The 112,079-nt window shown below is 41.3% G+C and overlaps 6 protein-coding genes and 1 non-coding gene across 9 annotated transcripts; 3 read left to right on the top strand and 4 right to left on the bottom strand.

Moving 5' to 3' along the window:
- Positions 1-12,791: 12,791 nt before the first annotated feature.
- On the bottom strand, positions 12,792-21,212 carry lonrf4 (LON peptidase N-terminal domain and ring finger 4). 2 transcript variants are annotated; one of them, XM_028416970.1, is made up of 13 exons: positions 20,949-21,212; positions 20,464-20,823; positions 18,822-18,940; positions 18,241-18,363; positions 17,607-17,795; positions 17,367-17,484; positions 17,096-17,171; positions 16,767-16,881; positions 16,396-16,517; positions 16,148-16,306; positions 15,632-15,794; positions 15,404-15,553; positions 12,792-15,026 (listed from the first exon to the last, which is right to left on the bottom strand). In XM_028416970.1, the coding sequence occupies exons 2-13, from the start codon at positions 20,759-20,761 to the stop codon at positions 14,877-14,879; spliced, it is 1,782 nt and encodes a 593-aa protein (XP_028272771.1). In that variant the 5' UTR covers positions 20,762-20,823; positions 20,949-21,212; the 3' UTR covers positions 12,792-14,876. The 2 variants fall into 2 exon arrangements, with proteins under 2 accessions (XP_028272771.1, XP_028272770.1); XM_028416969.1 differs by having other exon boundaries at positions 20,464-21,212.
- A 905-nt stretch (positions 21,213-22,117) lies between these two features.
- Positions 22,118-23,640, bottom strand: med7 (mediator complex subunit 7). Its single transcript, XM_028416499.1, has 2 exons — positions 23,507-23,640; positions 22,118-23,095 (listed from the first exon to the last, which is right to left on the bottom strand). The coding sequence occupies exon 2, from the start codon at positions 23,084-23,086 to the stop codon at positions 22,322-22,324; it is 765 nt and encodes a 254-aa protein (XP_028272300.1). The 5' UTR covers positions 23,087-23,095; positions 23,507-23,640; the 3' UTR covers positions 22,118-22,321.
- A 1,053-nt stretch (positions 23,641-24,693) lies between these two features.
- On the top strand, positions 24,694-31,199 carry itk (IL2 inducible T cell kinase). The gene is made up of 17 exons (XM_028416676.1): positions 24,694-25,053; positions 25,178-25,282; positions 25,360-25,441; positions 25,524-25,649; positions 25,825-25,862; positions 26,657-26,808; positions 26,892-26,957; positions 27,080-27,134; positions 27,571-27,650; positions 28,105-28,247; positions 28,403-28,477; positions 28,659-28,827; positions 28,915-29,131; positions 29,223-29,287; positions 29,400-29,518; positions 30,559-30,716; positions 30,830-31,199. Exons 1-17 carry the CDS (start codon positions 24,772-24,774, stop codon positions 30,893-30,895), a joined length of 1,998 nt encoding a protein of 665 aa, XP_028272477.1. The 5' UTR covers positions 24,694-24,771; the 3' UTR covers positions 30,896-31,199.
- Positions 31,200-32,178: 979 nt separating this feature from the next.
- cyfip2 (cytoplasmic FMR1 interacting protein 2) lies at positions 32,179-51,589 on the top strand. 2 transcript variants are annotated; one of them, XM_028416022.1, is made up of 30 exons: positions 32,179-32,333; positions 37,656-37,805; positions 37,903-37,992; positions 38,661-38,738; positions 39,382-39,483; positions 39,584-39,765; positions 39,844-39,940; positions 40,482-40,610; positions 40,703-40,807; positions 40,911-40,999; positions 41,106-41,343; positions 41,500-41,652; positions 42,151-42,290; positions 42,382-42,529; positions 42,614-42,767; positions 42,962-43,118; positions 43,197-43,293; positions 43,381-43,457; positions 43,546-43,654; positions 43,748-43,867; positions 43,953-44,152; positions 44,226-44,313; positions 44,423-44,566; positions 44,713-44,803; positions 46,773-46,903; positions 48,351-48,423; positions 48,506-48,600; positions 48,758-48,996; positions 49,559-49,706; positions 49,812-49,979. In XM_028416022.1, exons 2-30 carry the CDS (start codon positions 37,689-37,691, stop codon positions 49,977-49,979), a joined length of 3,759 nt encoding a protein of 1,252 aa, XP_028271823.1. In that variant the 5' UTR covers positions 32,179-32,333; positions 37,656-37,688. The 2 variants fall into 2 exon arrangements, with proteins under 2 accessions (XP_028271823.1, XP_028271822.1); XM_028416021.1 differs by having other exon boundaries at positions 42,382-42,767; positions 49,812-51,589.
- On the bottom strand, positions 41,727-41,820 carry trnai-uau (transfer RNA isoleucine (anticodon UAU)). Its single transcript has 2 exons — positions 41,783-41,820; positions 41,727-41,762 (listed from the first exon to the last, which is right to left on the bottom strand). It is a non-coding gene; the product is annotated as a tRNA-Ile (tRNA).
- Positions 51,590-52,452: 863 nt separating the features above from the next.
- On the top strand, positions 52,453-58,542 carry hmmr (hyaluronan-mediated motility receptor (RHAMM)). Its single transcript, XM_028416077.1, has 19 exons — positions 52,453-52,498; positions 52,748-52,846; positions 52,934-53,019; positions 53,130-53,207; positions 53,341-53,529; positions 53,615-53,701; positions 53,822-53,933; positions 54,017-54,082; positions 54,253-54,326; positions 54,421-54,491; positions 54,571-54,938; positions 55,025-55,173; positions 55,264-55,499; positions 56,093-56,185; positions 56,281-56,481; positions 56,564-57,295; positions 57,383-57,455; positions 57,655-57,831; positions 57,958-58,542. The coding sequence occupies exons 1-19, from the start codon at positions 52,453-52,455 to the stop codon at positions 58,105-58,107; spliced, it is 3,087 nt and encodes a 1,028-aa protein (XP_028271878.1). The 3' UTR covers positions 58,108-58,542.
- A 380-nt stretch (positions 58,543-58,922) lies between these two features.
- Positions 58,923-61,115, bottom strand: insb (preproinsulin b). Its single transcript, XM_028416925.1, has 4 exons — positions 61,019-61,115; positions 60,343-60,348; positions 59,741-59,941; positions 58,923-59,068 (listed from the first exon to the last, which is right to left on the bottom strand). The coding sequence occupies exons 1-4, from the start codon at positions 61,113-61,115 to the stop codon at positions 58,923-58,925; spliced, it is 450 nt and encodes a 149-aa protein (XP_028272726.1).
- Positions 61,116-112,079: the final 50,964 nt, after the last annotated feature.

The following is a 112,079-nucleotide window of genomic DNA, read 5'->3' as shown; positions in this document are numbered from 1 at the left end:
TTTTGTTGTGGGGGCTTTGCTTTTTTGTTCCCAAAGTCTCTCCTTCTCTTCCTTTTGCATTTCAGTAATGCTGTTATGAAGAGAACTGGTCCAACTTTGTTGTAGTGTCTCTTCCTAGCATGTGAGCCATGTTTTTCCAAATAGAGGAGGAAAGGAAATCAATAGTGGTGAAGACGCTGCTGTCAGCTTGTGTTGGAGGGACGGAGTAAAGTCTCGCAGCCATCTGGGAGGATGCGCTCGCTCCTCTTCCGAGCAGCTTGAATAAACTGCCTTAGCTTCTAATAAAAGGACAGAGCACACATGGCTGCATGGATGTTGACTCTTCCTCATTATTTTTATCTTCCAGGTCACTTGTAATTCACCTGTATCTCCGTTTCTCCTCTCTGGTGCATGTCCATTGTGTGTGTGTGTGTGTGTCGCCTGTACACCCACAAACAGCTGCAGGCTGTGGCTGCATACATTTCTGTGTGGGAGTTTTTTTTCCCTGTATAGGCTACATGTGCAAAGACATATACACACACAGACTTGGACATAGGTGCACATAAACCCAAGACACACATAATCCGCCCACAGGGATGCTGCGAGACTGAAGCCCCGTTATAGCCTGTAGCACCTCGCGTCTCTCATCCATCCAGCCCCGGGGCCATTTCTTTCAGGCACTCGCAGCAGCATGGAATCTGAAGACTGCATCAAACACTGCTTTTATAACATGCAGAACTGCCTCAGGACAATCCTAGCCATCACCTGATCAAACACATAAATAGTACATATGGATGAGTTTTTACCACACATGCACATATAGGGGCATCAGGAAAAATACCCAACAGTGCAGCACAGTGCATGAATAACACAACAATGTGTTGATTCCAGTGTGTATGTCTATCCAGAACCACATTTTGTGTGATTGTTGGGTAGAGGGTTGCAATGTTTACATTTTCACACATTTTCGATTGTTTCCAGCAGTATGATTTTTTTTTCTGTAAAATCAAGTAGCTCCTAGAGTAAAAAAAAAGTGGTTGTAACATGTTTCACACTTGTACTGCATTTTCTTTGTGCTTAAACTGTTAAAACAAATAAAAGCATCAAATTAAACCAGAGCCAGCACAGATAGTGCGGCCTGAGAGAGGAGAGCAGTGTTAAATATTACTTTGGCACTTCAGTGGTCAGTACACACATCAAGGCTCACTGTTTGAAGCTCCACTTATCCTATTAGCTGTTGATTTATAACTGGTAATGCAGTTATATTGCTCTGTAAATGAAAACGTATGAGGTTGTGATGAGTTATTATCCAGCTTTATTGGTCCTCTCACGTCTCTGTGGCTTTGAGGGTCACTCGAGGGCTGGCTGGGAGGGACAGTCAATCAGGAGAGAGAGCCTGTTAGTCTGATGCTCTCGAGATTAACTGTCCCTGTGTGAGATATGCGCTTCCTCATTGTTGTCAGAACAGAAAAAGTTGCTGTGCTGCCAGCCCTCTTGAAAGTTAGTGGGGGAAAACTGGCGCCCTGAACCTCGCCCCCCCTCCCCCCCTGTCCTCTGTTTCCCAAGTGTCCATCTTAGTGGACGACGGCCTTGTGGGGAAGATGGATGGTGGTAGTAAACAGGAGCTGGAGACAGAAGGAACAAGAGAGCAGGAGAGGGAGTGAGGGAGAGATGTATGGCAGCTCACATCGCCTCAGACAGAATGACAGATGAGGGGATTATGGAGCAGGGCTACTTTCCACAGTGATCAAAGTTAGCGAGCCTCCCTTCACAACACAGGTAGACTCCCAGCCAATCACTCAGGTGGAAAGGGTCAAAAACTAAAGAGCGAGAAATAGCCTCCATTTCAATGTAATATTATACTCAATAGTCCAGAATTCTATACTTAAATCTCCTCACTGCAAAGCAATACTTTGATTCCTGTTTCCTATTTCTTGAAAGAGAACTGTGCTTTGAAATAGGAGACATTTGTCATTCTACCAGTCAGTGCATGGCGGAGCTGCAAGTGGGCAATCTCTTCTCCTTTCATTCTCAATGTCAGAGTTCACTTGAAAGATACTCACATCACTATAGAAACATCCTTAACGCCGAATTTCAGCTTTCTCCTTTCCACAAGCTCCAATGCATGTCTAGCAGGCGCACAAATCAAACCTGCCAGAAAGACACATTACCTAAATGCATCACTGCAGTAATGGCAAGTGTAGTCTAATGCATGTGAAACCTCATGCATAAATGCACATACGATGTGCAGGTGAATATGCATCAGTGTGTAAAGTGTGCACATGTGGTACTGGTTTTTGGTAAACACTGTGGTGTGGAGTAAACCTTGAATAATGGATTCAGTGAACCCTGAGCTCTGCCTATTGAAGTTTAATAACGTTCTGAATGTCAGAACACATGACAGCAGAGAAACATAATCCCCTTTCCCTGTAGAGAGAGGCCTTAAACTAACTCTACCTCTCTCCCTCTCTCTCTCTCTGTCACAAACTGTATACACACACATCAACACCGCTAAAGCCTTTCAGATTAGCTGGTGTGATTTAAACAGCATTTAAAGAGAAGTAAATAAGAGAGTTGCAGCTGAATGGAGTTCACGTGTCCCTTCAGGCTTTTATGACCTTATCACACTCAGGCTCACTCTGATAACTGGAGTGAAAGTTAAGCAGTGTCCTCTGTGCCATTGTTTTAGGTCTGTGTGACTATTTCTCTGTATAGCAACAACAATTTTTACATACTTCTCAGATTGTGATGAAGATCTCAAGCTGAATTAAAAGGAATGTGAATGTGAATGTGTGTTATTTAACTGAAAAATATAACTTATGTCTCATAACGTGTAAGCAGCTGTTCAATCTAAAATAAGATCTAAAGTATTAGCATTGCGTCTGACTACTTTTGTTTTTATTTTTAAAAGGTCTTTTTTCTTTTGCGTCACGATTTCTTTTACTCTTTGTTCTTTTCTGTGTTCGCCCGTCTCGCCCTCATTAATTTCACCTGAGTTCAATTAGTCCTGTATTCCTTACCTCTGTGCGCTCTCAGCCTGTTTCCTGCCTGTGTTCTTTGTGTCGCTGAAGTCTTTCTCATTAACAGAAGGCTTTTCTCCTTTTATTTGAACATCTTTACTCTGGCTTTTCTTTGCTTTGCTAGCTGCTTAACATACAACAGAGAGGTGACCAAAAAACAGGAAAAAGGGTTTTTTTTTTTACAAAAAGTGTAAAAACACAAAATGTAATTGATGATGGCACCTGGAGAGTGAATAAAACCTTGAACTATGTGATGATTCATGACCGCTGATACATACCAATTGCTAAAAAAAAAAAAAAAAAGAACCCTTATATTCCTTTTGCTGCTGCTGCCATAGGCTACAATTCAGGTGCATATTCTGAATTTCAAAAACACCTTTGAACCACTTTTGGTAATGTGTAATGTCACAAATCAGGCAGAACCATAAAATCTCATTTATTTTCAATAACACTGTACAGCGTTATTGCCTGCCCTCTATGCATATCAAGCCCTAATGTTTTATTAGCATGTGACATTTATAGAAAAACCTATATCAAAAGTAGTGTGATATTTATCCCACCCACACTGCTGATTTCCATAACTGAACCAAAGCGAGAAGCTCGTTACAAGGAGCATCCAAATCAAGTTTAAGCATGAAGAAAGGAACAGTGGAATCATGGTGGCTAATGATGCTGCCTCATCCTGAATGCCTCATTAACATTACTTTGCATGAATTCTGTGCTTGAATGCCTCTTTTAACTCTCTCATCTTTCTCTCTGTCTATGCCCCCTCACTCTCTCACATCTATCACATCACTCCACACTACCCCCCCCCCCCCATCTTCACATTTTCTCACTCTCCCTCCATAATCTGTGAAAAAAAAACCCACATTTGGCTCAGCACACACAATGATGAGAGGAAATGTCACATTCCACTGCAAGCAGCGGACCATCACACTGGAATGTCAATTGGCCGACTGGTGTCGAGGTGTAGGGACGGGGAAGAGATGGAGGGATGAATGGGTGGAGGAGTGGAGGATGACAGGAGCAGCCCTGTTCCATTGTGTGTTTTTTAAAGACATGGCGTTTTTTTGATGATTATTCTAATCCCACCAAGGACCTCTCAGCCCGAGCTGGGCGTCTTATCTGCCCTCCGCAGTCATTCTCTCATTAAAACACAATCACAGGCCACCAACTCTAATAAACCTTCAAGTTCTACTCTGAAAAGGGGAGTGGGTGGGTGGCTGGGAGAGAGGGGAGAGGGGGGGTGAAAATACAGATTACAGTAGGCCTGACTGCCAGTCCCTCTGTATGTGACACGATGAACAGGAATCCTGCTTCTAATCACTTCTAGTGCAAAAAGGCCATTTAAAACATCATTGGATTTGGTGATTTTTTTTAAAGCTACAGTGAAAAAGGTCACTCTTTAATAAAGGCAGTGGGGATTATAAAGTGCCTAGTGGGATTTGGTCTGTATGTACCTTGATTGTTTTTTTGGGTCCTTGGAGGAGTGACTTGGAACACACTTCTGAAGTCTCAGCTCTTGGGGCAAGTTGTCCAAAGTTAACATCAAGGCAAACACTCGCAGGCGTTGATGCTGCAGCCTGCAATCCTTTTTGACTACCATGTCCCACCGCTTTCACTGTGACACACACACACACACACACACACACACACACATACACAAACATACACACTCCAGACAGGGTTTTAAACCCTCTTTAATCATCAGCTCAAGTGAATATATCAACCCCTGCAGCTTGGCTTAAATTCAAACATGATGCAGTGAAGTGGGCCAGTTTGTCGCCTGAGTAACAACTTCACCATATATTATGTGTGTGTGTGTGTGTGTTCATAGGACTGGATAATGGAGCAGAATTCCTGACTGTGTGAATCAGTAATTGATCTAAATTTACACAGCTCTCAGTAAATAATTAGTTGCTACATAGAAACATTATTCATTACCGTACCTTACAGACCAGGAATAACATGAAAATAAAATAAATAATAAAAACTCAGAATAAAGTAAAATAATAATCACTTGTAATTACAGCTAAATGTGAAACGCTATCACTAAGCGATATGACCCCTGCAGAGCCTCTATCTCGACTTCATACACATAAACACATTAGCATGCCTTTTGGGGTGTTTTTGTTGCCTCTCATCAATTTTATTTATCATCTATTTTGAAAATATTCATTTTTTCCTGTTGATTCCTGTCAGTGTTTACTTCCTGTCTTTGTTTCCTTTTTTAAATATCGGCTCCATCCTCATTAGTTACGTCTGTGTGTTGTTCCCCCCAAACAAACTTTTTGATAAGTTGGACTCAAATGTAATCACAGTGAGGAACAAAATGCATCCAAACAAACCAAAAAGAGATGTTTGACAATTTTGTGTGATTTATATTCTAACAAAGCACAATGCGGAGAGGGTGAACATGCAAAAATACCACATAGAGATCTGGTTTGTGAGCATAAAAATCATCTCTGTTTGTAGCATGTTACAAGCTTTTCTCATCAGCCTTCCCTCTTGTTCTACACCTACCTTTTCTAGAATGTGTTAAATTTTCAGTCCTAAAAGTAGACAGAAAGATAGATAGATAGATATTAACTTTATTAATGCTTTAGTCCGAGTTAGTGCTTTAGTCCGAGTTAGTGAGCACAGCTCTGACAGTCACAGAGGAGTTATACAGTGTGATGGCGGACGGCAGGAATGACTTCCTGTACCGTTCCTTAGAGCAGCGGGGCAGCAGGAGTCTGTTGCTGAAGCTGCTTCTCAGTCTGTCCACAGTGTTGTGGAGAGTGTGGGAGGGATTGTCCATGATTGACAGCACGTTGGCAAGCTTAAAGCCAACAGACCCCGCCTTTTTAGTTTGTCCAGTCTGTTGGCATCCTTTGCTTTAATGCATGATCCCCACCACACCACAGCAAAGAAGATGGTGCTCGCCATGACAGACTGGTAGAACATGTGGAGCCTCCTGCTGCAGACATTGAAGGACCTGAGTCTCCTCAGGACGTACAGTCTGCTCATGCCCTTTTTGTGCACAGCCTCAGTGTGAAGAACTCTTTTAAACAATGACACAGAAATATATTTCACTTTGTCATTTGTTTATATAAGAAAATGATCAACATGATCTGATCTCCAGGCAAAAAAGTCAAAGTCAAAAAAATAAAACACGGTACAGAGCTTGGACAGAGTTTCAGAGTAGCATCTGCTGGCTAAATAATGATAAACAGAGCTGTTGTTGCCCATTTGTTTTATGCTGCAAATACAATTAATGATTCAGCATTAGGGACGAAATATATTATACATTATTCAATATTACACAATCGTCTGAAGTTAAAGCAGTGAAAGCTGAAACACTCCCTCCTTTGGCTGCACTTTTTATTTCCTCTTTCTGAAACTAAATGGTCTTCAAATCACTGTTCCTTAATTATACCTGACTAGAAAACTGCAAATCAATAGAGACCATCTGACACCATTTTCCGAATACTGATGATCTAAGTGTGAATCTCTTCTGAAATATCCCATTTATCATCTACACAAATGATATTTATCACCAGTGCAGCTACTCCACATGATAAATTTCCTCAAGGAGGTAAAATGGCTTTTATTGCACCAAGGGAACTTTTCAGGGCGGCCTTGTTGCCCTGTGGTCTCTGCCTGCATGCCAGTAATGCAGCACTATGCCCTTTACATCCGGACACAGCTTAGAGATGTAAGGAGAGGAATTTATGGAAATAATATGCATTAAAAATGATGAGAGAAGAGCCAAAGTCAGAGCAGGCAGCTGTCATTGGTAGTGATTCAGAGGTCTATGAGGCCTCTCACTTTGTTCCTAAATTATTCATGCAATCTGTCAATGCTGCCGTCTAGGCAGACTCCTCTCTCCATGTGTTCGGCGATGACAGAAATCCTGTGCAATGTTCACCGCTATCTCCTGCAAATCCCCCACCAAAAGACACACAGCTCGCTCACAAAGCTCCAGCACATGCTTTTTGTGTAGAGAGTATACGCCTGTGGATGTCATTTCATTACCAGGCTGTAATGAAACGGTTACATGTGCGCTCTGCAGTGTGGTTCTTTTTTTCGCTTTTTTCTTTCTTTTTGATTTTGAGTGTTGAAGCGTGTCTCTGTAAGTGTTCCCTTATGCAAAACAGATACAAAACACACAGTGGCATATGAATATTCAGATACAAATGTGCACAAGTACACTGGATGGTTCCTCTTTCTCTCTCACCCCAGTGAGCAGTAGCTTTGCAGCAGTTCCACATCTCCTCATCCTACTGATGCTTTAAAGAATGTGTTGTTGAAGCTCTCCCTCAAACATCTTTCTAAAGTTCCCTCCATCACAATATAAAGGGCAGGGTGACTAAAAGATGAACTCCCCCCTCCAATAATTACTCACACTGAGCGCCTGGCGGTCACCTGTCAGGGTGCGTAGATGTAGTGGGGGATGTGCAGCGCTCTAACTTTGTGCCTGCTGTTTTGTGAGTGGGACCACGCTGCTCAAACTGAGACAGATGTGACCAGGTGTCAGAGTGATCTAGGCCACTGTCGCTCAGCACTACAATGGACCATGTTTTATCTATTAAACGATGACCACCAGGACTTTTGTCTCTTGCTAAACCCACAGTGGTTTAGGAGGGACTGAAGGACTGTTTGTTTCTACGCTGACGTCAAGTGATTCGTGCATCAGCCTCAGGGAGGCTTAGGGAAGATGTAGGTTGAGTACACACACTCTAACAGAAGGATATGTGCGGATAGAGAGACAGACAGTAATTTATTTGCAAGCACACACTTTAAATATTGTCCCTGAACACACAGGATGTCAGAGAACTAACAGAGATCTAATTAAAAAACGCCCAGTGAGCAGATCATCAGCGGAATGGCCACCCCGGCTGACCACTTTGCTTCCATGGCAACCAAACATTACAATCTGAGAAACTCCCAGTGTTCAGTGATGCCACGTCAGTGCAGTTAGTCACTGCCTCCGTGTTGCCAGCGCTCCATACTGAAGCCCTTACTTCTCTTTCTTTCATTCATGTCACACATGATGCATGTTTCCCACGGCTCAGCATCACACCTTTTGTTGTCAAGGCTCGGATGTCTCTCCCCGCTGGCTAAATTATGACCGCTGTGTGATGAGATCAAACAAACTGATTCCACTGTATTTACTGGAATGTATAAATCAAACATCCCTCTGAATCATCCTGTCGTCTTATCTCCGTTTCCTCCTTGAATGCCTTCTTCCTGGTTGCTCTCACTTTTCTCCAGTTACTTAATTCCTTCTTTTATCATGATCATCATCCTCTCCATTGTCTTGGAACTTGTTGTAGATATGATCTTTTACACTGTTTTTCATTATTCAGAGGGCCGTTATTCAAAAGTTATCTCTCCCACATGCCTCCAAACTTCCTGTCATCCTTTCTTTAAGCTGAAATATTTGTCTTTTGTCTTTTCACAGTGCAGAGCTTTGTGACCCTGGTCTGATTCGTTCTCTCCATTCTTTATGCCAGAGTAGTCAAAAACTAATTCTTAATTATTAAGCTTCTTTTTCCTTCCATCTTTGTTGAACGTGAGTTTCTGTATTTTTTTCTTTGTGTTCATCCTGGATACAAAACTCTTCTCTGCATTTCCTGTATAGTTTAGTTTCCTCGAGAATATTCAGTTATGTGCTGCACAGCATCATTTTACATTGGTACAGGTTTTAAAGGACTGGTATGGATGATATAGTGACATCTAGTGGTGAAGTTACAGATTGCAAGCAGCTGAATATTCTCACCTTTACAGCATGTAGATGCCTGTCATTTGGACATAAACATAGAAAAGGTCCTTAGAAACAATGCAGCACAACATAAAAACCCTTATATGTAGAAGTAAAGCTCATTCTAAGCTAACAAAAACAATCACTTAGCTAATGAATGCTAACACATTTATCTAAATCCTACTTGCTGTCAAGGATCACACACATTGGAGGATAAAATCTCAATCTATTGAGTGTTCTATGTCACTGTCTATATGTGTGATGATGTTGCTGTTTAAATGTATTTGTCACATGTACATAATACATATGTTGTTTCAGTATGATGATCTTGCTTTTAGTGTGTAAATAGTCGTAGTGGCAATATGTAGTGTGTGTATATACATATGTGGATTTCCTTTGACCTCATGATCCTCATGTGCTCTAACATGCACTGTGAGCTGTGAGGTCTTATACAGACAGGAGTGTGTCTTTCCCAAACAAGTCTAATCAGCATCATCAAAGACAGCTGGACTCAGATGAAGGTGTAGAACCATCTGAAGGATGATCAGGAGAAATGGACGCACCTGAGGCAAAGGCTCTGAATATTTTGGACCATGTCATATCTAAGTTTTTCTTTTTTTAATAAACCTGCAAATATGTCAACAATTCTATGTTTCTCTGTCAATATGGGGTGCTGTGTGTACATTAATGGGGAAAAAATGAACCTAAATGATTTTAGCAAATGGCAAAATGTCTGAGGTCTGAATACTTTCAGTATTCACTGTATATATGTCCATATTGTTTTATTGTTGTTTGTTTCTTAGCCCCCTGCCAGGGGCCACAGATGCAAATGAACTGTGTAGCTAACTGGTATAGGACTTGTTCTGTACATGGCCATAGTCACCCTGCTTGTGCAAACACACTGAATTAAACCAGGCTCAGAGAGCATGCAGCTTGCCTCAGACACACACGCTTCAAAACATCTATTCACATAATGCAGATGGAGAATCAACCATGCACATGCTCATCACGTTGCTGCTTTCCAAATGTCCCCTTGGAATGACTTCCTGTTATTACATTTGGCCCTCTGTCTGTCCTTGTACAACATACCATGCACACAGACTGTGAGGACCAAACACAGGCAGCTCCACAGCCAGGTGTGTGTCTCTGCAGGTGGTAACTCTATGAATCAGTGAGCCAGTTGCATGATGTCTCTGCACGCCTCCTGCAGCGCCCCCCTGCTTCCTGTTTCTCCTGTCCTTCATCTGTCAGCAGGGGATCCTGATCTGCTTCAATTATTTTTGTACTTTTCCTCTATGAGGAATCACCAGAAAAAGAATACCTATACCTTTTTTTCTTACCCTCTAACCCGCTCAGTGTGCGTCAGTGTTACCTTAGAGACGTTAGGTGAGGTCAGGGGAGAGCTAATCTATCTTTTCTGACATGTTCAACTGTCAATCATGCAACCCCTCAGAAATCAAAGAGTTTTGTTGCTTAATCTGGTGACACTATGCTACTTTCTGAACATCCTTGTTGTCTTTGTTTTTTTTTGGAGAGACGATCTGTTGTGTTTCTTAATATCAAAGTATTTAGCATGTGTCCCATGGTGCTAACAGAGGCAGGTGGCCAATATGTTTACCTTGGCTCTCAGAGGCACTGACACACGAGAGCATACTCATGGGTTTATCATCGTGTTGACACTCAAGGGGATTATACAAAGACAGAAACAAGCAAGGTTTATCAGCTTCAGACCCACAAGAGAACATGCACACACACATACACGCACTAATACTGACACACACACACACACTGGAAAAAAACTAATCTCTTGAAAGAAAGAGGAGCATTGAGCACTGCAGAAAACAAACACACTGATATGGTGACTTGAGCTCTTTCCTGCTATCATCCTTTTCTGCTTCATTTCACCACACTTATATTTGCAAGAATTAGCCCCCTGCGTGTTGTCTTTCATGCAGGTAAACAAAAAGCCCTTCAAAGACAAAGTTTCTAAATTTCCTAATTGATAATCCCACTCTTGACATTTTCCAAGCTGGATTTAGTTCCTATGACAACAGAGCCGCATCCATCTCCTGGTGCTCTCTGCGTCTCTTTTTTGCTGTTGTTCTATATTAAACAGAGAGCAGACTATTTGAATGGAAGCCCCAGTGAGTTGTTCCATAATTATGGTGGGTAGTTACTAAGAATTCACTCACACATGTACACACACTCCTCTGCTTTACAGAAACTTTCAGCTGCAATGCACCTTGCCCTCACCTCACATAAATTCCAACATGTATCCTAAACCTAAATTCTCTCCAAAGCAACCAAAAATATCTGCTATGTGGAGGATTTTCTTCATCTCTTCTGTCCCTCTGAGTTAAAAATTGTTGGTCCTCTTAACAGCAAGAACACACGCATACACACACACAGCCACAGCCGGTTCCCCCCTTTTGCGATAACTCCTACAAAACGCCTGTCATCCTTACTCAGTCATACACAAGCAGGGAGTCAGCGAGAGCCGATGGATCAATTTAGTACAGAAAAGCTGTGGCATTCTTCAAATGTAATGGGCTTTGATGTAGACGCTGAGCTGCATTACAGGACCTCACTAAAGCCAGTGAAACCTCTTTTTATCTGCCTGCTTCCTATGCAAGAGGACGTTGGCAGGAAATATACCTCACTTCTGCTACACTGATTTTTCCCCCCTCCATTCTTCTTCAAAGAGAAATACAGCTCATGAACACCCACCTCCTCTTTTTTTTACTTTGAGCTAATTATTTATTTAGCTAGTGGTTCTCCCTGCCAGCAAAAATCTCACTATTGACCCTATTTTGAGATATGATCACTTTGAGCCTGAATACACTGGAGGAAAATCACATGTTCCTGATTCAATCTGTTATTATGCTCCACAGCTACAGACTGCCCCCTGGTGGAAGGTTTCTCGACAGCATGTATGTACAACAGGCTTGTTCACGTGTTGTTTGATTGTGCTGAAGTGAGGATCACACATTGCTGTGGTTTCCTCTCAGATCATACGTGAGTCTGAATGCATCAGATGTAGTAACGGTTTTAATAATGCCTCTAAAATATTCTGATTTTGGAAATGTAAAGGTTACGGGTCATAACTTGTGCCATTTCTTAAAAGCTCGGTCCAGAAAAAAATATGATCTAATTGGGCATTCACTTGGAATATCCACCGTTTCTATTTTAATTTGATATTCTAAACACATGAGCAATAGGGAGGCTTTTTTTCACTCTGCTGCAGCTGCACCACTTCACAGTTCTCTCAGTAATTATAACTGTTTCCATGCCAAAGTGTTTTGTTATCAGTATGTGAGGCATGTTTCTCCCCTCTAAAGTAGCAGTTTCTGTCATGCTGTGAATTGTGAGGGATTTCTGGCACTTTCACTTGGCGTGTAATCTCACCTTAACAGCCAAAAAAATTGGCAGTACTAACATTTAAATCACTCAGACGCAAAAATATGAATGCTAAATGAAAGTAATGGAAAATCCTCATTTGTAATAACATTTAAAAAGTCATCCAGAGGGCAAGCAAATGAGCAATAATCTGATCAAGATAATTTACTGATCTTGGCGTGGAGCTGGAAGGGGAGAATACAAATTTGTCAGATGGAAACTGCTTCACTGTCTGTGGCACTGTGCAAAAGAATATGACATGTCTTCAGTTCACACAAGACCACCGACCACCAAACTACAGCCGCCAACATTTCCTGCAAAGCTGCAGCACATTAGCAGGAACATGTCACCATGACACTTCTCACAGCCTTCCCCAAGTAGACAAGTGTAAGACTCGTTCTCAGAGGGAATTATCTGCCAAGAATGGGTCTTATTATGATGATTATGATGATTTTACTGTGATAAAATGTATTTTCTGGACACCCATTGCTATATTCAAATGAATGGACATCTTCTATGATGTAAAGGTTGGAACAGCTAGACTAAAAATGAAGCTTGGCATCACTACACCATGCAATTTAATGAAGTAAAAAATACATGTTTTTTCAATAGCATTTTATTTTATTGCAAACCAAATCACACAATGGGGGCAGAAACGATGTTCTCTATTAACCAAGTAGTAAACTAACATGCAACTGATGGCTGTGATTAGCTTATATCATTCCATCGTGAGAGAAGACATAACAGAAAAATGTCTATGATAGAGCCGAGCATCACAAAAGTTAATGCATAAACTGATTTCGCTGTGTGTCAGAGTGGGCGAGGGAAGTGAAAATCATCTTGGAGGACATGAAGAATCTCATTCCCTTTTAACTTCACACCGGGTGGCAGAAAATTACCTTCATGTTACATGTCATTTTTTCGGTTAAATCAACACTCTTAGCTTTGGAGACATGCTGAGATAACTGGCACATTACAACCATCATCTTTGATTCCAACTTCATCCTTGGATGGCTTCAAAAATTCCATCAATGCATGATCAAAAATAGTGCTTCCTCCCCTAAGGACACAGATGAATTTGATAACCCTTTTTTATTGAAAGCTGTATCTGCATTGTTATACCTTTCTCTGTGCGTGTGTGTGCGTTGTTGGGAACTGATATGTTGGCCATGAAAAAAATCTCGCTGCCGAACATACAAAAGGCATCAGAATCAAGGCCAAACGTCAGAGTCTTTGATGCAGACGAACATAAACACAACACTTTGACACTTTCCTATAAAGCATTTAACATGGACATAGCTATGGCACATTTTTTCAAAGTAAAAAAAAAAAAACAACAACAAATAAAACCAGTTTAGCCCATAGTTTTTTTGTTTTTTTAACTTTGCAGGTTCAACATTCCATGGAATGTAGCACTATCTTAATAAAAATCACGCAGTCCATCATGTAGAAACTCTAAGACTTGTAGGTCTCCTTATGAGCTGGCCCAGGCACTCAAAGGCACTATGGCTGGTGGTAGGAGGGCTAGATGGACACAGGAGACAGAGTAGCGGCCGGAGGTAGGTGGTATGGCCTATACAGGAGCCCTATAGGGGGACTTAGTCCTCATCAGACCACAACCAAAGTTTTACACCTAAATTATTTTACAGCTGTCCCTCCAGAGGAGATGTGAGTGCGGTGTCTTGCAAATATTACAGTAATGTTTTTTTTTCTCAGTGCTAACAATTTAAAAAAAAAACAATGTGAAGATAGTGACAAAAGGACTTGTTATTTACAGTTGACACACATACATACAGTGCTGTATTCATACTTGACCATCAACACTTAAGTTATTAAATTAATTAAAGGTTCATAGTGTGAAAAAGACCTGTTTCCATTCATCAGCCTCATCGTCTCACTGCCTTATTTTACATGTTGTTTACCTCTGAAAGATTAAAAACAGCATCCAGAGAGAGTTTTAATTCACTATCAAGAGTTTCTGTACTGCTGCCACATCAAACTACAAATGATTATTATTGCATTCACTAACAGGGAGCCTTTATGATTATTCAATAATATAAAATGAGCCATGTAGTCAATGGCTGCCAAGGCCAATACATACAATCTAAAATGCTTTACAGGTAATGTTCCGTGGCAAAAGGCAATTACTCAGATTACCTGGAACACATAATCTGTAACTCTCCAAGAAGCATATTGTTAAAAAATCTTATCAAAATATTTGTGCTATTCTCACTCCAAATATGTGAATGCAAGGACTTAAAGACTTATCAACACATGGCATAACAGTAGAGTCCTGTGCTAGCTTGACGGATGTTTGTAATGACTGGAAAAAAACAGTGACACCTAGTGTCAATTTCTAGCAGTATTATTTGATAATGAAGTGCTTCTCTGTTTCCAGAAATATAATCAATCACCCAAAATGAGAAGCACCTTTGGTTACTACTGTAGTTCTTATTGGTGCTGTCGATATTCCACTAACTAATCAGAAAGAGAACAAACAGCAAAACCCCCCAATTCTGTACAGCTGCATTATGTTCTGTAATATAATCACCGGCTACTCTGCTGATGATTTGGCCTGAAGCTGCGACTTTAAGACGGTCCTTCTGAGATTCAGAGTACTCCCAAAACCGACCTCAGACTCTGTGCGGTGAGTGCATTTATTGGTTTCACTCCATTTGTCTGTGTGTGCGTAGGTGTAATGTGACTGTGGCCACTATACCACTGAGCTGTGGGCTCTAGCTCTGAGAAAAGTACTCAAGGACGAGGCGGAGGTGTCCCAAGCGGTCTTTGAGTGAGGTCAGGGACAGGACAGTGGTCTGGTAGGCAGGGTCCAGCTGGAGGACAGAGAGCAGCCACCAGCACCACGCTGGGCCATTGGACGAGGCCTAGAAGAAGATAATAAGGTTAGAAAGGAGCTTTTTCACCAGCATCCTAATATTCTCTCTCAGTGATCTGCTTTTATGGTACGAGGTTGATGTTCTAACTGTGCATTAATGGAGGTCTATGTCCACCGTGACTGTACAAATCTACACTATACTATACTAGAACTGAAATAAATGCATCTGTGATTCATGTTATTTGGATATGAATTGACAACTGCAGCAAGAGATAGGGGAAATATTTGTTTACATTGTTGTGGTAAAACAAAAAGAATGATGGGTTACTATCTGATGCAAACTGGTTTCTGGGCACAGCAGCAGAAATGTGTTGTCACAAAGTTGCATGGTCTGAGTTACTGTCACAGTTATGTTAAGACCCAAACCTGAATGTCTTCATCCTTGTCTGGCATGGTGCCGTACTGTCTGTTGATCTGCTCACGGATGCGGCTGCCAAGGCGCTGGTACCAGTCCCATGCCTGCTGGTACACACTGTCATGGAGACGCTGCAAGAGCTCCAGCTCGCTACCCTCAACCTGAGAGAGAGACGGTGCTCAGACGAATTTCAGAGACTGAGATCCAGTGAAATAATGTGTGATCTGTGAGAGTCTGACCTTGAGGTCTTCTAGGTACTCGATATCTGCGGTGTGGTACCCATCCCTCTGTCCTCTCTTCAGCACCCTGAATCTGCTGCCACCCACTGTTTCCACATAAGACCGGCCATCAGGTAGCAGTTCCAGGCCGAGGATCTCCAGCATACAGCCATAGTCTGCAAATCTGTGACACACAAGACAAAAAAATTAAATTGAAAAAAGTGGAAGAATACACAGCAGATTCCATGGCACACTGATAACCATGCTCCTCCTTTCTACTGCTTCGCAGTCACATATGACCGATTTAAACTTTGCCCTCAGTGCTGTGTGATGCCGCTGCACTGCTGACAATCCCATCAGGCTCCACCTTGCATGCTGTGAGATTCACAGTTAAAGAAATGTCACACACGGTCTCTCCACACCCTGTCAAAAAAACTGCCTTATTATTATATCACTATTTTCTGGTTAAACAAAAAAAGAAATCAACCAAAATAACTATGAGTGCTACTGGATCAGTTATGAAGAATGTGTATATACCCTTTGCCATGCTCATAGCTACACATGCCAAACTTCTTTGTGCCCGTCTCCATGCAGCGACGCATCATGAGACGATATCGAGGCTCAAAGATGTGCAGTGGGCAGGGGACTCCAGGGTAGGCCACGGTGCAGACAAATATAGGGATGTCCTTAGTGAGACTAGACAGAAAAAATGATGAGAAGAAATAAGCATTATTACAGTTTAATACAATACATAGGGGTAGACTGTGTGAGGTGTGGGTGCTTACTTAGACAGTTCAGCCATCTCAGCATCATGAATCTGTTTCCTCTCGGCCAACTGAGAGGGAAAGAGTTGGGTCATGATGTCCTGAAGCAGAGCTGTGGGGTTGTACTTCCTGCTTCTGAAGTACTGGGAAGAGGAAAGGGAGAGAGCAATCAGCAAAACCAAAACAATTCTCAGAAAGCGTTTAAATCCCAGGCACTAATGAAAATGTAAAAAATACTGAAAAAATAATGAACCTGTTTTTTTAAAGACTCACACATTTATGCAAACTGTTACTAAACTAATGCCTGAGCTAAATTTGATGGCATAAAGCACTTACAGTGTAGATGTTAGATAAAACACATGTATTATATGTATGTGTGTGTAGGTGGGCACCTCTTGTAGCGGCTGCTTGCACAGTGGACAGCGGAGGTTGTGGTCCAGACTCCTTTCTATGCAGTTTTTGCAGAAGGTATGACCACACGGAGTTGTGATTGGGTCATAAAACAACCTAGAGGACAAAAGAGAGACAGAGGGAGAGTCAATCTTCAGCCTCGCAGATGAGGAATGCTATAGTACTGTTTCTGCTAAGCCTGTTTGTATACACACTGTGTGTGCTAAACATTAACCAGAGTGAGAAGAGAGTGAGGACAAAACCAGCCAGATATTTGAGCCTACTACAGGCAATGCATTATGGATTACAGAGAGTAATCCAGGACACTGACCTAATGCAGAGAGGGCACTCAAAGTCTGACACAGTGAGAACACCCAGAGTCTTCTCTCGGCGGTGATTACTTTCACCTGAAAGAGAAAGAGAAACTCTCAGTCATTTGAATGAATGATGATCCGTTTCCCCTTCTGTGGAAGAAGTTGTAATTATTATGCAATTTAAAACCATCTTGTGAGAATACTTGTATTGACAATGAGAAGATTCATAATATTGATGAAGATGACATTCAGACCACAATAGATATGTGTACTGTTGTGTCTGCCTACCCCTGCTATGCCCATATTCTTTCTTCATCATCATCTCCTCATCTTCTTCAGCAGCAGGAAGGAAGGAAACAGCTTGGCAGAGGCTGAGGCAGCACTCAGTACCTGTGTCATGCTTCACCTTGGAGCAAAAAGAAGTTTCAGGATTTCGAGTGCCTTTTTTTTTTTTTTTTTTTTTTTTTTAAACCTCCATCCAGAACTTAAGTGCATTTTCCTAACGTCTAACCTATGTGCAGAGCTTACCTGATGTGCCTCTCTCCTCCCTTTTCCCTCTTCCTTATCTCCAGTTGGATGTTTCAGGCCTTCAGCATGTGCTGGCCCCTGGGAGCCACTGAGGGTGGTGATAGGGCAGGGCTCTTTCAGGTACTCGGACACTACCTGCAAAATACAGGGAACCTCTTCTGGTACTGCTATCCCCTCGGCCTCCAGGATCTGCCACATCAAAAGACAAGTTAGTCACGAAAATCCATCCTGATAAATGTGTTTGTTTTCACCAGTGCCATCAAGTCAATATTTTTAAAACTATATTTTCTCATGTAAAATTGCTAATTTTACTACCACAGTACTGCAAAGTCTACACAAGCTAAATCTAAACTAAAAACACAGCAACATGACAACTCTCAGAATAATACCAAGAGTGCAGTCACACATACTGTAAACAATCTTTAATCAGATGGTCATGAAAGATAAGTTTGTCCTCTGAATATATGAACCATGATGTGGTAATAAGAAATCACACATTCATTCAGTGGTCTGTGCAGCTCTGCATAAAACCAGAATGTATCTGTGGTTAAAATGCTAATGCTATGTTATAAATGACACTAAATGAAAATGACCTTTTTCTCTTCTTCTCTTATGATCAGAAAAATAAACAAACCTTCTTGATCTGGCTCTTTGCAGGGGTAAAGTCAGCTTGAAGTTTTAGGCAACGGTGGAACTGGAAGAGTGCATCTTTCTGCTGACCCATTTCCAGGAGTACATTCCCTTTGCGAAAAAAGCCCTGCACAAACAGATGAGTGCCATCAACACAGCACTGCGGGTATAAGCAAAGACTTTCACCCTTTTTTTCACTCTCATGTTCACTCTCACGCTTATTAAACAATATATTTTCTATTTTTGTGAAGAGGTATCCTCTGACACAGAATGATTAAATGACATAATGACATAAGCGGCTGTTTGCATAACATTATGAATGACATAACATCAATAAAAGCAAGGAAAACAGCCAGGTTAGTGCACTAGGGCAAAACATAAAAAAAGGCAGCTCTAGTTACGTATGTGTTATTACACGGCTGTTACAAAAGCAACTGGTGGAGTGCATGTGGGGTTAAACTAAACAGATACTTGATGAGAACTGAACTGAAATGTGGTAAGGCTAATGACTGAGTGCAACAGATCTGCCTGTGCTGTGCAGACAGAAAAACACTGTGACACAGTCACTGCTGTTCTGTGTCTCACCTCGGTCCAGTTGGGACGAAGGCAGCAGAGGTAGTCGAGGTCTGTCAGAGCGTCAGAGAAACGCATCAGGCCCCAGTTGGCGTCGGCTCTGTACAACTTTAAACTCTGATCATCAGGGACTAAAGGTGCAAACAAAACAGCAGGGAGAGAGAATAAGAAAAAAAAAGAGAAAATCCTTAGAGCAGTTTGCTACATCTCAAAAGGTGCGGCCCTACTGCTTACACACACCTCTTCTGCAGCATGTAAGGGCTTATGAAAAGGGCTGCGTAACAATTTGACAACTATCACTGACTTGTGGACAAAATTAGACATTAAAAGGTAATGATCATCAGGATGCCATTTTTTGACCAAACAATTAATGGAACAACCAAGTAAATAATCAATCATAGAAATAACTTGGTTGCAGCCCTCTTAACAAATCTGCGGATCTTAACGGATCTGCTGGTGATCCAGCATGACAGATGAGGACAGTAGGTAGCTAGGCAATTGGGTGAAAAAAGACAGGAGTTTGGACGATGCAGACATGTGTCATGGACAATGTTAAGGTTTTAGGAGATTTATTGCCACTTATAAATCTTATTGATCTATTTTTCATGTGGTGATGATAGGTTTTTCCTAAACATTTTCTGTAATGATTGCCTTGTAGGCAAAAGGTCAGATTAAAAATGATTTAAACTGACATTTTTGATCATTTACAAAGTGCACATGTGCACACTGACTCAGAAAGTCATTATTACACCAGTTACACCAGTCAGGCATGTGTTTATTTATTCATTTATTTATGTATACAGGCCTTTGCAAGATAAGCGGACCACGCCCTTGTCGAAACCCTTAAATCCTGCAGCTTTACAAACCAGCCTGGACATCATTTCAGGCCACTGTGCTGGTGCAAAAAAAGCAGCAGTATTTAATTTGATTGGAGTTGGCACTTCACCAGTACGCTGATTCACTGTATCGCAAACACTCCTACGATCACCAGGACGCCTACTACCCTACATAAACTGACTAAACTCATCTAGGGCAGAAGTCGTCCCTGTACTTCCTCACCGCTGTGTAACAAATAATAAAGTTCAACTGCAAATTCAAAAAGGCACGGGAGGAAAAGAAAGTCCACAACAAGGTAATAAAAACATGTTGAGTTTGCAAGGTTGTCTGGGCATGACATTTTAAACTGTGGAAATATTGCACAAGTACTTTAGATTCCCCTCCATGTAGTCTACATGAAGCATAGTTTTAACATAATTTCAATCAGTGTTCAGCCAGGCCGATGCTTCTTCTGCTGCACAAATGACTTCAAAATAAGAGGAACTGGCCTAACACGACAGAAACAGCATCTGCAGACTGTGATACTGGCCCAGTAATGTATTCAGGTCATCAATAGTCTTAGACACTGGTAGCCAGTTATGTGACTGTGTGTCTTGTCATCACACCTCCTGTGCCTCACTGCTGCACACACTCTGACTGTTCTCCAGGACAGAATGGGATGCACCATCACTGGCCACCAGCCAAGCTTTGTGTGCAGTGCGTAAAACGTACAACTTCCTGATTAATGGCACAGAATTTTTTTTACCCAATCATCTTTGCAGGCCTATTTTACCAACTTCTCAAACCTCTGTAGGGTTGTCTTCCGCTGATATCTTACCTAAGTTCAGCCCCTCGTTGGCGATACGTAAAGCTTCCATGAACTCATTGGCTTTGAGCTTCTCCTGAATATGACATTTACTCCGTGTCTCCTCGGGGTAGCACTTTTCTGCGACACTGATGAGCAGGACGTTGTTCTTCATGCCTTTCACCTCCTTCTGTTTTAGCCTTTCTTTACAAGAAGGGCATCTGTTCGGGAGGTAGCCCGACACGCACCTCCGGCAGAACGTGTGTCCGCAAGACATGGTCACCGGCTCGCACATCAGAAAGAGACAGAGCGGACAGTCCAGCAGATCCATTGTGAATGGGTTATGTCACCAGCACAATGTCCCTCGGGAAGCTTTGTTCGTCAAAGGCGTCTCTGTGTGTTATTGTAGCACAGACCATTTAAAAACCATACTGACTGCTAGCGATACAGCAACTGTGCCCCACATCTGCTCGAACCAGCTATGCTAACTTTCAACTTTCATACGTTCATATACTTACACGGAGCTAAAGAAAATTTCCTTTTCTTGTAAACGCCGTTAACTGACATTATTATTATGGCGTTTTGCAGTCTTAACTTTAATGCAGGGCTGATAACATAAAGGTTAAATGAAGACACGTCCAGTCCAGTCCAGTGCGCCGCTACGCTCGACGCTGCAAACACTCAGCACCTGCACATTAGTATTTTGTTTCTTTTTCAGAATTCCGTCCGCTTTTAACCCCAGTAGGGACGAGTCCACAGCCGTGAAGCTAGGTTACTGTGTAACATCATTACATTACATAAATAAAGATCACGTGACGCGCCAGCGTGCATTCCGATTGGACGAGAGACTGCCTTTCCGCCCTGTTGTGAAACGCAAGGATGCAGAGTTTCATAACATAATTCCTGCGACAAAAGTCCTTATAGGTTTTTGCGATTTATATAAAACTTCGCAACGGTATTAATTATGTTAGTAAGAGTGAGCGACGTGGAAATGAACTAGACACATAGTGATGGGAATTCCCACATTAGAAGGGAAATCCCAGCTGAGGATAGCAGGCAGGCAGGCAGGGGGGGCGGGGTGGAGGCAGCGTGACATAAACCTGGTTATCTTCATCCTCATGTTCATCCTCAATACAGAATAGAATACCTCTGGTGCTTTGTGAGTACATGTGCTGCAGAGCATGTCACTGTAAATGTATTCTGCCTCTGCCTTATTATACACTTATACAGAATGGTACTAGTGGACCCCGCTGCCTCAAAGAAAGATACCAGAATTGCATTTAACAAATCTGTTTTATAAGGCAATGCCAAATAAAATATTTTAAATAAATAAAGCCAGGAAAGCTAACTGCAAAGACCCTGCTTGTTCCTCAGACCCATTTACTGGTGTAATGTACATCTACAGTTTGTGAATAAGACACATGCATTTGCAAAAGCTTGACAGGCAATTAAGCATTACATTACATGCTCTGGGGTATAACCGCTTACAGGACTGCACAACACTTGTGATGCTGTTCTTTCTATGAAGATCTAAAGGAAGGCTTGAAGTACAGACTGTGTAACTAAATTTCAATATATTGACCTTTTCCATGACCCTTCTTACTAGATTATACAACCTGCATGTTGTGCGACAACATCTGAATTCTTTGCAAAAATACGTTTAAGAGTTGTGACACTGCACGCCAACTGCAAGTAGAAATGTCTTTATTGGCTTTGTTACAAAAACAGAAAGCTTGACAATCCAATGGATTCCTGCAATGATTCAATGCTTTGAATATCTGAGGAAATGGTAACAATATTTACATAATAGCTGTTAAATAAAATCTTTTCAATCCCAGCAAACATATTTATACCTACAACATTACATGAGTACAAATATAGAAACAATGACTCAGGCTATTTCATCAATAATACTGCACATGGCAGCATCTTTGTCCCATATTTTGTCCCTCTTTGAAGGAGGCGTGTTTTTGTCTTGGTGACTCGCTGCCATGCAGCTTGCACCAGCTTCCTCTACATCCATAGGTTCAGTTTTCAACCTGGGGGCCTGCACAGAGGAACAACCAACACTAGATGCTGCTGACACATTCTTAGTCCCATCACAAGCTCCATCTTGACCCTCCATCTGAGGCAAGTCATCAGGTAGGGAGGCAAGGCACCCCTGGATCATCTCCACCACCCTCTCCAGATGTTTCTGGAATCTCTCTGCTGTCTCCAACCTCTGTCTCTTCTGCACCTCCATCATCACTCTTAGGGTCTCCCTTGCTTGATGTGGCCTGTACTCATTTATCAGATGGTGCATATGAACAAACAAAAGTTTTATGTCCTCCAGCTTCTCCTCACGTTTTATACTACCAGGACTCTTGATAAGGATGTCCAGCAGGTCCAGAAAGTTAACAAGAATTGACATGTTGAGTTTCTTGAGCTCCCGTTTGTGGTCAAACTGCATAGGATGAAGCCTCTCGATGCCTTGGCTCTCAAGAGGCCGGATGATAAGGTCATCACACTGGAACTGGTTGCCAAACATCATATAACTATCTCTGATGGGTGGTGGTGGCTTAGGGATCAGACCCTTGCGGATGTTTTCATCTGTGTACTCCTTTATGTACTGCATAGGCGGAAGAGGCAGGGCACTGACCTGCTGTGGTTCACCCATGATGCAGACCTGAACAGAACATACAAATAATATATAAACAAAGAGTAAAAATACAATAGCTGTTATTAAACTTAATACATTCACTTGAGTTTTATGGGGGGAAATCCTACTACAGGTACAAAATCACTCCGCTAGTTGCCTAAACAGATAAGAACGGGGAGTCATGCTAGCTACGTTATTTTGCTAACTACGTTTGCTAAGTACTGCTTTGCCAGGACATAGCTTTTTTTGCAACGTAAAACCTGTATTATGTGTATAATTTGTTCTTAATCTCCTGGCATTCACTTTACCCGTTGCGTTTTAGCAAGTAACTTAGCTAACTAGCTACGGCGCAGCTAACACTCGCTAAACGAAAAAGGACAATTAACGCGAACAAATACTACAAGTAAGTAAACAGCCAGTGATGATGCTTCTACACACCTCTTAAATGACTTTCTAGTTGCTGAACGTAGACTTCAGATGTGAAATATACAGGGTTTTCCCTCGATGTTAGCTCATGAATAGGTTAGCAGAACCTTCTCCCACAGACAAGAATGGTCCTTCCCTTCCCAATGCTATTGGCTCAACTGTGCACGTGACCTGTTTGTGGTTGCGGATTGGACAGTATCGAAACCACTCACTGAACCCTGATTGGCTGCAATTTATGGACGTATGTCTACTTGTTTGATCCACAAAATCTATGGTTTATTCATGGGTTTGAGAATGTTTTGTAGTAATAGAATGTTGACTGAATAAACGTTTTGTTTACAACCTAGTATTAAGCTGGATTGCAGAGAAAAAATAAATTATAAAAGCAGAACGGTCCCTCTACCTTAAAACGCGTTGACCTATTTGAAAAACACACAAATCTCATTTCTTATTCCATTGCACACTATTTTTTTTTAATTTCTTGCTAAATTGTTTTAATAAAAAGTGTTTTCAGTTGGAGCAGGTGGTGTTCAAAGGCCTTAATTCAGCCAAACATTTTGCCTGATGGTGGTGCTATTGTGTCAAGTCATTTGTTCATGTGCTCATGAGTTCAGATTTTAACCAACACTCTCACTTTCGTATCTGAAGAACTATTAAAGGTTAGATCCTTTCTTTTTTCTTTATGATTGTACGTGGTCTAGTATTGTATAAGCAGCTAGCATTGTGTGTCACGGGTGCTGTCATATGCTGGATGAACATAATATCTCTCTTTGTATGTGATTATATCATGGAAGAGAGAGAGAGAATAAATAGACAAAAAATCTTCCATGTAAAGCAGACACAAGCTTAGTGACAGGGTGGATTAATTAAAGAAACAACACTGGAAAACATAAAAAGTAAAATATAAAAGTATAAAACCTAAAACCCAAATTCGGATTATAGCAAAGAATTACTTAATATATAAAAAGGCAGATATGGCTTTGCATTCTGTGCAGCCCAAGTTCTTACATATTCATTTTGTCAAGTAAGTGAAAGCATTCATTGTTTTGATTTGACTCACAAAATCAGAATATTCTCAAAATTAACAACTCCACTTAATGTTTACATCATTTACAAACATTGCATCATTACCAGGATGTAGTCGTTAAAGCCTGTAAGATGTTTTAAAATGCCAACATACTGCACACCCCACATGCCACCTATTGCATTGCTTGAAGTGAAAGTATGTGTGAGCATATGTGTGTGTTTGTGCTTGCACAACCAAGGTTGCTGTAAGGATGTGGTTTATTGTGTGCAGCAAGTTCATGCCGGAAGCATCTACTTATCATCCACCGCTTTTTTTTTTTTTCGCAGAGAGGTGTCGTTCTACGTATGACAAAACCATACTGTGTTTGTTCTTTGCACCGTTTGCTCCTGTCACTATGTTCCCCAGGGTGATTTTGAAGGGAACTATGATCAAAAAATCTCAACAAAAGAAAAGAACATCACCATGTAACTATAAGGAGAGATTTTTTGTATTGGACACACAAGACCTGAAGTACTCTGAACGCCGTCCTGGGGTGAGTAAGGTCTTGCTCTTAGTATGAAATCAGGAGTTCTGGTTTGGAAGTGTAGTCTGTTGGGTGCCAGGTGTAATTGCATTGATTGACACTGTTAAACTAACATAACATAACATTCTTTCAGAAAAAGCCTATGCTGAAAGGTTGCATCACGCTGACCAGAATTAAGTGTGTGGAGGTTGTGTGTAGTGATGTCCCTATACCATGCACCTACAAATATCCTTTTCAGGTAAGATACACACTTACTTGTGTATATTAAACATTGTATTGTGTAGTCAGCTGTGACATTTTATTTTTCACATGCAGGTTTTTCATGAAAACCATTACCTCTACATCTTTGCCCCAGACAATGATTGCCGTCAGAGATGGGTCAGAGCTCTCAAAGAGGGTACAAACACAACAATAGCTGTATGGCACATTAAACACTGATCACAAATGCATTCAGCCAAACTTTACTTTGTCTGCCACAGAGACAAAGAACAACAATTTGGTTGCAAAATACCACCCAAACTTCTGGATGGAGGGAAAATGGAGATGTTGCCAACAAACAGAGAAACTGGCAGCAGGTTGTCATGTATATGACCCAGTGGGCTATGGTTTGTGTTACTCGACTTTTAAAATCTTCTTCTTGTTTGACTGAATGATTCAGTCTGTGATTATCTCAATGAATCTTTATCTGAATTTTGTATCATTGTGCAACTTTGCCATCTATAAAATCCAGTTTGATCTGCCAGACATGTCTCCAATTTGATATCTCTGATTTCTCCACAGCATCTAAAAAACCGCTGCCACAGCTCCCAGGTCCAGAGGTATTTTTTTCTGAACATTAAATAACATACGCTTTCAGATTTTTGACAACAATGTGTCAATTTTTTTGCCGCAATTACTTTTCAAAATGGCTTCTCTTTATAAATGAATAAGTAGACCAAGGCCAATAACCACTGAGTCTGTGGTTTGGACTCAGATGGTTTTGTGTGTTTGCTGCTGTCAGTTATCATATACTGCTGCAGCATCATGGTATTATCATGTAGCTACACTCTTGTATATGAACTTATGCTTTGCCACTAATGTAGCCTTCAAAGTGAAATATGGGTTTTTGTTTTCTTTAGAATTTTATATATATATTTCAAGTAGAGACTTCTTAAATCTGTTGTGGATGGTTGTGCACATTGTCGTCAGTTTATATTTAGGCACGAAAACTCTCAACACAGCCTGATAATAAAATACGCTGGAAGTGGTGATATCGGTTGGCGGGGAGTTTTGAAATTCCTGCCAACTTTGCTTTTTTTATATTAGTGGTGTGAAAGAAAATGTAAATTTATGGTCATAATATACCTTAACTTGGCCAGAGGGAATATATTGCTCATGTGTGCCTATTTATTATTAGCCGTCATCTCATGGTAGCACATTTAGGGGTCCTCTGAAATCATTGCTGTTGTTGTTAACTGTCAACATTTCATTATTTGGTTATATTGTGAGTATGAGCAGCACACTTTGTGACTTGGTTGTGCTGTAATATGGCCACAAATAATTTTGCTTATTTCCTAATAACATAAGAAATTGCATGTGAAATGTCCAGTGATGGAGAAATCTATCTTTGTAGATGGGGATACAAGATGGAGAAGGGCAGACAGTCATCGCTCTGCAGGACTACACACCACAGGGAGACCATGACCTGCCTCTTCAGAAAGATCAGGTGTACATCCTGATCAGCAGCGCCAACCGAGACTGGTGGAACGTACAGGACGACAAAGGGTGCGGCACCTTTTCAGGTTTACATTCATTTTTTTTTATATGTATGTTTATTTGATTATTTATTTATTTTGGCTTCTCACTAGGAACACAGGTTTTGTGCCCAGTACGTATGTAGCTGAAAAAACTGGTAACAACTTTGAGAGATTTGAGTGAGTTTATTTAATTTTATTTCTAAATTTCTCTTCTCATTGCACCCAATTATTAAATGGATGATTTTTTTTTATTGTCTGTATAGATTTAATTTAGTCACTGTTAATTTGTTCTCTCGCAGATGGTACAACAAAAACATCACCAGAGGGGAAGCCGAGAATTTGCTAATGAGAGAGGTAAAAACAATGACAGTGTTTAAGAATCCGCTGATTGTTTAATTTGTATTTGTTTATGCTTCCAGCCAGAAAAGAAAGCATGTTTCAAATAATAATAATGATAATAATAAGCAAGTACAGTTTCTCCCACTGTGCGCTTTTTCTTTCTTTGAGTGTACCACCTACAGCAATCTTGCATTTGCAAAACTAATGCACCTGCACGATGACAGTGTGACATGGGAGCCAACAACTTTTCATAACCACAGTGTTTCCTCCAGTGTTGAATTTCCTGCTGTGAAGTGCACTGCTATGGCATTGCAAGCAGAAGGAAAAACAATCCATCATCATTCGTAATTTAAATTGACTGCCGGGCCAGATGAAAGGAACAAGTAATACAAGCTAATACACCACCCTATTATGAAATAATAGAAATGTTTTTGATGCTGGTTACCTTTAGGGAAAAGAAGGTGCGTTCATGGTGCGTGACTCCAGACAGGCGGGTGTCTACACAGTGTCTGTTTTCACCAAAGCACCAGGGTAATGTACCTGCTTATTTGTATTTCACACACATGTATTTGATTAGTGGATAATAAGTCTCATTTCACGAGACTGGGCTCTTCTTTGTAAGTCTATGTGATGCCCACATCAGTGTTTTGAAAAAAGAGTCACTCTGATGATTCTGTTTAAACTGAATAAGATGAGATATGTATTCTCACAATATGTTACAGTTCAAGATAATGTTCCAAATAAGAGATATAATAACAATAATGCAGAGAAGATATTACACATCATGCTGGATTTGTATTTAGTTTCGGTTAGAGCTGCTTAGCTGGTCAATCGACAATACTGATCTGCAATCATTTAGGAATTCGGGTGTGTCTTCCTGGATAAATCTTGAATTTATTTAGGTTTTTTTTATAGTTTATAGTTACTTTTTTAAGTGCAGGTGAACTGCAGGTGTTACATTAAAGCATTTCTCTATCATCTTTAGTTCAAATGGAGAGAAGAACCCACGGGTGAAACATTACCAAATCAGACAGACAGAGACAGAGCAGCCTGTGTTTTATTTGGCAGAGAAGTACCTGTTCAGCACCATTCCTGAACTCATCCATTACCATCAACACAATGCTGCCGGTAAGTGTGCAGGCTTTCCGCATGCTACAGAATTTCAAGAATATAAAAAAAAGATAAAAGAAGGCTTGCCTGATTAAAACAGCTTAGATTTCAACCAGTAAGAATTTGCGTCATTGATATGTGGGCCTATGTGGGCCTATGTGTTGTGTGTGCAGGTCTCATAACACGCCTGAGACACCCTGTGTCTTCGGATGGCAGCTGCTCTCAGGAATCTACTGATCCCTCAAAAGGTTACATGTATTTACTGTTTGCTCTAGCAGTTCAGCTGGATAAGTGGAACTGAAAACAAGCTAATGCTTTTGTTTTTACTGACCTCTTGTGTTTTTTTACAGAATGGCACTAAAGATATATCTGTGCTGTACAAGTTTAAAACTTTGTTTTATAATGAAACTGTAACCTGCTGTTCTGCAGATCAGTGGGAGGTGGACCCCGAGGAGCTGATACTGGGTGAGGAGATAGGCAGCGGCCAGTTTGGGCTGGTTCTAGAGGGGAGGTGGAGGGACAAGAAGGTGGCAGTGAAGACAATAAGAGAAGAATGCATGTCTAATGAGGACTTTAAAGAAGAAGCAAGGATCATGATGTATGTGTCATTCATGGTGAACATTTGTGTTGTTACTGATTAAAATAACAGGAACCACTTAGCTAATGTGTATGTGTTTTTTCACAGGAGGCTGTCTCACTGTAAGCTCGTGCAGCTGTATGGTGTGTGCACGCAGCGTGCACCCATGTACCTGCTGTTTGAGTTCATGGACAATGGCTGTCTGTCAGACTACCTGCGAGCCAGGAAAGGCCGTTTGTCTCAGGATACACTGTTGGGGATGTGTCTGGATGTCAGTGAAGGGATGGCTTACCTCGAGAGCTCCAACTTCATCCACAGAGACCTGGTAAATAGACAGATGAATGCTTATTTTTATATTACACATATGCATGTCTGCTCTGTTAGAAGACTTGATCCTTCCTCTGTTTCCACCCCAGGCTGCCAGGAATTGCCTTGTTTCAAAAAACAATGAGGTGAAAGTGTCAGATTTTGGCATGACCAGGTATGCTTTTCTTCTAAAAACGTTTGCTAGTGCGTGTTCCAAAATGTATGGAATAAATCCAAGGAGCCTGCAGCTACATTGTGTAATGTTTTGTGGTTTATGTTCACTGTAGATTTGTTCTAGATGATCAGTACACAAGCTCACAGTGTTCCAAGTTCCCTGTCAAGTGGTCGGCCCCTGAGGTCATCAAATACTGCAAGTTCAGCAGCAAGTCGGACGTCTGGTCGTTTGGTATGTTTTGTCGTTGGTGAATTTTGCTGATGAAACCATGTTTTCTTTTTAAAGAAAGGGGAACAAAGCAAGTGTATTTTAATTCAAACTGTGGCTATTGGCTGTTGTTTTGAAGATGCCAGACAACTTGTCTACAGTAAGCTTCATTTTGGGACCATGGCCAAAACATGCGATTAAACAGGCAGCGACTTTTAACTTAACATGGACAGTTTCCAGGGATGAGGTCATAAGTTTTAACATACTTTCCTGCAGATGGAGAATAGTTAAGGCAAAAATCAGCTTCAATCAACTTCCATTACACATATGTTAGAAAAACATCAGTATTATTACCTGTGTTGTTATTGTCTTATATTCACCAAAAAGCTCCAATCATGGCCTGCTCATTATCTTCAGTTAGTATCGTTTGTATTTATAATCTTACATAGAGGAAACAAAACTAGGGAGGAGATATGGCAGAAAATAGCACAATCACATTTAGGTCTACCAGATCATCTCCTAGCAGCTTGAAGTTCTTAAACAGCACAGCTGCTAATACCATTAGGAGGCTGGGATTACAGCCAGCCTCCCTGGAGGAGGCCGCAGGAGGAAAACTGACTCCAGATTGACCAGAAGGATATTTTGAATGGTGGAAAATGAATCAAGGGAACTGCCAGAACAGACCTCAAAAATACAGATACAACAGCACCATATGTCACTCCAACTGAACATCTATTGAAATCAAATAAACTCATTTGGAACAATGGGCCCATCAAAGCTGACTGTCAAATACCCAGATGAGAAGTCTCACTAGCTCTGTGCTGTATAAACTTCACAGACAGATGTGATTTCCTGCTGCAGCTACGTAAAGAGATGCAGATATTTCAGTTTGTATGATGTAAGTGATATTAAATGTAAGTCATCTGCTCTTTTACAAATGGAAAATAAAGAACAGTGGGTGTTGGGGTGTATGTAAAGGAGCTATTATGGAACAACCACATATGCAACTTATTAACCATGCTTAAACCAACAGATCTGCATGTCTTGTTACATTTTGTGTTCAGGTGTGCTTATGTGGGAGGTGTATAACGAGGGTCGTCTTCCTTACGAGAACCGCTCTAACACAGAAGTGGTGGAGTCCCTGAACGCAGGCCTAAGGCTCCTGAAGCCACGCTTGGCTCCGGACTCCGTCCACCTGCTCATGGAGTGGTGCTGGAAGGAGGTGGGTTAGAAGAATTTCACACATTTTTAGAAGATGAATGCTGAATTACTGTTAAGTGAGCAGACTGCGAGCTGTTCTGTAATAATGCATTTGTGCTGCGTTGTCGTTCCCAGAAACCAGAAGATCGGCCGTCCTTTGCTCTCCTCCTTCATGAGCTGGCCTCCCTATCGGACCTGTGAACCAACACAAGATTTAAGAATGATATCTAGTACATTATATTTATTTTATTTATTTATTCAATCGCATGTTGATTGTCAAATACTTTTCAAATGTGAAATTAATGAACTAACACGTGACAATATCCCTGGATTTGCACTTTATCTGCTCTGTAAATGCAAAGGGTCATACAATCCATTCACACGGCTGCCTACTGCAGGATTATGTAAAAGTTTCTGTTATATAAAGTGTGTGTTCATTAAACCGGTGGTATGATTATGTTGTTGGATCAGTTGTTAATGAAATAAATCTATTGAATATGTGAAATCTTCTTCAGCCTTTCTTAATATTTCAGCACTTCAGTGACAGAAATATACTAATGCTATAGAATAGGCAATCGAAATTGCCAAGAGAAGATCATTCTGATTTAAAATACCAGTAGCCTACATCTTGAGCCATATTGACAATAAGTCAGCCCTGGTAGCTTGTAAGGCTAAGTGTAAAGGGTTTGCTTCTTTTATGGTGAACAGTGATTGTTGTGTGTTTTCAGGTTTACTGTGTAAATGAATGAATGTGGGGGAGAAGAAGTATAAAGTAACAGAAAATGGAAATACTCCAGTTGTTATAGTTCTTTAAAATAAACTGCACTTATTGGCACAGAAATGTTCACAGATGATGATTCATTATTCTCTTCTCTCACCATGTCTGACAGGAAATTAGTCAGCTAACCAAACTGTGCACTGCAAGTGTAGTGGCTGAGGCTGGAACTGCAGGTTCTGCTGCAGCATGCTGAGAAAGATTTTTTTTTCTACCCAAAAAGCAAAAAAAAAATCAAAAGAAACTTTTACATTTTACCTTAAATTACCTTTGAAAAGCTTTAATACTAAGGGGTTTAACTACAACGTATTTTCTTTATATGATAAAAGCAACTTTAATTTTATAAGTTATAAAATAAGAGAAGATCAGACCTGCTAATGTTGAGGACGTTGTACCCTGTTTAATTTTTCATATATTGTTTAAGACGATGTAGAAAACTGAAAATCTAGAGTGAGAATCATTTTTGATATTGCACATATTATCCTATTTCATCCAAAGATCAGCACTCCGCACACTATGTTTAATGTCACAAATTAAATAAGGCCTAAATTCGCACATGTAACTTAAAAAAAAGTTTAAAAGAAAAGAAGATAAAAGCATGAAGAGAATCAACACGTCGCCCCCCCTCAGCAGCAGCCATCTCTCCTCTGTGCCTGTCCCTTTAAGAAAATGCACTTGCAGCCATTTTCTGCTCTTTGTGTGGGGTGGATTAGCACTGGGTAGGTACTGGGCGAAACTAGAGCATCAGTCGGAACAGAAGACGAGGGGGGAAAAAAAACCCAGGAAACATCGGGACCGCCGTCGCAGAACTGCGACACAGTCCGCCCGCCTCTGTTTGTCGCCGGACGGACATGCAATTTTCAGGTATGTAGCGATGGATGCAGCCGCAGCGCTGAAGATGCACGGGGCTGCCGGGGGATGTGCGCTGGGTAGTGATGATGGCTGGAGACTGGAGCGCTGTTTTTTTCCTTCTTCTTTTCCTTTTTTAAACCTCCCCTCTTCTTGCATGCATCTTTTTCTTTAATATATGTGTCAGTAAAGAAACACTATGATGGATCGATGGGTGAAAAAATGGGCGGATTGAGAGCGCCTGGTTGTCGCGGATTAATTCTGACACATGAATGGGATCCCCGTTAGCTCACATCGGCATCGTAGCTCACACTGAGATGGGTGGGGTGAGGAGAGGGTTCCTGTGTAGCAAGTGCACTGATGAATGATGGAGCACGTAAAAAGCTAAACGATTTTCCGACCCGGTAACGAGTCCGTCGCTGCAGAGAGAGAGAGAGAGGGAGAGACAAAGATGTACGCTCAGGTAGTAAGAGGAGCGAGTTTGATCTATTTTTAAGGCTCGATGTCACTTTCTTTCAAATCGTTTTTGATCCATCCGGCCAGCAGGCCACAGCAGGCGGCATGCACAGCGTTTACAGAGACGCTCTCACAGCCAGGCCTGCTGCTCATGCACTAAATGACAGGTTCACCTACTTCCGTTTCAAACCCACATAAATGCTTTACTTTAATACATCCTGGTGAAGAGTTCGAGGCGAGTGTTTGCAGACTCACCGAGTTGTACATCTGTATGCTCACCAACGAGCAGTGATGTAATGATGCCTGTGGATGCTTTGCAGCTGCTAAATAGTGATCCATGCAAAATGAATGCCACACACATATAGTGCACCCATTACTACTCAGTTTTACCTCCACACCACAGATTGGTTTCACAAGTCCTCATAAATAATAATGAAAACAGGCAAACATGCTGTAGATGTGGTGCTTTTTAGATAAATCCATATAGACTGCTCAATCTCCATATTGATAATTGATCAGTCAGTCAGTCAATAAGCTAATCAGGTGCTTTAAAAAAAAATAATAATAATACCACAGATCCATTAGCAGCTCCTACATAAATACATAATTATTATTATATAAGTTTTTTAACATTGGTCGGGTAAAACAAGCAGGTTTCATCTTTGCCTTTAAAATGATCATTTGTTCATGTTTTTGTGCCACTAAACTATTCAGCATTTGTTCAAAAAAGCTCTTTAATTCAAATATTGGTTGTGATATTCCGCTTGCTGTTAACCAGAGAACCAAAAGAGGTAGAGCTGAGTTAAAACCACCACTTGTGTTTTGACTTTTACACCCATATAGTATGAAATCCTTGCCACACCCTGTTATGTAGTTGTTTTTGACATGCTGTAGATTTGAATCTGTTTTATTGTGGTATCTGCTAACCTTGTTGTTATATATGTTCTGTTAACTTGACATCTTGACCAGGAGCAGATGCCTGTACTGCAGGTTTCATTGTTCACAGTTGAATAACTGGAGAGACAAAGAGAGAGACACACTGACAGATGTATGTAGGCATAAATAACCATCCAAAGAAAAGAGAAGTAAAACAATACTGATAAACAAAAGCCATAATCACTGCCATCAGTGAACTGTGTTGTGTTGCCTAGCAGAAATGACCACACACATATGTTGTTGTTAGTTGTTGTTAGTTTAACAGTTGTGTTTACCCAGTTCAGTGAAGCCATGTTTTCCCCCTCCACGTTCATGTGACATTCTTTGTTGTTGGTCTAAAAAGGGGATGTATGACATCATAGAGGATCATGAGACGACAGCAGTTTTGTGCATGTTGGTCTTTGACATGACAATCGGCCTGTGAAATACCTCAGGCAACCAGCGCCCTGCTCATGATGACACTGTAAACCGTGCAGATGCTGCTGGAACGCACACCTCTGTGTGTCAGTGAATATTAACCGTGTGTGTGTGTGTGTGTAAATCTTTAAGATCTACTTTCTTCCATGCTGATCAGATCACATCTTATTGTGTGATGGGGTGAATATATATTACAAAGCTAGCCTTGGGTGGGGGTGGGGGTGGGGTGTATCCCATTGAGTGGTGTGACACACTTTCTCTCACTGTCTGTCATCCTCTCAGGCACAAATGGCTAGTAGCACATACTGGTGATGTTTCATCTGTGTTCCTGCTCTCCCTGCCTCATTCCTTTCCTTTTTAGTACGATTTGGAGTACTTCTCAACACCATGTATCCTCATGGTTTATTGCCGTCATGAGGATATATGACCCAAGTACAGAAGCCTTAGTTACGATGTCGTTTTGGCTAGAGGCCATTTTGCTACAGCAAACATCCAGCTACAGTCTGAGATTTCTGAGGAGAATTGTTGTCTTGTTTGGCCTCCTTTGAGTTGTTCCGGTGTAATACAGGCCTACAGCTATGTTACCAAGAGCCCAGAAGGGAATGAAGGGGCCCTTTGCTTTGTAAAGATGCACATACACACACTCTCTCATACACACCAACTGTTGGAGTGAGTCTGGTACGGGTGGGAAAGTTTATTCAGCCAACCCAGGCTTTAGATTGCATCTGTAGTTCCAAGCGCAGATGGGAGTATAGTGGCACTGAGAATGTCTGTCTGCCTGACAGAACCCTTGTTGCAAGCTGCATGTTTCATTCTCTGTAAGCCGAACAGTTAAAAATACCATCCGAGTCTTCAAAGATTCAAACAGTGTGTGCATGTAGGTTGTAAAGCAGCCGAAAATTGCATGCAAATCTGTCATGCAGACAGCTAAATCCTAAAATGCACACACGTATACTGCACCGCAGAGCCTAAACAGGTGGTTTGATCAGAGGAAATGACGTGGTGTAGACATATCTAGAGGATAACTGATGCATTTCTTTGTCACTAAGAAGCATATAGCTCTGTATAATGAATGTTTGACTAGCCTGTATCTTCTCAAAGAGTAGTTCCCCAATCAGTTCTGTCACACAATACATACCATTATAAGGATTCAGCAGAATGCTAGAGTCAAAGTCGGTAGAGACTGACTCTGCTTAACTCCTGGATAATCCAAAACAGGGCAAAGAGTGCTGATATGTGAAGGAACCTGTCAATCAAAAGTGGCCGCTCTCATAATAATACATAACTTTAACTGCAACATCAACAATCCTACTTATTCTTACTTAAGTGAGAGTCTTAGGTTCTTACTTTTAAATGTACTTAAAGTATTAAAAGTAAATGTAATGAGTTGTCTCAGAATATGTAGGTGGTGCCATGTCGATAAAGAATGCAGATATAGCTCCTAGTTACACACATAATAGCAGTAAGGGGGTTTATCTGTATAGATTTGTCATTCAGTAAACCTTTCTTATCTGTTCTGGTGTATCTGTGTAAACTCAGTTAAATGTGACCCACTCTGCTGACTCAGTCTTATTTCTGATCTTTGAGACTGGTTTGCTTTGTGAGCCCTTTAACTTCACAGCCTACTCGTACAGTATGCTCAGTGAGACTGTTTGATATGACAGGAAACCCCACCCATTCATTTGTGGTCATCAGTACTCATCTGATCAACTACTTACGGTACGATATTAACAACTCATTGGTTCCCCCCTCTTCATGTCTTACCTGTGAGTATGAGTGTGAGAGGGTTACCTGTCTATTTTCTCAGTACTGTGTGGCCCCTGGCCTTTTGAGCTTCACTGGTTCAGTGTCTGGCTGTGAATATTAAGCTGATTATCGCAGCTGTCAGCCCTGTCTGCCAGGTCAGACGTAAAAACACACAGTTCTGAGAGGCACATGATATATGGGCGGGCGGACTGCTTTGGCTGAGCTTATAAAGAGAGAGGAGCACAAAGCCAGCACAGTTTAAATGACATGAGTCCATTTATTCCAAAGATTGGTCAAGTGGACTACAATTATTGAGACATATTTGTGTGTCCGTATGTTTTTATACCACCAATATTTGCTTTGATTAATAGAAAACAAACAAAAAGAATGTCATGACATTTTGGCATTTCAAGAATTCAAATATGCCTGTATTCAAACAAAAAGCTGAAACGGAAACATGAGGGGCCTGTGCTCCTTTACTTCCCCTGAGGGTTACTCTGATGTTGTCATGTACCGTAGTCAAAGGGGGGGAGGGGGGCACAGGGGATACAAGTGCAGGGTATACACACACACACACACACACACACACACACACACACACACACACACACTGTGCTGTAGAGCATGGAGGGGCGGTTTCATAAGAGGAAATGAAGTTGTCTAGACATACCTAGAGGATAACTGGTATGTTGGTTTATGACTGAAAATCAAATAGAGTGTATGTGTTACTATCCTGTCTTCTAAAAGAGCAATTTCCCAAACTGTACTGTTCATACCCCTCCAGCCCTGTTGGATAGTTAGCTCAAAGTCCTCATAGGCAATTCTCGCCACTCAGCAGCCATCTAGGTAACAGCCCTGGGCAGTCATTTCAGGCTAATCCTTGTTTTTTTACTCTTCGTATGTACTGTGGCTGTCTTCACAAAGTCTGCAGAGTTGAATACACACAGGATTTCTACATATAATTTGTTACAATATTGAACTCTCTCAGTAAGTCTAAACTTAAATATTGTTGATGAAATGCTAATAATTTATCAACAATAAAAAAAGATACGATAATCCTTTATTAGTCCCCCACAGGAGAAATTCACAAAAAAACAGCACTGCTCCAGGTGAGGCTCGAACTCACAACCTCGGCATTGCTCTGCAGGTCACTGTCTTATAAGTACCGCGCGCTGACCGATTGCACTGGAGCTTGTTGATTGGTAGTATGTTTCTTCTTTTACAATACCACCACCTACCAGGCTTACCAGAGACATACATTGTTGTTAAGCTCTGTGGACAGCTTGTAATGTTTGCTTGTTGTCATGATGATGATGATGTGACTTCCACTGGGTGAGAACAGCCAGAGAAGCATCCTGGTTAGCACGCTGCAAAATGCACTTTGATGTAGTAGAACATTCTGGTACTCTGACATATTGTATCTTTCGAAGTCCGTGCACACCTGTTCCTACCACCTCACAGTTGAAACTATTGTGAACCTCAGCTGTGAAGTTGCGTCACCACAGCAACACGATTGGCACATCAGGTTCGGCTTCTTATGTGGAGCGGTAAGATGTGTCATACAAACACCATCTGTGGCGCTGCAGACTTTACTCAGACAATTTTTGTTTGGGGGGTTTCTTTAATGGTTTTCCTCTGTCTTGTATTTTTGCACATTAGTTTGAACAGCAGAATATTTCAGCTATACTTCTCTGGTGCCTTGCAGTTCCCTCGGGCATCATGTATATTTGGTAATGCCTGCTTATCTCATTCCCACACTCTTTCCTTCTCTCTGTCCACCAGACTGGGGTGCTGTTTGAGTGACACTTTGTTACCATGACGACCCATGTAACTCTGGAGGATGCTCTGTCCAATGTGGACCTGCTGGAGGAGCTGCCCCTCCCGGACCAGCAACCATGCATCGAGCCCCCTCCCTCTTCTATCATGTACCAGGTATGTGCACTCACATACACACATGGTCACCGCCATCCACATTTATCTGCATATCTTCAGACCTTTTCAATCAACCTTTTTGTCTCACTTTCTGCAGGCTAATTTTGACACCAACTTTGAAGACAGGAATGCATTCGTGACCGGCATCGCTCGTTATATAGAGCAGGCCACAGTCCACTCCAGCATGGTAAGAGCAGTGTTCTGTTTTCAACAGCCACTTGCCACGGCTGGCCTTTTACATCTAACCAGTTGAATGATATTTATTGTGGTCTAGCTTTGGTAGTCACTGTTCCTCTTTTCCAAAACCAACTGTAGGAAGTGTTCTCAAGCCCATAAAGAGTGCCTTGTTTTATGTGCATTGATTATAATTTGGCTCTTTTGTGCCTATGGTAGAACACAGCCTTATATAGACACACATTCCACTCACACACTGCTGAATCAGGCAGGCAGCAGTGCACTAAACCTCTTTCTCCTGATGGTGAATGAATGCAGAGTGTGATTTGACTGTCAAAAAAAGAGGGAAGTAGTGCTTTATTTAACTTTATTTTATCAGGAAGTGCCATTGAGGTTAAAGCCACTCTATTTGGGGACACTCTTCCTTTAGTCAGAGTGATGGCGGAATCTGTCTCACTTACTTGTGAGTGGAAGAAATGTTCCCCTTGTAAAATATTTATCAGGTTCAGGAATGTGTGACTCATCTAAGATGTTTTGTTTTGTTAAGTGGCTTGGCAAAATTTCCATTAGTAGCCTTCACATAAACTTAAACAAGTGAGATATACAAGGAATGAAGGCAAGGTTTTTTTAATCAGTAGAAAGAAGAGTGCATTAACAATTCATAATGTCTTTGTTGGGCAGAATGAGATGCTGGAGGAAGGACATGAGTACGCTGTGATGCTTTACACATGGAGGAGCTGCTCTCGAGCCATTCCCCAGGTGAGGAAGATGATCACCTCTTCTTTTTCCTGGTCTGATTTAGTGCAGCAGACTCAGCTAAGGAGAGATGAAGGGAAAACTCATACATGCAAACGAATATTAACAAAATTCTACTTTTGCAGTCGCAGGCAGTTGCCATTGAACTGTTTTATAATACATCTAGAAAAATATGTCGTTTTTTAATCTAAAATATTAAATAACGACAAAAATCTTTAAAATGAAATGTATTAAGGTGACGGAAATGTTTGTTGCAAAATGAGATATGTGGTTTCACACAAAGCCAATTGAAACTTTCAATCAAACTTTCCTGACTTGTAAAAGTAGCCTTTAATTTAACAAACATCTGAATTTAAATTTGTGGTCCGATGTTAAACAGTATAAGACAAATTATAAAAACTTCTCTGTAATGCAAACTGTCTGATTAGACTTCATAACATTAACCTGATGAAGTCTGTGTCGTTACTTGAGTCATTATTTACGATATATTCTGTACACATCTCCAAATTGGACAGTTATTACAGTTCAAACTTGCATGAAAATGATGAAATCACAATAAATCATTTGTTGGAACACAAAGTGAAATGTTGCATGAGCTGCTGCTGAGAGACCAGGCTGTGTGATAGCACCCTCTTGTGTTTTCTAGGTTAAATGCAACGAGCAGCCCAACAGAGTGGAGATCTATGAGAAAACAGTGGAGGTGTTGGAGCCTGAAGTGACCAAGCTCATGAAGTTCATGTACTTCCAGGTATGTTTCTTCCCAATATGATTCAAGCTAAGTTTCTTCTAGGTTTCTATGGTTTTAAGGTAGTCCTTACTGATGAATAATCTGTTTTTTTTTTTTACAGAGAAAAGCCATTGAACGCTTCTGCAGTGAAGTGAAGCGTCTGTGTCATGCTGAGAGAAGGAAAGACTTTGTGTCAGAGGCCTATCTGCTGACTCTGGGCAAATTTATCAACATGTTTGCAGTGCTGGATGAACTAAAGAACATGAAGTGCAGCGTTAAGAATGATCACTCTGCATACAAACGGTAGTGAGCCGTAAGTCTACATCGGTCGTCCTCTTCCTCTGCAGACATGTTAACGTTTCTTTCCTGCTCTGCCTTTAGGGCTGCTCAGTTCTTGAGAAAGATGGCAGACCCCCAGTCCATCCAGGAGTCCCAGAATCTTTCCATGTTTTTAGCTAATCACAACAGGATCACTCAGGTTAGTGTGGTAATTCCTCATTGTCTTCTTTAAAGTAGGTTAGATATATTAAGCAGCAGAGCAGTGGGTGGGTTTGTAAGTTGTTAAATCACCATTGGATCAGTGTGAAACAAAATCTATTGTGTACTCACAATACACAGAAACTCTGGCATGACTCATGACATTTTTACTGTGCTGTTCCACGGTGCCATGTCACAGTTCCAGCTGCTTGAAAATGTTATGCAGCCTGAGAAATTATATAATTAACTTACTAGCCTGAGCTAACATGTGACCGGCTGAGACAAGCTCAATGATTTTTGCAGTGCGGAGATTGTGGTGATTTATTTCCCATGTAGCACCGGTTTAATTGTCTGAACAGACTTGTCTTTTGGCCCCATTGAAATGTGTTGGTCAGTAGCAATAGTCAAAGCATCTTGGGTTGTGGTCTTTGTGTCATTGTTCTGTTGTGTGAATGGCATAAAAAGCACTTTAAAAACACCTTTTTTATCCCCACACACACTCTGAATTATGGTTAATGTGTCCGCTCTCTGCCTCTTTGTAGTGCCTGCACCAACAGTTGGAGGTGATTCCTGGCTATGAGGAACTTTTGGCAGACATTGTCAACATCTGTGTAGATTATTATGAGAACAAAATGTACTTGACACCCAGTGAGAAACACATGCTGCTTAAGGTAAACACATCTTTATGTGCTGCCAACTTCTGTAAAATCATTCATTTGTCTTCACACACATTTTAAACACATCTCCTCTCTCCATGTGCCAGGTCATGGGTTTTGGTCTGTACCTGATGGATGGGAATGTGAGTAATATATACAAACTAGATGCCAAAAAGAGGATCAACCTGAGCAAGATCGACAAGTTTTTCAAAGTAAGGCTTTGCCTTTTTAGCATCTCTTTTATCCAGCAGTGTATTTGTGTTCATAGGCAGAAGGGGAAGGCAGTCATTCCTTTGGGTTTTTTTTTTTTTTCAGCTTCAAGTGGTGCCACTATTCGGAGACATGCAGATAGAGTTGTCCCGCTACATTGAGACAAGTGCTCACTATGAAGAAAACAAGTCCAAGTAAGTAAAGTACTTATGTGATTTATACAAATGGAAAAAATACATTCTTGACCGCGATGCCATCTGCTCCCGCCCGCGCCCAACTCTCCATCTTTTCTGTGCCCAGGTGGACGTGCACCCAGAGCAGCATCTCGCCGCAGTACAACCTGTGCGAGCAGATGGTGCAGATCAGGGAGGACCACATCCGTTTCATCTCAGAGCTAGCGCGCTACAGCAACAGCGAGGTGGTGACTGGCTCGGGCTTGGACAGCCAGAAGTCGGACGAGGAGTACAGAGAGTTGTTTGATCTGGCTCTGAGGGGTCTGCAGCTGCTGTCCAAATGGAGCACGCACGTCATGGAAGTTGTGAGTAGAGCGAGGCATTCATTGATTGTGTTGGTGTGTGTTTGTTTTGTGAAGCGGTCAATAATTGTGTGGGTTTAGGAAGTATAAAAAGTTTAGTGGTTTTGCCATTGATTGTTGTGACTTTGATTTATTTCTATCACTGTTTGTGTCTCTCAGTACTCGTGGAAGCTGGTACATCCCACAGATAAATTCTGTAACAAGGACTGTCCAGGCACAGCCGAGGAGTATGAACGGGCTACTCGGTACAACTACACCAGTGAGGAGAAATTTGCCCTCGTGGAGGTCATTGCTATGATCAAAGGGCTGCAGGTAAACAATGTGTAAAATAATACTAAATAAATAATAAACTTTATCAATCCCAGAGGGATTAATTTAGATGGCGCTGCTCCAGGTGAGGCTCGAACTCACAACCTCGGCATTGCTCTGCAGGTCACTGTCTTATAAGTACCGCGCGCTGACCGATTGCGCCACTGGAGCTCAGTGTCCCCCACTCATGTTGTCCCAATGTAGTGACTGGCTGACTGGGGACAAGTTATCTAGGCTATGTAGTTATCTTTATGTATTAACAATGCTTGTCTTCGAGCTAAGCTAACTGCAAACTCATATTTGAAGGTCCAATCACACCAGTCTGCACATCAATCACAGCTCGAGTGTTGCATGTCTGGCAAAAGAATTTCCTCCGATTTTTTTCTATTTATATATTTTTATTTTTTATTTCAATTTTATTCTCTTAGATTATGAAATTATATCTGGGATGATAATGACAATGATAGTAATGATCATTTTTCTGCGTAATGGACTGTGTAGGTTCTGATGGGCCGAATGGAGTCAGTGTTTAATCAGGCCATCAGGAATACCATCTATGCAGCCCTGCAGGACTTTGCCCAGATGACCCTGAGGGAGCCTCTACGCCAGGCTGTACGCAAGAAGAAGAACGTCCTCATTAGGTAAAAGAAAGCGCCCGATCACACATTAATGTGCTTATTCTGTTATAATGATTTAAAGTACATTTGTAAATCCTTTTCTTTTTTTCTGTAGTGTTCTCCAAGCCATTCGAAAGACTGTCTGTGATTGGGAAGGGGCGAGAGAACCTCCAAACGACCCCTGTCTGAGAGGAGAGAAGGACCCCAAAGGCGGTTTTGACATCAAGGTGCCTCGTAGAGCTGTAGGACCCTCCAGCACACAGGTAAGACATGAAGGAAATGGATGTGGAAAAACCTCTCATAGCATAGTTTGTCATTTTGTCTCTTTTTACCCTACCCCTGTGCAGCTGTACATGGTGCGCACCATGCTGGAGTCACTGATCGCAGATAAGAGCGGATCTAAGAAGACTCTCCGCAGCAGTCTGGATGGACCTATAGTGGTGGCCATAGAAGACTTTCACAAGCAGTCCTTCTTCTTCACACACTTGCTCAACTTCAGCGGTGAGGTTCCAAGTCTACAGAGATTCTAACAAACCACAAAGTTCTTACACACAGCACATTTTGGTGGTGGGTGCGTTTAAAATCACGCAAAACATCATACTGTATAAAGAGGGTATGAAGTAGATCTGTGTTTTCAGGAGACATTATAGACATTTAAGTGATCCTTCCTTTTCTGCCCCCTGCTGTCGGTGCAGAGGCCCTGCAGCAGTGCTGTGACCTGTCCCAGCTGTGGTTCAGGGAGTTCTTCTTGGAGCTGACCATGGGCCGCAGAATCCAGTTCCCAATTGAGATGTCCATGCCCTGGATCCTCACCGACCACATCCTGGAGACCAAGGAGCCTTCCATGATGGAGTAAGCCAAAGTTAATTGACAGATTTTGTTTGTACTTTTTAAAAACAGGTGTTATACGAACCATTTCCTTCCTTTCAGATATGTGCTGTATCCTCTAGACCTGTACAATGACAGCGGCTACTACGCTCTCACCAAGTTCAAAAAACAGTTCCTTTATGATGAAATTGAGGCTGAGGTGAGATCAAACGGCCATGTTCACCTATATTCTCATTGATTTTCTTTAGAAACATTTCTTTCATGTGTGTTTATTTTTTGTTCTCAGGTAAATCTCTGCTTTGATCAGTTTGTCTACAAGTTAGCAGATCAGATTTTTGCCTACTACAAAGCAATGGCTGGAAGGTAGAAGAAGCAACTTCCTACTTATACATTTACTTATTCTGTTCCTTGGAAACATTTCCCAATAAATCATATGTGGTGTGTATTACAGTGTCCTCTTGGACAAGCGCTTCAGAGCAGAGTGTAAAAACTATGGAGTAATCATCCCCTATCCTCCATCAAACCGCTACGAGACACTGCTCAAACAGAGACACGTACAGGTAACTGAATCCACTCTGTAGGTTTGTAAGATTTTCCTTTATTTTGCGTGTGCTTAATGCACTTTCTTTGTCCGTTGTTTACCATTCTTGCAGCTGCTGGGTCGCTCAATTGACCTGAACCGGCTGATCACCCAGAGGATCTCTGCAGCAATGTACAAGTCCCTGGACCACGCCATCAGCCGCTTTGAGAGCGAGGACCTCACCTCTATAGTGGTAAGATCACACATCAGTGGACAAAAATAAGTCCTCTCCTTTATGGTCCTTATGCTCATCATCCTTGTCCCGTGTGTCTGGACAGGAGTTGGAGTGGCTGCTGGAGGTCAACAGGCTAACCCACCGGCTGCTCTCCAAGCACATGACACTGGACAGCTTTGACGCGATGTTCCGCGAGGCCAACCACAACGTGTCCGCCCCCTATGGGAGAATTACGCTCCATGTCTTCTGGGAGCTCAACTTCGATTTCCTGCCCAACTACTGCTACAATGGGTCCACAAACCGGTCCGTGTGATGTTAAATGTGTGCAGGAATCAAGAAATATATACTGTATTTACCTTTTTTTGCCTCTCTTTAGCTTTGTACGTACAGCTATTCCCTTCACCCAGGAGCCTCAAAGAGACAAGCCCGCCAATGTGCAGCCTTACTACCTGTATGGGTCCAAGGTATGGTGCTATCTGTGTATCTGATTTGTAAAAAAAAAACTTCATTCTGTGTCTAAAAGACCTGCCTTCATAACACGGTCTCTGCTTCTGTCTCTTCTTTTCTTCTCAGCCTCTGAACATTGCCTACTCCCACATATACAGCTCCTACAGAAACTTTGTTGGCCCGCCTCATTTCAAGACCATCTGCCGCCTCCTTGGTTACCAAGGCATTGCCGTAGTGATGGAGGAGCTGCTTAAGATTGTCAAAAGCCTGGTATTTATCTTCATTTTCCATCCATGAAAAAATCTTGCCCTCCCCTCAGCATGCTGGATTCTCACCATTATTATTCTCCTTCATCTTTGTGCCCTGTTATTCCCTTTGCCTGCTGTGAACTATCCATCTTCTCTGTCATTGTGCAGTTGCAGGGCACCATACTGCAGTATGTAAAAACACTGATAGAAGTCATGCCCAAGATCTGCCGCCTACCACGCCACGAGTATGGCTCTCCAGGTGAGTTTATAAGATAGGCTAAATATCTTTACATGGGTTTGAAGTAGGGATGTAAACAGTCGACACATCGACTAAATATTAATTGTCGTTAAGAATTTAATCGATTAAATTAGTTGTCAATTAATTGCCCTGGCAGTATTTTAGTTTTGACGAGCGGCAGCCTCAGTTCTGCTCGGCGTGTCGTTTCTGTCTCTACATGCTGCTGCATTTCTCCGCTGCTCTCTGTACTGTGCACAGAGAAGTTCCGCCCCAACACACACACACAGGCGTGCGCACATACAGGTGCCAGCGGACAGACAGCGCACATTGAAAACTGTGTCAAGCGACGCGCTGTCTGTTGGAAAGTTATCAGCAGCCTATAGCCATGCTGGTATGTTGACGGTGTTTGTTTTCAGGTGCTGCTTGATCTCTGTGCGCATGTAGCAGTGCTCCGTCAGAATATAGTCCCAAAATAGATCAAACTAGGAGATTGCCCCGTGTTAATCTGCATTTCCATTTGTGCTTGTTGTGAATACGCAGCTCACATGAAGTACTTGGAATTTCTTTCTTTCTTTTTAATCAGCATGCTACTAATAGAACACGTGTTCTCAGTAGCTGCCCTCACTGTAAACAAGCTGCGCACACACCTGCCTGCTGGACATGTGTCTGTATGTGGAGCGACAACACATCAGACAGCAGTGTTTATGTTTCAGGAGAGGTGACTGTTCTAGAGGAGGCCCAGTAAATTTACTGTCACCTTTCTCAGATTAAAGGAGATTATACGCCCGGGTAAAGTTTTTACTTGTAAATAGTAAATAGGTTAATAAAAGATAATATTTTGTTGAGCTTTCTATTCTATTCTATACTACATAAACGTCATTGTCTGTACTGTATCCCCAATGGTACAATAAATCACTCATTAAGGAATATGACATGCAGTTTTTATTTAGTAAACAATATTTAGCTTTTAGTCTTAGTGAAACTGAGAGAAATCCAGGCCCAGGAAAATCGCTGCTTATCAATTAATCGTTAATCGATCGATAAGGTCATTAAACTAACGATTAATGAATGAATGGATAATTTGCATCCCTAGTTTGAACCCTTTGGAGACCGTCTCATTCAAGATCTATTTTGAGGGAGTTTTTTTTCTCCTTTGTTTAAAAAAATATCCTTCCACACTTATATAATTCGAGTGAACAAGCTGCCACAGTCCCCAGGCGCCGCTTAAGAAGAACAGTAACCAAAAACCAAACTTAATCAAATAAATGCTAGGTAAATAAAAGGCATATAAAAATAACTGTGTGATACACTTAAATCTGCAGTATTTAAGGGACTTCTAAAGTAACATTGCAAAACTGAATAAGAAACATCATAATATTTGATAATTAAAGTAACTGAACAAACATTACCAGAATAGGATTGAGCCATTATTTAGAGATACGCTGTATAACTCTGACAGCACACAGTGTTAATCATTACACAAAAAAAAACAAATACATCAAGTATAAAATGATTTATTTATTGTTATTTAATATGCAATACAGATTTTGAAAGCATTTAAATCCAATCATTCAACAATATCTTCTTTAAAGCACAAGAAATGCCTTCCTTATCTGGCTCTGCACCTACTTACCTACTACAGCCTGCCTTCACGCATTTTGACCAGGAGCTGTGTGTGCAGATTAGAGGCAGTCAGCGAAGGAGGGCTGAGGAGGGTTTAGTAATCTGTAGATTACTGATGTTCTGTACTCTGAGTTCTGTACCTGGCTTAGCTTACTGCCTGTGATCTTACTGTCAGCAGTTAATGATCCGCCTGTCCTCTGCTGTGAGGGCCTGATGCTCCGACCAAATGTGGGTCAGAGCACCTGGACAGACCCGCTGACTTCATCCTCATAGCAATAGATTATCAATGACATAAAGAGGTATTAGTCCTTTGCTTTGACTGTAAATAGAGATTTATGACTATATACACTCATTTCTACTTTTCCAGGCATCCTGGAGTTCTTCCACCACCAGCTCAAGGATATTATTGAATATGCCGAGCTGAAGACAGATGTCTTTCAGAGCTTAAGGGAGGTGGGAAACGCCATCCTCTTCTGCCTGCTCATCGAGCAAGCTCTGGTAGGACATGTCCTTTACAATTGTCGCAAATCTCATAATACAGTAATGTTCCGATAGTCCCCTCCTGCTATTTTCCCTTATTCCCCACCCCTCCTGTGATAATTCCATCTGTGCTAACCGAGCAGGAATATTTAACAGTGTTGATTGTCATGTTTTTCTGTGGGTGACCAGTAACCTGGATGCCTGAAGGTTTCTGCTCTGTTTGTGATTTAAAATATCAGGAACTGTCAGGCTCCAAGTCCTCATACCCCCAAGTGTGTTTGATCTTTGATGTTTTTTTTTGTTTTTATTCTGAAATGCAACTCTATTTTTCATTACACGCTGGCAACTACCACAGGTGGTAAGGATTTAGGTCTTCAAAATAACATAGAGGCCAAAATATGTCTTTTTTTTTCTCCTTCTCTTTCATCTCTTTGGTTTGGGCTGCTGTGGTTCTGTTTTTTCTTTTTTTTCATGTTAGTTTGTCACACATGGTTTCACCTCCAATCAACCATGGAAGCAAAAGGACCGAGATCTATTTGTTAAATGGAATTACATACAAATATAAATGTTCACAAAAGGACAGGCTTGATCAGGACAATTTAAAGCAAAAAAAAAAATGCAGTACGTGTGCATTTTGGCTGCTCTATGACCGAATCTTGATCTCCTTGTCTTCCATGGAAGAGGTGATGGTACATTACTGGTTGGTTGTTGGTTGAGTCTTGTGCTTAACTTTGCACTTCTGCCTCCATTCTCTCTTTTAACTCTGGGTGCTCGCACTGCTTGTATACACAACACTAATCTGCTCTCACTCTTTCTTCCATGTCTGTCTTACTGCACTGACCTGTGTGTCCATATAGGGGGTGTGTGTGTGTGTATTGTTTTGGACTGACTCTTAAGTGTGTGTGTGTGTGTCTAGCTCTCATCATTGCATGGCTGTCATCTCAATCATGATCCTTTTAGCCGAGGATTCAAAATGCTGCTTTTCTGTATTTAGTTGGATTTAAAGCTTGTAGCATTGACTTACACTGTCACCACGGCAACCAGTTAGACAGGGTCGAGTTATCCTGACCTGACATTCATTAAGATGGTTGTAAACATGACCTTCTGCTGCTAAACCAGACTAGGTGGGATTTCGTACTTACAGTATGACAAATTATAATCCCGTTTATAGTGGTTCGTCATCGTAGCCTCATTACCCACACAAGACACACTCATTCTGTTATCTTATCTCCCTGTCTGCATAAGCTGGAGATAGTGTTGAGTAATCCATCAGCATACACCTGTAACATGCAGTTCACCTATTGCATTTAAAATCATGTGTGCAAACTTTGTAATTGACTGACGTCGAGACTAAATTAAGGAATTCAGCAAAAATCTGACTCACCTCATGGATGTCTGCATGCTTTGTAACACACACAACGGGGGAAGTTCTTGAATTTAAATGAACTGTCTATGTGTGTCTTAGTCCCAGGAGGAAGTGTGTGACCTGCTTCATGCCGCCCCCTTCCAGAACATCCTTCCCAGGGTCTACATCAAAGGTTCACAAATCAGATTACTCATGCATAAATATGTGTCCCACTGAAGAGTGTGTGTAACTGTGACGTTTCTGTGTTGGCACAGAGGGAGAGCGTCTGGAGGTGAGGATGAAGAGGCTGGAAGCAAAGTACGCTCCTCTCCACCTTGTCCCTCTAATTGAGAGGCTGGGAACCCCACAGGTGAGTTCAGCCCTCCCTCTTGTCTTTCAGAAGACTTGCAGGCATGACAGCAGACTGACACGCAGGTATATGATGCAGTGTTTCTTGTAGTTTAGAGTGCATTTTGACTGCCCATGTAATTTATGTGGCTGTTTTGTTTTGTTTTTTTTTTAACCAGCAAATTGCCATTGCACGGGAGGGAGATCTGCTGACCAAAGAGCGCCTGTGCTGCGGCCTTTCCATGTTCGAGGTCATTCTAACGCGCATCCGCAGCTTTCTCCAGGACGGGGTGTGGCGCGGGCCTCCACCCACCAACGGCGTGATGCATGTGGACGAGTGTATGGAGTTCCACCGTCTGTGGAGTGCCATGCAGTTTGTGTACTGCATCCCTGTGGGCACACACGAGTTCACAGCAGAGTAAGTGACATTTTGGGTCACATCTGTTTGTCAGGGAACATCAGTCTTATCAGTATTAACAAGAGAAAAACAAGTACATGCACGCATGAGCACATCCGACTAAATATGAGAATAATTCTTACAATGTAATCAGGCCATTTAAATTAACCACAACCCAGCTAGCATGACAAGTTTCTCTTTCTTTTCATCCATCTAGCGTGACAGATATGCTGACAAATATGCAACAGTATTACGAGTTGCTCCTCCTGGACTGTATGCCACTGTCCTCATTCCAGTTTTGTTTTTAGCAAAGTGGAGTTTCATGTTTTAATCTTGAGTAGCTGAAAATAAATAAGTAAATGGAAAGAGAGGAGTTGTGTGTATGTGATGATGCTGCAGATCCAGGCTGGGGATCATGTTTTGTGTGTCATCCTACACCCTTCTGTTACCACAACAGCTGATAAAACACTACAGGATGTTCTTGCATCAGAAGAGGCAAGCTGCGGTTAATAATGCAGTCTTGTCACATCTATCTTCCAGACTTATAATTGAAACATACCTCCTGTGTGCTTTTCCCTTTCAGGCAGTGTTTTGGTGATGGGCTGAACTGGGCTGGCTGTGCCATCATCGTGCTGCTGGGACAGCAGCGTCGCTTTGACCTTTTTGACTTTTGCTACCATCTGCTTAAAGTCCAGCGGCAGGATGGCAAGGATGAAATCATCAAAAATGTGGTGAGTATACTGTGTTCGCTGCATTTCTCCCACACATACTTTTTTATTGTTTTTACTGAAGCCGCCATATGATTTAAACGTATCCCTTCTTCTTCTTCTCCACAGCCACTGAAGAAGATGGCAGACCGCATCAGGAAGTACCAGATCCTCAACAATGAGATATTTGCCATCCTCAACAAGTACATGAAGGCAGTGGAGACGGACAGTTCCACTGTGGAGCATGTTCGCTGTTTCCAGCCTCCTATACACCAATCCCTAGCTACCACCTGTTGAAATGAAAGACCCTCGATGATTAGTGCACACACACACACACTCAAACACACATTCCCCATAGCTGTGATGCTGATTTCTGCCTCTTGCTGGTCTTTGAGAGGTCTAAGTGGCTCCACACTGGTTATAAGAATCCAAAGACAAATCCTCTCAAACTGTATTTAAAATGTGACTGTCTTTGGATTCTTCACATACATGGACCAGACCAGAGGTGGAGGTGTACATTCACACCGTTTTATTTTACTATCTGTGTGGCTCTCTCTCTCTCTCTCTCTCTCTCTCAGACTCATGCATGCCTTCTCCTTCTCTTATCCCTTCAGCTGCACACCTGTGCATTAGACCACTGACACAAAAGGAATCTCCACCAGGCTCTATTTGGCTACATATATTCCAAAATATAGAATTATAATTAAGACAATCTGATCAACAACAATAAACAGACTGAGCAGTGCAAAAAAAAATAACTCAATTTCCAAGATCAGTGCAACATGGTGCTCATACAGCTATTAACAGTACTAGCACAGGCACCAGTGTACCTGTGCTGTTGCTAAGCGTATCCTCTATTAAGACCCAAATCTGTTTTTTTGTGATCCATTTCTATCTCTTCACTAAATTTGTGTAATAATCTGCTCGGCCATGATATATAGCGTCTATCACGATCCATTTCAATTCTTGATTTCTTTGACACCATGCTTGTTTTCAAAGGAAATGGAGGCACATTGTTTTTTGTTTGTTTGTTTTTTAGTTTTAATTTATTCTGGTTTTTTCGCCTCCTAACACATTTTTTATTTGGTACTGTAAATTTCACTGTTGAAATTCAAATTGAAGTGTTGAGTGTTGTAATTGTTCTTGTTTTTAATTATGAATATTTTAATTTACACATCCTTGGTATACTTGCCTCTCCACTATTGACTGGAAACCTCATTGACAATTTTTGTTTTTTTTTATCTCTCTTTTTGTCTGTTGGAAAGATTTTTTATATTCTGTACATGAATACAGTGATATTATTTACAATTTGGAAAAGACACATCTTAATCTGAGTAAATGTGTTTGCTTTTTCAAGAGTAAAAAACATACATGATTAGAAAATACCTCTAGGTTGTATAAAGACAGTGCTGTACTAGATTAACCTGTTTTGAGTGTGAATGGATGATGTTGGTCACGTAGACCTATGAAATACTCTCCAGATACTAAATGAAAAAAAAAGATAATTACAATGTTATAATAATTAAAGGGCAGTTTCGGAAATATAGTCAGTATTTACTATTGTTGGACTTTTGCTTTAGATTTAGCAGTGTTATCAAAATATGCAAGTTTTGTCCCTGTTTTCTTTTAATATGAAAAAAACAAATGAATTATTGAAGAGTAACACTCCCTAAACAGCCCTGTAATCTTTTTTTCTGCTCTGTTTTGAATGAAGAACATTTCTTTTGTAACACCAGTGTCTTTTTATCCATATTTATTCAACTTTGACTTATTTGTTCATTTAAAGGTTAATCTAGTAAAAATGAAGGTACCAATGTATCATTTCAAAACCTTAGCATGGCAAATGTAATTTATTGTCATCAATGGCTCCATTTGTGACATGAAGCTTTGTTTATGATATTGTTGTACAAGTGACCATGTTTTGAAGTACAAAAAAAAATGGAGAAAAGAATATAAAAATGTACAACAATGGTCCTGCAAAAGGATTTGAAATTATGTTGTATTTCCATGAAATAAAAAATGTTTAACTGAAAAAAAGGAAGTTGTATGTGTGACCTTGGTTTTCGGTAGGTTTAAGCTTAATATAGGCATTCAATATATCTCTATGTACAAATTATGTACAGTTTAACACAGGCCCATTGCCCAAAATAAAATAGACAGGATATTCAGTACCAGATACACAATTGGCAGTGGAGAGGATTTGAATGGGCCCCTTAAAAAGCACAAATGTTAGCATATAATTTAATATTTTTTATATTCTTTTAAAATACATGTGTTCTTCTAAAATATTTTAGACACATTAGCAAAACAATTGCTATTTTCTTGTATGTAGGGAGCCTATTCCACCACATGTAATCAACGTTTTCAGCAATTATGAATGAATATAGTGAATATATACATATCATTTCATTCAAGAGGACGCCTTTAAGAAACTACATGCATTAAATATATGTATGAATCCATTGTATATATTATATCTATATTTCTATATTTGACAGGTAGTATAAAAAACACTGGCATATTTGAATTTACATGAACATCTGAATCAGTGATGGGTTGGACCATAGACATATGTCTATGGGTTAGACAGGAAGTGCGAGACGTGACGTCACGCAGTTCTGAATTCCTATTGGCCACGCGTACGCAAGTGTGCGTAAGACGTTATTTTGAAATTTCAGCGGCGGAGCGTCTGTTGTTGTGTGTCTTCGGGAGCTGCGCTGCAGCCACAACGTTACCGTTTTTAAGTTTAAAGGTACTCATACAGCGGAGAATGTCTTTTTCAAGAGCCCCTTTGAAGAGGTTCAACGAGCACGTAGGTAAGTGACGTAAAAAACCCTGGAAAATAGTACGTCTGTGCAAATTAGCCACTTACGCTAATCTGCAGTAATTAACGCTAGCTGACAGCCGACTGCTAAGCTAGGTCTGCTCTTCATTGTAGGTTTATTAAACTTTAAAAGCCAGTAAAACTAGATATTTGAAACAGAAAGTGGCGCTCTTTACTTGACATTGTAGATAATCTATATTCATATTCATTTATGTTGCTAACATTGTATCGCTGTGTGAAGGTTGCGCCCCTGCACCGGGTTCCTATGACATTAAAACTGTGGACCTGAGGGGAGCAGCGTCCTTCGACAAATCTGATCGATTTAGACTTCTTAAAGGAGGTAGGTAAACACTTTATCCATTATGCAACCCGTAATAACTTTATCAAAAACTCACTATTAACTTCCTCTCTCTTTGTGTGTCCTCAGCTGCTGGGGCTGCTCTGCGACCACCCTCGCCTTCCAGAAATGTCTTTGCGTCTCCTGTCCGGAGGACTATGTCAGTTGATGGTCTTGTACGTCTACAGTATTTTAACATTAGTTGTACCACATAGAAAACTTCGCTGCTGACCTACGTCATCTGTGTCTATGATAACCCTTTCCACTGTCTCCTGTCAAAACTCAGGCTGAAGGTTCAAGTGTGAAAAAGGAGAAGAATGGCATGACGATGGAGAAGAAGCAGCAGAAACTTTTGGAGAAAGAGGTACATTTCATCTATGGAACATAGGTGTCATATGTTGAATACATAGTGCAGTCTGTTTACTCTTACACTGCTGGTGTTAAAATGGTTTCCATTACTGTGTATGTTAGAGTAATTGTTTAAGCTTTTGTCTCAGATCCGCTCCTTGGTGCAGCAGCGGGGCGAGCAGGACCGTCGGTTACTGACCCTGGAAGAAGAGCTGAAAAAGGTGGAGGCCAAGCTGCTGGCTGCAGTCAGGGAGAAGACGGGCCTTGCAGCCAATGTCACCACACTCGAAAGGCAACGAGCCGAGCTCAAGAAAATCAACGAGTTCCTTAAAAACAAAGTGTGTTTTGTTTGATTATCTTTAAGCTTTACACATGACATATGTGTTAGATAATAAAACCATTGTTGATTGTATCTTTATGTAGGTTTCCGCTGACACTAGCAAAAAGAGAATCAATTCTCTCACAATGGAGTTGATGGAGGCTAGGAACATTTTGGATGCTAAAAACAAGGTATGACTTGTCGTGCACTGCTCAACTACTTAAAAATTAGGCAGACTTTGTGAATACAGTTCTGACTGCAGTAAATTGTGGTTGTATAACCTTATGGTTAATGTGTGTGTTTGAATTCAGGAGTTGAGTGTCCTTCAGATTAACACTGAAGGCCAAATGAAGGTGCTAGAAACTGACCTGCAAGCTGCCAGAGATACTGTCACTGCCCTGAAGGAGAGGAATAGAGACTTGGGTAGGATTTATTGTTATACAGCTACTGGGATGTAGTGTTAGCAAACGTGAAGAGGAACTAATCAGGGTTTTGCCTTTTTATAGAGGACCTGCATCAAGTGACGAAAACCCAGAATGAAGAGCTGGAGAATGAAAATGCTCGGTTACGTGGTGAGTTGTACATGAATGTGTTGAATTGTTTGAGTAGACACGTTTTGCATCTGTGTACTCGTTATTGAATCCTAAGCTCGATTGCACACAAAGATCCATGTTTGCTCCTAGAATCACAGATACCACTGATACTGCTTAATGTAACCAACTACAATTCTGTAACTTTCTAGCTGTGATACATGAGCTGAGGGAGGAGATCAGTGTATTACAGGGATACCTGGATGCTGCCAATGACCAGATCCAGGTAATACTTGTATAAGAAGCAGTCTAAAGTTGAAGGATATGCATGATTGTTTATTGTGTAAAAATGAAAAGATTATTTGTTTGTGTGTTTATAGGATCTCCGCTTGAAAATGCAAGAAAAGACACAGGAGAATGCTGCTTCTGGCTCTCAAGAGGAAAAAATTAAGTAAGCAATTCTTTAATGCATACTTCTAGAGGTTTCTCGTTTGTATGCATATTTATACCCATGTGTTGCTTCTCCACAGGCAGCTGGAGACCGAACTAGAGCAGCGCACTAGTGAGCTAGAAACTGCTCAAGATAAGCTAAGACAAAAAGAACAGGAGGCCCATGAATTTCAGCAAGACCTCCAGGCATCAAAGGACGCTTTACTTGAAGTGGAAAGAATGTTGGAAAGCAAAGAGCTGGAGCTGAAGTCTTCACAGAAGGCAGTAATTGATATGGAGGAACACATAAAGGTGGCCAACCAAGAAGTTCAAGACTCCCAAGCGGCAGTCCGTCAGCAGGAGGTGGAGCTCATTAGACTAAAGGAGGTGCTCAGGAGAACAGAGAAGGAGCTGGACGAGCGAGTTGCACATCTCGAACAGAGGTGTCTATTCTCAGAGGAAGAGAGAAGTATGTTTCAATAGCTTTCTTAATTTCAAATGCACAATAATTAGATTGTTTTGTGTATTAATTGTGCGTGGATATTTTGGTGTTAGGCAGGACTCAGGAGGAGGGCCTTCGTAGAGTGGAGGAGTTGAAGAAAGAGCTGAACTTGCTAAGCGAGGCTAAAAAAGATGAGGGCAACAGACTGAGTCAGCTACAGCAGACACATGCTGCACTGACTGTGGAGCTGACAAAAGAAAAGGTTAGACGGGCTAACAGTGCTCACACTGTTTACCAAAAGTTTAGTGTGTTGATGTTCATGCATTTTAAAATTTGTTTACGCTTTCTACAGGCACTTGTGGACTCCCTGTCTGTGCTAGTGGAGCAGGAGAGGGAGGAGTCTGAGGAGCAGTTAAGACAGCTAAAGGAGGAGATGGAGGAGGTGTTGGGAGAGCTTGCCGTCATGGAGGAACAGGAGCTTAAGAGGCAGGAGATGGGAGAGAAGAGTCAGGAGGAAGTCCAGAGGTTGCAAGAGGAAAACAAGGAGCTGGAGAGACAGCTGAGTGATACCAGGGCCCTTTTAGAAAGGTGAGCCAAAGGTCAGACACGCTCAACTTGCACATCCAAACACCTAAACACTAAGCACAAAGTTATCAGGACCAAGTTTGAGTCTTGCAACACAACACTTTTATGGATTTGTTGTCATAGCCTGCATGTTACTATTTAGACAGCTTGGCAGGATGTCTCAGCAGACACCAAACATAAACTAGAGAAAAATAATTGGGGTAGGCGGTCCAAGGCTGATATAACCCAGTCAGGAGGTCACTGTCTATTTCTGGTAATGACCAAGTTGAAGTTTGCAAGTCACCTCACTACTATATCACTGATGTGTGGAGGCAACAGGGCACGAGGTAGGGAGGCGGTTTCTGCTTTTATTTGACAGGTGAGAGTCGAGATTGACAGTTCAAATATGACAAAGTGTTTGTTGGTCTTGTCATTCAGTTATTTTCTGATGATAGCAAACTTTTGATGAGCACTTAACAAGACCAGTGATTATTCCGGAAGTTGATCAGGTGTAGTTCAGCAAAAGATGTCAAAAGAAGTCCTGAAATGTGAGTTTGCAATTTAGGTTTAAAATTTAAACAATTTAAACACTGCATCTGTGTGTTTGTCATTTTTAGTAAGAGCAGTGATGTGTCAGCCACAAGAGAGCTTCAGGAGGCATACACAATCACACTGAGCAAGATGGCAGATATTGTCACCGAGCTGGAAAGGTGAGGACTTCAGTGTATATATTTCTTAAAAGTCTGGGTGATTTCGCTTTAAATTTAAAATTTAGCATGTGTTCACTGAATGTTTCACCTTTCAGCACCAAAGAAGCTCTAAAGGAGGCAAAACAAAGAGAGGGAGAACTGGAAGCAGAGGTGGAGAAAGTGAACCATCAAATGAAGGTGGAGATCGACAAAATGGTGGAACAAAAACAGGAAGAGATCAAGAGTGTAATGGGGAGGTTTGAAGAGCACCGGGAGAGACAGTTGGCTGAAGAGAAAGCCAGGGAGGAAAATTCAATGTATGCTTGCAATACACTAATTATTTTCATGTAATTGTCCCTTTTGCACCTTCTTATATTCCTGTTTTTCTTGACTTGGTAGAATGTTGCTGGAGGTGCAGGATCTCCTTGCACAAAGAGAAGAGGAGATGAAGGCTGCAGATGTGAGCCATGCTGCTCAAATCAATCAGCTACAGCAGGAGCTGCTGCTGCAGACAAAAGAGAAAGAAGAGGCACTGGGGCGACTGGAGGAACAGAGAGGTCAAAGTGAACTTGTAACTCGGCTGCAAAATGAGAGGGAAAAAGCCCAAAAACTGCTGGAGGAGGTCAGCCGGGAAAAGGAGGAAATAATGGAACAGCTCCAGCATAAAAGAGAGGAGAAATCTCAAATTTTGACAGCTCTTGAGGAGGGAAAGGGAGCATTGGAGGCTGAAAGAAAAGACCACCATGAGGTCAAGTCTGAGGTGCTCAGGCTACAGGCAGAGCTTGACAAAATAGACAAAGAGAGGAATAGTCTGTTGTCTCAAGTACAAATCATAGAGCAAGCCCGACACACTCTTGAAAGTCAACTGAGCACAACTGAACAAGACAGAAAACGGCTTCAGTCTCGGCTGGATGTGGTTGAAGGAGACGCCATAAGCCTCCATGCCCAATTAGAGCTTATGGGGGAGAAGTCACAGGCTCTGCAGCACAAGTTGGAAAAGGAACAACAAAACAGACAAGCTCTGAGGGAGCAGGTGAAGGTACTGACTCAGGAGAAGGTCACAATGCAGTGGGAGATAGAGGAGCAGCGGCAGGAACTCCAAAAACAAATAACTGAAGCAGAAGAGAAGAGGTGAGCACAGCTGTATGTTTTACGTGCGATCTTGTGATGTTGTATTATCTTACAGTTTGCTACAGTTTAAACTCCCTTTCTCCACAGCTCCACAAGTTCAGAGACAGAGCACTGGAGGAAACAGTACGAGGAACTAATGGCTAAAATCGGGCCATTCCAGGTCAGCCATTTTCACATATTAAATCTTACAATGGCCCAGATGAGCTTAAGTGCACCAGTGAGTGTGCCCATTAGCAATAGCAAAAATTGCTTTGTAATGTACGAGGTGGTGTTAGTGATGAACTCACAAATGATCAGCTTGAGTTAATAAATACACGAGTTAAAACCATCTAAGTGTTTATGTTGTTATTTGCCCACAGGAACAGCTCAATGCTTTCGCAGCGGAGCGAAATGCACTTCTTAATGAGAATGGGGCAAACCAGGATGAATTAAACAAATTGGCTGATGCTTACGCTCGCCTCTTGGGGCACCAGAACCAGAAGCAGAAGATCAAACATGTAATGAAGCTGAAAGATGAGAACGTCTCCCTGAAACAGGTGAAATATGAGAGTGGCACCGCCATCTGTTTCCCAAAACGCACACATTTTGTCTTAAGCTTGAAGTGCCTGCGCTCAAGCGCATTTCTTTCTCCTCCCCGTCTGTGCGTGCATATGCGTGTGTAGGAGGTGACTAAGCTTCGGTCCCAGGTGAGCCGTCAGAAGAGTGATCTGGAGCAGCTGAAGTCAAAGCTCCCGGGTACACCTCGCCGCAGGTTTGATCCCAGCAAAGCTTTCCAACACGACAAAGAGAACAGGCAAACTGAAACCAACTGAAGCTCTTATAGAAGGTGAGCAACAAATCAGAACAGAACTCAGAAGATCTAATAAAAATTGGACCACTTCTATTCATTTTACTTTTCATGTTACTAGAGGCATTTGCAGAAATCTTTTGTTTTTTTTGGTGTGTGCAGTTTTTCTGTTCTGTCTGGCTCCCGACTGACAAATGACCTTTCTAAGGTTTGGTGGTTTCAGCAACTGTCTTTTGTTTGTATTAGTAACATATAAATTCCAAACTGTATTCCCACACTATGATGTGTTACGATATTGTTTTAACTCTAATTTGATTCTTGAAAGAAATGTTTTAGTGCAAATTGTACAGAAACGGTGTGTAAAAATACGGAGATGAGTCCATGTCCTCACTGATTACAAACGATGGTGTAATGCATTTTATTCTTAACATATTTTTTAGCAACATTAGCATTTCTTTGGGTAGCAGGATGAGTAAATCTTTTTTTCCTTTTGTAAATAAAGACATATCTTAATACTCTTCTTTAAAAAAAAAAGAAGCATTGCAGAAATTCATTTAAATTGCCATTTTTTGTTTAGCCATGTCTGTCCTTAGCCAGTAGAGAGCACTCTAGGACTGCAGCCACAGGTTGGATCACTGCAAAAGGCCACTGCAGCACATGTTTTAGCCACACTACACCAGCTACAAAGAACACAAATGCACGTCTTTGCAGAGAGGAGTTATGGGTCATGAAGCTTTATTTCCTTCAGTTGATAAGACATAGCCAGTAAGTATCAGGCCAGAAACTGACTTCAGGACCTTTTTTACAAGCTATGAGTGGTGCTAGTGGTGGAGTAGCGAGTCAGTTGCAGTAGGCCTCCAGGTGGTAAATGCTGCATGGCTTATGGCAGCACTGCTCCACGATGCCTCTCTTCACCTTGGGCTCATAGCGGCCAGACAGAGCTCTCCACAGATGTGGCTCCTTTCTGGCACTTTTAGACAGGAACCCTTTAAAGTGGAGAAAGTTTCCATAGCCCAAAGTTAAGTCTTGATGCTGCTGTGTAAGCTGGCAGTTTCCAAAAATGCCATTTACGGTTCACATTCTAATGGAAATGTAATGGCTAGTTTAATCTGATCTCCCCAATCCATTTAGTCTTGTAAGTCTCTCCTTCCAGAGTTATGATGGCGATCTAACAGAGGCATATCATAGCACGCACCCCATTTGTTAACTTCAAACCATCAATAGTTGTTTGAGGTGAAAGATCCAAATAATGTGTTTTGGGAATAACCTAATTTGCCATTTACGGTTTTCACATGATTTGTGATGAATGGATTTGTCACATAGATGTTGAAAGCAACAGTAAGACACCAGCAAGCCCAGCCACACCACTGACTTTAAAGGAGGGCCGAGAGAGGCTTTGCACATTAATGATGGCTCCAAAAATACATAGAATTAGATCAGTGAAGTTTACAGTAAAGTTTCCTCCTCCAGCTAGTTTGCCTTTTTTATTAGACTGAGCCTATAAAAATGATGTGTAAAGACTTTAGAGACACAAAGCCAGACTCTGGGCATGCTGTTCCTTTCTAAACTCCTACCATCAAAAGGAAAAGTAATACTTTACAGCATTCTACACGAGTCAAGCAAAAGTAAACGAGCCCCAGTGTTTATTGCAGCCTTACCGAGCAGATGTTCCAGATCTCGCTTGTGGGGTCGGTTCGGATTGTAGAAAAATCCCCGCTCTCCACACACAAAGTACAGGGCGTCCACCAGGTGGGAGCCACATAGGTGTTGAACGGGGTTCGGGGACACCCCTGGAGAGTGGAGCATGAGCAGTAACAGCATGGACACCACCCATGGTACCTTGGCCATAAGAGTGAGACCTGTGGGACAGAGAGCACAAAAAAGAAAACTTTACACACAAACCAGTACGTGGCAGATCAAATTTTTATTATGTTTCAGTGTACAGCTGAGTCCACCTATCAATACTTAACACCCTTAGGCCAGATGGATGAAAGTTGGAGGATCAGACCTTTTTTGATGACACTCTGGCATTACAAGACCACTTTCTTTTAATAACTTTAGTTGTAGATGCTCCTGTGAAATTGTAACAGATAGCTCTGAGCCAAAAAAGAGGCAACGTAAAAGGCACATAGCAATACCCTAACTCCAAAATAAGGGCTTTGAAGTGAGCAGACAACTGAATAATTCATCCTTTCATTGGAATTCAAAGGCAATGAATACCCACGATGAAACAAGGTTTGCAGGAGGATCATTGTATGACATCTGTCTTCAATCTGTGAAGTGTACAAATTAGCACAGGTATGAGCTGACAAAATGAAGATGAGGAAAAACAAGTAAGATCTGGATGGTGGTGACACATGATGCGGCACTGAACCTGGGAAAGAGTTGGATACTTTTTTAAAATCATACTTTTAATGCCGCACATTTCGTGGTCAATATTTACAACCAGCATTTTAGACAACCATCCAAAGTTATGTTACTTTTACACAGGCTCCATTGAAGTAAATGGAAAATTGATTTTATTTTGATTCCTTTTGCTTTACTTTTATCCCCAGCTGAGCCTTACTTTATCTAAGCCAGAAAGCATACCAGTAGCTCCTCCAGAATCACCAATGTGGATTCTGTCAGTGTCTCCTCAAGGTCAGTCCCCCAACTTGCTGCCCAGCTTGGCAGCTATAGTTTTTAAGATCGGGAATGATTTGTCAAGATTACAAAACAGCTATTAGTTAAATCCCATTTCTCACAGGTTTAAAGATCAGCTTCTGTTTCAAGGTGAAAAACATATTTAGCAGTCATTTAGAAACTATATAGACATTTTTTGTGGACATCTTATAGTGTACTGCAGATTATTGGATTGAAAATGAATCATTTTAACAGTGTCTTTAACAATGCACCTGTGCCAGGCATTACAACATTGGCAGAGCGCTCTATCAGGCCCGCCACTCCTCTATCCTTCTTGGCCTTGTGCCAGGCTCCTTGGCTCAGTAGATTGGCTGAATTATAGATCCAGCCTGTGATACACTTTATTTTCATCCTGGTTATTATAGACATAAATTTTAACCGTTTAAATCTTGAAAGAATACAGAGAAACTTGCTTACCTGTGTCCAGGCCTCAGTGCAGCAGAGCAGCTTGTGGTTACAGATGAAAAGGGCCAAGGCCACTTGGGCTATACAGGTACAGAGAACATCTCCACTTGGCTACCTTTCTCCTTTATAGCTCCCTACCTCCACCTGGCCTTTGTCAGCCTCAGCGGAAAACTCTAAGGTCCTCTCATTAACACCCTGACCTGTAAGCATGCTGAGCTGCTCTTCAGTAGCGCTACGTCATTTAAACTGAGAGATGACCAGCAGCACTGGGATAAAGTTGAGAAGGCAGTCACCCAGAGCGATACCCCCCTCAACCCCTGCTGTGTTGTGTCCTCGCTGGCCTTGTTCACAGGCCAGCAGACAAACACCATATGTCACCATATGTTCCAAGCTCATCAGTGACCACCAGTGGTGTGTTTAGGCACTGTCATGTGGGAGAAAATGCATCATGAGAGATGCATGATGGACTCACTGGAGTTTCTTCTTTCTATTATGCAAAGATTAAGTAGACACTGTTCATCATGGCCACTGCTAGAGTGTGTGACATTCTATGACATGACGTGAACCATAAACAATGGATTTAGTATGTGTGTATTCTAGTATGGTGCAGAATTCCACCGGAGGAGTTTCATTTATTGACGGTCTGGCATTAACCCTTTACTTTGAATGCATGTTTGATTCTATGCACAGATAATGTGCAATATGATGACAATACATGTGATAATGTCCAAACAAAAAAAAAATCTTTTTTATTTGTTTGTTATCTATATTGTCAATAGTAGTCCACTGCAGTCATATAAACCGAACCATTGCATTGGTGTATCATTGACTTGCAAAACAGATCTAGCAAAAAACATTCAAAGTAATTTCTTCCATCCTACAAATCTAAAATGCATCATCAATCTTTTGACAAAAAGTTCGTCTTCTGCGTTACAAAGGTTTGAATCATCTCTCGGCAGCAGCTGTTCTTTAGAATTTTAGTGCGCCTCTCCGAGGGTGAGCCAGATTTAGATGAGAGGTGACACACTGTATAATTTTATATCAAATGATGACTCAATCGTCAGGCCCTGGGGATGAGGCACAGCTCGGTACACCCCGTAGCCTGTGTTGTGTTATTTAACTTCAAAACAAGCTACAGTAGAAACATGAATATATGTATTTGAGTTCTTTAAGAAGTTTAGTATTACTTAATCCTGTTATTGAAAAAAAGGTTTTATTTTTCCCACAACTATCTTTAATAATTAGCGCAACTGAATGTTATATCTCAATTAATCCATTTGAATCAAACAGTTTCCTTCCAACTGTCAGACAAAGACAAACATCATGGTTATTAAAATTTAGTTTGTTAAACTATTATTTCTCCATGAGCCTCAAACTTGGCCAACAAAGCAGGGCAGTGTGACAAGCCGGCCTTACTCAGCTATTTATTCTTTTGCATTACTGGAGCCAACATGTTTCTAACAATTCTTCGGTCATTGCAGAACACACTAATTGGTCTATATCTGTCACACAGACCAGATCGTCACCTTCAGCCTACAATACAGAAAATTTTAGCTTCTTGTTTTTGCAGAGTCTCAAAATAATCAGCAAATAAAAATGAAATAATGTAAAAATGAAAAGCTCTTAAGCATGTATCTATGGTAAAAAAAAATCAGTCATCTAGCTCCTTTTTTCAGCTCAGGTTTTGACATACAATCTGTTCAAAGGTAACAACCACAAAAGCTGAAGTATAAAGTCAAAATCCTTAATCTTATTTATGCCCTTGATTTTGTCAGTAGCATTAAACTCACCCTCCATGAGAGGCATTAACAAGAACACACTGTCATCATTTTAACCCCACCTCCCACTGAGCCCATATGTCTCCAACTTCTTGTTCACTCACCAGTTTTTGACTTCAGGAAATGGAGCTACGCGTTCAGAAATATGGTCAGAACTATCCTACCAGGAGCAGGAGGAAAATGACTTCTAAAAACGTGTCACATTCTCCTTTAAGCTGCCATTTCATCTAAATGTAATCTGAAATGGGTTCAACAGCTACTCGCTCACCTTGAAAAAATATCCTGTAGACATCTAAAAACATATATTTTAGGCAATACTGAACTTTTTTACTGTAACCTGAAAAACTACCTTAATTTCTTCTGAATATTATCTATATCATATAGTAAGAAATTTGTATTATACAGCATCTGTGGTCCCTATTTTTAGTAATTTTTGTGGATGAGGCTGTGCATTGTTTCACACTCTTTGACTCACAGTGGACTGCGTGTTGACCATACTTGCTTGTGTATACATCTATGCACTCAAAATAGCAGATATAACACATCTGCGTCTGTTACCGTGTTATTTCTGTGTTGCTGTGTTCGCTCTGAGCTCAGCAAAAGATGGGATTTTCATTTCAGTGTCATTTTTCTAGTTCTTACTTTGATGGATTGATCTTCTAGAAAGGGATTTTGTTTCTGCCTTATCACTTCTGAAGGGGAAAAGGATGCGGTGGCTTTTTGAAATGTGACCCTCCTAACTGGGTATTACACTCATCAACGCACCAATAAGAAGTCAAATCAGCTTAAAATATGTAAGATCTGTCATGAAAACAGTTTAGGCTTGATATATGTGCCATTATCTATGTTAATGTGTGTTTTTTTAATGACATCACATGTCAGTTTAAGTCGACGTTTGTAATCTTGATCTAGCATGTGTTTTATCATAGATTTTATTTGGGTTATTTTAAGATTATCCCTCTAGAGAGAGTGAAGGCTCTGTATGGAAATTAAAACAAATGTTGTCAGAAATGACAAAGTGACGTTCTGTCAGGAAGGCGTGAAAGCAGGGCTGAAAAATTGTAGAAATATTATGGTGTAACAGTGTTTTTACAGGAGGAATTTATTTGCGTTCTGACAGACTTCAGTGATTTCTGCTTACTCCTGACCATTAATTCAGTTATTGGCATCTTATTCTACTTTATGAGGTAATTTGATACAAAAACAAGCCAGACAGTCAGAGCCAGAACATTTTCTTGCTCATTTTTTTTCCCCAAGAACTGCCAGAGACTAATTAACCCAAAGTTCAACTGCTTGTTCATTTATTTTCCACAAGGGGAATGAAAGCCTCTTGTAATGAGTAGATAGTAAAAGTCTTGTAGGTATTTAACAATTTTAATGAGTAATAACATTTTATTTTTAAAGCTGAAATGGTTTAATTCTTTTAAAGGTAAAACATGAGCCTCACATTAACGTCCATGTGCGTTAAGGTGGGATATGGTCACTGTGGAGCTTGATGCAGTTTCCTGAAAAGGAGAAGAAGGTCAGTCTTTCACTTCAAGCTAATGAAAGAGGGTCTTTGGAGGAATGATAAAAGGGGAAAAAGTGGGGAAGGAAGTTATCCAGCACCCTGACACGGTGATTTAAAGAGGTGTTAAATGTAGAACCAGGAAAGGTCCAACTTTGCCATGCTTTGAAACTCCTCCCTCGAGGGAACAGAGCAAGGAGCCGCGAACAACAGGCGCATCCTTTCCATCCCAGCTGCACGGCTTCTTCAAACATACACATCAAATAGCAGAGGACGAGCAGACGCCCTAGACATGCAGAGACAGACAGAAGTTGGGTGGAAAGTTGGCTGGGTCCCTAAGGTGAGGGTTGCATAACTCCCTTTTTTCTCTTCTACCGCGTTTGAGGAGATAAAAGGGAGTGAGCAGTTCAGCCTAGTGAGATGTTGTTAATCTGCTCTGATAGTGAGCCTTTTTACTCCCATAATTATCCCAGACTTTCTGAGGATAGAAACTGAGGAGACTTAGAACATCAAAAAATCGTTGAGTGACGCAGCAGACAACAGAAACAGCTTGGATCATTATGTTTTTATGTGAGAGTCTGAACCGTAAGAAAGCAGAAGTAATGAGACAGATTTCCATAAGTCAGCTCTGAGAAGTAGATGCAAAATCTCCATAAAGATTCATCTGTGTTTAGATGGAGCAAAGCTTTGAATAGTGAACGACTGCTGTTGAAAAAAAGGCCCTAAGTTAAGAGAAAACATCAAAAAAAAAAGTGTCATATAAAGTTTTCTGGCAAGGGCAAACTGTTTGGATCCTGGCAGGTCAAGCGCCCCCCACTTGTCATATGCAAACATTGTGTCATGCATGTATGCGCATACACATAAAAGACAGACTGGACACATCCTCCTGTTCCAGACACTGCCCTCCGTGTGTGTCATGGCCTGCTGGCTCAGATCCATGACAACACTGCATGGCGTTCTCAAAAATCACCCCCGTGTGTGTGTGTGTGACTGTGAGTGAGAGGGCTGCCCGGGTGTCTGTGCTCTCCTGTCCGGCCTGTGACAGTCGCTAATGCAGCACTCACCTCTGTCGTGACCTACTTTGCAATGCCACCTCTGTCCAGACCTCTACAGAACACACGCATTAATAATGTATAAAAAAGGAACTGCGCTCCATTGGTAGCTCGCACGCAGACACGTGCACACGGGCAGACATTTGAGCAGATTAGAATTAGAAGTTTGACAAGATGGGTTGGAAGGGGGGGGGGGGGGGGGGGGGCAGAGGCTGTATGAGCAGGGTTTGACAGCTGAGAAAATGACTACATGTTATAAATGTGACAAGTCCCCAAGAGAGAGGTGAGGCAGGACAGAATGATGGCCAGTTTGATTTTCAGCCATGAAAATAGATTTCTATTTAAACCCTCATGTGACCGGCCTTTTCAAGTTGAGCTCAGTGTGAGATGAGAGAATTTCATTTAGAAGTGGCGTTTTTCTAGTTTTTAGTTTGATGGATTGATATGAGATCTTCTTGCTTCTGCTCTGAAGGGATTTTTCTTCCAATCCAAACTGCATCTGAAGAGGAAAAAGGATACTGTGGCTTTTTGAAATGTGACCCTCACAACTGGGTATTACACCCTTCAATGCACCAATAAGAAGCCGTATCAGCTCTAAATGTGTGTGAACTCTCACATTTCTTACTAAAACGTCTTCATCTTGATGTTGACAGTATTTAAAATCAGTTTTACGGTTGCTAAGTAGCTTGGAGCTGAAAAACGACATCAGCATGTGATCAGACATGACTGATCAATACTACGTCCAACCAACCACAAAGCTTCTGGTTCCAGCTTACCATCCCATACCTGCAGATTCTGCATAATAATATGCAGATTATTGGTTTATCATGCTGCATTTGTGTGTTTTTATAAATTATAATATTGCTGATTATATACATACTGAGAGAAAGTTTTCATTATTGGGAATCACCTTGTAATTGCGGTGTAGGATAGATAAAGTTCAATCTGGAGGATTATAGCAAAGCAGTGTACAGCCATGGTGATTGGCTAAGTTTGTGTGTGTGTGTGTTTGTGTGTGTCTGCATGCACAAATCGATACGGCTGGTATCACCCAACCCCCACCCCCACCCCCCCATAGTCTGTCCCCCCTCGCTCTTAGAGATAAAGCAGAGAGAGCAGACCCACAGCCAGACGTATGAGTGGGATTAACAGCAGGCACTTATTTGGAGGAAGAAAGGAGTCAAAAAGCTAAAGATATAAGGATTTCAACACTTTTCATTATTTTGTGGTGAATGTGTACAGCAGGGTACTGTCAGGGGAAAAAGGTCAAAATCAATCAATCCAATGTTCTCTGTCAACCTGCCTCAAATTGCATATTGACTCAGTGTAACAGTCTCCAAACTGCTGGATTAGATGCATGTTGACAACTTTAATGCTAGAGTGGAGCTTTTCTGCAAGAGTATCTATACAGCGGTATTGGCTATCTGGGAGAGTTTGAGTTGATGTTAGTAAGCCTGAGTTGTTCATTTCACTCCTTCCTGTCCTATCTCTCCCTCTAATACTTTCTCTCACACATTGCGCGGGTGTAAATGTGAGTGAGGGTGCAGCGCTGGTGCTTGTGGAGCAGAATGCCAAACATGTCCACACTCGTGTGTGTGTGTATATCTGACACCTGAGAGTTATCTCGATCTGTAACTGTCTGCTTTCTGCAGGAGCTGTCAGTGCAATATATATAAATGCTGTGGTACTGGCAGAAAGGGGCTGTACATTGCCTTGTTGCCATCTGCTGGGTGCATATATAGCATGTTGAACAGGACGCACCAGCTTTGATATGTTGATGAGAACCTTTTATGTTGTGCGATCGCCACGTCTTTCTGAGAAATTTTGTGTGTGTGTGTGTGTGCGTACGTTCAAGTGTTTTACTCTTTGGCTCAGGAGAAGGAGGGAGATGCTTCAGATGTGTTGTCCTTTCATTCCAGAGGCCTCCTTTGAGGTAAGAGTATCCCATGGAAACTTAACATTTCATTGTGGCTTGCTGCAGATAAAGATTGAATTATCTGTGTTCTCCGTAAATCCCCATTCAATTTTTTTTTTAACAGGGATGAAAGATTTTGTCTGTGGTGCCTGGGGAGCTGCGTACCCCGCTGTTTGGTAATATCTGAAATTAATTCCTCCACCCGTCCCAGTTGTGCCTAAACAATTCAAGGGCAGTGTTAGATCCTCAAATTGAGAATTTACTGAAAGGCCTTTGTACCGCAGCCAGTGATAGCATTTTTGTTTAACATAAATTCCATTTATCATTACTGTGTCCTCCCACAAACTGCTTCGTATTGCCCAAACGACAAATTATATGTGACGCTCAATCACAAGGTTTGTTACCCATAAATGAAGTGCAGGATAATTCTTTGAAGTGAAAGCAGAGGTCTCCCCTCTGAGTCGCCAACAAAGAAGGATTTCTAGTAAGAGAAGGCAGGGTGAGGCGAAAACAGCCAGGCTCTTTGTTAAAAACATGCAAGAATACTTCATTCTTTCCAGGCAGGGGGGAGCTCCATAATTCAACAGTATCTGGACCTTCTCATCTGCACAATATTTCTACTATACAAACACATGCACAAGCACCTCGTACGCTGTGTGCATGACCTTTGCCCTGGCTTAGAAGTCGGTTGCCATGAGGTGTGTGAAGCGTCCTGAATGCAGATTCTGCGTCTCGGTCTTTATTTAAACTGCAGATGTTATAAAATGTAGACCTGACTGATAGAGTTTGGCAGTTCTGCCTTTGGATGAGGTTATAAAAGGGCTTCCTTTTCAACTCTGAATCACATTTGATGGGTCTCTGGTGATTGAACCAGTAAGTTCATCGCAGGTCTTGTTGAAGTTTTCAACAACGTTGATTAAAATGGAAGTGATGCTATTTTTACTTTTTAGTTTTATTTATGAAAAAAACAAAGGTTTTGCAGTAGTGTGAATGGAATAAATGTGCTTGCTTGTATGTAGGCAGCTGATACAATAATACAATAAACAAATAACCTATTGGTTTTACACTACTGCAATGACTGACAGGTGGCAGTGGGGTGGATGGACACGCACTGGACAAAAAAAAAAATGTTGTCACCATTCGGCCATACATTTCTGCTTAGGTTTGTCTTGCCTTAAAAACATCATTGATGCTAGTGTTCATTTAAATGTCTGTGGTTCTTATTGCTGTTAAAGATTCCGCTTTGTTTACCAGATTGCTACTAATTTTGTGCATCTGCAGTTTTGAAGCTGTTAAATTGGCAACAGTGGTTTATTTTTTCCCCCTCAGTAGCTCTGCTTTAGCTGTCACCATGCGATAAGAGTGAACCAAAACACTTGTAGCCCACTAAGCTAAGAGATAAAAAAATGGGTTAAATTGGGGGTTAATTCTGTGTTTTTCACTTTAGAATATGCCTGTCATTTGCTTGGTGGTGTTGGTTAGAATGACACACTTGTCATGTTTGGACTTCCTGAGTAGGGTGACATCTTTAGCAGACAAACTTTAATAAAGTGTACTTTTAGAGATAATTACATAGGAAGTAAATGTTGTAGTTTTTTTTATGCATAGAAATCGACAACATAAAGAGAAAATAATAGACTTTCAAAGGCTTAATCACATATAACAGCCCACAGGATTCAACTCATTATGCTGCTGCAGATGTAAACAAGAACAAAAAATGTCTGAGGCAAGCAAAGAGTGAGGGAGGTAAAACTTTTCTCAAAGAGCAGGCTAAATATTAGTTCAAGGCTTTTTACGCTAACAACTGAAGCAAGGAGAGGGATTGAACTGTGACTCAGAGCATGCGGGAAGTTAAAGTTTCCATCTTGGAGCATTAAAACGAGCATAAAAAGAGCTTTGATAAAGCAAACAGATCCGATGATTTAGTGAGGCCAACCTGACTTGTTACAGAAGCAATCCTTCTAATAGCAGCTCTCTGATTTATTGCCCAGACTCTCCACAATAGAGACCGTAATGGGCTTTATTCATATTTTTATTTTATGAAACACGATGAAAGGGGTCATGGTGGCCATTAAGAGGATTAATGGTATGTGTTGGGTAAAGAAGATGCTATAAAGCCTTAAAAAGTTAATGCTGTCATCTGCGGACTGCTGTCCTGATGGCGTGGGAGGGGCCACATGCAGCTAATAGACATAATTCAGCCAGGTAATGTCAGATCACTGGAGGACAAGATGGATATCACTTGGCAATGTTATAGGGTGTGTCGATGTGTGCCGGCACATTTACACAGGTTATTTATGCTCCATAATGAAGAGCATAATGAAAATTGGACACAACTATAAATATGAGCAGGGAAAGTGTAATGTGGAGGATAATCATTGATGCAATTAAGATGTCGTACACATGCAGTGTGAGCCTGGCCTCCCCTGACTTTCTCCTCTTCCTTTCACTGAAGCTGTATTTTAACCTGAAACATCACATTTCATCAAGCGGGGAGGGAGATGTCAGCATAAATCTACCGGTCTTGCACGAGAAGGCTGACATTTTAAATATGTTAATGCCAAAGCAATAAAGTCTTTGGTTAATCTATCTCAGAGGTTATCGACGAGTATTATTAGATTGTTAGTGGTATTTCTTTGTCTTAATTGTTCAGTGGAGATTTCTTTGTGGACGCCTGTTTGCTGTGTTTACTGTCTATTAGCTTCCGCACATTCAGTGTGAAATAATGTAATGGGTGCTGCATTAAAGTGCCAAATCTCAGCTTTAATTTGAGCAGGCTAACGTCAATATTGAAAGCTGTGTGTGTGACATAAAGTGCTTTTAACACATAGTGAGAGTAGAAAAAGTCATTTAGAGTTGATAATTAGAATGTGATTTTCATCAATACGAGCAGTGAAAAGGTGACTAAGCAGGATAATACAAAGCATAAAAAAAGAAAACAGGAACTAAATTATAACAAGTAGCTGTTTTTCAAAATAATAGTTTTCAAAGGAAATGCTAAACAGTGTAGAAGAAGCACATATTTGTCTATTTTATTGTCTTTTAGTGTGGTGAGGGAAAATAACATCCTCTGCTTGTTAACACAGGCATGACAACACTGATTCATTTTACACCTAAACTGCAGTGATGAAGACCTAAAAAACCTCTGTAAATCCCCACAGCAGCGTACAGTGATGAAGCTTCAGAGTGAGTGTGTCTGGTGGCGCCTCAGATAAGGCTGTGCTCCTAAAAGGCTGCAGGTTAAACTGGCAGGTTCTTGCTCAGGGCTTTTGTAGTCTCGCTGGGATTTCCCTCCTCTACAACTTCATTGATTTGTAATTTGCCAATTAATGGCCACTTTCCAGTACTTACCCAGCTTGTTTTGTGTTAATTTTTTTGTTAAATGCTGCAATTTACAGAAACTCCCAATAACCTTTTTTAACACTATTGTTAGTCTAAAACATGAGACACAGATCACTTATTGGCTTTGGCCAAACAGAACTTGTGTCTGTATTTAGTTAACTTGAACAAATACAATCTTGGAGACTTAAAATCATTATTAAAGATGTTAGTGTACATGTTTCCTTTCAAATGATCAAGAAAGATGCAAACCCTTGATAATCCTGGAACAGAAGTTCTTGGACCGATGATACAAAAATCCACTGCCACAATCATGATGGGAAATGTGGTGAAAAAAAAAAACAGCTCCTAAGCCAAAGAATACCACCCCATCTGCCAAACATGGTGGTGGCTCTGCTATGGCTCAGGCACCAATGTCTGCCAATGGAACTAGAACACTGGCATTTATTGATGAATTCACTGCTGAAGCAAGCAGCAGCAGCAGGACGGATGCAAAGGTACCCAGGAGCAGTCTGCGTGCTCGCATTCAGCCAACAAAAAATCTATTGGACAATATTTCATCATTCAGCAGGACAAAGGACTGGCTGGAGTCAATTATCTCTGATCTTAATACAGCAGAGCTGCAGTTCTAAAGACTAAAGGTACAGAGAGCAGAGATGAAGGCCTTCCTGTGTGTCTGCAGAGCAGTAACTGCGTCCTAAAAACTGTCTGAATGTGTATATTTTGGTTCTCTGTCAGAACAGTCAGTGACGTGAAGGAGGAGGAGGAGAAGTGGTCAGAAGATACAGGAGGAAGAGAGATGGAGAGGGATGAAAAAGGGAATCCAGGAGCTGAAGTGACCCTGTGGACCAGATGCTGATAAACTGCCATTGCTGAGCGCTCTGTCAGCTCTGGCTCTCATCTGTCACTGTCATCCAGCTGCATTTCACCCTCCTCTTCTTATTTCTCTTCCTCCTCCTGCATCCCGTCTCTGTGATACTCACACCAATCTACAGTAGATGTCGGCATCGTTTGTCTCTTCACATCTTATTGCGCAGCTTAAATCTCTGTGTGAAGATTTTCTTGTTTTCTCAGTCAGTAATGTTCAGCTCGTGGGAGATGGATCGCAGCTGTAGCTATTATTTTGACGCCCTCAGACAGGCATGAGATAGGTGTGGAGGCTTACACCTGAATATATTTAGATTTCCCCTCTCTCCGTGCAACAGTTTCCTCTGGCATCATATAAAAGGCGAGTTGTACTCAAGGTTTTGTATCAGGGTGTATGAGAACGGGGGCCATGTTTGGGGATGGAGAGGACATCGGCCGCTGTGTTGGACTCTGCAGGGTGATGGAGGTGGAGATGGGTGAACGAGTTTGGTTTGTGGTTGGTTGGTATTTCTGATTACTTCCACTGACCAGTAACACAAGGACTGGAAAAAAGTACAATATTTAAGGCGCACTGCGTTAGCTACTGTGCTAGCTAGCAGGATAGTTAATGCAGCTTCATTTTCCTGTTATATGGAAAGTGGCCACCAGCACTGAGGCTGTGTGTGACAAAGTGAGAATGAAAGGAAACAGGAATTATTCAAGAGGCACTGGATTATTTAATATAGATTATCATATAGCTATCAAGAAGCAACTGCATCTTCTTTTAACATTTTTATAGGTTTAATAGTTAAATTACTGCCACCTACTATGACTGAGATATGACATAGATAGATAGATAGATAGATAGATAGATAGATAGATAGATAGATAGATAGATAGATAGATAGATAGATAGATTTTTCTTTTCTTTTCTTTCTCTTTTCCCTCACCTTTAATTCACCAAAACAAAAAAAAATCTAAGATTAGAATTTGATTAAACTCCCTGTTTTGATGAATGGTACCCATGGCACTGAAGTGACAGGGAATGCTGTGTCCTTGCTCTGCAGCAGGGGTTGGGCAGATATCCCTCAGGTTAATCTGTCTAATAGAAACTATTCTGGCTGTCACAACTAGGCGGTGCTCGTTCTGATGACTTTGTTCTGTCCCCTTCTAAGTGAGGACGAGTTTGAGTTTTCACACATTGGGAGGGAGGACGTTCGTAGGTAGAGAGCACATTGCAGCTCGCTCTCTCTCTCTTTTTTTTTGACAGGCTGTTTGAGAACTTAGATTCAGGTTTAGCGGCTGAAAAAATTGGAATAGAAAATGCATTATGTCAATGAGGGTCCTCACAAAGATAGAAGCACAACGATGTGTGTGTGTCTAAACTGGAGCCACATAGACATTGATTTGTGTTTGGTGGAACAGATCAAATTGTCCCCTCATGCTTGTACCCGCTTTTCCATGGCGAAGTGTGTATGTGTGTGTATTTTGAGTGTGTTTGTGTGTGCGTCTGGATTGTGTGTGACACATAGAGAGAGAGAGAGTGGCATCCTGATTCCTGGGCCAAACCCTGTCATTTTGTGCCTGTCACATTCTGTTAAGTGTAGCTCACACTCCTTCCTCAATTCCCCACATTCCCTCGCCGCCTACGACGTCGATCCAAACGCTCATAAACAGCATCTCTCAAAATGGCATCCGATTCATTACACCCCACCGCACACAAAGAAGGGAGACTCCGCACCCACACACACATATACAGCAGTTTCTGGTACATTGCCACATCTTAAGCTTAATTTCCCTCACAACCTGACAAGACTTTCTAATATTTTATACACCAGGCCTTGTGTTATTTAGACACAGAATAACGGTGAAGAGCGAATAAGCAAGGATACTGCACTGAAACTCATGTTCTGAGGTCCGTCCGTCCATTCTTAAAAAGTTATCCAGAGACCCAGGTGGCTGAAGTCTATCAAGATGGGGGGGAGAGGTAAGGTCAACTTTATATATCGACCGAAATCACACAGGGCTTTTCAATCATAGAAGACATTCTATTCTAAGTCAAGGCCCGTTCTTTGAACTGGGTCATGGGAATGAGGTTCCATATACTTTCTGAAAGTTAAGTCCAGAAAGTCGAAGGAAAAATCAAGCAGTAGATGGTAAAACAGCTTCATATCCTCAAGTGTAAGGTTAATTCACCACAGGTATGTTAATATGTATTGACATTAACTGGAACAGCACTGCCGGTGCTTCCTCTCTCACAGCGCCACTCATAGCTGATCTGGACTAATACATAAAAACATCAGCACTTCGATGGCACATTGAATGAATCCTTGTTGACACACACATGTAAACTCACATACTGTATGCTCAACTTGTGAACACAGACTCTGTGTGCCTGCAAAGCTGCTTTAAGACTGGATGAAAATACAAACAGATGGAGAGCATCAAGACACAATGAGTATTTTGGTCAGAGGAGCTTCAGCTCACTGCTGGGCAAAGTTATTACACAGGACATTTAAACACCACTTACACACCATTGCCTCCAGCCAGAGGAAATGAAGGGGATGGACGGGCCACGGGAGATCTGTCCAGAGTTATTCTCCAGGGTTGCTGTCTCACCTACAGGGAAGTGGGACAAGGATTACTATAAAACACTGCCTGCACTGTACTACAAGCAGCTTGAAAGTTGTTGTTGTTTTTTGTGTCATACAGGTAGTGGTAAGTGAAGTTTTAATGGCGCTCTCGTTTACTCGATGTAAACAAGCTTATTGTGCAGAATTAAATGCTGTTTCAGAGCATCCAGTCATCCACACATTGCACTGGTATTACAGTCCCCATGATTTATCGGCGTACCCTGACACATTTCTTTTGCCTTCTCAGAGGGGAAATAATTCATATAAGTTATTAGCACTTCAAATTAGGAGTCACGCTCTGACGACCGCTCAGACCATCTGCATTGACCTCAGCAAGTCTTACCCCATTTGTTTTTAATCTGCTGTCTTGTTACTAGCTTTAGAAGGACAGAGCACATTAATCGCTCTGTGGCCAATTGAGTAGCAGTTTAGTAGAATACCCAGCTTGTTTGATTAATATCTATCGGTTCCCAGATTATTAGTGTGTCGGTAGTTGTTTTGAATATTGACGAATCATTTATAACAATTGACGATTGTGACGATTATAATTATATGATGCAGGGCGGCTGTGGCTCAGGTGGTAAAATGGTTTTCCACTAACCATAAGGTTTGCAGTCTGATCCCCCGCCTTGGCTGCATGCTGATGTGTCCCTGGGCAAGACACCTCAAGTGCTTTGAGTACTTTTGAGTAATTAGGGAAAAAAGCACCATATAATTATGTACAGTTATTATTGTATAATGCAGTGGGCACCCAAAGGTGAACTTTGTGGCTTAGTAAAAAAAAAGTCCATTAACTATAGCAGGAGGATTTTTGTACATACATAATTTTCTTTTCTTTTTTCGCAGTATTACTTTTAGTGGGTCATTTCAGAAGCTCATGTTCTGCTGCATTCAACATTGTGAATGCTGATCATGCATCATTCAGTATATCCCATCATCAATGACCACCGCTCAAACCATGTCTGAAGATAGCAGCTCCTGGATCAGTTGAACTTGGACCTTTGATGTATGGAGAGGAGAGCTTGTTGTGACTGCAAACTAGTGTTGTGCTACATAGATAAAGTACATACAAATCCATATTTATGTGTATATGAGTATATAAAAAGAGGTGACTTTGATTTAAAATGACTTGCCTTTTAATCACTGTGGGATGCTGCAGGACACACAGTCCTTCCAATGGCCTGCACGGTATGATAGTCATACATGAACCTATGCCAGGACTGAGGATAAGCTAAAGATATTTTTTTGGTTTGTTAGTATTATGATGACACACCGCTGTAAACATCAACAAATGCTTTGAGGATTTGGAAGCAGTCATGTCATTATTGTTGATGTTGATGTGTGACATTAGATGAAGTTCCCTCCGGCCTGGAGAGGCACACTGAGTGTGCAGAAAGTTCCCACTGATCTTTAATCAATTTACCCAGCAATAAGCTGGAGAAATAGGTGGAGGATGGCACTGCATTAAAATTCTGTTTCATTTCACTTCAAAAGAGGCTTTTAATGTCTGACGTATTTACCTTTGAAAATGGACCTCTTTGAATGATTCCTTCATTGGGATTTCCTGCCTTATAGTTGCTGGAAATATGTGAGGGAATACTGAGCAGTTGCCAAAGCATTAAAAGTGAACTTTGGTTTGATTTGATCAAGAATAGAAACTGTTCTTTAGTATTTCCTGCACTTCATATTTTTATAAGAAAAGAAAATATGATGGTAATAAAAACAAAACCTTTTCAGTATATGTCGAGTCTGTTTCATAGCCTCATGATGAGACTGTTTTTTTATGCATTTTCTTTTCCTGGGAAACAGAACATGGCTAACTCTGGTTGTAATTCTACTAACAGATTGCTATAAAGACTGTTGGCAATTGATTCCGGCATTACCAACAACAGAATTAAATCCATGTATCCTGCATAAATCACACGCTAACCTTGAAAGCAGCTCAAGCCAAACATTCCATCTCTATTAAATGTGTAAATTACAATTAACTTTGTCCTGTATTAGTTACTGCGGCCATATGCTCTTCCCCCTCAGCTTCACAACAGCTAAATCAGTGGTCGTCTCTTTTAACCAGAAAACACAATGTGACAGCGTTTGGCAAAGCTTGCGTTCTCATCTTAATACACACCGTGGCTGCCAAAGCTTTCTTTCTCCTGCCTTTTTTTTGATGACGTGGAGTAGACCGGCAGTAGGTGGCAGTGTTGCTCTTCTGGAGTTCTCCTGCAGGTTTCTTGGCCTGTGCTAAAGCCCAGCATTGATTAATTAGTTTATAAAATGTTGTGTAGACTTTGGTGTATTGGCTCTGGTCCTTTTTGGCTCCCCCACCTCTGGTCGCAGACAGATTAACAGATAAATGGATCACCATAGAGTACGCCAATGGTCCGGCAGGAATCAATATCTATTGTGCAGTAATGGCTTCAGCAAAGAGACAAGAATCTCCCTTTCTCCTTATTTTAAACCCTCCAACATCAAACCTCCAACTAATATGCTCTGACACAGCATAATCATATATATATGATATATTTTTTATTCTATTAAAAATCAAAAACAGTTGTGTACTAAAACACTGCAATCAAGCAGCTGTCTTCAATAACAAAGGAATATGCACATTTGTGTGAATAAGTCTACAGTGTGTTCAAAACACAAGAGGTGATGGAAAGCTATTGAAGCTTTGCTAATTTGCCATTGGTTGTTAAGCATATTGTTAATTTCAATGAAAATTAATTTCCTTTCATTTCAATTTTGTAAGGTCAGCTAACTTTGAATAGCTTAGTGAGAGTCCACCATTATCATTAAATGTGTCTTGATTGCCATTGGCCTCGACTGAACAGCTTATATGCTTGAAATAGAACGTGAAATTGTGGGTGCAAACCTCCTGGGACAACGATAAGGAGAATCCTCTTTTTTTTTTTTTTTTTTTAATGAATCAATTGTGTTTCCAGCAAAAGAAATTAATTACATACCTAAATATCGCTTATTGAAATAGACAAAGAAGTTAAACACCCAGCAATCAGTCGAGACAGAAATACACTTCATTTGTCGTATAAATGAAATACTGAATGAAACATCATTAATTAGCAAGAACAATAAGAGTAGTTGTTTAAAGGATACAGTGAAGGGTAAAGGCATATGCTAGTGATCAAAGCTGTCCTGCTCAATGAAACTTTGTTCTCGAAGATCAAACAAAAACTCTCAAATTAACAGCTACCATCAATAATGGACTCTAACTGTACAATTATTCTTATCCGTATGCACCCTTGCACTTGTCTGGAGGACATGACCACACAGATAGGTGCACGCCGTCAACGTGTGGTGGTCAATGTTAAATAATTTGTGTATATTTAGTGGATTGTTAGGAGCTCTTATTTGTCGGGTGTATGCAAAAGTCTCTTTCCCTTCCTGTCAGAATGAAGATGTTAGGATTCTGAGAGTATCATGGACGGCTGAGTTTATCCTTTCCATTCTAAGGAGAGGGAAAAAAAATATTATGACAGATACTGTGACTGTGCCCCCCCCCCCTCCTTCACTGACAACACGCTGAGCATTTTTATATATAAAACCATTCCTCAAGTCTAACAGCGGTGTCAGAGTTCAGTTTGAGGAGCCACGAGCAGGACGCAGGAGGCAAGTTGAAGAAGAAACAAATATCGAGCTTTACCAGATATAAGCTGGTACAAGATTAGAAAAAAGGCAGGTGGGCAAAGAAAAGACACAGGGAGAAGGCACAAAATCAAGGTTCAACATAAGGTTAAAAAAACAGGCATGAACTGAGAGTACTAGAAAACAATGGTAAAAAAGAACTGATGAGCACACACAGCCTGTGTTCCTTTACCTTAGAGTTAGGTAGTCCAGGTGACCAGATTCATAACATTCTTTTAAGAACGCATCCGAAGCGCTTCTTCTCTGGAACACTGTGATGTTTGCTTGCTAGCCATGTTAGCAACACCAGTTAATAACACACAATGCAGTGTTCTGTGCCTACAATTACAATTATTATCAATCCATGACATCATCAACAGCTTTCTGAAGAGCAGTTTTTAGTCTGTATGGGACACTCTGACTGCTGATGTCAGTCTCTAGCAGTTAAGTCAACTTGCCTGTCATTCAAAGCGCTCATGCCCTTAATTATGCACAACTTTAATTTTTAATAGAATTAAAATGTGCAAATTATAAGGTTACACCTATTTTGTGTACCAGGCTGTAAACATGTTTATTTGTGCTGTAAAGAGAATTTAACATGGAGGCCTACAGGAATTGACTCACTTTTGGAGCCACCCCACCAAAAGGCCATGGGTGGAACTGCAGTTTGTGAGCTTTATACCATAGAGAGGGAACATCCCTCTCTATGACGATTGATGTAGAGGTACAACTTTGTCACATAAACAATAACCCCAATCCGGACAAGCATGACCAGAGAGTCCACAAAATTGTGCAATACATTCCTAAGCAGCACATAGCTCCCTTTATAGTCTAGTCTTGACTTCTAGAGAGACTCTTTCAGTCCATGAAGGCCATCACTAATTCAACACCCAGAACCCTGACCAAGCAACAAAAACGTCCCAGAGAAAGAAAAGAAAGCCTCTGTTCAACATGTTTAATTCCAGCTGTGTGTGAATCTAATCACATCCCTTCTCTTTGAAACCAAAAAAAATGGTAATTAATTTTTTTATAGTGTGAATTAGAATCCTAATTTGGAAATGTGAGATCAAAAGAAACAATTTCAATAGCTGGCTAGTAGAAGTAATCCTTAGTGGCCAAGGACAAGAGGCTGTGGTGTTCCAGATATTCCCAGTGGCAGCTTCCCAGCAGAATGCAAAGAAGGGATTTACTGTTGATTTTTTTTTCTTGCTGTGTCACATTAATAAACTATGTACATATTAAACCACAGTGATACTCACATGAGAAATGTCACATCTGGCTTAATAGCCTATATGTTCTGCATTCAGAGGCCCATGCTTGCTGCATCCCCATAGGTTGTATAGTAGATGTGACAAGAAGCTGAACGAGCTTCACACACATTCGACACATAAAATCAGAGTAACTGCTTTAGGACTAGATCAGTCCTGCAGCCTGGATGGAAAGGTCACTGGGGTTGTGAATCACAGAAGAATCCTGATCAGGCCTTGTTGCAGCTCTAATTAATTACAGCCCAGAGGGCAAGAGATCATACCGTGCACACTTGCAAACACTGACGCACAAAAGAAAGCTGTATCCTTGGATTGTCTTACACTGCTGTATGCACATCAGGCTGGGCGTTAGCTGAGGAGCTTGTCTCAGTTAGACTATTTTCAATCATGAGAGACTCAGCGAACTGAATGAGAAAGAATTTATTAATACAATTATTGTAAATGTGCATTGGCATCCTAGACCCCATCGTGAGGACCACGTCCGAATCTATCTTCTATCTATCTTCCATCTATTATTATCATGCACGTCCACTAAAATACACCCAGCAGTTGCTTAGCTTAGCATAAAGAATGACCACAGTTAGCATGGTTTGTTTGGTGGAAACCTTGAAACTCACTAAAGAATAAATGAATTGATTTAAAATGTGTTTTTATGTGAATTTTATATTGTTTTTATTACATTTAGACAACACCAGAATAGGCTAGTTAATATGTAATAGTCATATATTGTGCAAATTCTATTGGTAATAGGGATGCTGAAGCTACTTCCAAGGATGCTCATTAAAGAGAACCAAAATGTTTATACACAAATACATTTATTGCATTATTTTAGCCATTGTCCACAGCAACAGTCAATGAGGCTCCTCAGAAAGAAGTGACTACAAAACTACCAATCAGAATCAAGTATTCAACACAGCCATTCCCCTGGCTGCAGCATGTCTCCAAGTATATAGCCTTACATAGTGAAGTAGGTTACACAACCACCAGATAAAAGACTGAGCAATATCATGATGAGAAGCATTGGCTGCATTTTTAAAAATTCCTTTTGAAATCCCTGTTATCTGTGTTGATATTGGCGATTGCACTTGTGTTTGTGGCAGCTGCAGCATTAGAGAGACCAGTGTGTGTGTGTGGGAGCTCTGATTAGCGGTGGAGAGGCCAGCCAGGGGCTTCTAGGGCAGCTCTGTTTGCAAACACTGAGGGAAGCAAGGACAATCCAAAGCAGGAGATCACAGGGCTTGGTGTGTGTCTGTGGACGAGTGCGTGTGCATGCATAATGAATGTCTCGCTAAATTAGACAGTGATGAATAAAACTTTGCTGACTCAAATTTAGTAAGTCACTCCCAGATTATGGTTTGGAGTAAAATATGATCTTTGACAGGTCTGACATGAGAATAGACTGATCAGAAAAATTAAGGTGATAAATCACCGAGAGGATGGCCCATATGAATGTGTTAACCTTGAAATTAACATTTTTTGGCTAATGTGCTGAGTAGGTGAAAAAAAACACTGCCTTAACTTCAATAATGTCAAGTTCTAAAACTCATACCGATGCAGAGTACATATTTTCCTAATCGATTTGGGAGCAAATCCTCTACTGAAGGCAAACAGGACTTTAGTATTCATGGGGGCTTGTGTGCCTCTCTCTATGTTAATAATGCTGTCCTCAGACAAACTTGGGCTATAATGAGGATTTACGAATTCAAATCACAGTCTGCTACATTATGTCAATGCCATCAATATACCACTGCTCCAGTTCTATAGTTTCCTCTCTCATTTCTGACACAGGCTGACTTCTTGACCCTTTCTACCTCAACAAGGTCAGCAGTGGAGGAAGTTACTGGTGCTCCCATCAGATAATGACAAAATGATGACTGGCCTCTGGCCCCCTCGGGCCTCACAATGCCAAGGTTTACAGGAGAGCTGTTGGCAAGCAAAGGGCAGAGAAAGGGAAAAATGGAGAGAAAATAGAGTACCACTGCTATTTACTACTTGTCAACATATCAGCAAGCATGATGCAAGCAAAGGTCGGTTGGATTTCAATTCAGTCCACTTTTGGAAAAATAGACTTGCAGTTTTTGTTTTTTTTTTTAATCTGTTTTCCTCTTTTGATTTTTAACCCTTTTTTTTACTACAATGGGAACTCATTTCTGCTATAACTATGCTTAATAAATGTTTAATGGGATGGGTACATGAGAGTCAATCTGCTTTAGCCTGCGAGCTCGCTGCGTATTGAACAGTAAGTGTTTATGTAAATGAGAGCTGGCTAGCCTCTGGTCTGGTCTCAGAGGATGCTATTTATTCACATGAAAAGAAGAGAGCTTAGAAAGGCATTGTAATTTATTTATTTATTTTTTTGCATCGTGTACGCCAATTGTATTGTAAGGCTGATGATCACCTGGTAGTATCTTCATCTTCATCTTCCTCACCACCACACAAAGGCTTTTAGCTTGTGTTGTTTTACATATATAGCATTGCTAAATGCCTCTTTGAGCTTTCTAAGCCACTCTTTTATACGTTTACTGCTAAATAGTTCCTTTGAAGAATGAACTCCAGGTCATTATAGCCAAAGTGCTTGATTAATTAAGTAGTTAAAAGGGAAAGCACAGAACAATGGTTTGCTGCCTTTCGGTCAACACTTGTTTGCTGCTGTTTATTAAAAAGAATCCTTTGGGTGAGTAGACCTCTTAAATGGGGTTAGGGCTTGTTGAAAGCAGCGTTTCATTCTAAATAATTGGATTGCAGCTTTGAGCGTGTGTGTTTAAATGTTGGGATCGAACAGAGCCTCGGGTGTGTTTACCTGAGAAAGCTCTTCTATCCTTCTTTTTCTGCCCCCCCACCCTGTCCCCCTACCTTCCGTCGCTCCTCTCCTCCACACTAATAAGTCTGCTAAAGGATACCCTCTGCAGTCCTGGAAGACTGAATTACAGATGGACAAAGGTGCAAGCAGTGTGCTGCAGATGTGAAGTGCACCCATAAGGACGCGCTGGATTTTTTTTTTTTTTTTTTTTGCCTTCCACTTCACATACAACAGAAACACACAGGCACACACGTGAAGCCAGTTGGCATGCACACTAGAGTTGGCAAACTCTCAGACATGAAGTACTCTGCTAACAAGCGGAAGTGAGTGGCTCTGACAAATTGGTGTGTGCTGATGAATTGGTGCGTGTATACTTTGTGTAACAACACTTGGAGTAATGAGCAGGTTTGCCCCTAAGGTAACCTCTGCATTAGTTACAGAGATGGATGTTGCCTTAGACAGCAGCAGGAGGACGCAGGCTCTGTGTGTGTTTGCACGCACACACATGTATGTGTTCCTGCATACGAAGTTTGAACCAGGAGGAGGAATCTGCTTTATGTTTGAACGCATGACTGGAATTCAATCGGTTATCACAAATGTCCCATACTTTTATACGATCGCTCCGGCACCAGACTATTTGTGTGCCTATAAACACACTGAGTAGAGCAAAAGAGCTTGTTCAATGGCTTTTACTATTCTAGGGAAGGTGTATGCTCATCTGCAAATGGAGTGCTGGATGCCAAGTCAGAAACATTAGTCGATGGTGTTGCTGATTTCAGACATGTTTTTATTTACTCTGAGCATGAAATTGCACCACTCAAGCTGTTTGTGACACTGGAAAGCTTCTGATTTTGTAACCTCCTGGTGGCACTTTGAGGTCTCCAAAACCAATGTTTCCCAAAATACAGTGCTGGAGCAGACCTATAATACTCACTCTGTTTGGGGCAGGGTAGCTGAGAATGCTTTACAGCAGCATATGTTCATTGAATGCACCAGCTTGTCGATTTATGTCATTTTTTCTCAAAACAATGAATTCAGACAAATTCAATATGAGGTATTTAGTATATTGGCTTTTTCTTTCTCCTCTAAGATACACTCTTTCTCGGTGGGCTCCCATATGAGACAAGACTTGCTTTGTGAGTCTGCTTTTGCATCATTGCGCCCTCATTTGCCTTACCGACACTGAATAGAAAGCTGTTACAAGCCCTGATTCTCACAACCTTGATAGTCGTGGCAGTCGGCTTAAATCACGCTCTTTTATAACCTGCACTGACACACTAGACTGAATAAGATGGCGTGCTGTATAATTGGAGAAATGCGGCACCTGGATCACCTTTCAGTGTTGTTACTGGACTTGGGATTTACAGTTGATGGAGTTATTAAAGCACGAGTCACTGGTGCTTTTTAAGCATGTGTCTGTTTTTGTTGTGTCGTATTATTGAGGACTAAACATCGCATCCTTGACCACGAGTTTATTTAAGCAATAAAAATGCACCACAACAAAGGTTGTCATATAAATAACAAACTACCTTGAAATAAATAATATGAGTCAAATTGTGTGGAGATGTAAAGTTGTTGTTGTTGATGCTGGCAAGAAATTGGAAATGTGCGATCGCAGAATCATGTGGAGAAAGGTTAAAAACCTCCGCGCTATCATCCTGGATCATGTCTGTTTTTCTTCTTGTGAGTGTGCCTGCATTCACAAACGCGTGCAAATTCTGTTTAATAAGGTCCTGAACTTCATCAAGACACACGACATGGTGCCATTATCTGCACCCAGAGAGCCCATGCAGGGCCCCAGTGGCTGATGGGATTAAAGAACAAAGAACATGGTGGGATTAGACTCCGATAGAGGTGCCAGAGTTTGAAAGGCAACCGTTTTGTTTACCTTTGTCTTTATTCTTTTAGTCCATTTTCTCGACGTTGTGTTGTGGCTGCGCCTGTCGGTTGGGGTGGGTAGGGAGGGTGGTGGTGGGGGGGTGGGTGGAGAGTGATATCTTGTTTGGTTCCTGACAGCATCACTTGGAGAGGAAAATGAAAAGAGATGGTGATAACACAGAGACTCATGCATTCACACATACCTCCTGCTGGCCTGTCCACCCCACACTGTTCACAGGGCAATTCAGGCCTGGCAATTTAGGGCCGAGTTAAAGTGGAGGGAAAAGCCTAAAATGGTGAGGAAAGGCGAAAGAGAGGGTTGGAGAGGGGGGGTTAAAAAAAACACGCACACAAAAAAAAAACAAGGAGACCCGGGGAGTGATTGGTGGAACGGTGGGGGACAGATGTAATTTTCAGACAGCGGCGGGGAAGTGATGTAATTTTCTGGATGCAATTTGTGGGTGTGTTAGTGTGCATGTATTTGTCTGTGTATTGTATAATGTGAGACAATGCAGGTGCCATAGAAGCACTTCAAAAACAAAACATCTCATTTTGGCACTTGGATGTGTCCGAAGGACAAAAATGGATGTTCATAAACTAAAGGCCACCTTCAGAATATAGTGTTGTTGTTTTGTTGTTGTTGGGTTTATGTAACCAGTTCGGTCACAAACACATTTGTCTTCTGACAGTATGAAATGAACTCTCACTGTAAAACTGATGATCATCAAGCAGCTAATATTTCCCTCTTTCTTCTTCTTCGCTTTGCATTTTAACAGTGCAGTGATAAAACAGCCAGACTAATCTCCAAGGAAATGAGTTTTAAAATTCGGATAGGACACAATTGATATCCTCATCAAGATAAATTGTGGCTTTTTTATTTTGCCTTCTCTGTTGGACTTGCCAAACTAATGTTGTGCAGGGACAAAATTGCTTGATGCATTATGCTTCTGCTTGTCTTGGTAGACAATTAGTCTGACAGATGAATTAAAGAATACGAGGCCATTTTCGGCGGGAGATGGATCCCTCCTGCGTAAGCAAATATCCATTTTGCGGAAGGGGGGGATATTTTCGTATCTTGGTTTAGGAGGAGACATTAAAAGTTTAGCGTTTGATAATTGAATGGTTTAGTGACATCTCTCTCAAAGTGAACCAAGGGCATCTTTTCTTTGGATATGATCCACCACACAGGACACAAAGTCACTTTTAACAATGAGACCAGCAATATTATTTTAATTGTCAACAAATTAAATGACTGAAGTCAGTTATCACTTAATTTCATTTAAAGGCAAAGCCTAATAGAAGTTCCACCCTTATGATAGACATCCATTATCCAGTGTAGCATAAAGTGTGTGTTAATAATCTACAATAAATATTTATAACTTGAATTTTTTTGGCCACTCATAGACCGCAAAACATCACAATCTTCATTTATTCCATGTGTTAGTGTTCAGCTCATCTACATAGATTTAAGCTATGGGTATAGTCAGAGAATCACTGCTTCTTCTTCTTTTTTTGCACACTAAGAGATGGAAATAATTGAAGAACTTCATATCAATATTTCATTTTTAAGTGTCATGATTATCAATACCAACCTAACACCCCAACTCCTTACTTTATCCTCTTGTCATTATGCTGACAGACGCTGAGCCACAAGGTCAGGATGTGTTAAAAGGAGAGCTTTCTGCTAGTTCCACCTCCTGGTAGTCTGTGCATTAAATGGGCTTAATAAGCTTTATTGGGCTGTGTCATCATATGACTGAGTAGTTGATTTAGTAAATCCCTCAGCCAGAGGTCACAGCGAACGGCAGATGTATTACAAAACCTGGCATAATCTGCCCGCATAATTGGGTACTTTAAAATAAAAAGCCTATAACCAATCAGGGATGTGAACCAAATTTTTTAAGGGTGTAAACACACAGGTCGTGACCTCATGAAATCACACACAATCTTTTGCAGCTGGGCTTATTTGAGCATTCACCTGAAGAAAAGACCGTGTTTATTGGCTAATCTCATGACCTCCTCGTCCTTGTAATTCTCAGAGGGACTGTTAGTGTCTTGATGGAAGGTTGCGTCCTAATATAAAACACTCAGCCTCTGCAACAACAACTTTATAGAACACCTGTGGGAGCTGGATTTTATGAGCTCATCGCCTGCATGATTTTACATTTCGCCGTTCACAAAGTGACATATGCTGCAGGGAACAAACACAGAGTCCTGAAGAACCTTAACCGAATTCGACAAGCAGCATACTAGATGGCAGCAGCCCGCCGTGTCGGTCCATACAAAAACCTGCCGTATACCTCGTTATTATCCCGCTCATAATAACAATGATTTTGTATTAACCACAAAAGTGTCACATTTCACCATAATTAAGTCAAAACGATGAGTCAACATCAGTTGTCCAAAGTGTTAATGGTCGATTAGCAGTCTTTTTTAAAAGCTCTCCAATAACTATGCCCATTTGCATGCATTTTGCATAACCAAGCTGGCAGAGGCAGACTTGGAGGAAGGAGTTATATATCTCCTTGCGGCGGAGCACCTCGATTCTTCTGGGGGCAGTTGAAATTCTGCAGAAGGCCAGTTTTCATTTTCATGGCTGCATTTACATGCTGTCCTACAGTCTGTCCCTTTGAGTTATATCAGGGGGCTTTATCACCTGAAATAAAGCAGAGATAAATGTTGCTGAGAAAATGTAAAACACAAGCCCCTCAACAGTGTGTGTGTGTGTGTGTGCTGTGAATAAGTGTGCACGCAGACAGGTGTGTGTGTGTGTTATTTAAGGCTCTAAATCTTGAGCCTGCATGTGTGTGTAAACTATGAGCATTCTGCAGACTCTGCTTCTCAGGGCATTGGTGAGCTTGTGCTGAGGATGCACTTTCAGCTCATGGCTGCAGGAGGTCACTGTCTTACACAGTGCACACGGACATGCTAGCACGCACGCACACATATACACACAAACACTGTGTCTTTCTGAGACTTTCCTGACATTTACCACCAATATGGATCCAAAAAAGTCCAATCCCCCGGTGACATTTACTTGAGGTTACCAACAAATCATTAGTTAAGGCCAGTTTCATAACTTCTCAATGAGGAGGGGGTTTGAATATCAGTAGAACTCCACTGTATGTGTGGCTGCACTGAGACAAAAAAACACACTGAAATACATCTAGGATATTCTGATGAACACTGTGGGAACGATCTCAAAAAATTCTGCTCTTATCTTCAGGCAGAGCTGTGCTTATACTGAAATTTGAAAACCTGCTCTTATTGTATTTTCCCTCTATTAAGGACCAAGATTCTGTTTTCTTGCACCCATGGTGCCTCTGTTATCTTGTTTGTACTTAAACAGCTTTCCGAAACTTGAGCTGCTTTATTTGGGGATGTTTTGGTGAACTTCTGAGGTTCTCCTGAGAGGCTGACTCCGCTCCCTCTGAAAACACGACTCAGGAGAATAACAGCTGAAAATCAAAGTGCTAGAGGTTCTGCATTGTGTGGTGTTTGCATCTATATGTTTGCAGCTGACAGGTAATGAGAACTAGTGGAGGAATTTAGAGCAGGCTGATGCACAGAGACCTTTGCTGCATAATTATTTTTCTCACTAGCTTGCTAAATTCCTTATAGACGGGGGAAAAAAAATCACTTTATATTCCTTCTTTTCGAGTCTACGTACAAGCTTGATTTCTCACTATATGTCTACTAAAAGCATCCGCTGACTTGGGATTCGGTGCAGTCTGCTATGGTATGGTGCATAGTAATCATGAAGTCCCTGGATAGAAGACAACCTTGCGGATGGATTCATAAGAAAAGAACCTTATTGGACTGCTCAGAAACAGTAGACAGGAAAGGACAGATATATTCTGATCATGTTCCACTGCTGTGAAGTGATTTCTTTTCCTTTTTCTTTTTTTTTTTCCTCAGTGATCCATGTCAGGCCTGACCAGACATGAGGGTCTGTGCAGACTCATAAGTGGTTTTAACTGAGGACTGGAGGAGGATCACCCATCATTTAATGACACAACATGAAACAACACTAAGACATAATGTAATATTACAGTGCAATCCAATTTCATCATACCTGGGGGGTAAATGATGAGGTAGGCAAAGACACCGCCACACAAGAAAAACACAATAAAGACAGCACAAGTAACGCTTTTCCCTTTTTCAGCTATCATTTTTAACAACCTTATATACTTCACTGTACCATCTGCTCCCTCGTATGTTCACCCTTATGTAGCTACTACTGTATGCAGCAGAGAGGAACGGGGGAAAACACAGAAATTCCTGCTCGTACGAACAATTTTAACACTTCTCCTTCAATGTAAACACATTGTATTATGGCCCAGTGCTGCTAGTGTGAGACCATTCAATTGCCAAGCTGTGCAGAGCCGAGCTGAGCTTTTGCCAAGCAACACGAGGCAAGACCGGGCCAGACAGACAGGGCTGGATTCCCCTGTGTGGAGTGTCGCAGTAATTCCACAGGCATTGTTTGGGAAAAGAAGAAATGGACACAGACAGGTAGGATGCTGGCTGTGCACACTTTAAGCTTCTTTTTCTCAACTCAGCAATTCCCAGCGCTATGTGAAAATAAACTTTGTTCCAGTTCCTACACAGAAGACATTTCTTTTCTGTCAGCATAATTCTCTTTGTTGGGTCCGAAATGGCCTTTCAAACGATACACACACACAACACACACAGTGGAAATCTATCACACTACCAGACACACATTGGTGTTCATGTCATTGTAAGTGTACACACGCACTGATGTGGAGATATGTTCCAGAAAATGAAACTGCATCTTCAATTGAGGGACAACAAACAGTATCATTCGGTGGGAGGGGGAGGGGGGGTGATCCTGCTCTTTGCACAGAAAAGACACATTAAGGGCTCAGGGAGGTGATGGAAAGGATGATGGAGGAATTTACTGGATTTCTCAGTGTGTACCTGTCTGAACTCAGCCAGCACTGAGTGGAATAAAACAGTAGATTTAAATAATTAGATATGCGTAGACTCTTAATTAAGGAAACAAATCTTGAATTCTAAGTCAAAATGTGACACATTGAGGTGAATGTGAAATGCTGCAATGTCAATCAGAATAAGTATTTTCAATAATGTTATTAATGACATATCATTAAAGCAGGAGAAGTCTATTTTATAACATATGTTTCAACATAGACCTCCTCCTACATAACTTCCACGTCAGCTTGGTCTATCAAAAGTAATCGTCGGCATCATCATCATCATCATTATTGTGGACTAGTGGGCTGTGGAACATTGTCCTGGTGAAAAAATACTGTTCTTGTTACCTTTCAACACTTATTCTAAGTTTTTTTTCTTTTTGTCCGAAGCTGTCTCATCATCACTGCAGACACCTGCAGCCTTCACTCAGGTTCAATACGTTTCAGGAGCCAGTGAGCTTTAGCTGTTTGGAGCTTGTTGAGTGTAACTGTATGAGGATATTCTGAGAGGCCCGGCTCTATGGCACAGAGTTATTAATTGATCTGTCAAGATCATGTCATGGATCTTGTCATCGGTCTCCCATGTGGTGACAGTGACCGGCCTTCAAGGATGGGGGGGGGGGGGGTCATCTTAACTAGCTGTTAACTAGCTCTTCTCACTTTGTTAACTGTACACTTTCTAATATATTAAAAGGGCTCCTGTGGGGTTGTGGCAGTGGAAACCTGTGTGACAGAGCAGGTGACCTCCATGGACATGTTTGGGTCTTAATGACTGCACAATTGGCTGACACTTGCAGTTAAAGGTAGGGTAGGAGATTCTGAAAACTCAGTGAGAGTCAGTCAGATTTTGAAAGTAAACACACGCCCCTTTCTCTTGGAGCTCACCCCGAAGCCACGCCTCCAATCACATGGACGCGCATTACCTGAAGACTTGAGGACCTCGGCCATCATGCACGTACCTCTCTGGTGCACACAGAGCAGGAAGACAGTGACAACCAGCCAATACTCCACGCAGGGTCCACCCGGAGGATTGGCTGATGTTTTTAGCGTTTTATAGCTTCCACAGATGATTCATATTCTTCGTTTTAATGTGAAACTGCCGAACTAATCGGTTGCTATGGGATTGTAAAGAGAAGTTACACTAATTTAACAAAAAGTGCATCAGAATGAAATCTCCTATTCTACCTTTAACTCCTGATAATGACACTAAAGGTATTTAATTTAAAGAATGTATATAACAAAGCCACAGTAATGCACATATATGAGTGGTACACCCACCAACAGTACAATTCCTAGATCCAGGTGTAAAAAAAGGAAGTTTAGTTATGGATTTTTAAACATTTTGCATGTGTATCTGTTTGTGTCTGCTGTATAGACCATTTATCCACATGATTCAGCACAATGTTCAGCATCCTGCAGTAGGGCTCAATAAACACAGACACAAGAACATACATAAAAACAAGTGTATCCTTTCTGAGCCTGATCTGAATACAATGAAATGATAGAAGTAAGTGTGTTGTTAACAGCTCATCCAAACTGCTCTACACAGATGTCCCTGCAGGTGCTTTAACCAGTTGAGTTCACATATTTTATCAACAATAGCGCAACACTGACTGTTTTTGTTTGTGATTCCTTTTTCATTTTGGCAGGAGGGACTCAGAAAATGTCAAACTCTGTTTTAAGACATCCAGAGAATTGAGGTGTCTGTATACATTTATCAAGTTTGTCAAACTTGCCACAGCACTCCACATGGTTAGTTTCCTTGGCGTTGTCACTGAGCTGCAGTGTCACCCTGATAAATTAATTGTCTGCATTTCTTATGCAGAGACAGAGAGAGGAAGAGAAGTGGATGAGTACAGTGAACAGTAGGGGACAGTAATTGAATCCCAGAGTTATTGATTTAGTCGGAGTATCACTGCGGGAGACCTACGACCAAGATAAATTGTCTGTAAAACTCTGATTAGCATTTACTGTAATAGCAGGATTACTGTAATTATACATTCTCTCACTCTTTCTGAGATTTTAGTCTCTTCTAATAACTTCACAACTCCTTTCTCCCAACATGAAGTGCAGCTAGTCCCTTTCTACAAATTCCTCTGTGCCTCCCACCTCACGTTCTCTTTTTGCCCTTTTGTCTGACACCCCACAGAACCTCTCTGCTCTCCCACCCTGTGCGTCTAATTCCCTCGGTACCCCTTTCCAGCAACAGTAAAGTCACGTTTCTCTCCCTGGGCCTGGAGCCAAAGGCCAGCACTGGTGTTTTACAACAAGTGCGGAGTGAGAGGAACTGCAGCAATGGCACTTTCCCGTCCCCCTGGCCCACTCGCCACACCCCCTTCAAGCCCTTCAGCCCCTTGGGGATCCGCGTAGATAAGGATTGAACACCTCCGGATGCCACTTTGCATAAATGTTTAATAGCAGGGAAAACATTAGCATCAGTAATTAAAGCAGTAATTTAAGCCTAGACGCCATCAACAGGCAAGCTACTTCCAACACCACTGAAACACAGTAATTAGCTTCGCTTTGATTGGACTGGAGACTGTGTGAAGAGTGTTTGTGTGTGTGTGTGTGTGCCCTTTTGCTTATCTGCATGCATGTTGCTAAGCTAGACCTTTTTTCTCATTTTTTTCTTCTTTTTTTTGCAGTTTAGCAAAATGTCCATGCTTGTTTGTGATTGATCTGCTGCTCCTTGCATGATTGCACTCGACATCGATCGCATGTCAACGTGTGTACATACACCCAGAGTGTGCACGTGTGTTAAATGACATCTGACATGGCCTTGGACAGTGTTAAATATTGGCCTGAGGAGGTCAAATATTGTCTTGGACTTCCCTAAGGAAGCTGATGTTCTCGTATGTTATCATCCCTGTCCTGTGAGCCCGTCCCTCTCTCTAATTCCTCCTAAACTCTCGACTCTAACCTTTCTATCTGTCCGGGACCTCTGGGACAGTACCCTGCATTCTTTTTCATTAAAGTGCTATGATAGCAATATGGCTGTGAGGGGGGGATGATATGTTTTGCTTTTTTCCACTGGCATCAGAAATCGTTAGGAGTGCAAGGAGGTCACTCTGGCTTGTATCTGGCTTTTAATGGCTCCTTAAAGCTCAGCCCCAGGGATGGGTGTACACATACACACATATACAATACTGTATACACACACGCACAAAAACTGCAGGGTGTCTGAAACCAAGCCAACACCTTGCTCTCCTCCCTCTTTATTTCACTCCTCTCTTTTTTGCCCATTCTCCTCTTTTCTCTAGCCAAATAGCTGCAGCCTTTGATGTATTGCAAAAGACTATTGCAAGAGCATCGGCGGCATTCTGTGATTTTAACTCATCCTTGGCTCCCGTTGAATCTGCTCTCTGCCTTTTGTTTATTTCCTTTGCTCCATTCAGTCATTTTCTTGTCACTTTGGTCCTATTAAAGCTCTACTTCTATGACAACGCTGTCAGATTTATTTTTAATTTTTTAACACAGTTAAAACTCATGACCCTTTTGACCTTTGTATTTCGAAGGAACACTTTTCATTTGTGGTGGCACCCTGCTGCTTCTCTTCTCAGTGTGCTGATAGAGTTTCTGTGCAGTTTAATTAAGCGTATTGAGTTTGCATCAGCAGTGGGGTGTTATATGGGCAGCTGGATACGCACGCACACTCAAATAAACTGGCACGCACGCAGGCCGTGCTGCAAACGCTGCTACCCGTGCTGCTGTGTGCACTCCTATCCATCCCAGCTGACAGCTTGTTAATTGCCAAGGGGTTAACTGGAAGCGGCGGTGTAATTGCATCAGAGTTTTAATTTACCCCGGCCTCTTATTTATTTACTTAGCTGTAGATTTTAAAACGGCATTAATCGTCCCAGTGCGTCTGGACAAAGTGGGCATCGACAGTCTGTGTGTCAGTCCGGGGTGTAGTCGGTCCACACAACCTGTAGATAGCTTAAAGGAGAGTTCCTGAACTGTGATTAAATCTAACAGCAGGATGTGTATTTGTTAGGCTAATATTTAAAGCAAAAAAAAAAAGAAGATAATAATTGTGTCAGTGTGATATTTTTTAGAAGCTCAGGGTCTTTTCTTACTCAACCGCTACAGTGTTTTATAATCTATGGCAGTGATGAATGGCTAGCCTCTGCATAGCTGTCTTATTATCAATGCTTTGTGCAGCAGACTATTCTGAAAAATACTGAATATTGCAGCTTGTGAGGCCTTGATGCTTGAATGCGTGGCATTTTATGACTGCATTGACTGTTTTTTTTCTTCTTCTTCTCCTTCTTCTTCTCTGGTGTTTTTTTTCAGTTATGACCTCGGGGAAACAGCAAAGCAGGAAGGCCTTGGTAATCAAATTTATTTGACAGGGAAGCAACTTAAAAGCTCTGCTGCAGACTAGCCTTTAGTTCAAGGCTTTGAGAGAGAAAGACAGGGACACACACTCAAATACCTATGAAACACTTTAGAAAAATGTCATCTCCTTTATCTATTTGACCAAAGAGGCTTTGAAAAAAAATCACTACATTATATGGAGAATTAGAAAAAACTGTTTAAGTTAGTTATCTTTGTATCTGCATCTCTCTCTCTCTCTCTCTGTGTGCATTTTGTATACTAGAAAAGTGAAGAAGGTGGGAAATGGGATAAATTCCCAGAAGCCATCCATATATGCAGCTTGATGCCTCTTCCCTTTATCTATCCAAATGCCTCCCACTCTGTCCACTGCACACACACACACACACTCCTTCACTCACTCCTATGAGCCCATCCATCCATCTCCTTGACATGATTGTTCCTCTCTTGTTACTTTATGTTCTAATCCATCAGCTCTGAGTAAAACAGCAATTACACCCAGCCATCGATGCAGCCAGCAGACAGTCAGAATTACTGCATGGTGCATTACAGCAAATTGCTATTAAAGTTCCTTTTTTTTCTACTCCAGCAAAGAGTGCAAGTGGAGAGTAATGGACACTCATAATAAGGCGCATCATTAGGATAGATTTAGTCATCTCATGGTTTTAATTGCAGCCTGCAAATTCTCCATACATACAAACTCATGTGGTTTGAGTTGTGGGTTCTCCTCTCGCAGCCCACTCAGCTCCTGGGAGTCAGAGTTCTCACTTTGTCTCAGCTGACCTTGCTGCAGAGGCTGACTTTTATCACTGCTCCCCTCATCATTTTAACCACACATTTTCCTGTGGAGTTATTTGCAGTCAACCAACACCAGCTGGAATGCAGCATTTCTTATTTACAAGCCGATTGTTCATGATCTCATCCAGAGTAATTCACACTAAAAGGTGAAACTTGCATGCGGAAATATAACTCTTCTTCTTGACTGTCAGACTGATACATGAAACCCTGCAAGAACAGTACTGAATTCAATTACTTAATGAGGAACAGAGTAACCTACTAGGACCATGGGAAAAGACAGAGTACAAGGGGGAAAAGGAAGAGAGTGATGGAGGGAAAGGTGAAGTGATGAGTGGTGTCCTATAAGCCAATGCTTGAGGAGATGGATGGTGTGTGTGTGGGTGGAGTTGTCCTTGGTGTGGTGCTGATTGTGTATGAGGTGGTACTCAGCAGGACAGATGGTGCTAGTGGGCAGATGAGTGAATAATGATGTTTCACCACAGTGCAGTAATTACCTGCTCCTGGGCCCTCTCCGCCGTCCGCGCGGCCGCATGCACGCCTGCATATGGATGCTGCTCTCATGAATCTTTACATACAATCACAGTATGCACACATATGCACATAAATACTACCATATACAACACTGACACCACCGTGGTTACACTGTCAGGATTGATCGAGCGATGTATCTAAAAGCGATGCACGTCCGTACACTTAGTGACGTGAGGTGTGAGAGAGGTCTGAGCATGCTGTTTAAATCAGGCTAAATCTACGCACCTGCATCTCTGCTAAAATACGAGTGTATGCTGATTTTATACCTGCTGCTCTATAAAAATGTTGGGGGTACTTACTGAATATACCACAGGTGGAATTTGCTATCTGGAAACACAATCTGTAATGCACTCATGTAAATCACAAGTCATATTGTAAACCACTCTCTTTACACTCTTGGGGGCTGCATAATATTGCCCCAAACCCCCTGACATGGCTCTGGCTCTGGTTCAATAAGATTTCATTTATGTTTACTACATTGTGACTTCATCTTCAATAAAACAGATGCACTTTCAAACTTCTAATTCTAATAAATCTTGTTAAATAAATGTGCTGTTTAGGGCCTGACTTGTCACCATGGTAGCCAAAAAATAAAGGGAAACATAAAGCAATTTTGCATTTTGTGTGTGATGCCTGTGGTCGATGCATTTTACTGGCCTTTATAGACCAGTATTAGCCACATGGTTAGTTGTGTTGTCCTAACAATCTAGCATTAAACTGACCATCTGCATCTTGTAAGTGACTATTGACTGCGGGCAGTGTTTATTGTGTTTGGATTTGTTGGATTTCCAGTGGTTGGATGTCATGCTGAAATAAGTTGTGCTTCTCACATGCACTCCTTCCCTGAACCTTTCCCGGAATGTGCAGCAACACCATGTTGCAATTCAGATGCAGAAGTCTGTGTAATATCCTCCTGAGTCCACATGTCACTACACAATAGACTGTAAATAAATATTTATCATTTACAACCAAACCTGTTTTTTTTATGGACCAGGTTCTACACATGTTTATTTATATAGCTAAGTTTGACATTTTAACATTAAGGCCTATGGGGATTAACCCACTTTAGAAAACAGCAGGAACACTGCGCTGTTTGACACTTCAGTCTGGAGCTTGGGTGTGTTGATGATCTTGCTTGTGCCAGTGCAACACAAACAAAAGCAGCGTCACAAAGACCTGACTTTAGTAAAAAACCTTCACCTTTAGCAAACAGGCATATAGTGGAACATAAAAAAGAGCCAAGTGGTCTTTATACTTGAGACGTGTTCATACGTAGGATTGAAACAGTAATTTTACAATCAAATAAAAAGATATAAAACTACTAATAATAGAATATAGAATAGAAATAATACGGAAGAATAAAACAACCTGATTGGTTGCATCTTGTGACACTGTATCCTGTTTGCTTTTATGTCTTTGGTCTATGTTTTGTAACAGTACACACATTTTGAGACTTCAGATTCTCATTTTATTTGTGTGAACGTGTAGGTGTGTGTACGTCCTTGTTTACCATTAGCTGTAGACACTCATTCTGAATCCCCTTTGAAGTCCAGTTCTGGTGAGAATTTATTTATATTCGCTGTGTGAAAGTTAGAGTAAAAAAAGTATGGTGTGATGAATTTCTGACTCTGGCTCTCTCTCTCTCACACACACACACAATGGAGCTGGCATGTCAGTCTATGGTAAGACTACCAAAGAGACTTTGTATTGCTCCTGGACTCATTGGGAAAACTCCTTGTGTTTCAGCTGCCCTGCTGCTCAGCACTGCCAGCCCTCTCTACCCTGCGCTTCAACCTGAGTACAGATCAGTAAGGATTTTGTTCCAACAATCATTTATTTATTTGTTTACTTACTTACTTTTTGGGGTTCTACTACACACTGATTTTGAGGGTCTTACAGCACCCTCGGCAAAAGCACGCAGGAAGCCATGGATATTTTCCTTAAATGTTTAATGTGCAGCCATCTAAACATCTAAAAACAGTTTTCAAAAAGGTAATAAAAAGTGTTAGACCTCCACCATCCACACAGAATACCAACAATCATGATGCATTTTTCCAAACAACGGCACGTCAGACACCTTCTTCAGCTGTGAATGAATTCTGTCCTTGGGATATAGAATTATTGTGAAATGTTAAAATAAACCTGTACTCGCTCTGTCACAGTGTTTGCTCTGTAGCGTCAGCTGCACTAATGGCTCGTTGTGGATACTTTTATTTTGAGTGCTTTTTTTCCCTCGCTGTCAGCTCAGTCACATGGAGTTAGGGTTATCGGTGCAGCTTTATGATTTGTTTGTTTTGACATATAGACCACTGTTTATAAAATATTTCTTTGCTCCACTGTAAACTAAAAAAATACTGTTTTATAATGAAAAGCATTTTTAAAAATGTAGCTTGACTTTTGTTTCATCTTTGTGTTTTCTTTCTGAAGGATCCTATGGGTTTTGTGAAACATACACATTACCAGACTGACTTTTAGAGTTGATAAAATATTTAAGGTGGTTGCTGCAACAGTGAGGTTCTACAGTGGTATGGATTTATGGTAGTTCTCCTTATTCCTATGTGTAGACTGTATAGTGGATTCATTGTGTTGCCATTAAGAAGCACTTGGCAGATGTCATTTTGTCTTTTCTGAAGCTAGAAGGGACAATATTTGCACAGGAGCAAGACAATGGCTTGGTTAGTAAGGTACATCTATTATTTACCAGTGGAGCAATGTGGGATAGTTTTTTTTATTATTATTAATCTTTATCTTACACGGCTGGACTCTCATAGAATTCATGAGATCACATGATAATGTGTTTTGCCATAATCCAAGCATTGCATTTGTGTTTGAACAACAGTGGCTTGGACTATCAGCCTATACTGCAAGGAATGCTGGGAGTTAGGGGGGAAATCTGTATGGATACATTTATTTCTAAAACAACTATGTATACTATCTATTGTTCAAATGTGTAAAAAAAAAATAAACCAGCAATTCCACACTGACACGTCAGAAAATGACGTGACTGCAGTCAGTACTACAGTGATAGTCAAACAGCATGTAATTACACCCTCAAATCCCAGGACTATTTAGCCATATATAGTCCCCACATCAATTAGGAGCCAGTTTGCACCACTTCATTAAATAAAGGTTCACATCTACAGTATATATACATATATATATATATATATATATATATATATATATATATATATGTGTGCAAGGCTGTACATCACTTGCAGGTCACCAGTTAGCTGTTCTATAGTCTGCAGCTGTTGTCCCCTGGTCCAGAAAGCAACCACTTCATCAAAATCAGCTGCTGGAAAGTCACACAAATTACCCACAGGAACCTACTAGAGCAGTGGTCCCCAACCACCGGGCCGGGGACCGGTACCGGTCCGTGGGTCATTTGGTACCGGGCCGCACAGAAAGACTGAGCAAAACATATATTATTCATTATCTGAGTCTGACAGCTGTTTCATTTATAAATCGATCAGATTCATCCGCCTGTGCCTTTAAGCACCTGCCCAGACGCTTGTCTCGGTCACGGGATACGGCCCCAAAATTAAGCCCACAAGCAGCAAAAATGAATAAAAAACAAACGTCTTTGGAGAGCTTCTTCGGAAAGGGGAAAAGGCCTAACGAGGAGACAGAAGAAGAGGAGCCTACCCCTTCAAAGAAAAAGAAACCCGCATTTAAAAGACTATATCAGGAGTCCTATTTAAAATACGGATTTATTGCAACAGGTGATTCTCACACACCAAGTCCGCTCTGAGTGATGTGGCGACAGACTCGCAAATGAAACGAAGCCTTCAAAACTGCGAGACCGAGCACCCTGCATTAAAAGACAAGCCATGGAAGAAAACATGAACAAGAACGACTGAAGCAATTAATGACGGCCAAAACAAAATTACGGAGTGGACTGGACATAAGAAACACACTTCGGGTGTCATGTCTCCCATTATCCCCAGATGGGACCGCCTCATTGCTGAGAAAGCTCAAAGGCTCCCACTAATTAAGCATAAGAGTAAGAGTCTGTTTATGCACTTTGTTTTTTTTTTTTGTTTTTTTTTCTGTGCCGGTCCGTGAAAGTATTGTTTTACATGATACCGGTCCGTGGTGCAAAAAAGGTTGGGGACCGCTGTACTAGAGAGCTTGTAATAGCAATCAATTTCACTGCTATCACAGCTGATGTCATACGGGGTAAACACTGCTGTGCATAGCTTATGCTAACGACTGAGAGCAGGATAAGGGGGCGGGAGAAATATGGTCCTTAGATGATGTGCTGTATTGTGGTTAGTTAAGTGATGAGTGCTGGTGGAAGATGCCAGATAAATTAGCCCCAGGGACACAATGGTAGTCTCTAGAGATAAGGATCATGTTACAATACATGGACAACACCCTAAAGGTTTTTTTTGTCCTTACAAACATCCAATAATAGAGCAGATGACGTTAACAATTTAATATGCCTTTATGGATTTTCAACAATAGCTGTAACTACTATCCTGTGCTATGTACATCCCAAGAAAGCGGTTGTATTTTAATGTGCCATCATTATGATTAAAAAGAACTGCAATCTCATATCATTAATGAGGTCTCTTGCTTTCAAGGCTCTTTACAAGTTTGTTGGCTGTAACAATTCTAATAGGATTTTCAATCTATGCTGGTTCAGGCGGCAGCTATGAACAAGGGAGAGATAAAAGGCTTTGTTTCTCTCCCAAGAATCTTCGCGAATGTGAAAATGAAATCAGCTGACAGGATCTTTGTTATTAGGCTTAAATAAGGATGAAACAGTGTGCAACTCTAAGCTCACCAAGGCAATGACCTGTCAACAAGCTATAGGCTGCAGAGCACAGCTACATCCTCCTCTGATCCTCCTCGCCTGTCTCCTCTCGCTCTCTGGAGAAGGGGTGTATCCTCATCTCAGTGGCCACTGTGTCAGTCACATGTGCTATTTTTAGTTACAAACTTGTTCCTCCATCAGTTTCCTGCCCGCCTCCATCTTGGTTATCTCGTCCCCTGCAGGCCATGTTGCAGATATACCATACTCTTGTCGTCACAACAGACCCAACTTGTATCTCCTATAGGAGCACCACAGAAGTCTAACTGTTATTCACTTAGTAGAAAATCAACAAATGCTGTGAACATTCTGCTTCAAAATCATAAAATGGGATTCAAAACATGACTCTACACATGCAGTAACTAGCAGGAAACTAGGGAATGAAGGGATAAAAGGTGGGATAGGTGTATGTGTGTAAAGTGTGTGTCTGCGCCTCTTCCTAGACTGGTCTGTAACCAAAGTGGCAGGTCTGATCCTCTAAAGGTCATCCATGACATCAGGGCTCGGCTGCTTTAGATTTGATGCGTATTGGTGCTGATGGCTGCACAACTGGTGAAAACTCAATCCACTCTCTTTCTCTCTCTCTGTCTCTCTTTCCCTGTCAAGACTCCACAAATAAGGATGTCATGAGCATGTGCACAGGCCAGCCTCAGGTATTTAGTGTGCCTGAAAAGGTCAGTTCTCCTCATTCACTCTTTTTACTGCTGACCTGTGGGAGTGCATGATAAAAGCTTTCATAATGTCCCACCATGCAGGAGGAATGTGTGTTTGGGATTGTGACTATGTGTGTGTGTGTGTGTGCGTGCATGCACCACTTCTGTCACTAGAAATTGAGTTAGGAGAGGGAGTCAGGTCAAAGTCAAGACAACAAGCACTCTCTCCTTAACAGAGACTTGGGCCATTCATAACCTGAAGCTAAACCTTTTACTGCCATTCAGACTTAAGGGATAGAAATTTGGGACAATAAGCTTCTTTTCTGTCTTGAGAGTGAGGTTATCAGCTATTCACATGTCTGCTCTTGTAATTCTTCCTTCAGTAATAAAGACATTCTAATTCAATTCAGCTACTTCCAGTAAGGTGCTCCCAAGCAGCAACCTCCCGACCTGAGAACCAAGCCAGTGCAGAAAATGCAGTTCCCCCCGTGGCCTATGGGGGCAGGCTCCAAAAGTGAGTGAATGTTCTACTTTTTTAAAATAAAATATATATCTATCAACAATGTAATATATTTCTACATGAGAATGTATATTTATAAATTGATAATTGGGTAACAGATGTTGGCACACCCACCTATTAGAAGAAAACTATTTTTAACAGCGTCTAACCGTGGCAATTAAAAACAGCAGAAGAAGAACGAGAGGACGTCACCAAGCCAGTGTTGAGCTTCTTCAGACACTGAAGTTTACAAACACTGCCAAAGGAACTATATTTATACTGAAGAGTGTACAATGTGAAGCTTGTTTTTATTTTTTGTTGACTGCTGTGCGGGAATTGTTTGTGTTGTTAGCATGAACTAGCATGGTCGCTAACGCAAGCTAGCTTCTTTTGCATGTGCTGCTAGCGCTCATTTAATTGCTTGGTGGTCATGGTGTTGGCTGGAAGTGAAACGCAGCGCAATTAGCCTTGAGCTGAGTCTCACAATGTGTGTGTGACGCTATGTGGGTAACGAGGAGTTGAGGTGTTTGCGGTGGGTGCGTAGCTCGGTGATTGAGGTGCAGTCGGTCAGTGAGGTGCATCCTTGGCTGTTCATTTAGTCAACTTTACTCTGTGCACTTTGACACATTAAGTCGGTTAGTTCAGTAACACTGAGTCGATGTGTATCCATGCATCCCTTTGCTGTTTAAAAACAACCAGTGTGTGCAATAAACACGCATTTTAACACCACCATAGGAAACGTGAGTGAGGAGATTAAGTAACATTTGATATGATGGATCATATTTAATGGGATATAGTGTCAACAGAAGTTATATCTGCTTAAGCATACGTTATTATCATATTTCTGTAAGTTCTTATCAGTGTTGAGGTCTTTGACATGTTGTCAGTTTGGTGGGAGTTGATTCTATGTAATTGCAAACATTAACCATAAACATTAGTAAATATGAACTAGCAGTTGCTACCAGGCTGGAAGATGAATAGATTTAAATAAAATGATACCATAAAATATTTCATGTGAGTGCTGCCGTTACAGATTAGAGGCTAGAAAGACCCACTTGCTTTCCTCTATGCTAACACCATAATCAAATAACAGTTATTTTCCAAAACAACCTACTATTTTTTTAATGCAGGTACATTAATCTAATATGTATCATGTTAGGATATGAATATGGTGCAGTGTTTTTTATGCTTCATGTAATCATGAAAAGGAAATGGAAAGAAGTGCTGTTCCTGGTGTGCTCACTCATTCTTCCTCTAATGGTTCATGGGCAGAGGGCCTTTAGAGAGGATGAAATGCCTCCCTATGCTAATATTAAGTACTCTCATGCTTAGCCCCCCTGCCTGCTTGTCTGTACACTCTATTTGTTCTGTGTATTTCGACCAACAGCAGAACACTGCTCAGTCAAATTAAAAAGCAGACAGTGAAGACGCTGAAAAGCTTTTTCCTTCTTGAGGCTGCCTCAAACTCTGAGTGCTTTAATGTCAGGTGTCCAGACTTTATTATCCCAACTGTTCTCATAGAGTATAATGCTCAAAGACTTTTCCTCCTAAACCTCAGAAGTTTCCAGCTGCTGAAAGGTTTATTTCTTTGTGTTTGTCCTCTTGCACTTTTGCTGAGAATGATGAAATTTGGAGACATTTTTGCTTAACCTTCATAAACTATGATGTAGGGACTGCTGCCGCTGCCACCCATTTTCAGGAAAGCTGCGTGCACACACATCCCTCACATGGACACACACACACACACACGCAGTCTATCTCTTTCCCTCACTGTCAGCTTGTGTCATGATGAAGGCTCTGTCACTCTATCCTTATTACCAGAAAAGAGGTCAGTGCAAGTTCACCCTTACATCACTCAGACTCTGACAGCGGCAGCAGTCTCAGGCTAAGGGAGAAAAAGGAACAGACGTATGGAGAGCGGGAACCAGAGAAGGGGAGAAATCATTCTAGTTTATTAGGCAGAGGGGGTGGCTGTATCCAACGAAGCAGCCCTGTCTTGGCCTGCAAGCCATTGTTGGTGTGAACTGAAGGAGTCAGTCAGCCAGCTGAGTCTTGTCTGTTTGCCTGCCATTTAGTGAGATTTGGAGCAGCAGAGGAAAAGAGGAACAAGAGCAGTACAGCACATATCACAGGAGGAAACTTGGGCCTGAGTGCTCAAGAACACCAAGGGGGGAAAAACAAAACTCCTACAATAAGAAAGGGAGTAGAGAACAGAAAGAAGGATCTCCTACATGCTTTTATAAGACTCTGTAAGTAGTATTTGTTGTTACCCAAACATGGGAGGGCTTTGATTTCCTAGCAACTGGATACTGGGAGCCATATTTTTCCACTCACCTTTTTCAAGTGTTTTTTTGAAGAGTGGGTATTGAAATCCTTCCTCTGCTGCACTATTTTCAGCACACCTGGAGGGCATCCAGCACTGCTGCTGAACATACGTAAGCTGCTAACCAAGTTTCCCATGCCTCCATTTTTTTTTTAGCATTTGATTATTCATTTCTCTATTCAACATCACCTTGTTTTTGAGCTGGTATTTCACTTCACTCTGCAGGACCATGCTCTCACCCCTTTTTTTACTTTTGACTCCTTTCCCCTTAAGTTACTTTGCTTCTTTCATACTCTGTAGGAGACGGGCATCTCCACTGAGATACCTTGGCTTAGGCTTCTTTTTGAATTCTTTTATCTCCCCAGGTAACCACGCCTTCTCCCCTCCTTCTAACTCTGTTCGCCTCCTCTTGGTCTCTTGTTTTGAAAGCCACAGTCATAGAGCAACACGGAGGTCCTCCAGTTTGCCTGAAGAGAAATGCTGTATGGGAAAAGGCCAAACTTTGTTTTATTATTGACATAATCCTAAAAGCTTGTGCCCGTGAAGCCAGATCAATTTCTTTGCACCTTATCCTATTATTAAAAGCTGGCCTGGGGGCTAAGGAGAGCTGATCTTACAAGGTGAAACAGAAAAGGAAAAACATGCAGAAAGACAGGTGCAGACACACAAACAGCAGCCCTCTCTCTCTCCAGCCAGCGCTGGCTGATAAAACATGTATCTAGTATGAATTTGATTTTCCAATACTGTCATTAATAGATGAGGTAGCTGGAGCCGGGGCTGAGGCCTGCGGAGCGGGCAGGCCTGCTGTAATACCCATGGACAGGAGTGAAGATAGAGACAATCACGGCTGCTATGAACAACACTTCATCACTGTCAGTTTTGGGCAGAATTCAATTTGCAGATGTCGAAGTCGCCCCCCTCTGTCTGTGCGTCATGTCTGCATTGTGATAAAGGCGCGTACGTACACACATGTGCACGCACAACTCCCCTGCATGTACACAAATGGCGCGTGGTTGTTTATTATGTGCTTCTTACAGTGAAAACCATATCATGTAGAGATAACTGTGTTGCTCGGGGAAAGAGGGGACTGAAGAGCAGGGAAGACGCATGCACTCCAAACCCTTTACAAGTCCATTCATACGATCAGCGTGCTCTTTTTTTGTGTGAGCTTAATTAAGTGGTGGAGGATGGAAATGGAAATTTTATCTCTCTGCCCCAAACTTGCTTCTTCAAAACTTGCTTCTTTAAATTCCATGATGCACAATGTGTAATCAGTAATCAGTGGGATCTTTCACTTCAAGCTGTGGATGTTGAAAGCAGTTTAGTGTGCATTTTCTCACCAACAATAAAAGAAAGAATTGATGATTCTCTAAATAGTTTGATTTAGTAGACTTTAGAAAATTGCAGACCAGGAAACAGTTGAGTATAAAAAGAAATCGCCCATCCTGCAATTAAAATAAATGATGAGATGTTTCAAAAAGTAACAGCAAGTTTTGATGTGATTGTTAAAATTGTGCTGTTGCATGTAGACATGTTTGTGTTAATAATACAGTACCTGTCATGTTGATGACACGAGTGCTCAAAAATGTATTGATGTTTATCGACTGTTGCAGAGAACTGACAAAGCTTTCTGTGCTTCTTCATTAGTGCTGATTACTGCTCTGTGATGATAGCTGAATTGGATATTGATATGCTCGTATGCTGATTAGTTCCAAAGACATTATAAAAGTAGAAGAGGTGGGAGAATATCCTCACATGGGGGAGGCATTTCTTACAAAATGTATATACACTCAACAAAAATATAAACGCAACACTTTTGTTTTTGCTCCCATGTTTCATGAGATGGACTTGAAGATCTAAACTTCATTCCAGATACACAATATTACCATTCCTCTCAAACATTGTTCACAAATCTGTCTAAATGTGTGATAGTGAGCACTTCTGCTTTGCTGAGATAATCCATCCCACCTCACAGGTGTGCCACATCAAGATGCTGATCTGACATCATGATTAGTGCACAGGTGTACCTCAAACTGCCCACAATAAAAGGCCACCCTGAAATGTGCAGTTTTGTCTCACAGCAAAATGCCACAGATGCCACAAGCATTGAGGGAGCGTGCAATTGGCATGCTGACAGCAGGAATGTCAACCAGATCTGTTGCTCGTGCATTGAATGTTCATTTCTCCACCATAAGCCGTCTCCAAAGGCGTTTCAGAGAATATGGCAGTACATCCAACCGGCCTCACAACCGCAGACCACGAGTAACCACACCAGCCCAGGACCTCCACATCCAGCAGGTTCACCTCCGAGATCGTCTGAGACCAGCCACTCAGACAGCTGCTGAAACAATTGGTTTGCAAAACCAAACAATTTCTGCACAAACTCTTCTGAAACCGTCTCAGGGAAGCTCAACTGCATGCTCGTCGTCCTCATCGGGGTCTTAACCTGACTCCAGATCGTCGCCATAACAGACTTGAGTGGGCAAATGCTCACATTCGATGGCGTCTAGCACGTTGGAGAGGTGTTCTCTTCACGGATGAATCTCGGTTTACATTGTTCAGGGCAGATGGCAGACAGCGTGTGTGGCGTCGTGTGGGTGAGCGCTTTGCTGATGTCAATGTTGTGGATCGAGTGGCCCATGGTGGTGGTGGGGTCATGGTATGGGCAGGCATCTGTTATGGACGAAGAACACAGGTGCATTTTATTGATGGCATTTTGAATGCACAGAGATACCGTGATGAGATCCTGAGGCCCATTGTTGTGCCATACATCCATGAACATCACCTCATGTTTCAGCAAGATAATGCACGGCCCCATGTTGCAAGGATCTGTACACAATTCTTGGAAGCTGAAAATGTCCTAGTTCTTGCATGGCCAGCATACTCACCGGACATGTCACCCATTGAACATGTTTGGGATGTGCTTGACCGGCGTATACGACAGCGTGCACCAGTTCCCACTAATATCCAGCAACTTCGCACAGCCATTGAAGAGGAGTGGACCAACATTCCACAGGCCACAATAGACAATCTGATAAACTCTATGCGAAGAAGATGTGTTGCACTGCATGAGGCAAATGGTGGTCACACCAGATACTGACTGGTTCTGAGTCCCCAGACCGCCAATAAAGCAGAAACAAAATGCACATTTCAGGGTGGCCTTTTATTGTGGGCAGTTTGAGGTACACCTGTGCACTAATCATGATGTCAGATCAGCATCTTGATGTGGCACACCTGTGAGGTGGGATGGATTATCTCAGCAAAGCAGAAGTGCTCACTATCACACATTTAGACAGATTTGTGAACAATGTTTGAGAGGAATGGTAATATTGTGTATCTGGAATGAAGTTTAGATCTTCAAGTCCATCTCATGAAACATGGGAGCAAAAACAAAAGTGTTGCGTTTATATTTTTGTTGAGTGTACCTCATTCTACATACCATGAAGGGCAGTTGGTTATAGTATCTAAAATGTATTGTTCTTTCAGGCCACTAAGACTTTAATTGTTCAGTGTATCCAGCATTGGTTTTTCAAATTATTTTCTCTAAGTATTCAATTATTACTGTAGCAGTTTAGCTGTTTTATAAGAGCAGTGTTGAAACTCTTTGAAGATATAAAGCTTTTGATGATGATCCGGCCAAATTGAGATTGATATAACATAAATAATAAAAGTGGCTAGTCTGTTTAAAAAAAAAAAAAAAAAAAAAAAAAAAAAATGGAATGATTGTAAATGTTCCTCTGCCTTGGTTTGTTGCCTCCTACAACACCTGGCTTTGAGAAACAGACTGGACAAGAAAAGAGCAGGCTGTAATTCTGATATGACAGTGTACCATTTCCCTGTTAGACCAGAACACATTCTTCCCACCTGCCTTGTGTCTCCACTGAGGCTGTAAAATCAACATGCTCAACTCTGCTTAGTGCACGTGTATAATTTATTGCATACAATGGATTGTTTTTCTGTCTGCGAATTGACACAATAATGGCTGGCTGTGATGTATTTGACCACTTTGCTTCTTACTTTTCAAATCAGCACACATAATAGGTGGTGATTACGGCAGCCAAGCTGCACTGCCACTGCAAATATTTCCTCTAAAGAATGGGACTGTTTGCGCCTCTTTCAGCGGGACATAAATGGAATCGATTAATAATTGCCTTTTCTTTTCCAACGATGATTAGTTATTTCATGTTGCCATTTGTGTACAGTTTGATTGGTGTGAGGCGAAGTTTATGGATGTGTGTGTGTATCTATGGACTCAAGGCTGTGATTTGTTGCGTTGGTACCTGGGAAATGTATTCTTAATTGTGCTGAAACCTTGTTACACCTGCAGACTGGCAGGTCACAAATAACTAGGCAGCTGCTCTGTGGCTGTGGGCACACGGGGAGAGAGAAATAGAAGATGGATGGATGAGAGAATGGGAGAGTACAAAGGGGAGGAGTATTTCATCCCCTCATCAGTGAGGCTGCAGGTGTCCTGCTGTCAGGTCTGGATGGGCAGGTGTGTGATTTGAATGTCTGATCTACTGCCTCTTTCTTCAAAGGAGAAGCCACCTTCAGGTGTTTTTTTTTTTTTTCAAGATGCAGATTTTGTTTTTGAATCAAATTTAAAAAAGTAGATAAGTAACTAAATAGGGCTGAACGATCTATCGTTTTAGACCGAAAATTGCGATCTCAGACAACGCGATTTTGAGATTGTCAAAGCCACGTTTTTTTGCACTGCTCCTAACTGAATCAGGTTTTGTTTTGTCAAATGCTACGGCTGAAAACGAAAAGAAAACGGAGGAACTGGTGCCTAAAACGAACTCCACCTTTATGTTTGGTACTGTTTCTGCCGGTGTGTGTGTGTGTCAGAGGCAACAGCTAATGACGTCACCAAAACAATAACGCAGGCATTTGATGAAGAGGCTCCATGTGAGGACTCTAGTAAACGGTGGACAGAGGTGACAGCAGCAGCTCCGTTTGTCCTTAGATATGATTCCCATGAAAGTTTGATCATTTCTTCTAAATCACATTGAACTTTAAGAGTTACTTAAGTCTCAATAATGTATTTACTGTTTAACCTTAGCAGGCACACTAAGGTTATGTAATTCTGTAAAGACTAAAACTTTACAGAATTACATTAGTCTTCGTTTTAACCTATTTGAATTAAACTTTATTTTGTTCTGTAATTGTTTAAATTTTCATGTTTATTGAAAACTAATACTGAGTGCACGTTATCAGCGTTTACTTTTAGATCTACTGATAGTTTTTGAGAAGTGACAGAGCAGGCTACCTGATGTCATTTACACAGAAACATGCAAAATCAGTATCATGATTGATCGCCCACCCCTGGGTATGATGTAAGTTTCTGTGATCTTTGCAAATGCTCATGTGCACTAAAACTTGATTTGAAAAAGAATCGTGGATGAAATCGAAATCGCAATATTTAACAGAAAAATCGCAATTCAATATATTCTTAAAATCGTTCAGCCCTATAACTAAACAATACTTACGTATAGTGATTAAGCTGCTAGTGATTATTGTTGCTGGGTTAATATAACTGCATAGGTTTCAATGAGAAAAATCATCCCCTGACTTCTCTGAGCTAAGATCAAACTCTACACAGGAGACATCCTGTTAAAATGTGGCATTGATTTCCAGCACTGTCCATGCCTTGGTGATTATGAGTAAGATTGGAGTGGTAGCTTAAATAGAAATGACTGATATTTATTGGCTGCTAATAAGCTATTACCTCAACCTTGCTGCGAGCTAGAAGTCAATTCATGCTCATTTCACTTGTAAGGAGATGGGAGGGGTGGGAAAAGGATGGGCAGGTGGTGGTGGTGGTGGCAGCGATGGTGGGGTTAGGATGTATTAAGGAGACAGAGGGCAGAGTGAGATAAAAAAGGGAGAACATCCGTGTTTGTATTTCAATGTGGTAAGAGTAAGCCGCAGCTTAAAGCAATTTATATACCTGTGAAAAATGTGCCAGCCATTTAATGGTTGTGGAATTAGCTGGGAATGGAACAGCACCTATTTCAAGGGCAGGGCTGCTTGTAGATAAGCATCACCATTTACTGTAATATTGGAGCCAGAGGATAGAGTCCTGTTACAGAAGAGATTAATGAGGCCCGTGTGTGGGTGCTTGTGTGTGTGTGTGTGTCTGTGTGGATATTGTATTTATATCTTTCCTGTAAATGTTAAGGTTTCCAGGAGCAAAGAAATTAATATTTCCTCATTTTTGACACAGTACACCACACATGAATTGATTGTTGCTTCTGCTTTGGAGAGGGAAAAAAAAGAAAAAGAAAAGAAACACTCATAACAGTGCCATCCAGTGGACTGAGCCCTCCTGTGCACCTGTGTTTGCCAGCACTCATGACTGAGCCAGTGTTTTTCTGACCCTACTCTACTTAGGCTGATTTGCAATATTTGTGACTGAACACAGACGTTCTCCTACATGCCTACACTCACACGTACACACACATGCATTTTTCCTATTTGTTTTTTTCCCCAAAAAAATGATAGATGAGTACAGTTTCTATTGTATTGATTGCACGCTTTTATGGAATTACATCTTTGCAGCAGTTTGGGCTTTAGAGGGAAGACAAATAGGCTCGAACAAATGAGAGTAAGCACAATCCACTGTGAGCTGGCTGAGAAGATTGGGCAAGGGGGCACCCAAGGGCTCAGACTGGTTCCAAATCCGCAGACAGACATCCATCCTTCCCTCCTGCATGTCATCAACCACTCAGGAAAGAAAATAAGCAAGATTTTTGAAATGGAATCCTCTCCACTTCTCTTGAACATGCTACACACACACACCAGTATAGTAACACACTGAAAGCATTGGTTCAGCTTGGTGCGTTTCTCTCATCGCTACATTTAAATGGTACCGCTCTATTTCCTTCATTGATTATTATGAAAGCATTTCATTATGCAGGAAGTTATATGCCCAACAAGCAATTAGGAATTCGATCCTGCAAATGTAAACTGAAATGTGTCTTCAAGGCATTTGTGAGAGGTGAAAAAGTTATTAAGCACCACAAGCGCACACACACTCGCACTGTAGAAGGAGTCCATTGTTGGACATTAGCTAATTTACTCTCTTGACTGCTTTTGTGTTGTCAGTATAATTTGATGGTAGCTAGGCAGTCTATTATCAGAATCAGAAATATAAAGATGGTGCTTAGACAGTTTCACTTAGGACATGCTGCAAACGGGAAGTGCAGAAACACCTGCTGCAGCGGAGAAGAGGGAAAATCTTACATACAAGTTTTAAGTACTTTTGTTGTAAGGGTAATTGTACATAAATCCTTGATGCATTCACACTGTGTCTTTTTGTTTTTGACTCCCTAGCAGCAGGTAGCTGAATGTTAGTGGAAGGTTGTCAGTGCACATTTGCAGCTCAGTTAGAGAGATTGCAGACAGGACAGACTTCATGTTGTTTTGAATTTGCAGGTGAAAAGGACAAGAATGTCACAGTAAAATGCAAATTGTGTGTGAGTGATGATAAATGCCTGTGAGCTGAGAAGAACTCTCCTTCAAACTGCCAAACAAACCTGATGGCGAGGCCCATTGAGGAGGAGAATGTGGATGTGGTGCTACAAGTCTGAAAGCGGAAGGCAGCTTTTAGTCAGACTAAAGCTGTCAGTCGGAGGGAAATTAACAAGCTTGTTGCTTGTTACCTGTGGAGGAGATGCTGCCAGTGTCAACTTTATAATCTCTATTTATTCCTAAACTCATTTATAATACATACATAATCAGCTAAATCCCCTGGACAGTATGAACCATAAAAAAGGGCTGAGATGAGTTCTTGTCTTTTACACAATATGTTGTTCCAATTAGAAATGGTTATGTTGGTGTTCTTTGAGGCCAAACTACATGTAGTGACAATCTGGCCTTTCTTTAGCTTGCTTGTGGAGTAGTCTGCTGAGGCTACTGTCAGTGGAGAAATTGGTCTGTTCCTCTTATCTGCCTCTTTCATGTGGCCAATTATCTACATGAAAAAGGAAAATACATCATTAAACAGATTTGACCCATGAATGCAAAAAAAAAATCCAAAGAGTAGTTTTTTTTTGGCCAACCTTGTTAAATGTTTTGGATTTTCTTTCATCCTACTTTTAGGTATATTTGAGTTTAAGCTACACCCACGCTGACTTGACATGTTACTTGGCAACTCACAGTAGTCATTAAGGGGAGATGGAGATGAGGGAGATGGGACGCACTGGCCATTTAACCTTTGAGCCATATCCGGCACGGATTATGCAAAAGTTTAAATAACTAATGCTGAAAACTGTTGATTTAATATGAGATATAATGTAACATTTTTCCAAGCAGGGGAAAGGAGAAAAGAGAAAAAATCAGAGGTAGATGTAAGGCAAAGAAGGAAGTGAAGATTTGTGCTGTGTTCTTAGCGCTTCAATCCCCTCGAGTGATCCCGGTGAGCAAGAGCAGAGGAAAAAAAGGGGAGAGATGTTCCTGCTGCAATTTCTCTGCCTGATTTGTAACAGACCGATAAGCTTGGCAGCCATCCCTGCAGGACAACTGACCAATGGTGGCACAGTTCTCAAGCTGAGAGGGACAGGGGGAAAACATGCGCCGTATCTCGCAGACAGCACTTCCCTATCTCTCAAAGTCTCTGATTGTCATACATGAACCGCCTCCAAGGACATTAATTTTTCACGTACGCTGTGCCAATGTGATTTGTTTGCAGTGATTTGATATTTCTCCATATGAAAGTCTGTTGTGTGGTGTGTCTGCAAGCAACATGGGGTTATCACATGCATTATATAAACATAAACAAAACAAAGTAAGCCAAAGAGAAACGAAGGAAACGATCGCTTGTGAATATTTTCTCTCCAATGTAAACAATTCAGTCAGTGGTAGTTAATGCAATGGCTAAATAATGATGCCTGCAGATATCTTATGAAAATGGAAATGGGTTTAAATTGTGACTATTGAACTGCAAAACAGAATCCATGACTGCTGTGATCAAAATTGTGCAGTGGCTGAAGCCCCGTTGCTCTGGACATAATTGTATTTACCAGTAATCATTGCAAATCCCTGTGGGCCACTGCTGGTAAGAATATCTATTGGACAATAATATTGATATTCGATTTACCTAACTGAAGTCACTCTACTTAAATATCATCAGTTATGAGCTGCCTTGCACTTGGTGTGTGTGTGTAGTGGGGCAAAACTACAAGAATGATTTGAAAGCCTGGTGCTTTATCAGATAAATCACTGAGAGCAAATTAAACCACGTGGAGTCAAATAGCCTCAATAAGAGGTTTGAAATGACTCAACACAATATTCTGCTTCCACCAGGAATCCATAAATGGCCCATTTAGCATCTGTGACCCC

Source organism: Parambassis ranga, chromosome 10 (genome assembly GCF_900634625.1).
Source record: "Parambassis ranga chromosome 10, fParRan2.1, whole genome shotgun sequence".
NCBI classification, from domain to species: domain Eukaryota; kingdom Metazoa; phylum Chordata; class Actinopteri; family Ambassidae; genus Parambassis; species Parambassis ranga.
The sequence above is the reverse complement of the archived record's forward strand: the minus strand, read 5'-3'. Positions and strand labels throughout refer to the sequence as shown.

Excerpts from the sequence above, each read along its gene's own strand:
- insb (XM_028416925.1), bottom strand. The coding sequence starts at position 61,115 with ATGAAAATAAAGTGTATCACAGGCTGGATCTATAATTCAGCCAATCTA. Across the intron at positions 59,069-59,740 it reads AGATCTGGAACATCTGCTCG|GGTTCCTGTCTAAAAGTGCC; the intron begins GTAAGGCTGCAA and ends TCCACTTTAAAG.
- lonrf4 (XM_028416969.1), bottom strand. The coding sequence starts at position 20,761 with ATGGATCTGCTGGACTGTCCGCTCTGTCTCTTTCTGATGTGCGAGCCG. Across the intron at positions 16,518-16,766 it reads GCAAGCAGCCGCTACAAGAG|TACTTCAGAAGCAGGAAGTA; the intron begins GTGCCCACCTAC and ends TCCTCTTCCCAG. Across the intron at positions 16,307-16,395 it reads GAGATGGCTGAACTGTCTAA|TCTCACTAAGGACATCCCTA; the intron begins GTAAGCACCCAC and ends TTTTCTGTCTAG.
- itk (XM_028416676.1), top strand. The coding sequence starts at position 24,772 with ATGTGGTTTATTGTGTGCAGCAAGTTCATGCCGGAAGCATCTACTTAT. Across the intron at positions 25,054-25,177 it reads ACTCTGAACGCCGTCCTGGG|AAAAAGCCTATGCTGAAAGG; the intron begins GTGAGTAAGGTC and ends ACATTCTTTCAG. Across the intron at positions 25,283-25,359 it reads CCTACAAATATCCTTTTCAG|GTTTTTCATGAAAACCATTA; the intron begins GTAAGATACACA and ends TTTCACATGCAG.
- cyfip2 (XM_028416021.1), top strand. The coding sequence starts at position 37,689 with ATGACGACCCATGTAACTCTGGAGGATGCTCTGTCCAATGTGGACCTG. Across the intron at positions 42,291-42,381 it reads AAGAAGAACGTCCTCATTAG|TGTTCTCCAAGCCATTCGAA; the intron begins GTAAAAGAAAGC and ends TTTTTTCTGTAG. Across the intron at positions 43,655-43,747 it reads TCAAACAGAGACACGTACAG|CTGCTGGGTCGCTCAATTGA; the intron begins GTAACTGAATCC and ends CCATTCTTGCAG.
- hmmr (XM_028416077.1), top strand. The coding sequence starts at position 52,453 with ATGTCTTTTTCAAGAGCCCCTTTGAAGAGGTTCAACGAGCACGTAG. Across the intron at positions 56,482-56,563 it reads GCCAGGGAGGAAAATTCAAT|AATGTTGCTGGAGGTGCAGG; the intron begins GTATGCTTGCAA and ends TTGACTTGGTAG. Across the intron at positions 57,296-57,382 it reads ACTGAAGCAGAAGAGAAGAG|CTCCACAAGTTCAGAGACAG; the intron begins GTGAGCACAGCT and ends CTTTCTCCACAG.
- med7 (XM_028416499.1), bottom strand. The coding sequence starts at position 23,086 with ATGGGTGAACCACAGCAGGTCAGTGCCCTGCCTCTTCCGCCTATGCAG.